Source organism: Rhinolophus sinicus, linkage group LG14 (genome assembly GCF_036562045.2).
Source record: "Rhinolophus sinicus isolate RSC01 linkage group LG14, ASM3656204v1, whole genome shotgun sequence".
Taxonomy (NCBI): domain Eukaryota; kingdom Metazoa; phylum Chordata; class Mammalia; order Chiroptera; family Rhinolophidae; genus Rhinolophus; species Rhinolophus sinicus.
Window position 1 is genome coordinate 50,095,343 of NC_133763.1, and position 115,427 is coordinate 50,210,769.

General features: G+C 42.9%; 5 protein-coding genes across 13 annotated transcripts; 3 read left to right on the plus strand and 2 right to left on the minus strand.

Moving 5' to 3' along the window:
• Positions 1 to 15,078: 15,078 nt before the first annotated feature.
• Positions 15,079 to 31,403, plus strand: CD160 (CD160 molecule). The gene is made up of 5 exons (XM_019739912.2): positions 15,079 to 15,212; positions 23,990 to 24,133; positions 24,768 to 25,094; positions 28,381 to 28,518; positions 30,278 to 31,403. The coding sequence occupies exons 2-5, from the start codon at positions 24,067 to 24,069 to the stop codon at positions 30,283 to 30,285; spliced, it is 540 nt and encodes a 179-aa protein (XP_019595471.2). The 5' UTR covers positions 15,079 to 15,212; positions 23,990 to 24,066; the 3' UTR covers positions 30,286 to 31,403.
• An 833-nt stretch (positions 31,404 to 32,236) lies between these two features.
• Positions 32,237 to 87,437, minus strand: RNF115 (ring finger protein 115). 3 transcript variants are annotated; one of them, XM_074318755.1, is made up of 11 exons: positions 87,075 to 87,212; positions 83,847 to 83,963; positions 68,603 to 68,661; positions 67,687 to 67,738; positions 65,270 to 65,327; positions 53,061 to 53,272; positions 41,566 to 41,637; positions 40,360 to 40,432; positions 39,350 to 39,443; positions 37,345 to 37,460; positions 32,237 to 36,664 (listed from the first exon to the last, which is right to left on the minus strand). In XM_074318755.1, exons 3-11 carry the CDS (start codon positions 68,610 to 68,612, stop codon positions 36,533 to 36,535), a joined length of 819 nt encoding a protein of 272 aa, XP_074174856.1. In that variant the 5' UTR covers positions 68,613 to 68,661; positions 83,847 to 83,963; positions 87,075 to 87,212; the 3' UTR covers positions 32,237 to 36,532. The 3 variants fall into 3 exon arrangements, with proteins under 3 accessions (XP_074174856.1, XP_074174855.1, XP_019595469.1); XM_074318754.1 differs by lacking the exon at positions 83,847 to 83,963 and having other exon boundaries at positions 87,075 to 87,430; XM_019739910.2 differs by lacking the exons at positions 67,687 to 67,738; positions 83,847 to 83,963 and having other exon boundaries at positions 87,075 to 87,437.
• Positions 87,438 to 87,505: 68 nt separating this feature from the next.
• On the plus strand, positions 87,506 to 100,917 carry POLR3C (RNA polymerase III subunit C). Its single transcript, XM_019739906.2, has 15 exons — positions 87,506 to 87,646; positions 88,665 to 88,831; positions 89,364 to 89,619; positions 89,729 to 89,914; positions 90,972 to 91,060; positions 94,261 to 94,365; positions 94,497 to 94,589; positions 95,765 to 95,845; positions 96,085 to 96,136; positions 96,494 to 96,554; positions 96,990 to 97,140; positions 97,903 to 98,004; positions 98,134 to 98,183; positions 98,598 to 98,747; positions 100,678 to 100,917. Exons 2-15 carry the CDS (start codon positions 88,685 to 88,687, stop codon positions 100,754 to 100,756), a joined length of 1,602 nt encoding a protein of 533 aa, XP_019595465.2. The 5' UTR covers positions 87,506 to 87,646; positions 88,665 to 88,684; the 3' UTR covers positions 100,757 to 100,917.
• A 1,570-nt stretch (positions 100,918 to 102,487) lies between these two features.
• On the plus strand, positions 102,488 to 107,718 carry NUDT17 (nudix hydrolase 17). 4 transcript variants are annotated; one of them, XR_002137997.2, is made up of 9 exons: positions 102,488 to 102,776; positions 103,004 to 103,187; positions 103,431 to 103,456; positions 103,582 to 103,674; positions 103,931 to 104,029; positions 104,248 to 104,384; positions 104,772 to 104,924; positions 105,052 to 105,223; positions 107,585 to 107,718. XR_002137997.2 is itself a non-coding variant. In XM_019739908.2 (8 exons), the coding sequence occupies exons 1-8, from the start codon at positions 102,585 to 102,587 to the stop codon at positions 105,164 to 105,166; spliced, it is 999 nt and encodes a 332-aa protein (XP_019595467.2). In that variant the 5' UTR covers positions 102,488 to 102,584; the 3' UTR covers positions 105,167 to 105,628. The 4 variants fall into 4 exon arrangements, 2 of the variants coding, with proteins under 2 accessions (XP_019595467.2, XP_019595468.2); XR_012491683.1 differs by lacking the exon at positions 107,585 to 107,718 and adding an exon at positions 107,371 to 107,449; XM_019739908.2 differs by lacking the exon at positions 107,585 to 107,718 and having other exon boundaries at positions 105,052 to 105,628.
• On the minus strand, positions 105,200 to 114,323 carry PIAS3 (protein inhibitor of activated STAT 3). Of its 4 annotated transcripts, XM_074318753.1 has the most exons (16): positions 113,463 to 113,558; positions 112,304 to 112,364; positions 111,955 to 112,035; positions 111,199 to 111,616; positions 110,961 to 111,045; positions 110,680 to 110,730; positions 110,338 to 110,428; positions 109,743 to 109,877; positions 109,422 to 109,527; positions 108,793 to 108,866; positions 108,511 to 108,671; positions 107,697 to 107,830; positions 107,448 to 107,616; positions 107,151 to 107,284; positions 106,925 to 106,962; positions 105,200 to 106,383 (listed from the first exon to the last, which is right to left on the minus strand). In XM_074318753.1, the coding sequence occupies exons 4-16, from the start codon at positions 111,611 to 111,613 to the stop codon at positions 106,117 to 106,119; spliced, it is 1,860 nt and encodes a 619-aa protein (XP_074174854.1). In that variant the 5' UTR covers positions 111,614 to 111,616; positions 111,955 to 112,035; positions 112,304 to 112,364; positions 113,463 to 113,558; the 3' UTR covers positions 105,200 to 106,116. The 4 variants fall into 4 exon arrangements, with proteins under 4 accessions (XP_074174854.1, XP_019595464.1, XP_019595462.1 ...); XM_019739905.2 differs by lacking the exon at positions 111,955 to 112,035 and having other exon boundaries at positions 113,463 to 113,559; XM_019739903.2 differs by lacking the exons at positions 111,955 to 112,035; positions 112,304 to 112,364; positions 113,463 to 113,558 and adding an exon at positions 114,190 to 114,323.
• Positions 114,324 to 115,427: the final 1,104 nt, after the last annotated feature.

The window sequence follows — 115,427 nt, forward strand, 5'->3', positions numbered from 1 at the left end:
GGAGTAAAGCCTGGGCTCTTCCCAGGTCCCTTCCTCTTGTTAGGCGCTCTCTCTCTCACCTGAGGGTGCTCTGCTTCTCTTCTCAGTTGTCTTCCCCTTCCACACTCACAGCCTCCCCAGCAAGGACACCCGCCGGACAGGTGGAAGGCACTTCCACGAGCTCCTCTGCGCGCGGCCACCTGGGCAGTGCGGGGGTGCCCCGCGTCGGCTCAGCACCCCAGCCAGGCCCAGCCGCTGATGCCTATCAGCGGCACCCACACAGGCAAACCCCGCACCCGGCTCCTCACTGACCTGGATCTCAGCCCACACTGGAAACCAGGGCGAGAGATGGCTTTAGGCTGTGAGGCAAAGCGACCCACTGGCTGAGCAGGGGGTGGCCTCTCCCTCCACCCCCACGCTGGAAGGGCCATTTGTTTCCGCTGGGCTTTGGCTGCTTCCAACAAAGGCATGGCCCAAGCCAGAGGGCCCCTGGGTGAAAATGACAAACACCTGAGCAGCTAACTCAGGTCACCTCCACCTGACGCTGTGGCCCCCTGGGCCCCCAATGTGTCTTCCAACGTAGAAAGGAGGAATGGGGAGAACCTGGATTTAAGATCAAAACACCTGGGTTCAAATTCTGACTGCCATTTCCCAGGTGCGAGACCTAGATTTTTCTCCCTCTGAGTCTCACTTAGCTTCATCCTCTGTAAATAATTCTTATTACGTTGTTTCTAGAAGTTTCCTTTTTTATATCGAATCAAAAAGAGCTCTCACTCCTGCCCACAGGTTCTGATGGCTCCAAGCTGAACTAAGTCTACTCTGTAGCTATATAGCAGCCCTTCAAATACTGGGGGGCTGATGTATCCCCCATAAGCCTCAGTCCTGAAGATGGTCTGCCTATGCCAAGGCTTCAGGACTTCTCTCCCTGGACCCAGTCGATTTGTCAGTGTCCCTCTTAAAATGAAGGACGTAAAGGGGAAAATTTGTTTTTCTTAACCTTTTTAAAAAATTTTTCTGGGTTTTCTTTGTTGTAATGCCAGGTGAGAGAATTGTTCTATATCTTGAGTGTGGGGTAGCTCTGCAATTCATTGTCTACAAGTACAGAATTATGTAAATAATGCCATCATTTTTTAAATTAAGGAGCCCTAGTAGTAAAATCTATTCTTGAGCCTTCTGAAATTTTAAAAAAATTGAATGACAAAAAAAAAAAAGATAACCCTTACAGTGGAGCTTCCACTCCAGCCCCGATCGAGAGAATTCTCAGACTCGCCCTCCATCCCAGCACAGATGGAACAGCCACAAGCCTTCAGACTGGAAATAGAGAGGCCTTGAAATGCAGAAACAGTGTTGATTCAAAATTACATGGAAATGAGCAATTTTTTTTAAATGACAAAACCCTTTCCCAGTGAAACATTGAACTGAATGAGATTTGCCCCCCACTGAAATTTGGATTTAAAAATCTCATGCCCATAAGTGGATTTGATCTGATTAACGCAAAGCAGAGTAAGTCTTTTTATTGATGACTTAGATCTAGACATTAATGAAAAGGGGAAATAAGATTACCTAGCCTGGTAAATCTTTATAGCCATTATTCTGTTATAATGGGGATATCGTCTCAGAAAGACCCCATGAAACGATAGCCCCATTATACAGATAAGACCACTGAAATTCATCTGATTAGTTATCGTGTCCAAGGTCACCTGGCTCAGAAAGATTCAGGAGCCTGTCCCTCTCTTTAGGCAGTGTTGTTTCATCCACCATTCAGGGAGGGACTGTGTTTTTTTTCCTGGAGGTATTCAAGCGAAGGCTGAGGATCTGTGTCACGTTACAGAAGGATGTTCTGCCTTGTTAAGGAGATTAGAGTAAGGGATTTTTGGGGGTCCCTTACAACTCTAAGATTCTTTGATCCTAAATACCTTGGGTCCTAAGGCAAGCCCGTGAGGGTGGGTGGTATAAGTCCTGGCGAGGGTCTAGAAAGCATGTAAAGCTATTGGCATGGATTTCGGCATCAAACAGATACGGTATTGAACCCTAAATCTACCATTAATGTTTTGTGGTGGTTGTTTTTTTTACTGTGAGCTCAAGTTTGTTTGAGCTTTATCTCTGGGAACCCTTGGCAGGCTGGGTGGAGGGTTTTCTTTGGGTTTTGTCAGCCAGCCCTTCTCTATAACCCCAGAATAATGAGAAGACACTAACACCCTGGGGCCGATTTATGTTAATTACTTGCCTTAGTGTTTCTAGATCATGCGAATAATTAATGTCAGTTACAACCCCAGCCCCCTCAAAGGGCAGATCTGTGGCTGGAAATTTGCAGGAATTCCTTTTTTTCCCATAGTCCAGGCCAACAGATGGTTTCCTCATTATCCCTGATCTGTTTTTCCCATAAACATATTCCCTTTTATCATACTGATATGTTTATTATTTTCTGTCTCTCCCCCACCAGAATATAAATTCCCCAGGGGCAGAGATCTGTATTTGTTTTGTCACTGTATCCCAAGTGTCTGGAATATAAGCCTAGCTTATAGTAAGCTTTCAAAAATGTTACTGAATCAATAAGTGAATAAATGAATCTCCTTTTGCCAACAGGATTGGTTTTTAGCTCATCCTTTCACTGAGAATGTAGCCTTTGAGGATTTCAGTTCTACGGAGGGTCTCAATTCCGAGGTCTTATCTCCTGTCCCTAAGTGACCGTGTGAAAACAAACTGCTGGATTACTGGTTTCAGCTTTCACTTCACTTCTGGACTGTACAGATTTCTTTCCTTTCTTCCAAGTTCAACTATCTATTTGAAAAAAAAAAAAATGTTTGATATATTTTACCCAGTTTTTCTATGAACTTTGAAGAGGGAGGCTTTTCAGATGATCTAGTCTGCCATGTTTACGGAAGTGGTTCTACCATTTGCCTCTCAAAACTCTAGCTTTTTCTTCTGTAAAATATAGATAACATTAACAACCTCATAGGATTTCTTGGAGACTTAAGTTAAGAAGACATTTGTACATCACCCAGAGCCAGGTAAATGCTCAGTACATAATCACGTTACTAATGTTTTTGCAAGAATAAGCCTTTTTAATTTATGGGCACACATTGTACAGACAGGCTCATGGAAATAAACAGGCTAGAAGTACAGTGGGCAACTCGGGAGCTCCGGATGTTTGGGGCATTGTGGTGGCGTTCTTGCCCACTCACAACACAGCGTTTTGTGCAAGTGGTCAGACACAGAAAACTGGAAACACTTGCCAATTCTCCCCAATATTTTCCCCACCACGTCACACAAAGAAATTGATAATAGTTGTACAGTTCACTAGGGTAAATAGATGAGGCTTTTCAAGGCTGGAGTGACCAAGGGCCAGCTGCCGCAGGCTCTGCTCAGACCCCCCAAAGATTGAGGGGAACAGCACTTGAGCATACACTTAGAAAACTATACAACATTGTTGAGAGCCACTCAAGAAAACTTAAGTAAATGAAGATGAGTGATACCATATCCGGGGATTGAAACTTCAACACTGTAAAGATGTCAATCCTCTCCACATTGATCTACAGATGAATGTGTCGCCAATCAAATTCCCCACTGGGTTTTTTCTGGGGTTTTTTTGTTATTTGTTATTTGTCTGTTTTTTGGTGGAATTTGACAAGCTAGTTCTGAAAAGTAAGAATAAGGAAGGAGGTGCTCTGCTGGGTAACAGGACAGTAGAGTGACAGGAATTACTACCATATGGCATGGGCATGATAGACAAATGGACCGATGGAATAGACTAGACAGCCCCACAACAGACCCGTTCAAATAAAACGGTTGACTTATGACAAAGAACAGAGGGAAAGGCTGGTCTTTTTTCAATAAATTGTTCTGGTGTATTCCTTTTAGGTGTGCTTTACTTCATTCAATAATTACCTTTGTGAGAGTATCCACGTTGCTGCGTGCAGTTGTTTTCATTCTGGGATTCTGTTTATATAATGTCCAAATACCAGGCAGAACTTGGGTGATGCCCGCTTAGGTGGTAACACGCTGTCCTGACTTCTGGGGTGCTGGCAAGATTCTAGCTCTTGAGGTGAAGGGTGGTTCCACAGGTGTTTATGACTGAGCTATGTAGTTTAGTTTTATGCCCTTTTCTGTACATATATTTATCTGATAATTAATTATGGTAATAAATATTTTTAAAGCTATGATATGTGTATAGCATACCGGGGTCAATAGAAGAAGCTCTCTGATGCTGGAAGTGACATACCTGGGGGTTTCAGCTGTGCTCAGCCCTACCTGGCTTATTCAAAATTGGAAGGGATCAATACCTTGGCATTGGCGTACCTTGGCACCCTGGTCAGGAATCTTTGAGCCAGTATTTGTCTTTTTGTCACTGGCTTATTTCATTTAGCAAATGTCTTCCAGGCTCATCCATGGTATAGCCTGTGTAAGAATTTCCTTCCTTTTTAAGGCAAAATAATATTCCATTGTATGGACACCACATTTGATTTATCCATTCATCTAGCCATGAATCGGTTCCTTCCACCTTCTGGCTACTGTGAATAATGCTACTGTGAACATGGATGTATAATATCTGTTCGAATCCCTGCTTTCAATTATTTGGGATACATACCCAGAAGTGGAATTGCTGGATCATATGGTAATTTTATGTTTGGGGGGGCTGAGGAATTTCCATACTGTTTTCTCCAGAGGCTGCCCCATTGTAGCTTCCCACCAACAACACACAAGAGTTCCAATTTCTCCACAGCCTCGCCAACACTTATTATTTTCGTTTTGTTTTGTTTTGTTTTGATGATGGTCACCCTAATGGGTGTGAGGTGGCATCTCACTGTAGTTTTGATTTGCATTTCCCTAAAGATTAATAATGTTGAGCATCTTTTCATGGGCTCGTTGCCCTTTCGTATGTCTTCTTTAGCGAAATGTCTCTTCGAGTCCTTTGCCCATTTTTTAATTAGGTTGTTTGATTTTTTTTGTTGTTGGGTTGTACCACTTCAATTTTTTGACTAGGAAATTAAGAACTAGAGAGGTGAAGTGACTTGGCCAAGGTCACCCAAGTTCATGGCTAAAACCCTGTGCCTTTACTTCCAAGGTCGGTGCCCTCTCTACTACACCAGTCTTCCAGGCTGGGTACAAGATTCCAGCCTCCACCCTTAATGTTTGACAGCATTTCTGATATCTCCAAATTTTTATTCCAATTTCAGATCTGATTGTCCCAGTATTACCTTGTCTTTTGAGTAGCTCATTAACTTACTTGGAGCCGGGCATTTTAAGCTCCAGTGGTTTTCTGTCCCTGTCCTGTGCCCATGTTTATGACAGTTCTCCCTTTCATTCCCCATGTTGCTCTGGCCTCATCCACCACCTGAAGAAGAAGTCTGCGTGCCTTTGGAGAAATTTATTAAGCCGGGGTCCATATGCAGACCCGAGATACATGTTCTACAGCCATGCAAGGAGATGGGCGTGAGAAAGGGCAAAGCCACTCTTCTCTGTTGCTTTATGAGTGTGGCCCCACATGACTGCAGAGCTAGTTTTGTTTTGTTTTTTTCAACAATGAGGTGTCAGGTCAGGGGGGCCTGAGGGCCCTTGCAGGGCTGTGAATTATTAACACTTGCAAGCTTTAGTCTCCCTCTTCGCAGCTGAGGGAGGAGAATACACAATCCTTTTCCATTAAAAACAAAAAAAAACTGAGGCTTAGAGCAAGAACAGGCCATATCCTGGGTTCTGCGTGTACCAAAGTCTGGGCCCTCTCAGAGAAGGGATTAGGGTCTCCATTTGCCTCTTCCTAAGAGACACAAAAATGAGGATTGTGACCTTGGGAAGATTGGACCCCATCTTAAAGGGCTAGCCTCTCAGGGCCTCCAGAGAGACAAGCTTGGGAACAGAACAGCAAGGAAAGTGTCAGGGATCTCAAGGCCTCAGCCTGAGCCTGACTCCACCCCTCACAGAGGGACTAGGGACCATCCATCCAGGGGTGAAGGGCCAGTGAGAATCAAGACAAGGAGAAGCTAGTGGGTCCAAGTTTGTGGCATGATTTAAAAGGCACCACTGTCTCAAAGTGCTGCCTCTATCAGAATGGTTCCAGTGCCCCCCAGTATTCTAGTTTAGAAAGCAAACTAATCCATGCTCACCCTGTTTTTCCCATCGCTTAGAATTCTAATATGCCAGGGTGAAAAAAATGCAACGCTTGCCTTCGTTTTCCACTGAAGAAGGTATGTTTTCTTCTCAGAGGCCCAAGTGAGGTTGAGGACGCTCCCATGGGATCTGCCTTAGGATGGAATGCAGCCTCTGTGCTTGCCACCCGTCAGCCTGCTATAGGAATGTCTGCAATTCCGCCCTCAGTAGTGTATCCATTGATAAACACTCCCCTTTTTCCCATAGATTGTACTGAAACTATCCTGAAGGGCAAAGTGCTTGATTCCTGATTCAAAGAAGTAAGCATCCATCACTTGCTTTAGTCTCCACAAGAGATTAAGACTGCTCTGTGCCAGCACTTAGAGGCCTGGGCGGGGTGGGGAGGAAAGTATCTACAGACCCGGGGCAGGAGTGTCTGATGTTGCATCATGACTCACATGATCAGAAATCCACTTCTTTGTGGTAACAGTGAAGTCAAGAAGTGAATACTGAACGTGACTCGTGTGTGTAAGTGCATACGGAGGTTTTCATTCCCGCTTTCCTCTTGTCGGCCATCCTTCAGAATGTTCCAATTTTATGGTGTGATTTTGGTGGAATTAAATATGAACACCTAAAAAAAAAAAAAAAAAAAGAAAGAAAAAAAGGCCTGGGATTCCTGATGCTGTGGGAAGGCTGAGGAAGTATAGCTGCCACAAAGTACAGGAGGCTCCTTCCCTCCACTCCTTTGGCCAAAGACAGAGCTAGGCAGGCGTTGTTGGCCAGGAGCCAGCACTGGCGGCTCTCAGGAGGCAATAAGCAGGGGAGAATGGAGATCTGCAGCTACGGGGCCCTGTGCTGTGTGACCCTGGCATCTAGGAGGCAGTGTGGCCCTGAGGTGGGGAGAGGAGACTTCTCCCTATTTGCTCGCACAGCACAGTGGCTTTATGGCGGCGATGAGGGAGCATCCCCATCCAGAGGACAGGCAAAGCTGCGACCACAACCCTTCCTGCCATTAGGCTGGCGCGTCCTAGAGAAACTCAGGTTATCCCCACACAAACCAGTGTGTGGAACAGGTGGCAGTGTTGGGGCTGCTGAGCCAGGGGCCCCACAGGCCTGGTCACCGCCAGCAGAGTCCTCGCTACAAAGGAGCCTGGTACCTTCTATGACCAGGAGGGGCTTGGGCGGACACATTTTCTCTGCCTCCTGTTTAGAAAGACAGAACTTAAGGAGTCATTCGCTACAGACTGGAAATGAGGCTGGAGGCTGACAGAAGCATTCTCCCCGGGGCCTGCCCTGTCATCTTGATACTCAACCCCCTGAGGCAGCCACCCCATCTCCACAATAAAACAGCCCTGACTCCCTCTTCGTATGATATTACCAAGGACTCTGGGCAAAAGGCCAATGGGGACAGACGCTGGGGGAGGGCATTGAAACGCCTGCCAGGTTTGCTCTAAGTGCCCTCTGGCCCTGAGGCTTGGTTTCCTTCCAGAAAACTGCTCGCTCTGCCAGAGGGATCAAGGCCAAAGCAGAGAAGAGTAGTAAATCCTTTTCTTTGTCAGTCTCTGACATGCTTCGTGCAGTCTGCTGGGCCACTGACCATCCCATCAGTCACGAAGCAGTTATAAGCCCCAAATGGAACCAAAGATCAGAGGTGCTCTCTCCAACTAACACCCACAAACTCACACACAGTAAGAGCCATGTGTGGATACAGCCAGGAGAGCTTCGAGGGCAAATGTGAGCAAATAACGAAACTTCTCTATATGCAGACATGATCTCTGGCATCTTCGCTGCCTGAAAGGCCAATATGATTGAGTGAAATGTGGAAATGAGTCACGAAAGCAAATGTGATCTTTGGCTGCAGTGAACAGATGAAGCTCTGACTATGCTGAGGCCAGTCCCGCATTTGACAAGGGAATTGGACAAACTAGACTCTTTTCAGGGAACAGTGACAAGGATGAAAGAAATACTGAAACTGTGCCGTAAGGCAATGACTACATACCTATCAACAATCACTTAAATGTAAATGGGTAGCTGAATGGATAAGAAAACAAGACCCATACATATGCTGTCTGCAAGAGACCCACCTCAGATTGAAAGACAGACTGAAAGTAAAGGGATGGGAAAAGATATTTCATGTGAATGGAAATGAAAAGAAAGGTGGGATAGCAATACTTATATCAGACAAAATAGACTTTAAAACAAAGGTTAGAACAAAAGGCAAAGAAGGACATTTCATAACGATAAAGGGAACAATTCAACGAGAGGATATAATCCTTGTAAACATTTATGCACCCAACATAGGAGCACCTAAATACATAAAGCAAATATTAACCAACGTAAAGGGAAAGATTGACAGTAAAACAGTCATAGTAAGGGACTTTAACACACCACTGACATCAAGGGATAGATCTTTCAGACAGAAAATCAACAAGGAAACAGTAGCCTTAAATGACACATTAAACCAGATGGATTTAATTGACGTTTTTAGAGCATTTCACCCCAAAGGAGCAGAATATACACACTTTTCAAGTGCACATGGAACACTTTTGAAAATAGACCACGTTAGGGCAAAAAACAAATCTCAATAAATTTAAGAAGACTGAAATTATATCAAGCATCTATAATATGTCATGGGCATAAGATAAACAACAAAAAAATTTTTTTCTTGTAATTGATTTCCAGTTTCTTACCAACCACAATGGTATGAAACTAGAAATCAATTGCAAGAAAAGAAAACCTGGAAAACACACAAACACATGGAGGCTAAATAACATGCTACTAAACAATGAATGGGTCAACAATGAGACCAAGGAAGAAATCAAAAGATACCTTAAGACAAAGGAAAATGAAAATACGATGACCCAAAAATCTACAGGACACAGCAAAAGCAGTCCTAAGAGGGAAATTCATAGCAATACAGGCCTACATCAAGAAACAAGAAAAATCTCTAATAAACAATCTACCCTTACACCTATAGGGACTAGGAAAAAAACAACAAACAAAGCCCAAAGAAATAGAAGGAAAGAAATAATAAAGACCAGAGCAAATATAAATGAAATAGAGTCTAAAAAAACAATACAAAAGATCAATGAAACCAAGATCTGGTTTTTTGAAAAGACAAAATTGATAAAACTTTAACCAGACTCATCAAGAGAAAAGAGAGAGGACCCAAATAAATAAAATCAGAAATGAAAGAGGAGAACTGAATAACTGAAACCACAGAAATACAAAGGATTATAAGAAAATACTATGAACAATTATATGCCAACAAATGGGACAATCTGGAAGAAATGGATAAATTCCTAGATACATACAATCTTCCAAGACTGAATAAAAAAGAAACAGAAAATCTGAACAGATTGATTACTACAAAATTGAATAAGTAATCAAAAAACTCCCAACAAATAAAAGTTCTGGACCAGATGGCTTCACAGGTGAATTTTACCAAATATTCAAATAAGACTTAACACTTATCCGTCTCAAACTATTCCAAAATATTCAAGAGGGTGAAAGGCTGCCAAGCTCATTTTACAAGGCCACCATTAAATAATGGATTCCAAAACCAGACAAAGACATTACAAAAAAAAAAAAACAACAACAACAAAAAAAACTATAGGCCAGTATCCCTGATGACAGATACAAAAATCCTCAACAAAATATTAGCAAATTGAATTCAGCAATACATTAAAAAGATCATATGCCATGATCAAGTGGGATTTATTCTTGGGATGAAAGATTGGATCAATATCCACAAATCAATTAATATGATACAACATGTAAACAAGTGTGTTTATATGGAATCACAAAAGACCCCAAGTAGCCACAGCAATCTTGAGAAAAAAGAACAAAGTTGGAGGTATCACACTACCCAATATGAAACTACACTACAAGGCTATAGTAATCAAAACGGCATGATACTGGCATAAAAACAGACACATAAATCAATGGAACAAAATAGAGGGCCCAGAAATAAACCCACACCTATTTGGTCAATTAATCTCTGACAAAGGAGGATGCAAGAAGATACAATGGGGTAAAGACAGTCTCATCAAGAAATGGTGTTGGGAAAACTGGACAAATACATACAAAAAAATAAAATTACACCAGCTTCCTACACCATGCACAAGAATAAACTCAAAATAGATTAAAGACTTAAATGTAAGACCTGAAATCATAAAACTCCTAAAAGAAAACATAGGCAGTAAATTCTCTGACATTGCTCTTAGCATTATTTTTTTCTGATATATCTCCTCAGGCAAGGGAAACAAAAGAAAAAAATAAATAAATAGGACTACATCAAGCTAAAGAGTTTTTGCATCTCAAAGGAAATCATCAACAAAATGAGAAGACAACCTACTGAATGGGAGAAGATATTTACCCAATGATACATCTGATAATGGGTTAATATCCAAAATTTATAAAGAACTCATACAACTCAGTACCAAAAAAACAAATAATCCAATTTAAATATGGGCAGAAGGGGCCAGCCCGGTGGCTCAGGCGGTTAGAGCTCCATGCTCCTAACTCCAAAGGCTGCCAGTTCGATTCCCACATGGGCCAGTGGGCTCTCAACCACAAGGTTGCCAGTTCAATTGCTCGAGTCCCGCAAGGGATGGTGGGCTGCGCCCCCTGCAACTAAGATTGAACACGGCACCTTGAGCTGAGCTGCCGCTGAGCTCCCGGATGGCTCAGTTGGTTGTAATGCGTCCTCTCAACTACAAAGTTGCCTGTTCAACTCCCGCAAGGGATGGTGGGCTGTGCCCCCTGCAACTAGAAAACGGCAACTGGACCTGGAGCTGAGCTGCGCCCTCCACAACTGAGACTGAAAGGACAACAACTTGACTTGGAAAAAAGGCCTGGAAGTACACACTGTTCCCCCATAAAGTCCTGTTCCCCTTCCCCAATAAAATCTTAAAAAAAAAAAAAAAAAAAAAAATGGGCACAGGACTTGAACAGACATTTCTCCAGAGGACCTATAGGTGGCCAGTAGACGTGTAAAAAGATGACTAATGTCACTAATAATCAGAGAAATGAAAATGAAAACCACAATGACATATCACCTCACACCTGTCAGAATGGCTTTTATCAATAAATCAACAAATAACAAGTGTTGGTGAGGATGTGGAGAAAAGAGAACCCTCGTGCACTGTTGGTGGGATTGCAGATTGGTGCAGCCACTATGGAAAACAGTATGGAGGTTCCTCAAAAAATTAAAAATAGAGGGTGGCCAGTTAGCTCAGTTGGTTAGAGCACGGTGCTCTTATAACAAGGTTACTGGTTCGATCCCCACATGAGCCACTGTGAGCTGCGCCCTCCATAACTAGATTGAAACAACTACTTGACTTGGAGCTGATCGGTCCTGGAAAAGCACACTTAAATAAAAGTTTAAAAAAAAAAAAGTAAAGATCTACCTTATGATCCAGCAATTCTACTTCTAGGTATTTATCCAAAAAACCCAAAACTCTAATTTGGAAAGATACATACACCCTTATGTTCATTGCAGCGTTATTTACAGTGGCCAAGATATGGAAGCCACCGAAGCATCTATCAATAGACAATTGGATAAAGAAGTGGTACATACAATGGAATATTACTCGGCCATAAAAAAGAATGAAATCTTACCATTTGTGACAACATGGATGGACCTAGAAGATATTATGCTAAGTGAAATAAGTCAGAGAAAGACAAATACCGTATGATTTCACTTATATGTGGAATCTAAAGAACAGACTAAATGAACAAACAAAACAGAAACAGACTCATAGATACAGAGAACAAATTGATGGTTGCCAGAGGGGAGGGGGCTTGGGGGGCCAGGTGAAAAAGGTGAAGGGGCTTAAGAAGTACAAATTGGTAGTTACGAAACAGTCACAGGGATGCAAAGTACAGCATGGAGAACGTAGTCAGTAATATGGTAATAACTATGCACGCTGTCAGGTGGGGACTAATCAGAGGATCACTACATAAATTATATAAATGTCTGACCACTGTGCTGTACACCTGAAACTAATATCAAATATTGACTGTCCGCTGTAATTGAAACATAAACACATAAAAAATAAATTAAAAATAAAAGAAGTTGTGCTATAAGGGATAGTTGAAGGAATTGGGGCTATTTAGCCCAGGAAATATTTGATAGGAGGATTTAGTTTCTTCAGATATTTGATGGACTCCCAGGTGAAAAGGAAAACTCGGTAATAACAGCCAGCATTTATTGAGTACTTACTATGTGCCAAGCACCATGTTAATTATTTCCCATACAGTTTCTCATTTACTCTAAACATCAGTCCTAGGATGTAAGTGTTATTATTCTTCCCATTCTACAGATGAAGAAAATTCAGAAAAGTTGAGTGATTTGCCCAAGGTCACCTCAGTGGTGGATGAACCAGACATCCTGACCCTTGTGGCTAAGACTTCACCAAGAGCCAGAGACATGTTCTGTGTGGAGCCCTCGGCAGAATTAGGAGCACTGATTGCAAGTTAAAGGGACACAGGTGTGAAGGCGACACGAGGAAGAATGTTTCAAAAGCTGGAAGTGCTCGCCAAAGAATATTGGTGGGGGGTGGGGGGTGCTTTGGGTGGTAATGAGCTGCACACCACCGGAGAGGAAAGCAAAGAACACGAGAGGCATCGCATGGAACAGTTTGCAGCAGCACCTGGGAACTTGTTAGGAATACAACGCCTTGGACCCCGCCACAAACCTACTGGATCAGAAACTCCATGGCCGGGCCCCACCATCTGTCTTTTCACAGTCACCTGGTGGTCCTCATACACGCTCAAGTGTGAGAACCACCGGCTTAGAAGTGCCTGCACCCTGCCCGATGGCTGTTTTAGTCCTTTCCATTTCTGAGACCTCACAGTTCTACAGAAGATAAAAATATGATTTACTATCCCACCAGATTTTCCTGTAATGCTGAGCACTTACTAGGAAGATTTTGAAAACTATGCATTACGCAAGTTGCTAAATTGTGTAATTGGACTCAGGTCCTTTAGACATCCAAAGGCTGACAGGATGGTTATTTGGGAAGCTGTGGGTGAGTGGCAGCCTCTCCAGCCCCCCACCAGGAGGCAGACCACATACTAGCCACCTAAGTCACTTCAGAGGTTCCCACTGAATCCAACAGGCACCAGCCCCCCAAAGTTGGACACTGGTTTCCCTGTACGTCCCTTACACTTTGTTTGTTTTTGTCGTTCCTATATCTGTAAAACACGTATCCCTGCCTTTTGAAATCCTACCTTCTTTAAAAGCTCCCTTCAAATGTCCCTTTGTCCCCTAAAGTACCTAACAGTGTCTGGCACACGGGGAGTCCCCCTTTCTTTCCTCTTGCCTTCCTCCCTCCCTTTCTGGGTTTGCTCTCACTTCTGGGGTGCGTAAGCACTTAGTGCATTCCACCTCATCTCACGGGGATGGGGCCCCCTCAACAACGTGCTCTGCTTGCAAGTTCACTCATGTCAACCCCACGCTGCCCAACGTGCAATGCCGTTCAGTGAGGGGTGATCAGAAGCAGCATTTTCAGAAAACTATATGTACAACAGTTTGCAGGATGGACAGACACCACGTGACTGATACGAAGGAAGTGAGTCCTCTGTGGTTCCATTTCAAGACCTGAGGTCTTTGCAGAACTTTGAGGGTTTGCAATAACCAGTGTAAACACATGTGCGTCTGCGGGTGCTCAAGTGGCCCCATTTTCATGCACCTACAGCCCTTGTTTCAACTCCTCATGTTCGTAACAATCATTGCCGGATAGGCCCTGAATGAAACGCCCGCAGAGCCAACCTTCCACGTATCCCACACAGACAAGCATGGACAAATCTCCATTTTAAGGAACAGAGAAGTCATAAATTTGACCGCTACAGTAGAGACAGCAAAAGATACTGGGTTACCAGATACCGGGCCCAGTTTAGCAGTTGATGTCTGTGGGGTCAGGTCTCCTGGTAGACTGGTCCTGTGACCAGGATGGTGGTGACAGACATGTAGATGGGATGAAGCTCCCCCTTCCCAACATGGGTTTCCATGGGCTCCTGGAATCAACTCCTTCTGTTGTGAAAGCTGAACAGGTGATGGAATAAGGAGATGTCCCTGTTGTGTGTGTCACCTGACAACACTTGCAATGATGGCTTTGGTGTGGCCACCTCCAAGGACATCCAAGCCCAGAGCACCTCACTGTCTTAAGGAACACAGAGTATAACCAAACAGGAGTCTCCTGTCCACACAAGGGTCAGAGCAGTTCTAAATTAGTCACGAGAAATTTCCCCAAACCTCACTTCTTATGTTACCCCTCGAGCTCCCTGGTAGCTCAGCACTGGTTGGCCATCATGACAGGTGCCTGCTCCAGAACCCAGGGGCTTCCCTGTGTGCTGGGTACCCTCTGGCACAGGGCCTGGCCTGGCCTTGCCAAGAATCAAAAGCTCTTTCCACCAACGTGCACAACCCTAGAATTTAGAAAGAATCATCGTGGTCTCCCCAGCCATCATCAACCAAGGAGGAACAGAATAGAAATGGTAAAGAGGTCGTAGGTGGGGGAAATAAGGTAAGTCATCCATCTCTCACCCCTACGTACAGGACCATTTTGGCTGCCCCCATTCCTCCCCTCCCCTGCCCTCCCTGCCATGGTCCACTTCCGCCTGGAGCAGCTCCGTTCTGTCCTACTCCTAAGCAAACCCTTCTCTCAGGGAAAGACTTGGCACCTTTCTTTGCACTTGAAGGCACAGTCTGTCCTTATATCTTCTTGTTATTCTATTACCAGTCTTGTCCTTACTATGAATTATCAAGTGAAAAATCTGTGTCCCACAAGGTGAGGAAAACAGTTTCAAAGGGTGGGTTTCTTTCCCTCAGTCGTCTCAGCGTCTTCGTCTATTTCTAACACAAGAAAAAGGAAAAGGAGAAAGCAGCAGAGGAGGCGGAGGAGAGAAAGGAGAAAAACACAGTGGGTGGGGAGGAGAGCAAGGCAGGAAGGCTCCTGACGGCTAGAAAAACCCATTCTGTGGTTTTCAAAGACCATATATACCCGTAGTGAAGGCAGAACAATGACGGAAGTGGGAGATGGGGTTTTCACAAGACTGAAGAACAAGTCAAGGGCTGAGAACTTCTTCAAGGTGCTGTCACCAGAGCCCCCCGCCTAAGAGCAGAAGAGAACTACTTTCCTAAGGTAAAGAGCCCCCCTGGGGACCTGGGGTCTGGGAGCAGGGATGGAACAGTTGACGAAACTGCTCAGGCAAAGACAGGATTCCAGGGAGGTCCCTGAGAAATCCTGGTTCCTGAAATGCCTTTACCCTCAGGAGCCTGGGAAAGAGAAGTGTCACTTGGCCAATTGGGCCGGCATGCTCGCTCTTCTCTAGCACTCTCAGGGCTATGGGCGCCCTGACACTGTCCTCAAATGGGAAAGAAAGACACAGTGTGTTCATGGGAAGGAAATCCAGGTGAAATCCAGACCCGATCTTGCACACACACACACTCACACACACGCCATGAAAGAACTGTACCTGACAAACCCTAAGTCCCTCATGCTGTTCTAAATCCTCCAGGCTACTTTCTTTTTTTCAGTGCTCACTGGGGGACGAATGCCATAGGGTCATTCTTGGCAGTAAAAAGGAAATAGTTAGTGGAGGATAGTTTCCATGGTTTGGATTGCCTCACCTCTAGAGCCCTCAGAGCCTGGCCTGGGACAAGCCACTGGGCTCCATGGAGCAGGAGCTGGTCCTGGGAGGCACTTCTGACGGCAGTTCACATCCCAGATAGATGCTGGGGGGGCAGGGGAGGGGTGTTGATGCAAACAAGGGACGCTTCAGGCCACTGGCATGTTTTTGACAGAGTAAACCTGGGAACTCCAAGGTGAAAATAATGGTTTGAAGATAGTTTTCTCCCAGGTCCAGAATTACACACTTCAGTGGGAAGACCTTTGACCTAGGAATCAGGAGACCTGCTTGCTTCAGTTTCCCTAGTTGCAAAACGAGGAGCCCGATCTGCAGAGATTCTTAACTGGGGGGCCGTGTATTTATTCATGTGATTTGTGAATCTGGGGAAAACATTCCATCTTTATTTTCACCAGTCTCTAGGTGAAAATTAGCATTTGCTTCAATTATGAATGTAGGCAACAAACCCTGATAGAATCTGCCATCAATAGAAATCACAGGTATTTTCAAATCTCATGACAGCTTATTACAGATTTCTCAAAATGTCATGTATGGTCACCACTACTGTGCAATTACGACAGTTCTGAGGCTCATGCTAGATCTAAAGCAGCATGTATCCTACTTCATCACACATTCTTCTAACGTTTGGACAACTGTTTTGATATAATGTGATTCCTTTGTTAGCCTGTGTATTTTATGTTATTCATTTTAAATGTCACTCTGAGAAGAGGACCCGGAGACTTCAGCAGACAGCCAGAAGGGCCCGAGGCCCATTGAAGTGAAGGTTCAGAGCCGGAAGCCTGAGAAAGCAGACAAGTGCTCCCAGGGCATTCGGGCACTAACCCTGGTTTACTTGCAGTCTGGTTCTACTTTAAAGAATCAGGTTTGTGGCAGTTGGTGAGATCCCATTTCTGGGCCTGGGACATCTTTTTCAGTTTTGTGGAAGATCTGAAAAGAGAGGTGTTTGTGGAGCTGAGTGTTAACCTTGCAACTCCTCTGAGAGGCCAGATCTGGGTTTTAGTGGCAGAGCGAATGGAGCGTCATCTTTACACTCTTGTCCCCACCAGCGACAGTCCACATTCCCCAGAAAACTCCGGGGACAGCTTCAGGTGTCATTTAATCCACACAATATTTGCATGAGAGAACTTTAAACACGAGAGGAATGTGCGGCTGAGCAAGGTTAGATAGGGGCTTGAGATCACACGAAGCTTGGATGTGAATCCTGGCCCCCACGTGCCTCCCACTTCCAAAGGTCGGGGAGAGGGGACATTTACTGCCCGCTGTCACCTCTCCATCCATAGGCCCTGGGCAGCCAACGGGGAAGCCCTGGGGAAGGCTGGAAGGTGACGATGCTAACCTAATCTGCACCCTCCTGCGTGCACGCTCTGGTTCATGAGAAGAGACCTGCTCCTGGCACATGGCCCCACAAGCTCCCCAGACTGCCCTCCCCCACTACCTCTTCCCTCTATTGAGGGCCAGTTGTGGATCCAATACATGCCGTGTCATTAGGACCCACCAGACCCGATCTTGCACACACACACACACACACACCCCTCCACTACTACTTTAAGTTTCTCCAGGCTAGCCTCGCAAGCCCGACTCCGTGCCACGCGTGGTTCAAGGGGCCACGCATGGCTCAAAGGGAAGTGCAGGGAGGACTGGAAGGCAGCGCCCTCTAGCGGTCAAAGTGCAGAACCAGCGGTGCCTGCTCTGCGGGACACCAAGGTCACCTATTCCAAGAGCATCCTTTCCCCATGGCCCCCAGCCCTCCTGAACGGCCCACAACAGACTTACATGCTCTGCTCCAGCTAGGCCCTAGGCACAGAGAAACGTCAGCGCCTACGACACCAGCCTGTCTGCCACTCTCTTCTTGTCTCAGTTCCTACCCCGCCTCCCTCCCATTCCGCTGCATTAGTCCCTAAGGAAACAGGCCTAGAGAAGAGTCTGGACAGTCTCAACATGTCACCACTAGCTAGTTCTGAGTCAGGACTGGAAGCCAAATCTCCCCCGCTCACTCTGCACCTTACCTCACCACTGTATCCACCAGGCACCAGTGCCCCAAAGTCGACAAACATCACTGGGGACTAACTCCATTGCCACCTTGCAGCCTTTCCAAGACCTCGCATTCAGAATTCTCCTTCCCAATTCCTTGGTATACTTATGACCTTATTATTGTCATCACAGTCCTGGCATTGCAGCCGTGTGAGAAGAGGGACAAAGGACTCGAAACTGTGAGAGAAAGACCCGGAGGAGTTGAGAGTTAGAATCCTTGCACCCCCACTTAGAAGCCGTGCTTTCAAACTAGTCACAATGCCTGTAAGCCTCCAGATGCTTAGTACAGATGACCATTTTTAAATAACCATAACAGCTCAGTGTTCTATAAGAACTAAACATAATCAGGTATGCGTCTATGCATGATTTATTTGGGACATTGTAAATTGCCTCAAATCTGAGGGACCGTAAAAATCAGCATGGCTAACATTTACTGAGCCCTTACTCTGCTCCAGGCACCATATGGGAAGTACTCGTATGCTATGTAAGCAGTTTACATTGGTGGCCTCCTCTAACCCACACAACCTTGGGAAGAGAGTATTATCACCATTTCATAGATCAATAAGCTGATTTTCAGAGGTTAAGAAACTTGCCCAACATTAGACAGCTAGTACCTGTCAGTCAGATCACAAACCTGCCCTGACTCTAGAGGCTGCATTTATCCCTCGGATAGTCTGCCTCTGCTGTTTGCCATCTCTCTGTGCCCTCTGGTGCCTGACATGTCATCGTTGCTGGGCGTGTGCCAAAGAGCCATTTATTAAGAGTTTAGCTTACTTCCTGTTCCAGGAGCCTAAGAAACTTGCCCATCACACAACTAGTAAGTTTTGAGACGGGGACTTGGACACAAGCAGTCTATGCTTTTAACCACAACCCTAGGCTGAGTGAGTAAATGCAATCCCTCTTTATCTTCCTCTCGAATCAGATGATGCTTTGTAGCTAGGACAAAAGCATGTCACTCGACTTTCAATGTTTTGTCTCAAGAGTCAGCAGGACATTCTGGAGTCATGGTGGTGCAGCGTGAAGGTGTGACATAGCAGCGTGAAGGTGTGACATACAACACAGGACAGGGAGCAAGAGGTCAAGGCCAGAGCAACAGCACGGGGCCCAGACCACGGGGAGGCTGCTGGGGTTTATTAGGATTGTGACAAATTTATAGCTAAGTACAAATTAACAGGTGTCTCCATTTCGATTTTCTTTTATGTTCCTTAATAGCACTCTATAGTTTTTATCTTGTAGGTCCTAATAGAAATCTTATTACATTTTAAATTCCTGGGCATTTTATGGGAGTATTTTTTTATTGCTATACTGAGTGAGATTTTTTTCTTCTATCATATTTTCCGACTAGCAATGGTATCTAGGAAAATGAATGATTTTATGTATTCATGTTATAAGTGAATGTCTTACGAAGTTTTATTTTTGTTGTATGTTTATACATTATTATTTTATATAAATTATAGTTACATAATTGTCCATACTATGGAAATGCCATAATTTACTCAACCATTCTCTAACCAATGGGTCTCCACTTTTTTCTAATTTTTTGGTATTCTAAACACTGCTGCAGTGAATATCCTCATTCATATATATCCCAGCATACTCGTGCTTTTATTTCAATTAGATAAAGCCAAAGGGACAGGATATATTTTTATTCAGAGTGATTGTACCTATTTGCTCAGACCCTTACCAGAATTGGATTTATCTGTCTTTTTCATGTTTATCTGTTGGGTGGTAATTCTGAACTCTGAATTTAAAAATTTGTACTTCCCTGACTACTAGTAAGACTGAACAACTTTTCACTGCATTTCCTTTTTTGTGAACGGCCTATTCAGACACTCTTCCTTTCATTGTTTCTCAGAGTCTTAATTAATTCTCCTGGAATCTCCAGATGTAAGTTACATCATGTATAAATAACAGTAATTTTGCCTCAAGCGTTCCAATATTTATATCCCTGACTTTATTCTCTAATTGTCTAAATTCAATGAGTAACATTTCCAGGAAAGAAAGTAAAATAATAGAGGTAATAGAAAGTATTTTTGCCTTGCCCCCAATTTTAATAGAAATTATATTTTACCATTAAATATGATGCTAGAATGTTATTTGATATATATTTTTCTCTATTATGTTGAACAATATTCTTTCATTACCATTTTATTTAGGGTTTTAGTGGCAATAAATATTTGATTAGAATATTAACTTTCTTTTTTGATCTAGTAACATATTAATTAATCCTAATATTGAATTATCCAAGAATTTCTGAAATAAATCCCACTCCATTTGTCATGGTATATCATATTTTTAATATCCTGCTGGATTAGTTTGTTCATGTTTTATTTAGGATTTTCACATGCATATTCATGTAAGATTGGTCTGTAGTCCTCTTTATTCTTTCTTTTAAGGTTTTGATATTAGTAAAAAGAAATGAGATTTCCTTCTTTTCCTACTATGCTATCAATTTGAATAGCATCAGAATATCTTGAAGAATTTACTTATAAACTGTCCAAAGTAGCTCTTTCTAGGAAGATACTACCAAATAATTTTCTCAATTTTTTCCGTGGTTATTGGGCATTTTAGGTTTCCTCTCTTTGTCACGTTTGGTCATTTGTATTCTCATAGAAAGTGATTTATTGCAACCAGCTTTTCTAACTCTTTAGAGTAATACAAAAGCTGGTAGGTAGTAGACTTCCTCAGATCTCTGTTCTCAGTTTTGTATACATGTTATAATAGCATCACATATACATGACTTTTTCTTTATCATATGTGTTATCATTACCTTTTAAAATATATCATTTGATATATATAAAAATAGGTAACATACATCTAAAAACATAAAGCAGAACAATGTAATTAACACAGATGAGCCCATTGCACAACCACAGAACTAGGACACAACCAAAAGCCCCTCTACCTGTGTATTCCTCCCCTGCACCATTTCACTGACAACGTGAGAATGACAGGTAAAGAAGATGCAACTCATGGAAAATAGGATTTTAAAAATGTATCTTTTTGGTTTTGACATGTATGCTAATTGCATTATGGCAGAGAACGTGGTCTTTATGATACTGATTCTTTGAGACTTCCTTTATTAGCTAGTAGTACATGATCAATTGAATAATTTTTCCATGTGTGTTTGAAAAGAATATGAATTCTCTAATGATTATGTGGAGAGAGCTCTGTATGTCCACTGTATTAACTTATTATTATTTAAATCTTCTATATCTTGTTTGTTTGTCTGCTTGATTTATCCATAATTGAGGCAGGGGTGTGGAAACGCAGCTATTATTGTGGACCTTCTTGTGGTTTCCTACAGTTCTTTCAAATTTTGCTTTACATAGTTTGCGATTATGTTATTAAGTGCATACATGATTCTAATTATATTGTCCTGGTGGACTGAATTTTTATCACCATATAGTAACTCTTTCTATTTCTAAAAATTTTTGTCTTTTTTGTCTGGTATTAATATATGCCACTTTCTTTTTGCTCTGTTTTATATTTAATTCATATGTTTTCTGTCCTTTTATTTCAATCTTTTTATGGCCTTGTGCTTTAAATGCTCCTTTTGCATACAGCATATGGCTACATTTCATTAAATCCTATCTTATGATCTGTCTTTTAATTGGTTAGTTTAGCCTGGTATATTTATAGAATCATTAACATATTTAAATTGGGAGTATTCTTTTTCTTTACTTTTTAAAACAAAAAATAAAGAATTATCCATGAATGCAGAAGAAATTTAAAGAACCAAAAAGATTCCTTTTCTCAATTCCATGAATATAAATTATGGATACAACAGATAATTTTCTAAAAAAAAAAAAATGCAAGAAAACTGATTCAGTAAAGAGAGAACACTAAATAGAATAATTACCAAACAGGAAATAGAGAAAATTTATCAAGGCCTAACTTCTCCCTGCCAAAGCATTAAGCTCATAGTATCACTAGAGAATTCTTTAAAAAACACATTATTTCAATGCTATTGGAAATTGTTTCTCAGCCTAAAAAAGAAGTTTCCAAATTCTTTTTGTGAAGCAAGCATAACATTTATTCCAAAACCCAACTAAAGAAATACCAAAAATAAAAAAGAAATCAATCTTATCTGAGAATATTGCAGCAAAAATCTTAAATAAAATACTATGAAACAGAGTCCAGCAGCATATTAAAAGGATAACATACCAAAAACAAATGTTGTTTTTGGTTTTGTTTTTTAGGAATGCATGAATGCACCAATTTCAGGAAATCTATTAACATAGACCACCATACTAATATACCTACAAATAAAAATCATATGACCATTTTAGTTGATGTTTAAAAGGCAATTAATAAAGCATTTCACATTCATCCTTGATATTTTTAAAACTCCTAATAAAATAGAAATATATGTATATTCCTTAATATAATAAAACATACTTCATCCCCAAAGCTAGCATATGCTTAATTAAAGCATCACCCATTAAACTCAGAAAAAAGACAGGGATTCATTGTCACCACTGCTACTTAATAATTTCTGGAGATTTTCATCAACACAATTAGACAGGAGAAAGAAATCAGAGATATAACAATAGAAAAGGAAGTAATTATTATTTACAAATAATATGACTGCATGACTGGAAAATCCAACAGAATCAACTGAAAAATTATTACGAACAATTATAGAATTGAGTAAGAGCAGGTAGCTGGGTATGAAATTCACATATAATAATCAGCAGTCTTTCACATAGGAACAACAATGAAGAGTTAAAGAATATAATGAATGATATAAAAGAAAAATGACAAAGAGAAACAAAAAGATAAAATGGGAAAAAGACGACATTTTCAATAGTGGCAAAAATATAAAATATTCAGAAATAATAACAAATGGACAAGACCTTTATGAATAAAACCTAAATATGGCTGAGAGACACACACATCAAAACACAAGACTTAAAAAATGGAGTGGAATATCATGTTCTTAGATCAACAATTTCCCTATTGATGAAAATTTGGTGTTTCCTTGGCGTGGTTTTTGTTCAGTTTGGGTTGGTTTTCTTTTATATATATATATATGTATGTAATTTTTCTTAGCCAGTATTAGAAGATACAAATATAAAAGGTAAAATAATAAAAATATTGGAAAAAAATTATAACCTCAGCCTGAGGGAAACTTTCTTAATACAGGAAACAGATGATTTAAAAGATAGATTGTATTTAATGCATACAAATATAAATTTTCCTTACGGAAAAAAACAAAGTCAAGAGACAAACAACCCATTGGGAGGAAATATTTGTTTTAAAAAAATGGTAGAGGGGCAGCCATCTGGCTCAGATGGTTAGAGTGTGAGCAGGGTTGCTGGTTCGATTCCTACATGGGCCAGTGAGCTGCGCCCTCCACAACTAGATTGAAGACAATGAGCAGCCACTGAACCTCCAGAGGGGTGGCCGGATGGCTCAGTTGGTTAGAGCATGAGCTCTCAACAACAAGGTTGCAAGTTCAATTCCCACATGGGATGGCGGGCTGCGCCCCCTGCAACTAAGATTGAAAACGGCGACTGGACTTGGAGCTGAGCTGCACCCTCCACAACTAGCTTGAAGGACAATGACTTGGCGCTCATGGCCCTGGAAAAAAACACTGTTCCCCAATAAAATAAAAATAAAAAATTTTTTGTAAGTACTCAAAAAAAAAATGGTAGATAGGTTAATATCTCTAATACAGAGAAAGATTCTACAATTGAAAAACAAAACAACATACAAAGAATATGAACAGGCAATTCACAGAATAGAAAATGTTAATGACCAATAAACATTAAGAGCTCTTCACCCTCACTAGTCATGGAAATGCAAAATAAAAGTGACATCTAATTTTTCATCCCTTGGGTTGGCAAAATGAAAGACAGATAAATATCCAGTACTAGCAGGCTCATGGAGAAATGTACATCATCAAGCATTCTTGTTGAAGGTCTTAACCTTGACCACCTTTGTAGAGAGTAATCTGACAATACATAGTAGAAAAAATTTTTTTTAAATATTCATATTCTCTGATCCAGCAATCCAATTTAACTTAGAAAAATATCTGAAAACACAGCCTTCAGTGTCTCTGTCTCTTCTCTCTACCCCTCTCTTCTCTCCAGTACACCTCACCTGATTGTCTCGCTTCCCAGCAAACTATCTTCCACCTCCATCAGACTCTAGCCGACCGAAGCTAGTGCCTGGAACAGGGAGACGGTCTTGGAGCCCTGGAAGACCTTGCTTAGGACTCCCCCTGTGCTTTCAGGACAGTGAGGCCAAGCACATCACAGAGCCAGTATTTGCTTCGAGTTCTTGGAGCTGCTGACGACGTGCAGGACGCTGATGGCACCTGGGAGAGGCTGCTTTGGCCTGGCGATTCTGCTGGCAATTGTGGACATCCAGCTTGGTGGTGAGGACAGCCCATCCCCGGTCCCCAGAGCAGAGACAGCCATCAGGGAGAATCCTGAACTCATGAGGAGTCCAGTCGAGTCCCACGCTTTTTTTCTGGTGGGGAAGAAAAGGACCCACTCTTCTTGACACTAAAGAAAAGGGGGAAAATGTAGTTTCTCTTTTTTGTCAGAATACTATTGCCCACCTCATCAGACATTCTGCCTCTGCTGTGTGTTGCAAAGAGCCTGGTAATTTGTCCCTCAATCTAAGATTCCTGCAAGCATTTATACACTCTAAGTTTATGAAATTCAGGTACCACAATATTTGTCAACTCTGGCAACCCATTTAACCACTCTGTGCCTCAGTTTGTTCATCTATAAAATGGGAACAAGAATACCTGTCTCTAGGGCTATAACAAGGATTTGTAGTTAAAGTGCTTTATAGAAGTTGCAGATGGAGAATAGAAATAAAATACAAACCATTCCTGAATAGTTGCGATTGCAGTTTTCCCTCAGATATGGGTATACCTCCCAGACAATTCTTCTAAAAGGGTTGTATTTAATGTCTATCTCTGCCTCAACATTTACACGTAAGTGAATCATTTACCATATATACCTGACCTCCCGCAGCCAATTCTTCCTTTCCCGTTCCAGGATGCATGACCATCCACAGCTCCTTTTCCCAAGAAGGAAAGCGACTCAGCTTTATCTGTACTCTGTGGCATAAGAAAGAAGAGGCGGAGGGGGTTATCGTGTTTTTTTGCAAGGACAAGTCTGGGGGCTGCTCCCCTGAGAACAGCTTGGAGCAACTGAGACTGAAACGGGATCCTGGGACAGACGGTATCAATGAGACGTCATCTCGGTTGGTGCTCACCATTGACCAGGTCATGCCGTCGGACAGTGGGACCTACCAGTGTTGTGCCATAAGCCAGAAGACAGATATTCGCCTCCAGGGCCATTTCTTCTCCGTTTCAGTCACAGGTGAGCTCCTGATGTCCTTAATACCACTAGGTGCAACATAAGCAGGGTCGACAGCTGAAGATAGTAGTTGTATTTCAGGTGCTGGGTAAGCAGTTCCTTGGGGAAGTGTGCTTCCTACTACTCAACCCTGTTCCATCATTCCCACTGGTCAATGCTTTCCTCAAAGCATGTATAGGAAGCTAACCTCATTTTGTCCTTAATTTTAAAAAAATCTTACTGAGGTGGCCATCCCATTTTTTATTGACACTGAGTTACAAGGAGGTAAAGCAACTTGTCCAAGGTCACTCACTGACCAGTGCCAGTAAAAGCAGATACAAGTCTGGAATTTCGGCCTCCTGATTCCCCGTTCAGAGCTCTCTCTGAAGTTTGGCTATATTTCTAAAGACAGGTACTGAGCCTTCAGGCTGGGATGGAGGGATGGATTTGAGATAAAATGGATGGTTGTCTTAGAGCATTTAGTTGTAACAAAACAGAAACCCATTCAACCTGCCACAGATTATAGGGGAAAAAATAATCAAGCAAGTATGGTGGGGCCCCCAGGAGCTCGTTTCTGGAATCAGAAACCAGAAAGCCACCAGAACCCTAAACAGTTACTGTCTGGGGCAGCAAAGCTTCCCTCCCACCTCCGCGTATCTCCTTCGTTTTGTGCACGCGCCCCTGCGGTTACTACCCTGGCACAGCCTACACATGGCCACTCCAGCCTCCGCTTTACTTACGTGACACCCTCATATGCCCAGCAGTGGCTCTGTGCTCCTATCTGCCCCATGGAGCAAGCCTTCAAAACTGAAAATTTTGTCCCACCCGGAATTCTGTGCCCCACCAAACTACCAATCAAATGTGAGGAGAGAACCAAGACACTGTCAGACATGCAATGACTCAAAAAAACACTTGTCTTCCATGGGATCTTTCTTAACACGTTGCTTACGGATCACGAGAATCTTCACAAGGGATTTAAACCCCGCCGTACGCAACGTGTTAAGAAGTTACCAGAGACAAGGAATCTAATGGAGGAAAGGGGATAAGAAAATTCTAGAATGAAAAAGGGCCCCAAAGAGCAATTCATCTAGAGGAGAGCAGGAGAAAGAGGACTCTGAAAGGAAATCTCTAGGGGGTAAAAATACAATTGATAGATCATCTTTCTGAAGATCTATGACAAATATGACAAAGGACTGAAGACATGGGTATGGAATAGTCTGCTGGTTAAAAAAAAATAAATCAGGTGACCATTATCTCCAGGGAAAACACTAAATTTTACCAAAGAAAACACAATCATAGCACACAATGTATGTAATAAGTACATTTACAGAATCCAAATTATGTAAACAATAATTTAACTAAAATTTGTAATAATGATTTCTGAAAAGGTGCAGAGAAGGGAAGTGCCTAGACGCTTAAGAGAACCACACCTTCGTCTTCTATAAGGGAAAGTCAGTAAACGTCTAAACGTCATCATCAAGAAGTGGTAACATGAGCCTATTATTTAGGACTATGGTGAAACATCTCTGAGAATTGACAGTGATGGTTTCTGGGGAATGAGCCTAGGAGGAAAAAAGGACACTGCTATTATCAATTTTCAAATACTATCATGCTTTTTAAGATATAAATTACACACACACACACACAAACTAAAAATCTGGCCTAGAGCCTTTTATTATCTCCTATGGTTAGTAGTTCATCCAAATTTTCCGCTTCAGTTTGGTTTCGATTTTCCTCTTGCTTGCTGGTGTCTGTCTTCCCATCTGACCCAGCTACAGCTTTCGCACTTCCAGTCTCTCCTTTGTGAAATTCCCCACTCCACTGGCTTCTGTGACTCTGCGCCGCTGGTCTTTCTACCTTTCTGGCTATTCTTTTCCCTCCTTTGCCTCTATTTCCTCCAAGCAGCTCTCAACCATAATTCAGTCCCCAAGACTCACTCCTTGCGCCTTCCATCTTTTCTACTTCTCCCCAGTTCTCATTCACCCTTATGATTTAAACCTGCATCTCCTCATGACTGATCCACAACCCTCCTCCAGCTCTAACCTCTTTCCTAAGTTTCAGTTAAACATTTCCACTGACGACGGGACTCCAAGCTCCTGAATGCCCTACCATCTCCTCAAACCCAAACCTGTCCTTGAGACTATTTCTGTTCATTCATGATTTTGTCAAAACTTTGGTTCCTCCTTTTTTCCCTCCCCTATCCAATCAGTTACCAAGTACTACTAGTTCTTTCCCACATTCGTTCCTCTTTCCAAGGGTGTTGCCCAGGTCATCGTCTCACACTTATCCCAGTAGTCTCCTCACTGGCAATCTCCTCGAGATCCAACTGCATCTTACGCATTTGTCTTCCACACATATCCCAGGGCCTGGCACTGAGCTGTTGCCTAATAAATGGTTCATTAACTCTAAAGACGGTCTCTGCTTCCTATCCATACTCCCACCAGACATCTTTCTGAAATGCTAATTTGTACATGACACACTATCATCCAGTTTTAATGTCTCTTCACTCTCTATGAGACAGTCCAAACTACTTTCTCCCAGCCCTGGAGCACCATATAAAATGTCCTATTTAATACTTTCATTCACCTAACAAATTCATATTATTGTGCAGCCCAGGCAGAGTGCTAAGCCTTGGAGAACAGAATGGGGATACAACAAAGCCCTTGCTCTGTAAAATCTAGTATTCATGTCCTCCTAGTATTTCTACTTGTCATGGTTCTCCCTAAGACACAACGCCTTTTTTGTCCTCTCCGCATATGTAAGAGTCAGCACATAAGCACGCTCACCAAATGCGTGTCTACCACTTACTGCGTGTCAGGCATTGTGCTACGTGGTATGCTATTTCATTATATCTTCATGGCCTTTTGAGAAAGCTACCACTCTTATGTGATAACTTAGGCTCAAAGGTAATTTTAACTTCAGCTAATAAATGGTGGATAAAAATCCAGATCTAGTCCAAAGTCCAGATTTAAACAGGCTGAAACTGCTTGACCCACCGCAGAAGATGGTTTTCAAATGAGATCTGGGAACACCCAAGTCCAAGGCGACTGTTACTGTTTCTCTGGCTTGACTTTAGAGTTCCTTCTAAAGGTAGGCCTCTTTGCACCCCCAGTGTGACACAGTAGATGCTATATTTAGTCATTGCTGCTAAAGTACAGCATACCCCACAAATGTTTAAAAACAATACTTATTTGGGCAATGAACTATACTGACAGGTATATTTGGAGACCAAAAGATATTCTGAGGCGATGCAGAAGGGGATCCTACTTCTGAAACCCTTCTCTGATCCAGTGATTCTCTTTTGAACCAGAGACAGGGAACTACACGGTGATGGGACCAAAACAAACAGGACACCACGAGTTCAGCCATAGTAAAGGTGCTTTCAATTCAGGCTTCCGGCAAGAAAAGCTCTGGCTGACACTGATGACCAGCCTGGTGGCCCTTCGAGGTATGTTCGGATCAACCCTAAGCACCCCAAGCAATGAGGGTGCTATACCTTTGACATCTTGGTTATTCTCTGAGGCTGGAAAGGAGGACGAGTGGGAGAGGGAAATGCTCCTCGAGCCCTGGCTGCCCACAGGAAATAAGTGATCCAAAGGGACTAAAGATTCCATACTAACTAGGCAAAGATGGATGAATCACTTTCCACTGGGAAGGAGGTCAGACCTATGAGGAAAGGCCTGTGGGAGAGGCAGGGAAATACAGCTGCCTGTACTTGCTGGATGAACAGAGAGCTACAAGTTGAGGCCATGATGTGACAATGCACAGGGCAAGACAGACTGGGTCTGATGGGTTTGGAACAATGCAGCTCTTCAGCAAAGGCTGATGGCCAGACTGAGTCTATTCAACACTTCTAGCTGAGTCAGTCCTCTGATTGATGCAGATTCTTGCCTGCCCTTGGCATTCGGAATTCCACTTTATTTAGGCTTTCCTCAAATCAATAACCCCCATTTTGAGCGCTACCAGAAGGGAAGCTCTATAAATGCTGGGACCTTTTGTCTTGCTTACCCCAACACATAGCAGCAGGCACGTGTAGGCTCTTCGTCAATTTGTTTAAAAGAATGTGTATGATGGCTCAGGCTTTGCATATGATGGTTCTACCACCTCACACAACCCTTTCAGGAACAAGTTCCCTGATTACTTACCAGAAAACAGGTCCAAGGAGGTTAAATGTTGCCCCAGTTCACGGGAATTAACGTTAGGTCCTTCTCAGTCTAAATTCTGGCGTCCTCAGCAATCACCTGCTATCACCTATAAGCGTCTCTCAACTCCTTCACCACCCTCCCCATTCTGAGACACCTTCCTCTCATTGTCTCATTCTTCTAGCCCCTTAAAGTATCAAAAGAAAACAGACCGTTATCGGCGATAATTAGCAAGGCCCTAGCAAATGTAGCCTACGCCACTTTTCAAGAGGAAACTGGTGAACGTCAAGCAGTCTGACGTTTGAGACATGCTTCTTCACTGAGTCTCAATTCCCTCCGATGGTTAGACTACTGTTAGTAAAATAAATCTTATTTCTTCATATAGAATAAAAACTCCAAAGAGAAGAGGAAATTAAGCCTGGCCATACAATCTACTACCCCTGACTCCCAATTTCTGCTAGAGCAAAGAAATCTCTAAGCAGCTTCCCCTTCTCCAATCAGGTGAAGAGAATGCAATTTTGAGAATTCATTCCTTTCCTTTATTGTCCTTCCCCAACTCAAGACTTAGCAGAATTATGGAAGAGGTAGTGTTCAGCAGAGTACACACATTTTCCCAGGTATGGGGGGTCATGTTAAATCAAGTCATCACGCTCACAGCAGCGGAAAGGACGGGGGAGTTCCTGGATCTGTGCCTCCCTCAGCTCATGACTAATTTCAGAGGGTATTCTTGTCCTATCACGGTGCCAACCACTCAGTGCTATACATGGAAAACCTACCCTGAATTTTTTATGGCATCTGTTTCTTCTTTGATTGTCCTACCTTGTAGCAAGGAGATCAAAAGTTGCCTCCTTCCCCACTTCCACCAGGATCAGTCAGATTTGCGGAAAGATTACAACTGCAACGTCGGCAGGCAGACACAGCACGTAATACCTCGTTGCTTCCTTTTCCACTCCCTCTCTAGTCCTGAGCACCTATAAACACACCTCCCAGGACCAATGATATGAGGTCTTATTGCTATTCTAAGTCGTGTGGCAGTAATACAAACTTTCCTTTTTCTTTCTACAGCTCTATAAGCCTCCTGCCAGAAGAAACTTTTTAGCAAGTTAACAGCTAGACAAACCCGACTTTCTTTAGCTTGGTATCTTTCATATTACAATATATAGAGCTCCACTCTGCCCCCGCCCCCCCCAAAGGACATGGGAAGAGATGCAAAATTTGCCAAGAATCTGTGGAACATAAAAGTGGGGCAAATGTGTATTCTGTGACCTCCCCTCCTCACTACGAGAGCAAAAGTGCCTTCCTTCCCAGCTCAGTCCCCAGTAAACGACTGGTGTACGGCTCTCGCTAAAACACTGGACAAGTGTGTTTGTGCCCTGAAGAACTTTTCCTGCCTCCCCTCCAACACAGTAAATCAAACAAGCAAGTCAAACAACGTGAGAACACCAATTTTTTTTGGAAGAAATTTTTATTTAACACTGTAAAGGGGAGAGAGAGGAAACAAGCAAAGGTGTGGTGTGACAATGAGGAAACGAAGAGACAACGTGGCGGTCGACGGCATCCACACAGCACAGCGGGAGGAAGGTGCATGTAGACGAGGAACACCACAGACCCAGCTGTCCAGCTTCAACTCAGTACTTGTCAACGTCTCTGGTCAGATAAAGGCCCAAAGCAATACTGGCAGCCTTTTTTCTCCTAAATTCACAAATCCCGTTTCTCTTTGAACAGATGACCTCTTGTCACAGTTCAGCAGAGGAGGGGGCAGGCTATTCCTGATAGGAAGAACTACATGAATGAAGCGGCGGGATCGGAGACTATTTAACTGGAGCTAAATGGCAAGTCAGCGAAAGGGAACAGACACCTTACCTGTGATCCTTGGCCAGGACCTGCCAAATGTGGGAGCTAAGGTTTGTGGGAACACAGAGAGAGAAAGCTGAAAGAGATGGGTAGGACCCTTATTAGTGATGGTCTTGAACCTCAAACTCAAAGGATTTTCGATTGTGTGTCTTACGGAGTTAAAAAGAGTAGGCGTGGAGTGAAAAGACCTGGATTCAAATTCTGGCTCGGCAACATACTGGCTGTGTGTCCTTGGGCAAGTGAAGTTTTGAGATATGTCTTACAAATATGTATGTACAATTCAACTGGATGCAGGTTCCAGTGTGGCTAATAAAGACAAACTGCTTTAAAAGCTTTACTGAAATCATAGCTGCTTTTTCTTACGTTTTTCACCAAGATGCTAAAAATACAACTATCATCTTGTTGGGAGGGAGTCTAATAATTTTGGGATCTTAAAAACGGTACATCTGATCAGAAATGGTAAAAAAACCACAAGACGACATCCCATGATTCACAGATCTAAGCGTCCTAGTTGAAAGAGTAAAGGCAACATTTAGACTCCACTCCCGTGCATACCTTCTAAATGTAATCTGGCAAAACCACGTTTGTACGCATCATGCCTACAATTCCACTTGTCTGGCAGGTATGAGAGATCGAAACCTCCATGTCCTTTGGATCAGACAAGGGCTCTATTTTGATCCTGGCAAGTATCCCCAGTTGTACACTCTGCATTCGGATTTTAGAGCCCCGGAGCAGCCCTGTGGTTTCCAGCCGGAGTGCTGAGAAACTGGCATCACTACAATTTCCTCCCACAGGATAGCCACTTGGGATGTGTACCCCCTTAAAGCTTTCTTTCCCCCAACTGCCTGCAGCTTATGTGACACTCATTTTGGAAACTCACCAAGGGCACTCTCCTGCTAGTGGCCCAACTCCCGAATCTCCACTGGGTTTTCTTGCAAACAGCACTCTGACCCTCCCACCTCTCTACCACAGGCCAAAGAGGGTTTCCCACTAACATCCAACCATCTACTTACCAGCTCTGTTTCTTTTCCTCCCCAAATCTGTCTTCCTTCCCAGATGGCAGTGGCCGGCCTAGATCAGCTCTAACATCCAACTCTAACGTGGCCCTCACCTCCAAAAACCCCAGAGGCTGTTTCGTTGTTTAGAACAGACACAGACTATGAGTCCCTCCTCATTAGACTGATATATTTAATTAGTATTCCTTGAGGAAACAGCACCTGGACACCAGGGAGAAAATGAAGCATGCAAGTCATGAGAGAAGTCAATTTGGTAGCAATAATTTATCAAGAAAATTGAAAAAACAAAACAAAACAATAATTGTATTTGAGTTCAATTTACTGTAATACAGAAGCAAAGGGTTATGAAAGCCATTTATTCTCGACCCTCAGAAATGACGAGGCTTTTTTCTCTACTGAACCCTTCACCACACCATGTACAGGGTAGCCAACTGTGTCCCGTAACCGAGAACGACAGAAACACGGGGGCCTGAGGTATGTGCAGTGAAAACCAGACTGTGAGGCTGCAGCCCTCTGCGGTATACCCGCTCACGTTACCTCAGTGCCCATCACGTCCTTTCTTCCTCTAGAGTGACACGTGCATCTGTGTGCGTCTGTCAATATATACATGTACACACCCACACACACGTACGAAAGTGCAATACAAAGACACAAACATGGAATTTTTCTAACTACTTAAAGTGAGACTTGTTGGGGGTGGGGGTGTTCCCCAAAAATCTTCCTTCTAACTTGAGAGCTAATTATTGGACCAGAGATAGTAGTGCTCAAGGAAAACATCTAACGAGCACCTGCTCAATCGTTATGCAGCAACGATTTTAGTTGTAACTAAATTTCAGTTGTAACTAAAATTTAGAATAAGCTAAGGAAGTTGTTGATTTATAGCCATTTCCACATCCTCCACCTAGAATAATTCCTTTCTCTTAGAAATTAAAATATTACTGTTAAGGGAAGAGTCAAGGATCTATACCAACGGGGACAAAATGTCATTCTGGATTCTCCAAGTTTCTCAACTCCAGAGAACTGCCAATAGGAACTTTGAGGGATAAGTAATTTTTTGTGCCAGAATGAGTCCTGCTCCCTGTTCCCAACGCACTAGCTTGGAAACTTTAAAGATGTTGGCAATCTATCAGCTAAAAGTTCCCTTCTCTGCCCTTCCCGCTCAACTGACCAGTTCTGTCCAGCCAGAACCAACCCAATGAAGATGAGTTAGACTAACCCGCCTGCAAACTACCTGAGAAGCAAGCAAGAAGTTGCCCTGTACAACTTCGCAACTTTCAAGTCTACAGATTTCTAGAAAGCCTCTCCTATTTATGTGCTAAAGATAGTTTTCTTCCCCCTTATTTCAAATTATAACAGACAAGACAAAGAAGACATTCATGAATAAAAAAATCTATTTAGCTCTGCGTGGGACTCAAAGGGTAGGCCATTTAACATGTGAAGGCCTCAAGACTCTACGGGTCCAAGATCTGAAATTGCAACAGTTGTCTCTTCTCTTCAACAATCAGGGAGAGCTAAATCAACTCTCTTGACTCCTATGAAGGCTCCAGATTCCTGAGTCTGTAAGCCTTCCTGCTATCAAGGAATGAAACACCTGAAAAGACCGGGTTACGTACCCCTCTGATGCGGGCACTATATCTAAACTATGTTTTGAATCATTTAAGAGCAAGGCATTCCTAAAAATAAACTCTTAACTCCAGCCACGTTCTGGTGTTAGGCCAATGAATCCGCAATGTTTCTTCCGAGAATGGGAGGCATCTCACACTTCCAGGTGAATTTAGGTCGAAGAGGAAAACAGGTGTGATGCACAAAGCAAACTGGTCCACGTCCCACATATATTCCTCCCACTGTTTAACCCTAGTACTGACATCTCCCAGCAAGCCAGACATTACCATACACACACTCTTCACCTGGCAAAAAAGCGGGAGGCGGAGTATTCTGCTGTGTGCATCATTTCCAGTTTTCTTGTGATGGCTAATTTTATGTGTCAACCTGACTCAGCCATGGGATGCCAAGATAATTGGTCAAACACTATCCCTGGGTGTGTCCATGAGGGTATTTTTTATAAGAGTACTATCTAAATCAGTGGACTGAATAAAACACATTGCCTTCCCTAATGTGGGCGGGGCCTCATCCAATCAGTTGAAGGCCTGCACAGAATAAAAAGCCGACACTCTGACCCCGGCAATTTCTCCCCCTGGCCAGATGGGTTGGGGACGTCAGTCCTTTACTGTCTCTGGACTCACACTGAAACATCAGATCCTCTTGGGTTTTGAACTTGCTCGCTTTGGGGGCTGGAGCTTACACCACCAACTTGCCTACACTCAGGCCTTTGGAGTCAGGCTGGAGCCATCCCACCGACCCCCTCCTGGCTCACTGGCTGCAGACCTGGGGACTTCTTGGCCTCCATAATCACGTGAACCAACTCCTTATAAGTCTCTGCTGCACTAGAGAGCCCCGACTAACACTCCTTAACCTAAATGAACCTGGAAGTCCGAGGGGCGCCAATTCCAGGAAGAAGCACTACAGCCTCCTTACGTGGGAGGGGTCTGGGAAACGGCCAATGAGCCTGACTGTCCTCTATCAGAGCAAAAAGGGAAGATTGCAGGTAACTGAGGCAGATGCTACTTGCTATTCTGTGTACTGAAAAGGTAAAGCCCTACCCAGCACTGTGTTTCATCCTTTAGTGAAGCCACTCCAATCCTTTCTAGTTCTCCAATTATGAGTAAAAACACAACTGCCTATCCTGGCACCTGCACACATTAACAGGCAGGCAAATTTTCCCAGGCTGTCATCATTTTTCTGAGACAGCTGAATAGTGGCCATTAAACAGACATAATATACCTCACCCACATCTCTTCACCCTCCCCCCCACCACCCCGTTCAAAACCAATGTGTATTTTGAGGCTACATTTCAATAGCCTTAGTAAATAGCTCACATTCTCCAAAGAAACAATCTCTACAGAGGTATGACATGAGAGGCATATGAAAAACAACTTTTATTCCCTATTAAGTCAGCAAGCCACTGTCCCACTTTCTCTCTTCCCTCCCCCACTTCTTTATCATCTATCAAAGTACAAAGATCTCTCTGACCCCCTTTTCTTACCCTCCCAAATCAGTGTATAATGTATGATAGTCAACAAAAACTGAAAAAGACTCCTAGCTAAGAAAGAGACTGACCAAAAAGTGGCTTTCCTGTTCTGATCGTTCCAAACTATGAAGGGCTGATGTGACCATATAAACGGCATTTCCTCGGTCCCCTTTTGGGTGCACCAACAGTGGTTACGTGTCTCCATCATTTCCTTTTGAGACTTTGAGGTTCCAAGGACATTTCTGATTTTCAAATGCTCCAAAGAGCACATGCCTGTACACAGGACACTGTTAGGCTAAAAAAACACGCCATAGCTCTCATAGGCCAAGCTGTTTTGGGCATGATTACAAGCATCAGTTTGATTCCAAGTAGAGCCAGAACCAAGCCAACAGAAAAGTTTCAGAGATGATTAAAGGGCTTAAAAAATTAAAATGAGACAACGTAAAATCTCAATCCCTTAAGACCAATGAATTACTAAAAACAGTGAAATGGCTGTAGAAGCAATAATGAAATAATTCTATCTCTGTGAAGCAAATTAGTTTAAGGACAAAAGACAGTAAACGATGAGCTGGGGAGCATTAAAAAACTTCAGAAGCAAAGACTCCAAACATGTGTCTTTCTGTGCCTGTCTGCCGCTCTACTCGTCCCCAAAAGGACCCAGAATCACATTCCTACCCACAGAAGACCCCTAAGACGTGTCATGGTGGTTTCTGAGGAAACGGCATCTTGTGAAGTAGACAGTAAAAATTCAAATGAGAAAACCAAAGGGTGTAATAATATGCCACTTTCCCCTTCCCACTGTAATTTTTCTTTGATTTGTTCTCTGACGGTTTAAGACAAAACAAAATCATTACTTGGATTCATGAATTAACTTGACCCCAAGTCACAGCTAATGTGGCCAAGAATATGCTTTTGTACAATTAAAACAGGAGGACTTCACATCAGCAGCACGTTAGGGCCCTAGTTCCACTGTATTTACCGAAACACACACTAAGGGATGGCAGGTGGAGGCGGGGCAGGAGGTGAAAGCATCGTTACAAGGTAACATGACAGGTAGCAGGACCCTAGCTAGACTTAAGGAACTGATTCTATTCTGGTGGTGGGAAACCCACATAACGAAGTTTCACACTTAGAGAATTACCACTCTGAATTCAGGAACGAGAGGCATTTGGTTGTAGATACAATTCCATCTACAGAGGCTAACTTTAAATTTAGAGAAGAAAAACACTCATTGCATTAATATTATGGGTCAGGGTTTCTCATACAATTCCTAAATCCACCTACTATCTTGTTGTTGTGATACAATGTACAGCTGCAGGAAGAAGAACACCACAGCCCTGGCTCCGACGTGGTCTTTTAGCTTCAGAAAGTCCATCGATCATGTAGCTGGCTGTCACTGCTAAATCTGTTGCTTGCAGAGGCCTCAGAGCTCTGGGTTTGCCAAGTAGAGTCCTCACCATTTAAGCTCTTCCTACATATAGGACATGTATCATGCTGAAACAGAAAGATATCGGTCTCCACGTCAACAACCTGACCTGAGAAGCTGGAGGTACTAAACACATCAGAAACCCTGAGAGTCAGCGGACAGAAAAACAAAATGGGCATGATTCTCACACGGCGCACACTGGGTTCCAACCTGCAACAGCAGGACACCTCCCAAACAGAACTTTAAGCAGAACTGACAGTTCTAGGCCAGCAGCGAAACAACAGCTGACACATTCACCAAACAGAATAGAATCAGTGACCTGAGATGGCCTAGAGCAGGGGTCAGCAAACTTTTTCTGTAAACAGACAGGTAGTAAATATTTTAGGCTCTGCAGGGTCTATACCACCTGTGTCGCAACTACTCAATTCTGCTGATGTAGCACGAAAGTAGCCACGGACAATCTGTAAACAAATGAGCATAGCTGTGTGCCAATAAAACCTCATTTATAAACACAGATGGCAGCCCACAGTGACCCGTGGTCTGTAGTTTGCTAACCCCCTTCAGAAGTTCCAAAGAGGCAGTGATCTAAAACAAAGTAATGGTGCTATAGGAGTTAGCTAGCGACTAAGAGCCGATCTGCACGGCTCTCCATTAACTCTGCCCTTACTCTCAATCACCCCCCCACCCCCCGCCGGAAGACGTGACGGGCACAGATGCCCCATCACAGATGAGAGCTGTCCGTACTCACCAGCTCTAACCAGGGCACGATACAACTGCTGTGAAAGAAATGGTTGCAGGGTAGCTGCCGGACTTCCTCTTCTACTGTGTAATCTTCTTTGCACACTGAACACTCTAAACCCATATCTGTTGGAGGAGGAAATGCCTTTTTGTTACTTCAAGTGGCAGCAGACGGATATGAGAAGGAGGGCTGGTGGATGGGCCTATTCTGATAAGACCCAGATGGGAAGTATAAGGCCTGCTTTCCGACGTCAAGAGTCGGGAGAAACAAACTGGGGCTTAGATTATCTGTTCAATGAAACAGGAGCAGCAGCGTCCCCAATGTGTGATAGCCTTCTGGCAGCTGGCACTCAGAGACACACTGGCAATGTTACCACAATCGAGGGACTCACTCAGCAAGCCCACGATTTCCCCCACTACCGTCCTTCAGCGTGGCTGCCTAAAAGCCCTCGGCACACGGCGGTAAGTACAGGCTGTACCAGGAGGTGGTGCTCCAGCACTGCAGCGCCCAGAGCAGCGCAGGCTCCCAGCCCTCCTTCTCAGAGGAAATGGCTACCAACTCCACTGCGAGCACCCGCAGCCAACTGCAGCCAACTCCGAGTCCCCAGATCTGGCTAATAACACCAGCTGCCCACCTCACCAGGGGCCGGGGCTGCTGCATGCCCCCCACACTCCTACCACTTAAGTGGACTCACTCCTTCCTCTCCCTCCCCACCACCTCTGCCCTCATTCTAGCGTTTCACGTCTTACTTCTTACGCTGAATCGACTTAGCAGCCTCCCAGGTAGTACCCTGACGTCAGGCCTTCAACCCAACAAACACACCCTACACTTCGGTACCAGCTCCATAGCAATTCCCAGCTCACCTTCACTTGGCACCTCAAAACCGCAAACATCACCTCCTTACCCAAACCTGAGCCCGCTCACAATCCCCTCACTTCTGATGATGGCGGGACCCTCTGTAGTTACGAGGCTAAAAAACCTGAGAATTATCTTTGACCCTCTCCCTTTCTTCATCCCATTATGCAACCAGCGATGAAAGCCCTTCTTCAAAATGATGTTTCCTTTCTGTTAGCACTGCCACCATCACCAGAACCCCACCTGGATGCTGCAGCAGCCCCTTCAATTCCTGTTCCTGCTTTCTCCCCCTTCCAATCTACTTTAGACGCCACCTCCAAACAAATTCGCTCCGAAGGCCACTTAAATTCCCTCATTCCTCCGTTTGGGAATCTACAAAACTTACCTACTACCTAAAATACCCATTCCTAACTACTCTGCCAGTTTCAACATCCTCTAACAAAGCCCCACCCCCCAACCCCCCCCTTCCTGTCCAGTCATACCTCCCATTACTCCCTAAACCAGATTCTATTTCAGGTCTAATGAGGTCACTCGCCTCATACCTGATTCAAACACTATGTCCATGCTGACATTTTTACATGGTTCACTTTTCCTTAAATAGCATGACCTCTCTATAAGACGGCCCATCCTGTCTTTAAAATCTTTTCTACTTTAAACTGGAATATGTGGGGAAAGAAAACTCCCAAACCAAAAGAATGCCCTTTATCACTGAATTCCTCCAGTGCTTATAAATAAAATATCTACATCTAATGTAATTAACTGTATCTGGCACAGTAGATGTGAAACAAATTCCCAGCCTCTCATTTTTTCCTCTTCCTCTTTCTCCCAAGTCAGTAGCATCTGCTCAACAATATTTTTTCACTGTTATCTAATCACTGGTGACTCCTGCTTCCCCTAGTAAGTTCTTCAAGAAATCAAGTCTTATGTATTTTTGTACTTTTAAATTTCCTGCATGGCATTTAGAAAAGGGACATAGTAATTGCTCAGGAAATACCTGTCGACCAACCCTACCAAAGAGGGGAGGTACCTTCCACAGCTGGCACTCAGGCAGGAATTTTAAGAGAGCTGTAGCTTCACTTGAAAATCCTTAGCATAGAAAGGTGCTAGAATTTTGAACACAGATCAGAAGATGACAGAATAATTACGAAAATGAACCTACCAACTTGTTCCTGAGTTACTGTCACTGTTGGAAGAGACGTGATCTTTTCCTTGTCAGCTGGGGGAGGCCCTGTGTTTTCCAGTTGTCCTAAAAGCTACAAAAACAGAAAAAGAAATAGTAGACATCTCACTATTCCTGAGGAGTGAGCTGCTCCAGCTGAGAACAAAGAGTGTAGATATTAGAAACGTTTGTTGCTCTTACTTCTGCAAGGCTCTGGGAGGCACAGGTTTCACCTTCCTGACGCCAGAACCCTCAGAATTGCTTTATAATTTCAGAGGGACATGAGTGTAACTCTACAGACAGACCCATCATTGCAAGGTGCACCTTTGGGCATAAAGCAACTTTAGAGGCAGCAAAAGGGTTGTGATGTCATGAATAAAACTACAGCTTAACCAAAAGTGATACTTAACTGGTCCCAAAACTTCATTCTGCTGGAAGGAAGAAAAGGGTGGGAGTATGGAAAATAGCATAAGGTAAGCCAAGAAATAGGTAAATTACTGCCTATAAGACTTGGATATAAACCACATGCTTTCTATTCTCAGCAATCCAAAAGAGAAATGAAAACCACTTAAATTAAAATAAACAAGTGGAAGCCATTACACACGTTTGGCAAGGGAATACCTTCTTCTCTGCTTCCTTCCCCTACTTCGCCCCATCTAGCAGAAATCCCTGCTTCAGCACGTGAGACCCTCCTTTTCTGTGAACTAGTTGTTAAAAGGATCATCACAGGACTGAACGAGAGGCCCAAACTACAAAACACTGTTTGTTACAGGAGAAGTCTTCTTCCTATGGAGGTGAAGCCATCTTCTGGAAAGCCCCTCGGATCTAGAAGCTACATGGATGCCGAGCTAAGCCCATACACCGTTTATCCCTTTAGTAAAGTGCAAACCCACCAGCTCAAAACATTAGGGAAAGCAAAGTGACTTCCATTTCAGAAAGTAGCAGAAGGAGAGCAGGAAGCCTGTGGCACGAGACCCACTGACAGACACCCTCCGAAGGCAGCTCCTCACCTGGGTTACAATGGCATCGAGCCCTGTCTGACCCCAGGCATAGTCTCCCGGGTTGGAGTGCAGCATCCCGCTCCTGTACAAGAGGTGAGACACAGCATTAGATGGAGTGAGCAGCCCTGCCTCGCAGCCCAGAAAACCAACTGGCAGAGGGATCCTGTTCTCTCTCAGCCCCGGAAAAATCACTGGTTCTGTCGAATCAAGTGGCAAAGAATTTCTCAATATTTTCAAGGTCAAACGGATTACTCAAAGGTAGTTCCTCATTCTCTAGGAGTTTTTACTAAACTGAATGGAACCTAAAATGTGAAGCTGCCTAAAATACATGACACACAAGAGCAAAAACACTGACTCACTGGTTAGAAAAGTTTGTCTTCTCTGTGCCCACTTACACTGCTGGATGGAACTGCTTTCTAAGGCGAGTTTTCCCTTTGTGACTGACTGCCCAAATCGAGCAGACTTCCCTCATGCGAAGAAGCTGACATGGTCCTGGAAAAAGAGGAGCTTTCAAGTAGAGAAACAGCCATAGCAGTCTCTCGGAAGCACAACTTAGAGCAATTACAAGAGACTTGGCAGCACCTCTTTTTGAGCGGCTGGTACACTGCCCTGGTTGACAGATGTCCAGACTCTTTGGGGGGGAACGTGTAGAGAAACTAGAGGCTGAGAAACAGGGTAACTATGTGGATGAACTGAGGTCCTTCTGAGCAAGAAGCCTTCTGGGGTAAAGTCAGAAGTGGCGAAATAATTGTCCAGAGGAAAGGCAATTCCATCTTTAACGCCCACTGTACAGAAGTGTCACTGAATTATATACGCCTTTCTTCCTTCTGACAAACCTTCTCACTTTGAAAAAAGGAAGTCAAGGAATGTTTTCCATTTCAGAAATTCTTAAGGAATAAAATCTTCCCATAGAATGAGGAGAAATCCGTAAATTAGAAAGCAAGCCTGACAGGGACCATCTCATTTCACACCTCAACACAACCCAGAATCAGACACATCCGGTGCCCAGACATCCTGGGCCCTCATGAGCCTGGACAAAAAAATAAGCTCTGATTAAGCCTGGGCTCAGCAAACAGTGGCAGTGTAATCGCCTGCCAATCACATCCATGTGCTCACCTCCGCAGCTCTCTCTCTTTCTCACTATAGCACGGATACTATAGTACCTAAACTAATACTGCTTCAGCAGAGGAAGACAGAAGGCAAGTAGTTACTTACCAGGAAAAAGGGTGTGGGGACCCAGGAACTGCAGAATTTGCAAAAAATCCTGCAAAGAATTGTTGTATTATTCTGTCGGAGGAGAAAAAAATTAGGTAAGACAATAAACTAATGAAAGTGTAAATATCCATAGCTGACAAATCACCAACTCCTTCCCAAGCCCCAGTGGCTTTTCACTGACTATTACACAATAAGATAGCACCAGAAATCAGTCTGCTACCTGGTACAGTGTTACTTTGCTAGTATGGCTATCTTCCTGACCTGTGCTGCCCTATATATCAATAGATTTTTGTGAATTAGGCTGGAAAGGGATCTGACTGTATGGTATAGTTTTCAAACTATGTTCTCTGGATCCCTGGCAGCAATATGAGGAGACTGAAAAGGATGCTAAGTCAGTGGGATTCTGGGCCCATCTCCTCGTCACAAGGGTAGTTCCATTTTATGTTTCACACATTGGGCTTCTCCTTAAGATACCATTTAATGGGCCCTTAAAGAATTTTTTTTGAGAATTCCATCTTACAAACACCTATCAACATGTATATCAGGCATTTCAGATACTTATATCACAAATACACACTTGAAACTTGTTGTTCTGAATGCTATAAGACAGCACACCTACCCAGTACTGCATCCTAATGAGTTTGCCTTTGTTACTCAGAGATTACGGGGTAATGTCTCAGCAAAAGAAAATCACTGAAGGAAATTTTCCCCTAGTCTCCTGTTTTCTGAATGATATGCACTCCCCCCTACACACACACACACACACACCTTTACTGAGTTATAACTGACACGATAGGTACTTTTAACCCCCAGGTTCCCACTTTTTAGGCCGATGAATGTAACAATGGCAATAGTCAATTAGACCCTCCCTATTCCTAAGGCTCACCAATAGCTAACTACACTATTTGTCTGTTTTCAAACATGTCCAAAAATTATTTTACACTCCTCCCTTAAGTGTAGGCTGGACTTGGTGACTTTTTCTTTTATTGAGGCGTAACTGACATACGAGTGTCAGGTATACAACATAATGACTTCATTTTTGTATATTGCAAATGATCAACACAATAAGACTAGTTACCATTTATCACCAGGTATAGTTACAAAACTTTCCTGTGATGGGAATGTTTAAGATCTACTCTTTTAGCAACTTTCACATATACGATACAGTATTATTAACTACAATACTATGATTAACTATAATAAACTATAACCTCATTGTGGTTCTGATTTGCACTTCCCTGATGATGGAGTCGCCATGCTGTACGTTACATCCCATTATTTATTTGATAACTGGAAGTTTGTACCTTTTGACCCTCTTCACCCATTTTCCCCACCCGCTCTGGCAAACACTAACTTGTTCTACTAACTTGGTTTTTTGTTTAAGAATCCACATGGAGATCATCTAGTATCTGTCTCGCTGTGTCTTATTTCACTTACCATAATACCCTCAAGGTCAATCCATGTTGTCACAAATTACAAGATTTCATTTTTTATTTTTATGACTGAATATTCCCTTGTGTGTATATACCATTTCCTTTATCCATTCATCCATGGCTAAGACTTGGGTTCTGTCCGTATCTTGGCTACTGTAAATAATGCTGCAATGAACACGGGGCGGGGGTGAGGAGGGGAAGCACGCATTTTTTTGAACCACTGTTTTTGTTTTCTTCAGATAAATACCCAGAAGTGGAATTGCTGGATCATATGGTAGTTCTAGTTTTAATTTTTAAAAGAACCTGCATACTACTTTCCATAGTGGTTGTACCAATTTACAGTTCCACCAACAATACACAAAGGTTCATTCCCTTTTCTCTACATCTTCACCAACACTTATTTCCTATATTTTTCATAACAGTCGTTCTGACAGGTGTGAGATGGTAGCTCCTTGTGGTTTTGATTTGCATTTCCCGGATGATTAGTGATGTGGAGCATCTTTTCTATGTCACTGCTGGCCAATGCATGTCTTCTTTGGAAAATGTCTATTCAGATCTTTGCTATTGAGTTATACGAGTTCTTTCTATATTTTGGATATTAACCTTTTAACAGATACGACTTGTAAATTATTTTCTATTCAGTAGGTTGTCTTTTCATTTTGTTGATGGTTTTCTTTGCTATGCAGGAGCTTTTTAGTTTGATGTAGTCCCACTTGTTTATTTTTGATTGTATTGCCTTTGCTTTTGGAGTCTAAAAAAGTCATCACCGACACCAATGCCAAGGAGCTTACCAGCCTGTTTTCTTCTGAGCTTTATGGTTTCAGGTCTTACATTCAAGTCTTTAATCCTTTTGGGATGAATTTTTGTGTCTCGTTTAAGATAGGGATCCAGTCTTATTCTTTTGCACATGGCTGTCCAGTTTTCCAACACCATTTATTGAAGAGACTGTCCTTTTCCCATTGTATAGTCTCAGCTTCTTTGTCATAAATCAATTGACCATATACGAGTATGCTCATTTCTGGGCTGTCTGTTCCGTGCCAATGACAAATGTGTCTGTCTGTATGCCAATATCACACTGATTTGATTACACTATAGCTTTGTAATATCGTTTGAAATCAGGGAGCATGATGCCTCCAGCTTTGTTCTTTCTCAAGATCGCTTTGACTGTTAGGGGTCTTTTATGTTTCCATAAAAATTTTAGGACTGTTCATTTCTTTGAAAAATGCCACTGAAATTTTGATAGGGATTGCATTGAATAAAAATCACTTATAAGCAGACACGATTGTCTTAGTTTATTTTATTAGGTAAGAATTTAATAAACATTACTTCTATTCCAGTAACGGTGGAGCTGGAGAGTATTATACCTTCTCCAAGGCGCAGGCCGAGAAACACCAACAGTGTGGTGAGACTTGCCAAGGCCATGGCTCTTGCGGCCTGCAGATGTCAGCCCTGCCATCTCCCTGTGCATGTGGACTGCTTTGGTGATCCACTGAGTGTCAGAACTTCTTCTGAGAGCTCTGTGAAATGGATCCATGAGGGTAACCTCAAAGAATTTTTATGTGAAATCTTCACCAACCCAGTAAGAAGTCAGGACTCTTCAGAGCCCGACAGTGGCATCCAGCTCACTCCTCAGCAACAGACTGAAGGCTTCAAGCACTTTCGCTGGTTAACACCGCGATGGACAGGTTTGTCACAGGTTGCATCCTTAAGGAACTGGGCATTTGCGGCCACCATGGTGCACACAAATCTGATATATGACATAACCTTGTGTCCCTGTGGAGCGCAGAGCACAGGCGGTACTGCCAGCAGCACACCGAGAAGAAAGCGCATTACATCGGACTGCTGCTTCCTCCTCGGCTCCTGGATGTACTTGGAAGTGCCCATCTTGGCTTACTGATGGCTGCGGCCAGACAGGCACTATCACATTCGTGATGATTCTATACACAGAAGCCAGCCTCTGATATTTCATTTTGTCTCCCAAAATAGTCACAGCCACACATGTATAAATTAAAACATCTATTTTCATATATTACTATCTTTTTATTTCTCCTTTATATAATATATATATAGTTTTTAAAATTGTTTTATGGATTATATTATCAATGAATTTCGAATCAGGATAGTAAGAGAGGACATTGTATTTGTTATAATGGGGAGATATTGGGTCTGATATGGCCAAGAACCATCTGAGTTATATGAAACAATACATTCTAATTTTTTTAAGTTATATTATACTGGACTTCTACTGCTTATAACCAAAAGAGTTCTGTCTAGTACCACCAAAAAGTACCAGATAAAGAAGTACTAGAGAAAATATAGGAATAAATGGAATAAATATAGGAATAAATATTGGAAAAAAGAGACTTTTTAAACATGGTGTGAAATCTAAAAGATTGAAAGATCTGCTATCCTAAAAATTAAAAACATCTATACAAGTTACCAAGGACAAGACAAAAGAAAGACTAGAAATTTGTATTTACAGTATACACAAAAGATTAAATCTTTACTACACAGAGATAACTCTACAATTTTTTTTAACTCCATAATAGGAAAACTGGGCAAAAGATATTAAAAACAACTCATAGAAGAACAAATATAAATATCCAATAGTTATATAAAAATAAGCTTAGGTCAAGGGAAAAAAAATCAGAGACATAGATTAAGACAAAATATCATGTTTTTGTCTATCAGATTAGAAAAGATAAAGACTGCTAACATCTCATTTGATAAGGATGTACAGTGCACTTTTAAATACCACCGGTGAGAATAGTTACAGCCTTTCAGAAGGGCAATTTGACAACATCAATTTTTAAATGGTAGACCCTTTCACCTAGAATCTTCTCTCTTAGAATTTCATCCTACAAAAACATTTCCACAGATGTTCACCCTCAGGTGAGATCAAGCAGTTGACAGCAGACAAGTACTAATACCTAAAACAATTTAGAAAATCCATTTGAAGGCAGAGTAGAGCTGCTCAGGCAATGACAAGTAGAGGGGTTTGGACTCTACAGAGAGGGAATAACCTTGGAAGAAGGAACCAACTGTAACTGCATTTGCTGATGCTGGGCAAGAGCAGAAGGCTGAGAAGCCTGTGCAAAGCTTCAGGGAGGGACATAGCGAATTCACATCTTTTGGCAAAGGCTCGGAGGCCTCAAGCACAAAGCAATTTCCCTTCAGAACATTTACCAAATCCGAGACAATACAGGGCAGCAAATAAAAAACTTAAGTGGAAACCTTTGAAAACTAGAGCTGAGCTTTGCAGCACTCTCATGAGACCAAATGAGAGTTCAGGACCCACCGGAGGAAGGGTCCTACAGAATACATCAGGCTCTGAACTGAAACCTCCGGAGGCCAGGGAAGAGTCCTAGGTAGGCCACCCTCCTCAGGGCTGCAACCCAGTCCTGACTTAGCACAGTCCCTGAAAGAACCAAAGTCATCATCCACCATTCTGTATGTGCAGGAAGAAAAGAGCAAACCCTCTCCAGAGAAAAGTAACATTGTCTAGAGCCTCTAGTATTTTCTTATACAATCTGGAGTCAACCAAAAATTACTAGACACACCAGATGACAAGACCAATGACCAAAAACCAAGAAGAAAAGATAGATAACAGAAACAGAATGAGGGGGTCCAGATACTGGTTACAAAAAAAAAAAAAAGGGCTTTAGCTATATGTTCACTAAAAATGGAGAATTTCACCCAAGAATCTGAATCTATATGGCAAACAAATTGAAATTTTACAATGAAAACTATTACATCTGAAACAAGGAATTCATTCAATAGGTTTAACAAAAGATAAAAGATTAATTATACTGAAAGTGGGTCAACAGAATATACCCAAACTGAAGTATAGTGAGAAAAGAACAGAAAATATGGAAACACACTTTCACAGACATACAAAAATATATAAACAAGAAGGACTGTCAATTCAGTATGGCTTAACTTATAATGATGAAAAGAAAATATACAAGGTCCCCAATGTCCATCATTGGGGAATTGTCTAAATTAATTATTCTACTATTCATAAAATGGAATTCTAGTTTTATGTTTAAATGTGACAGATCTGGCAGCTCTAGAAGTAATGACATGGAAAGATGGACAAGATACACTGTTGCATGAAGAAAATTAGATACTATCCCTACCCTCACAAAACTATGAGAAAAATCACAAGTATAAACAGGTACATAAATTGGATTTTTTATTTTCCATATAAATATAGCAAAAAAATTTTTAATAATTTTTACGCATCTCTAATGGTTGGTTATTTTCTCCCTAAATGTGTACCTAGAATTAAAATGTTAGGGCAATGTTTTTGAAGGCAGCTGTACTACCATGAGGTGATTTTACATAATAGGGACATTTAAAAAACAAATTCAACGGTTATACATTTAATTCAAAAGCCGCCACATTTCTTATGTCAAAGTCAGAGACCGAGAACATGGTTATCACTGAGGATTTGCAGAGCTGGAGAACCCAAAGGACCTCAAAATCTTTACCATAATATTCAGTGGCCTGAAGAAATTAACAGTAACTCATCCTCATTCCCCACCCCTCCACTCTTACTTGGGCAATCACTGGAATCCAATTTAATACTACCTGGCGGACAAACTGTAAAATTCAGAGCAGCAAAAGTTACATTCAAGAAAAAAATGCATGAATTCACTAACATATCTTTAAACTGTGGAGAATGTTTTCTTTCTCTCAGTTGGTCAGTGAATATTTCAGGATGTACTATATGACAGGTATTATGTTAGGCTCTGGAGGAATAATGGTCCCTGCCTTCTTGGCACTTACAGTTTAGTGGGGAAGAGACAGAGACATTAAATAATCACACACAAAATAAAACTGCTTCTGGGACTAGGGCTAAAAAGCAATACACCGAGTTCTGTGAGGATATACTCAGGGACCAAGTAGGAGTATCAGGAAAAGCTTCCCAGAGGAGGTAATACCCAAGGAACTGATATCCACGGGATGGGTCTGAGTTAACTTAAGGAACGGGGTTGGGTCAGGTGGGGGGCAGAACATTCCAGCAACCCCGAGAAAACCAAAATGTGCAAAAGCCTGTGGATGAAGGGAACAGAGATTCCGTGGGACACTTAAAAGGCCAATATGGTTAGAATGGAGCGAGCAGGGGAGAAGGGGTACGGAATAAAGTGGGGAGAAGTAGGCAGGAACCTACTTTAGGAACGAAATGCAGTTTGATCTTAAATTTTTTCAGTTTCTTTTTAAAATTCAGTAATTTTGCTTTCAGTTTAAATGTATTTTTACAGTTACTTTCTACTAATGGCAAATGTTTTTCCGTTGACATAAACTGTAAGAATTAAAAGATGTATTCAGCTGCAAATAACAGGCATCTGACTAAAAATGACTTAAACTGCAAGGACATTTATTTACCTTAATTAACAAATAGTCTGGAGGCAAACAGTCCCAAGTTTGGTATAGCAACTCAATGAAAGATGACTCTTTCCATCTTTCCATTCTGCCATCCTCAGCATATCAGCCATGTCTCCCATACATGGTTGCAAGATGGCTGCAGCAGCTCCAAGAATCACATCCTTACACAGGAAGTAAAGAGCTAGGACTGTCCTCAGGAGAAGAAAAGAGAAGAAAATTTTTCTCAGAAGTCCTTCCAGCAGACTCTTTAGGTCCCATAGGTGAGAAATGGGTTACATGCCTATGGCCCACCTGTCAGAGCCTTGGAAAGTAATTCTGGCATTTTCTGATCCTAAGCAGAAGGTGGTCTCCACTTGGCAAGAAAGATGAGTGAAGAAAACCCAGCTAATGAATATATAGTAATGTTTACAAATAAGCTAAAAAACAGGTAGGTCTATTTAAAGAAAACATCAAATAATATTGATAGAGAGGGAAAAATTCATCAAAATAGTACTTAATGTCTAAAACGTGGAAAACACTAATTTAGAGTCAAAATCACTGAGTTACGAACACCTACCCAAAAAAAGGTGGGGGTGGGTGCCCATGGTTTTGTAAGTGATAAAGATCGAAATCCTCAGAAAATTGCTAAAACATGGTTTAATGTAAAATAAATGTTAACCCTATGTTACAATTAATCTAAAATAACATGTCACTTATTTTCCCTGTCTTCCTGCATGAGGCCTTAAGGCAGGAAGTCAGAGGGAAAGACCAAGAGAATCACCGAGATCCAACCCTAACCTGGTTGCCACACTGAACTAACCTGCTGCCACCTACCTAGAGACTTGTTAAGTGTAAGAAAAACATTCTTGTTGAAGCCACCATTAAATCAGGTTATATGTCACTTGCATGTTACTAAGGTAACATAAATACGATTATCTGTAAAGGACATGTGAGAACAGGAAGCTTAATCTTTCTCCCACTCTGTTAGTCAACGGGACCATGTAGTGATAGAGCAGACCCGTTTACTAAAGAATAAAAAGGCAAAGCAACCAAGGAGTACTGACTGATTCAAGCTACTATGATCGCATTGATATTTTTAGTCTGAAAGGAATTTTTGAGCAGAAGATTTTAAAATTTGACCCCTGTTTACTTTAACTGCATGTGACCCAGCTCAAGGATTCTGTGAAAAGTGTATATAGCCCAGTGCCCCCAAAATTCTAGGCATTTGATAGATGTTAAGTTACCTTCTCCTCTTAGATTGCAGACAGGATATATGGTAAGCCTGCCCAAGGGCATTCACATTGCGTTTTTAAGCATTCGTACAGGAGAAGGAACAAATTAGGGTAATTCTCCCATTTAGCAACTTTAAAAAATCTTGACAGGAAACAAGGCTGCAGAGGCTGGGAGGATTCAAAATCATGGAGGGATGTGTCTATGAAGTTATGGACCCTGTGACAATGGACTTTAAGCAGGAAAGTGAGGATACAGATTTGAAACATTAGGTAGACAATCCTGCAAGGGTAACGTGGGAGTAAATTTGGAAGAAAAGAGTTTAGTTTCCATCTTGGTGAGCTGGGAGTATCTGTGGAACGTCCAGATGGAAATGTCTAACAAGAGGTTATCTATTCAAGTCTTAAATTAGGGGAAAAGGTTAAAATAGACACTTAGATCTGGGAGTCTTTAGTACATAGGCAATTATTAGAACTGTGAGAGAACCTGAGAATGGCCAGACCTTATAGAGCAGGGGTTCTCAACCAGGGACAACATGTGCTCCTCAAGGGACACCTGGCAATATCTGGAGACATTTTTGGTTGTCTTACCTTGGCGGGGAGGTCAGTCTGGTGAGGAAGTGGTTACTGCATATAGCAGACAGAGAGCCCAGGGCACCGCTAAACATCCTACGATGTACAGGCAGCCCCAACAACAAAAAATTACCCCAAATGTCAACAGTCCTAAAGTTAAGAACTCTGTCATAGAGTAAGGGGAAAAGCAAAATGAAGGAAACACCTTGGGAAAACCAATCCTTAGGAAGTATCCACAAGAAGGAAGTCAGAAGAGGTAAATCAAGAAAATGTTAATGTCATGAAAGTCAGAAGTACAGAATTTCAAGAGGGAACAAAAAGACCAAAAATGTTGAATTCAGTGAATTGGACCCATACAATAAAGATTTCAAAGTATCTACTGGGTCACCATTGATTTTAGTGAAAGGAGGGCCAGGAATAATGAGAGATGAGGGAGTACAGAAAGTAAACGTAGACTCCTCTTAAGAAGTTTTATTGAAAAGGGAAGGAAATGAGATTGGGTAATAACTAAAGCAGTGTTTCTCAATCTGGTTACAATCAGAATAACCTCAGCGGCTTTTAAAAATTACCAATGCCTGAATCTCACACAGAATAATTAAATTAGAATGGGGCAGGGGTAATCAAGATTTTAAAAAATATCCTCAGCGATACTAACGTACACCAGAATTGACACCCACAGAACTAAAGTGTGAGAGTGGGAGTAGAGGTGGAGTAGGGAAGGGGAGACAAGGCAGGAGACAGTAAAGGGAGAAAAAAAGAACAGGGAGAAGAAAATGGATGAAATGAAATCCCAGAAGAAATAGGTCAAAGAAATGGGTCAGAAACATGGGCTGATGGAGTTGCTTTAAAAAAAGAGAAAAAAAAGAAAGAAAGAAAGGACACCTCATCTGAGGAGACCGGAAGAATACTGATGTAGAGAAGCTGGGCACAGGGATTTGGGGAGTTCATTACTAAGGCCCCAATTTTCATAATGAAGAATAGAAGCCAGCTTGCTGAGAATCAGTTACTGGACAGGTAATTTGGAGAGTAAAATATGGTGAAAGTTCAAAATATTTCTGAGAGGAATGCAAATTTAAAAACGAATCAAGGGCCAGCCCGGTGGCTCAGGTGGTTGGAGTGCCATGCTCCTTACGCCAGGGTCGCCAGTTCGATTCCCACATGAGCCAGTGAGCTGCGCCCTCTACAGCTAAGATTGTGAACAACAGCTCTTCCTGGAGCTGGGCTGTGTGAGCAGCCAGAGGTAAGCATGAGCTGCCGTCGCTGCTGTGCTGCCAGGAGCAGCCGGTGGCCAGCATGAGTGGCCAGCAGCCATCGTGAGAGGGCGGGCGGCCGACCGACTGCCTCAGCCGGAGGGGAGTACAAGGCTCCCAACAGCAGCATGGGCCAGGGAGCTGTGTCCTACAGAACTAAACTGAAAAACAACGGCTTGAAGGGGGGGGGGGGGGAGAGTAAATAAATAAATACAAATCAAAAGCATTGACAGTTTGATGGAGAATAAATGCACTTTACCAATTGCAGGGGCACCAAAGGGCTCATTTAAATGATTTTCCTCAGGCAGTACTGAGCCATCAACCCCAGTTACAGGAGCAAGGAGAAGCAGACCACAGCACTAATCCAAAACTGGTAGTATTGTGGGTGGGAGGGAAAAAAAGTACACAGGAGGTAATAGAAGAACTGTAGCAGAGGCATTCAACAATGGGAGAAAGGAAAGTAATCTACATGCAATTTAACTGGCACAGGACACAGTGGATTTACCTCTGAGCACTGAAGTTATTAAAACGCTCTAAGATTACATTGGCTTTTGTCCTAGACAATCCCATTAAACTGGATTGCCATATCCTATAATTGTCCTAAGGAATGTCTGAAACGAACTGAAATTCACAAAAACGTAAGATAAACTAATGGACAAACAGATGGATAGACATGTGACAAAATAATTAGGGTAAAATATTAATAGCAAAGTCTAGAAGGTGTGTGTGGGAAGAAGTATAGGCATTAGAACAAAACTACCCAATAGGACTCTGAGATGAGAGAACTGTTCTATAATCTAGCTATCTGTCGCTACTGAGCCCTGGAAATGTGGCTAGTGTGACTGGAACTTTGAGTTTTATTAACTTTTATTTTATACGGATATAACTTCATGTGGCCGGTGGCTGCTGTACCGGATAATGCGGTTCTAGATTCCTATCCCTGTGCTCAAGTCCTGGGTCCCCCACCCATCCGGCTAACTTTAATTCCCTGAGTTTCAGTTTACTCTTATACAAAATGGCAATAGCAATAGCACCCACCAATTCATATGGATGAAATGAGACAAGCAGATAAAGCATGCAGCACAATCCTACGCATAGGGCAGACACTTAGAAAAAATTTTCCATTATCCCTACTAAGTGGGATCCCTGAGATCAAGGGTCACCATTGTCTCCCCAGTGTTAGTACAAACGCCCTGGCATCAAAGACACTCAGTAAACAGTTGTTGCATGAACGTTTTTGCAGCCACAACACTCTACCTTTATCCCTAACAAATTTCATGTTAATTCCATTGCTCCGATCTACTGGGGTCTTTTTGAATCCTAATGTCACCCAACATATCTGACCATTCCCTTTCAGTAGCTTCTGAATCTTGATAGATAAACAAACATCACCTATATACTAATCTGAGACATTAATTACAAAACCGGAAGACCTACATCATTAGTTTCATCATCTTCTAGATCATCATTGGTTAACGGGCATTAGTTAAGCAGACATTCAATTTAGCTTCATTTTCATTCAGTCTATGTATCTCCATCTTGTCCACAAAGTGATAAATATAAGAACCTTATAAAGACTAGATGATGCCACTGTCCTTTATTGAAATACCTTGAAAGAGACCATAAATCACTGTGCTCACCCTTCGATGGCCGGGGATCTATCGGGACGAGCACTTCCTTGCGATCTGTACCTCCGAGTCATTGGCAGCCTTGGAGGCCGACTTGGTCCCCAGAAGTCACTGTGAGTTTGGTGACCTCTCTCATTGGCTCTATTATCTTGGTCCAGTGGATTGCTACTTAGAAATGGTCTGAAATCTTGTATAATCATCGTGTGGTCCAAATTGCGCCAGAACTAGTAGAAACCAGAAACAAACCACATGTTACATTTTCAAGAACAGGGGAAAGAAGAAATATTGAAAAAGAGAGGAATACAACTTAACATTTTGAAAATCAACAACTCTAAAGTATAGGTTTCCCCAATTTTATGGCGGAGAAAAAGAGAAGTCTTTCAAGTGGATGCACAAGGGAAAGAAAACCTACTAGACGGAGACACTTAGTTTCCTTCATATAGAAACAACAGGCCAATGGCTGAACCCCTTCCTTACCACTAAGCTCATATCCACCAGTTTCCCCTTTTGAAATAAAAACAGGAGCCAAAGGTGATCATGGACTTCTGTCCTAAGCATAATCAATCGCTCAGCACATGACCTTATGTCTTAAAACACACAGCCCCTCCCGTCCAGACACCTCCTTTCTTCCAGAGCCCCACATTAGGAAACAACCTCCTCTCGAGACACTCTGAGAAAAGGTAACCAGCCAGCTGCAGGTTAAGCTGAGCTGATTCCAGATCCCACTCTATTCTCAATCTACCATCCAGTAACTTGTAAAAACAATTCTCGAAATTCAGGAGTTTGTTTACAGTTGTCAATAATGTTATTTTTTCCCCAGTTTACAATTTGCTTCTTAATTTAAGATGTTTTGTCCCTTTTTAATTAAAAATACACAATAGAATATAAAATATAAAGTGCAATAGTCTCTATTCACTCAGATGTGACCAACCCCAACCCTTACTTAATTCCACCCCCCTACTGAGAGGTTAACTTGGTGTAATGCCAGATCTTTAAGTATCTGTGTGTATATACACACACTAGATTTTGTTAACACACACACACACTTTCTGTCTCATTCATTCAACAAATACTTACTGAGCATGTATTATGCTATGTCTCAAGCACTTTCTGGGAACTGCTAGGATACAGCAGTGAACAAAATGTTAGAAAACAAAAAAACCTCTGCCCTAACGGATTTCATCTGCAAGTGGGAAGAGACAGACACGCGCCTCCCTCCAAAAAAAAAAGGAAAAGGAAAGTGTGTATGTTAGAAAGAGATAAATGCTATGGAGGAAAAAAGGCTTGCATTGACTTGGAGCACACATAGTCATATCGTTTCTTCCAACAGTAGCACAGCATGGGTGTTTTGTATTTTATATAGTCATTAACATTTTTATTGTAAGTGTAGTATTTGATACATACAAATAACAATAAATGCGGTCTAATAAAACAAATGCCCACGTAACCATCTTAGCTCACATCACCAAAGCCACTGAAACCCTGTGTGTCCCTCCCTCCCCTACCCCCCCAGGTAACCGGTACCCTCAATTGCTCATTATTCCCTTGCCTTTCTGTACAGTGTTACTACAAATGTATACACCCCTAAATAAAGTGTGCCTGACATGTTGTGGAAGTGCCTTATGAGAGCAGTTGCTTTTTGGGCTCCACATGTAGACACATTTATTTTCACACACACTTTATGCCACACCTTAAAAAAATCTTTTCTCCTCCCAATATACACATGGATTGTTTTTGGTTTTTTGCTATTACAAACAGCCCGTGTGAACAGTCTTATATGTCTCCCACTGCAGGCATAGAAGAGTTTCTCTATTAGTGGGCTGTACAACCTTAATGTGGTCTATACATCTTCACCTTGACCAGGTAATGCCCAAACTGTTTTCCACAGTGGTTGTACCAATTTACACATCCATCAAGAGGTGTGTACCAAATCTTGGCAAGCAAGCAACAGGATTTGTTGTTTGTTTGTTCAGTTTTTACCAACCTGCTGGATAGAAAATGGTATCTCATTATAAGGTTTGGTTTTGGTTTTGGTGGATAAGAATCCATTGGAGGGTTTGTTTAAAGTGCGTATTATTTGGCCCTATTCCAGAAAGTAAATTCAGTACATCTGCAGTGAGCCTAAAAGACTCCCTTCAACATTTCATTTAGGCAGTCTATTAGTAACAAACTCCCTCAGCTCTTGTTTATCTGGGAGTGTTATAATTTCTCCTTTGTTCTCGAAGGATACTTTTGCGGACTGAGAATTCTTGGTTGGCAGTTTTTTTCCTTTCAGCACTTTAAATATGTCATCCCACTGCCTTCTATCCTTTGGTATTTCCCCAACCTTGAATTCTTAGAACAAATTACAATTTGGCTTATGACACATTGGTGGATTCTATTTCTAGTGTTTTCGATGAAATCCTGCATTTATATTCATGAGTGAATTGGCCTGTAATTCTCTGCACTGTCCTTGTCTGGTTTAGGAGTCAGGTTATAGTAGCCCCATAAAATGTTATCGGGAAGCATTCCTTCTCTTTCATAAGAACACCCTATAGGATAGAAATAGAATTACTGGATATAGCGTTTTAAATTTCACTAGACAGTACCAAACTACCCGCCAAAGGGCTATACCAATTTATACTCTTACCAGCATACAAGAGCTTAATTAAGTTTCCCATACTTGTGACAACACTGTTCATTTTTCTTAAATTCTAATATCCCATCTGAAGAGCAAAAATAATATGCACACTAAAAACAATAAAAATTCTCAAAATACCAGTGAGGTAAAGCACTTTTTCATTTTAACTGCCATTTTTGCTTATCAGACTCATTTCCCTTTGCTTGCTAGCGACCGCCTCCATTTGTTAGAAATTTCTTTCTTCTAGCCTGAAAAGTGGTCTACAACACAGTTTTTCTGGACCTGAAATTCCAAAGTAAATACAACATTTAAAAATCCCAAACTCTACTTTCCTTCAATGAGTGAGAAAGTGTGAGCAGCCCCGTCTGTTCTCTATCACCTATTTCACTTATAAACATAGGAAGAAAGCCGATTCCCTTATGATGTCAAGTTCCACATTTGCTTCCGGAAAAGAACTCTCAAAGCAATCATTATTTTCATTATGTTAAAACTGAATACTTGACAATTTTGACTAGAAGAAAAGCCAAGCACCAAGCTCATCATATCAATAATCTGTACTGATAATGACATAACTCATTATCACATCTAATGTGAAGTAAAAATTCTGAAGGAACGCAGGCTGACAAGTAGCTTCAACATCAGTATGAGGCATTTTGTTACTTGTTTAAAAACTGCAATTTAGTACAAATGAGTATTAACAGTTCATGAATTTGTCCCAAAATAACTGCACCCAGACCATAGAACACAGGATAAAAAAACACATCTCACAAATTTATACCAAATCAACATTCAGGATAAGAATAGCCTCAGGTCATTTGCCTCTGAGCAGACTTAGACAAGCATGAGAGAAAAAAATAGCTCACACAACAAAACTGGGTATTCAGGACATGACTTACATAAGTACAAACAATTAGAGAACACTATTAGCAAGTTTTGGTGGAACATTCAAAAGAATCGCAGAGGCAGTTTATCTGATAAGTTTTGTCTTGAAGAACTGAAAATGTTACTCTGAATGGAGGAATGAGATTATGCTTCTGAAAATATGTGGGCTAAAATATTTACATATTTCAATATGTAACTTGATGGACAGTATCTTCCAGTTAGCAGAATATGCTATAAGCGGACCATGATCACATCAGCACCTCTTAAAATGTTATGGTTCCACAAAAAGTTAAAGTTACCATGTGACCCAGCAATTTCACTCTTACTTATACACCCAAGAGAACTGAAAACATATGTTCACACAAACATTTGTACACAAATATTCATACGAGCATTATTCATAACAGCTAAAAAGCGTAAACAACCCAAATGTCCATCAACTGGTGAGAGGATAAAAATATAGCATAACCATATAACAGAATGTTGTGCAGCCCTACAAAAGAATGAAGTAGTGACATATGCTACAACATGGATGAAACTTAAAAACATTACGGTAAGTAAAAGAAGTCAGTCACAAAGGTCATGTATTTTATGATTCCATTGTTATTAAATATCCTAAACAGGCAAATCCAGAGAGACAGAAAATAAATAGGGGAAACTGGAGAGGAAAAAAGGAGTCACCAATGGGTACAGGGTTTCTTTCTGGGGTGACGAATTAACAATGGTGATGCTTGTACAACTTTGTGAATATACTATAACTGCTGAATTGTACACTTTAAAGAGTCAATCACATGGTATGTGAATTATATCTCACAAAAATATAATTGAGGAGAAATTGTTGAGTCAATTGAGGAGGAATTGTTGAAAACATATCAAGAAACATACCCATCACCTCCCTCATACCCTCTCCCTGCCCCCAAGCAACCACTGACCTTTCTATGGTTTGCATTTTTTAGAAATTTATATTTTCTAGAATTTTATGTAAAAGGAATCATATTTGTACTCTGGCTTCTTTTACTCAGCTTAATTATTTTGAGATTTATCCATATTTTTACATGTATCAATGGTGTATGCTGAGGAGTATTCCACATACTTTATACTGCTTAGTATTCCATAGTACTAATATACCATAATTTGTTTATCATCCACCTATTGGTGGGCATTTGGGTTGTTTCTAGTTTTGAGCTATTATAAATAAATAATATTTGGGCTATAAACATTTGTGTATATATGCATATGTGTGAATATATGCGTTCTTTTCTCTTAAGTGGAATAGCTGGATCATATGGTAGATGTATTTTTATCTTTTTTAAAAAATAGCTGGCCTGTTTTCTAAATTGGTTGTACCATTTTTACATTTAATTTCAGTTGCTCCACGGCCTCATGAATAGTGAGTATGGTCATTCTTTTACATTTTAGCTATTCTAAGAGCTGTGTAGTAGTATTTCATTGAGGTTTTAATTTGCCTTTCTCTAATGACTAATGAAGTTGAGAATTTTTTTGCATGCTTATTTGCCATCTGTCCTATCTTCTTTGGTGAAGTAGATAATTCAAATATTTTGCCATTTTCTAAAAATGGGTTGTTTTCTTACTCCATGTTAACAGTTCTTTATACAGTCTAGATAAAAGTCCTGTATCAGATGGTTTGAAAAAAATTTTTGTTAGTCTGTGGCTTGTCTTTTAATTCTTATAAAGAGCAGAAGTTTTAATTTTGATGAAGTCCAATTTACCAATTTTTGTTTCTATGCATCATAATTTGGTGTCTAAGATATCTTTGCATAATTCAAGGTCACAAAGGTTTTCTCCTGTTTCCTTCCAATTTTATATAAAGTTCCACATTTAGGTCTATTATCCATCTTGAGTTAATTCCTGTATATGGTTTAAAGGATGCATCCAAGCTCATATTTTTGTCCTGCGTATATCCAACTGTTTCCACATCTATTGATTTAAAATGCTATCCTTTTTTCTCCTAGATTCTTTGTACTTTTGTCAAAATCAGTTGTCCATAGTGTGTGTGGGATCTTTTTCTAGACTCCCTTCTGTTCTCTTGATCTATCTTGATGGCAATACCAGTTTTCGTTAGTGTAGCTTTATAATAAATGTTGAAATCAGGTAGTATTAGTCCTCTTTTTTCTTTTTCAACGTTATTTTAACTATTCTACGTATGAATTTTAGAATCTACTTGTAAATTTCTGCAAAAAACCTGAGTGGGATTTTGACTGAAATTATATTGAATCTATAAATGACATCCTAACAATATATTAAGTCTTCTGTTCCACAAGCAGGATATATTCCTCATTTGGGTGATCTTTAATTTCTCTAAGCAATATTTTGTAGTTCTCAAATATCTTTTCTGAAATTTAAAGTATTTATTTTTATGCTACTGTAAATGTTATTTAAATTTTTTTAATTTGTTGCTAATATGTAGAAATACAATTGATTTTTTGTATGTTTTTCTTATATTCTGCAACCTTGCTTATATATTCATTAGTTCTATTAGCTTTTTTATAGAATCCCCAGATTTTCTACATAAAAGATAATGTCAACTGTGAACAGACAGTTTTAGTTCTCCCTTTCTAATCTGGGTGCCACTTGTATCTGTTTGTCTCTATCTTTCTGTCTTACCTTATTACACTGGCTACAACCTCCAGCACAATGTTGAACAGAAGTGATGAAGGAGGACATCTGGTCTTGGTCCTGATTTGAGCTGGAAAAACTCTCAGTCTTTCACCATTAATTATGATGTCGGTTTTTACTAGATATTCTTTGTCTGATTAAGGCAGTTCCCAGCTACTTCTAGTTTGCTGGGTTTTTATTTAAAATATTGATGTTAAATTTTGTCAAGTACTTTATTTGCATCTATTGAGATGATCATATAGTTTTTATTTTTCATGTTACTATGGTGAATCACATTGGTTGATTTTCAAATATTGAACTAACATTCCAATGTTGAACTAACCTTGCATTCCTAGAATAAATCCCACTTATTATGACATATAACCCATCTTATATATTGTTGAGTTCTATTTGCTAAAATTGTGTTTAGAATTTTCACATCTGTTTCTGAGGGGATACTGGTCCATAGTTTTCCTTTCTTGTAATATCTGTCAGGTTTTGAGGATCTAAATTACTTTGATTTTTTGGAATTTTATTTTGAAAAGTCTTTAAACAAAATTTCTTTACAAGTCCACCAACATAATTACACCAATTTTTTTGGTCAATAAATAAATTTCTAAAACATTATATAATTTTTATTATTTTTATTGTTTCTCTCATAATCTAAGTATCCCATTTTGGAAGATGAATTATATGGCTATTATGTGGTTACCATGGCTCTAGAAGCATTATACCTTCAAACTGCCATCAGTGGCAGTTAAATGGCTAGATTAGCTGCTCCAAACACCTTTTTATCTTATTTTGATCTGCATGTGGACGTAAGAGAAGAGGTAAAGGAAGGTTAAATAAAACTATTACAAACCTAAAAGCTAAGAGGACAATTTAAAAGACCTGTACTTTAAAATGTCTGTCTCGAGGAAATAGATTTGTTCAATAAATTAATGAAAAATTAGAACAGTTTTTTTAAAAAAAAAGGAGTAATAAGCATTAGAATGAGTGTCCAGAACAGTGGAAAATGAAAGAAAAAGGTGCTCACCCTTAAATCAGTTCAAGGGTACCTGGAATATAAGGCTCAAAAGCAAATGGAAATTAACAAGTTTATAAAATGCTGGTTGGGCAAGAGAGGGCCCTCAGAAAAAAATCTCAAAACTATAGTTACCACCATGGAAAATTCCTGAATTTTACAAAAACATAAAGCATTCAAATGCCATTCACAAAGAAATAATATGATGTGCATGCATGCGTGCGCACACCCCCCCAATACTGTAAGCGCTATGCCCTAAGCAATCTCTTGAAAGGCACCTCTTCCCAATTGAGTTTAAATTTACAGGCCATGGACTCTGGGCAACTGGCACTCACTGAACAGAAAACTGGCAAAGCTGACTGAGCACAAGAATATTTTCCATTTTACCCTTCCTTCTTCCTTCAGTTACCAGTGAGTTTACGTTATGGTCTTAGCTTCACAACAGTATTATGGGATGTGAACTTAGTGTGTACTGAATTGTGGAAACATAATTATTCTTTGAATTGCTGAAGACTGCAGGAGTTTTATGATATTTCCAAATTGATTGGCTATGAAGCAGGTACTGTGAAATGAGTTCTTTTAACTCCTCATACGAAAAAGTGAGACACATGAAAGATTTGGTTGAATTAATTCAACCTTTAGATTCAATCCAATTGAATCTACTCAAACAATCCAAACTCTACCTGGCCTCTGAGTACAAGCCCTCTGGCTGAGACTGAGAAGAACAGCAAACAGGTAAAGGATGGTTCATACCTAAGGAAGGATAGTTTGAAATCTTTCACTTCTTTTTTCTAGGTTGAATCATTCAAAATTGTCATTTTCATGTGTCAAAATCGGTAGAATTTTATTTAGTTCAATTTAACTTTATATTGTTCTCGATTATTTCAGCGCTTTCTCCACAGGTCTCAGGAGTACACGCAAAGGAGCATGATTTGGTATCGGAGAGGGTCTTCATGAAGGTAGAAGCAAAACTGTCCTCACTGATTACAATCTCCCCCAACCACCGCAGACACTACTCCCAGGCCCCTGCTAGCTAACTACAGGCTTAAATGACTACACCCACAGGTGAAGAGGAGGGAAGAATCAGATCTCGCATTTCCACCTCCGACCTCCTCATTGATCCCCATTACTCTTCCGTACCAGAGAAGTGATGTTTCTGATTGGTAAGTGGCAAGAGCCTACCTTCTGCTGAATTCACATTTCTCCAATGGATGGAGTTCATGTATTAGGAAGCCGCACAAATGCCAGAGAAGTGGTTCTGAGTTGGAGCGCCGCTCTACAGCCGCTAATTCTCAGGTGGGTCATCCTGTAAAGACTTAGACCATCCATTTGGCCACAGATCAACTGTATTGTCAAATGTGGCCGAATAAAAACTAAGCTTTAATTTCCATCTGTCTGGCTTCTATATTTCTCCATATGTTCTAGACTCAGGGGTATTAGGAAGAAGTACAACCAATGGCCAACCAGTACATAAAACCAGACATGTTTAACATAGGACAATAGTTTAATAACTATAGTACAGACGTGAAAGAATTTGAAGTCATAAAATACATAATTCTTGTAAACTATGGAGATGAGAAAGAAGACCTGATATAGTTCTAAGTAAATTTAAAAAAACAGAAATACAATATGGTACACACAATGCTTGCATCTGAAAACAGTTACAAAGCATGCATGTGAGAAATGAAAAGTATTATGCAAAAAAATAAAGCTAAAATATGGTAATGAGGATGGGAAATTTTTCATTTAAGAAAAAAATTTTCTTTATGTTGTTATAATATCTTTCAGTATCTACCGCATGCCTCAGGACAAAACCCGAAAGAAAATTTATGGAGAAAGGAAGAATGGTGAGACTCCAGATATTCTTTAATACCATGATAATGCTACGTATGTACCAAAACTAATTTTATTTAAATAAATATCAATCAGACTGTTCAGAGCACCCTGCCCTTTAGTGCATACGTGGAGCTCTATTTCTAGGAAGCCATCTATCTATTTTCTGCTAATCGGAGACAGCAGACACAGCCACTCTTGTACTGAAGTGATCCTTTCGGGTAAGCTGAGACTCTCAGATCAGATGTCTCCTTGGCACCACGCCACGGTCAGAAGCTCTCCAGTAATCAATGAAACCCTCAGGTAGCCATGGACTCAATTCCCTAGGTTATCATCAGGGACCTCTGTAGAGCAATGTCTTCTCTCTCCACAAACTGCTGGCAACATTTTTAGATTCACTCTCCTGTGGCCCTCACACATTAACTGGCAACCGACCTCCTCCCACCCTTCCATCTTCACACTCTTATCTCCAAAAAAAAAAAAAAAAAAAAAAAAATCAATACTAAATCTGTTAGGAAATGTTGCTTGGACTAAGCCTCTTCTAATATATCTAGTATTTTAAGAATTCAGCTATTACTAAATGCTAATTACAGAAAAGAACCTCTTCACTGTACCAGCAGCTCTGGCCTGAAGAAAAATCGAGCAAAATTGAGCATAAGCCCTTCGCTGAAATCACCAACTAAAAGAAAAATAACTTTGGTTTCTATATGTAATTTTCTTTCTAAGCTTTTTTTCTCCAGGGACAGGAGTATAAAACCTTATAGCTTATGAGTACAATCTTGAAATAAGCTTTTCTTACCTCGTTGCTTATCTAAACTCCACCTACTCTTCAAGGCTCTAGTACTTGAAGCCCTGTTTCACCTTTTCCATGAAGCGTTACCCTCTCCGTGAAGTCTTCATAATGGCTAAAATGTATTAAGCATTCCTATGTCAGACACACTGGCCTTCACACCTGGCATGTATTAACTCACCGAACCCGCACAACAACTCTATGAGGTAGGGATTATTTCCCCCAATTTACAGAGGAGGAAATAGAGACACAGAGTCATTTTGTCCAGGGTATACAGTCATTAAGTGGCAGACCCAAGATTTGAACTCAGGTTGTCTGGTTCCAGGTACATCACTTGGTCATCTGATGTCTCCCCTTGAAGACTTTTAGTCTTTCCAAAGACTGCAGCCCACCTAATCTAATCTCTCCCCACAGTGGTTGTTACACAGACCCCGCACTTGGTTTATTATATTCTCTGTCCTCTTTGTTGTTTTCCTATTTGTTTCATATGTGTTTTCATTTGTTCCCTAAATAAATTATAAGTCCCTTGCAGGCAAGGCAACCACGATGTTTGTTTCCTGCCCCTAGTTCTAGCAGATGCTGTGTATACTAAAGCACTCAACATAGACCACTTAGCTGACTTTTTTTTTAAACCCTGGCAACTTCTGTGTTATAAAAACAGGCAATTTTTTTCTATTTTTTTAAAATAGGAAGTTTGAAAAAGAAAAAACTGAAATATTCATGCATGATGACAAGGAAATTCTATAGAGGGAAAGCTGGGCATTATCATGCCCTTGTGACAAACCCTAAAGAACATGAAGTCACAGCTATGACTCAGCAAAATTACTTTAACACCTCAAGTATGATAGCTCACGCCATCAGTGTCAGATTTAGCATTGCTAAAGTTAGGAAACTGACTGCACATGTTTATTTTTCTTCTTAGTGCATCTCCTCCTGGTGAGTCATATCTATAAAACTGACAGACCAACGTATTTCCATTTCCTAAAGGAGAACTAACACTTAAGGAAAATCAGATGAAGCTGCTTCTGCGTATGCATAATCAGTAAGTGACCACTTGTGTTATCAGGAATAGCACACACAAGGGGAAACAAACATACTAAAATCAGAAAGACTTCTAGGCCTCGCAAGCAGAATCAATTTTAAATGTTTTCAATCCATCAAAATGAGGAAATGAAAATGGGAGTTCAAAGACATGATCTGTCTGGAGTCACTTTTATCCACCCATGTACCAAGGCAGTTCAGAGTTAACCCAAAAACTTAATACTGGCTATTAAGTACGTAAAAGAAAAGGCTCTTAATAAAATAGGACTAGTTCCCAAAGATTTCAATTTTCTTGACCATAAATCTAAGAACATACAAATCTGAGGGGCTATAGGGCTTAAGATAATTTTCAGAAGGAAGAGAGGCTTAGGGTGTTAAGGGCTCCTTAATTGAATACCACTTTTCAAATATAATGCTAAAACACTTTTAATTTACCCACAAATAAATATCAAAATTTTGCTAGCTTAAGGCATTTGAGCTACCTCCGGAAGAGGCTAATAATATAATGAAACAAAAAGAAATTGATTATGCGATTTAACTTTTTTCTCCTTTAGCATCTCTTAGCTTTCTAGAACCAAGTAAATTCTGTGACAATAGCAGCAAAGCAAACCAGTGTTTTTTGTAGGCTGAGCTGGAAGACTAGTCTCTAAATGATTAAAAGCAAAGAGTACATAATGCCACTAAATTGTACAGTTAAAAATGGTCAAAAAAAAAAGCAAACTTTAAGTCAATAAATAAAGTGAAAAAAGAAAATTACTCTGAATTTAGTCTAAAATGGTATTCAAAGATGCACACTAACACTTTATTTTAAAATCACAGTTAAGACACCCCCACCCCAAATATAGATGATGCATTATATAAAGAATTGGAAATTAATTATAGGTCCCATCTTGAGATCTAGAAGACAAGTGAATATCTTATCCTTAATCTGGCCCCCTAATCCCAATTATACTAAACTGCCATGCTCATTAGAGGTGATCTCTAGAAACCAGTACCTCTGGGTAAAGTTGAAGACTGTGCCTTACTGTGACTTCTAGAACAACTTCTCCTGGCCTGTCTTTTCCTTGGCTATCATACCACTAAAGCAGAATCTGCAAGACTGCTATTTAAAAAACAACACAAGCTTTTTATTTTCACAACATATACACAATAAAGAATCAGAAAACAGAATTGAAAACACCACCACATTTAAAACAGCACAGCCAGAAGCTATTACTCTCTCCTAATCGAGGGTTTACCAAAAGTGTTATGCCAACGCCCCAGCTCCTAAAAACACAAATCTTTCTAAGGGCTACTCTTTCCCACATTTTCCTTATCCATTCTGTTGTTTTGTTGCACTGGGAAGGGAAAAATATGTCATGATTTTCACATCCACCCACTCACTAAAGCATTCCTACAGCCAAAGGAAAACTTACCTCTGCAAAATGTGTTGATGTGCTATTGTCCATCCGGCCTCCGCCACCACCTAAAAAACTAAAGAGAAAAAGGAATGAGTAGTGATTCTATTCCCAGGAGCAAGCCTCCCTCCCAGAAGCCTAAATATAGAATGGTACAATGAGCACAAAACCCAAGAAGGGAAAAGAACTCATCCCAACATGACACCTACAAAGGAAATTATGAAGAACTGGCATGTGGACTAATCTATGAAAAATATTATAACAAACTACAACACAAAGGAAAAATCAAGTGAAATATTGGGGAGAGAGGGCACCCCAGAAGGAAGGACCCATAACCAGCAATACAATTCAAATTTGACTTAGCAAAAGAAGAAAAACAAAACATTTATTCTCAAAGAGGCCAAGTAACAAAACAAGATTCTCCAAATAATGTTTCACTAAAAAAACCATTCAACTACCAGATAAACATATTTAAGACTACAATAGTTAATATTTCTTGGGAATAGTTAAACGTGGTATTGTGAGGGGACTGGTACTATATTCAGCACTTTATAAAAGGGCTCATTGCTTTTTCTTGATAGTTTATCCCATTCTTTGTTCTATACATCCCTCCGAGCCCTTCTCAAATCCTACTCCCTTCATGAAGTCTTTGCTGAGCTCACCAACCAAATGAGACCCCTCCACACCCTTTGATTCTGAACTTTACCTTGTATTATAAATACCTAGAATTTTTCTCATCCATTTCTACCCCTTTCCCTCCTTTCATAAATATAAATTCAGAGGGTAAAGACTATTAATACCACAAATATATGTAGAGTGTTTATTATGTGTCAGACACTATATAGATCACTCATCACTTTTGAAAACTCTATTCTATATTCTGTATTGGCCATGTTCTATATTGGCACCTTGAAAATAAAAGTTGTTAAATTAATACCACATGTGTAAACAATAAAATAACTACCTATTCCCAAAGAAATGTTAGATCCCATTGTCTCCATGAAATTTGCAAAGATCTGGGGAATTCTTTGGGGAAAGGGGAATGGAAAGAATCACAAAAACTGCAAGATATCACTTTTACTTCAAGAGACACACGTAAGTGCACAAACTTTGTGTGTGACACAAAGTCCACACACTACGACAAACAGCTTTCACTTTCAGAATTACAACCCCAGTCCAGGCACTGTGCTGAGCTCATTAAGAAACATACTCTGGTTAGTTTAGAACCACAAGGGAAAAAGCAAAGCTAATGCCATTCTCCGTGTAATCATTCTCAGGCCTTATTCTGATTAGAAACCATTTAACATCCATATTCGCTTCGGAAGTTAAAAATGCTTTTGTAAAAAATACTTCAAATGTAGAACAAGCCCAAAAGTACAATCCATGCCAAATAAATACTAAGCTACCACACACCTTTAAAAAAACTAAAGTTGAGTGTCTGTGTATCCATTTTATTGCTCAAGCCTAGAAAGACTCGCAGGGCCGTTAACTGCTTTTCCTACATAATTTCAGGGATTCAAATATCCTTATAATTAAAGCTATCAACTATCTTTTGGGGTTCTGCACCCCATGAAAATCCCTCAGCATTTCCTTTCCTTAAAATTCCTTTGTATCTTATGAGTGATAGGGCTGATCATAGAGAAGGGATAACAAAAACAACCACATTGTTCTGAGAAATGTTACAAAGCTTAAGAAAAGTTATAAGGTGCCTCTCTGTATGTATGTCTAGTAGCACACCGGGCCCGTTATGAAATATTTACATGCAAGGACTTCCTCTTATTAATTTTTACCATCCACTATTCACCACTGTAATTGTTAAGCATTCAAATCAGCAAATGTTTATTAACTTGGCAGAAGGAAATACCATGCTGCCTCTGAGACACTAAGAAAAAGATTTCTTCAACTATTTAAAATACTAGTCTTTCAAAAGACATAAAGACATAATCTTTGCATGTGAGTATTTGCTACCAATCATACCTGTACAGTACAACCTCTGACCTACAAAGACACAAATAAGAGAACTGCTAATTCAAGTAGAAGCAGAGTCCACAGAATTCATAGTTCTCTGCTAGAAAAGACTCATCCTGCAGCTATCCACAATCTCATTTATAACCACAGTTCATATATAGGCCTAAAGAAACCAATATTACCATTATAAAATTTAGAAGGAAAAACAAAGTCCATTAATTACCCCCAACAACCAATATGCTCTTTATTTAACACATGCAGAGCCAAATTAGCATGCCATCCACACAAAATTGCAAATTTTGCTATCATGCTAATCTTACAGGTTTAGAGTTGGTACCGTGTTATTTAAAACCAAGATTATTAGTGCGTATACCAAGCTAGTTCCCATGCCATATGCTGCCTCAGAAGCTCCAACTCATTTATATATAATCACCAATCATTAATAAAATTAAACTAATAGTACATACTGTAAAATGTGTAGTTTTTCCTGGTTGTGGAAGGGACCTTCAACTTTAAATTCTGCCAACAGCAACAGTAAAGGAATTATTTACTGCCATTAAACTCCCCCAAATCAAGATTAAAAGAAGTTTCAGATTACAGATTCTTTTCATCCAGTCAGTACTTCTGCAACTGTCCAACTAATGTATAACCACACAGGCACAAAAGAACAAACGTGTCACTGTGTTCAGCCAAAATAAGCCAGCTTATCAATGCAATTCTACTTTTTATTAAATGTTTAGTTTTCTTCATATTAACCAATAATGTATAATACGGTCACTTTCAGAAGTATTTCCCCTTTTTATAAGTTTTAAGACCAGTGAGAGCCAATTTGAAGCATTACAAACCCAAATATTAATATCACAGTAGCAAGATGGCATATGTTTGACCATGATAACCCTAATAAGAACAAGGACCCAAGGCTTCCTCAAAGCAGAATAATTACTCAGTTTCCCTGGCTAGAAAACAGCCAGTTTATTGTGTCAGATATTTTCGTCAGAAGTGGCTCCCCAACCCACCAAGGAGGTGTAACAGCAGTTTACCTCCAAGCAACAGTGGTCATTAAAAACCAACCAGTAATCTAGAAGAACCAATCCTGAAGTCTCAGAAAACAAATGAACACTTACCAGACTTACGAATCCTCTGATGTGTGGTTTCCAAGGAATGTCACACACAACCAAAAACTACATCCCATCATACCCATTTTCACATCACTTGCCAAATTTTCCCATTTTTCTTCCCCTTCCCTCCGCCACTCCCCACCGCACCAGTCTTGCTCTCAGCAGACAGGATAAGTCATAAAACAAATTCCTTTCTATTCAGTCAACGCTGAGAGAGAATAATTTTGGTAACAATGCCTGATTTAACCATGAGCTTGTACAATACCTGGAATCATCTGTCACTTCTTCAATAAAGCCTGATTCACATCTGGGACAAATATATTCCTACAAAAGAAAGAAGAAATAAAAGTCTTTCATTAGAAAGCTGAGTATGTAGTTTCAGAATAACATGCAGTACACAAGCTGATGCTGTGAAATGTTGTATGTGCTTGCTCACTCCTGGAACAGTTTTTTTCTTTTATATTCTGGCAAATAAATTCCATAAGCTGTTTGCAGAATAAGGTTCCCAATTCTTAAGTGGTACCACTGAGAGTTGAAAGGGATAATGTCAAAGATTTTTTTCCCCTTTAATTTGGGTTTTTTTTCAAACTGGAATGAATTCACTAATTTTCTCTTCATATCTAATGAAAAAGCTCCACTAGAGATATCAGAGCAGTAAAATATTATATGATACTGATGGGTACAGAAACTGCTATTTTTTTTACTATGTACATATAGGAGACATAAACTGAATCACAGCATAAATCAATTTGGAGACTAGGATTTTACAATGAAGTTTTATTATAATGTTTCTAATCTATTTTTTGATTACCGATGATTCCAAATAAAGGGAGTATAAGACCCCAGTTAGCCAAAGAAATCTTCAAAAAGAACAAAGTAGAGGTATCACGCTCCCTGATATCAAACTATACTACAAAGCTACAATAACCAGAATGGTATGGTATGCCATAAAAGCATACACACACACACACACACACACACACACACACACACACACACACCCAATGGAATAGAATAGAGAGCTCAGAAATAAATCCTCACTGATATGGTCAATTAATATATGACAAATGAGGCAAAGATACATAAAGGGGTAAAGACAGTCTCTTTAATAAGTAGTGTTGACAAAACTACATATACATGCAAAAAAAAAAGGAAATTGGATCATTTTCTTAAACCACATACAAAAATAAACTCAAAATGGATTAGACTTAAATGTTAGACCTGAAACTATAAAACTCCTAGAAGAAAACATAGGCAGGAAACTCTTTGACACTGCCCTTAGCAGTATCTTTTTGGATACATATCTCCTCCAGCAAGGGAAATAAAAAAGGAAATAAAGAAAAGGGACTACAAACTAAAAAGGTTTTTCACAGTAAGAAAACCAATAAAATGAAAAAGACAACCTACTGAATGGGAGAAGATATTAAAAAATGATATATCCAATAAGAGGTTAATATCCAAAATATATAAAGAGCTCATACAATTTAACACCAAAAAAACACACAATTAAAAAAAAGGCAGAGGACCTGAATAAACATTTCTCCCAAGAGGACACAGAAATGGCCAACAGGTATATGAAAAGATGCTCAATATCACTAGTCACCAGGGAAATGCAAATTAAAACCACAGTGAGATGTCACTTCACACCTGTCAGAGTGGCTATCATAAAAAAAAAAAAAATCGACAAATAAATGCTGGCAAGGATGCAGGAAAAAAGGAACCCTTGTACAGTTGGCAGGATTGTAAATCAGTGCAGCCACTAATAGAAAACAGCATGGAGATTCCTCAGAAAATGAAAGCTGCCATTCAATCCAGCCAACTTCACTTCCGGGTATTTATTGGAAGAAAACAAAATAATTTGAAAAGATACACGCACCCCTATGTTCACTGCACTATTACTAGTAATAGCCAAGATATGGAAGCAACCTAGAAGTCCATCAACAGATGAATGACAAAGTGGTGTGTGTACACACACAATGGAATATTACTCGGCCATAAAACAGAAGGAAATCTTACCATTTGCAACAACATGGGTGGACCTGGAGGGTACTATGCTAAGCGAAGTCAAGTCAGGAAAAGACAAATACCATATGATCTTACATGTGGAATCTTAAAAAAACCAAAAAACAAAACAGAAACAGATTCATATAGAGAACAAGCTGACGGTTACCAAAGGTTATGGATGAGGGGATGGGAATAAAAAAATCTGAAAAAATTGTAAATCAAAATTAATTTTAGACTGTAATAAAGAATAAAAAACATTTGAGCAAAAAGGAGCCACAGCCAGGAAGGCACAGATTCAGGGAGCAACTCAAGTTTTGTTCCAAGGAGTTAAAGGGGAGGTGCAAACGGTCCTGCCCAGGATCTCCAGTAGGTCCCTTATGTAAATGAGGCACCCTAATCAGACAGTTCTGACTGAGGAGAGCAGGTCTCAATCTGTTGGTAGGAAGACAAAGCCAGGTTTCTCAGTTGACTCAGACGCCTAAACAAGCAGGCGGGTGCGAGAAGCTGAGTTCAGTCTGAGGTTCTTCCTGGTACAGAGTACGTGAGTAGCCCTGACAATAAATGGCCACTGGACTCTTATTTATAAAACTTGGGCCCTCGATTGACCATGGGAGTCCATCTTAGCAGATAAATTCCTTCTCAGGGTTCACAACAAATGAATTTTTCTTAGAGGGGTCCGCAAAATAAATAAAATGTCGTATCAAGTATTTTTATGCAAAATTATCTTATTCATCTACTTGCATATCACCTAACTCGCCCCATTAAAAAATAATCTCTGTAAGGAAAAAACTTAACATTCACTGTTATTCTATAGAAATATTAATTCAAATAACCAAACAATTCTATTAAATCTGCTTCAGTGCTGTCGGGGAGGAAAAATTATCCTGTACTCTTCAAGGTTCTTCTGGCTGGACAAATAAATGAACCCAAGACAGACGAGCAGGGGAGACACAAAGCTGAATCACACGCATACCTCCTGTAAACATGAGGGACACCCGGGAACACTGGGTAACTCCCCCAAATGACGGAGGCCAACACCTTAAATACTGCCCTCACAGCTAAAGCCCAAAGACAGCGTTGGCGGTAGAGTCAGCCAAGGGAAGTTACTGGGAAAAACAGCAAACAAGGGTTACACTGTTATGCAGATTTAAGTCCAAGCCTTCTCCACTGTGAAGGAAACACCTTTACAAATGGAGATTTCCCTTACAAATGTAAATGTCCTTTTACAAAAGGTACTTCTACTAGGTTTTCAGCTTCTCCCGGGTCTGCTGTTTCTTACAATTAACCAACCTAAAATAATCAACATCCCAAAGTGGCAAATTTTGAGGTGGCAAAGTCTGCTCCCTTTCAGTACCATAAGTCTTTTAAGTAAATACTATCAAGCTTTTGGCTGATAAGAAAAAACACATTTTAGAAACCTCCTTATCATAGTTTAAAAAAGCATATTTTAACCACCGATTAAAATAAATCTGGGAAATACAGTCTTTTCATTGATTGAAAATAACTATGCTTTTAGAGAAAGGAACAGGAACTATAATTTGCTGTAGACTGAATGAAAAAGTTTATGGCAAAGCCAAATGAGTTGAGGCCTTGGGAAATTCAGCAGCCACTCAGCCCCCTTACAACCGTGGGTCTGAAACCTTTCATCTTACAAGCTCAGAAATCTAATTTAGCAGACCAAGAAAAGACCTGTCTCTTAGAGGAAGATTCACAGATTCATATAAAAGCAAGTTCAGAGGCCATACACAGAAAAAGCCCAGAAGGCCAATTTACTTAATTACAATGAAAAAGAGCTACTAAGCGGCCCGTTTACTTTTACTATTCATATTCAGCAGTGTTTCTCAATCAGCTAATCTACCTGAAAACAGAGGAAAGAGTTTTGGGGTTACAGACCTAAATTCCAATCTCAGGACTTCACTTATTCGACTTGAAGTCTTGGGAAGAAGTCACATCACTTTTCGAGACTCAGTTTCCTCATCTGTAAAATGGAGACGCCTGCTTCACTGCAGTATTGTAAAGGTTAAGGTGCTTGTAAAACACCTAACTCGGTGACTGGCACGTTACACAGAAGACATTTAATAAAGACGGCTGCTACAGTTACTCCAGATGATAACCCCTTGCTAAACAAGCAGAGAATCAGAGCAATACGAGACGTGGGTATGCGGCTCGTGTCGGCACGCTCGGCGAGCCCAATAGATCCTTCCTCAGTATGAGCGCCAACCAGACCTGGGACTCCTCTCCCCCGGGGCGGGCACCAGGAACAGCAGTTTATGTTTGCCTCTGACTTTCTTTTGTATTCTTACACTTCTGACCAACGACTGGCACACCTTCTAACAGACACATTCTTTCTCCCGATAGAATAGACTACTATTACTAGGCTGTTTTTTCGGAATTACAATCACAATTGAGTCCTGCCCTACACTGAGATTCCAACCAGATTGGATTTTAAGTGTTTTGGAACTTGGGTCACTTCTGAAGATGGCTAACTCTGTATTTTAATTTTTCCTAATTTTTTAAACTCCAATTTGGGGGGATGTCCATGAATGAAGGAGAATTTGTAACAGGGTGAAAACAGGCAGCGAACAGCCTCTCTCTGCTTCTACTCTCCTTCCACACCCAGGCCGGGGCCTTAGTACAATCCCAATACAGAGTTTTGAATTTTAACCATAAGAGGTTTGTGTTGGGGGGAGAGAGAAGGGCAAACCAAAGATAATAATGAATTAAACACCCATCGTATATCTGGCACTATGAAAATCTCTCCTCTGCTGAAATATTAATACATCAAGTCTTCACACCACCCCCCAAAAAATATTGCCAATGTATACAGCCCCCACAGCAGCAAGGTCTTATCAAAAACATTTCATCAAGTCACTTCTAGCGTCCCATGTATAAAAAAGGCGTATAACAAACCTAAGTTACTTATCCAGCCAGAATCAATCGTTTCCAACAAACTAAGCTGCTTTCCCCCAGGGCCCGGTATAAAGCGACTCTAGCAGGTATACTTGAAAGAACTGCTTCAGATGTTCCAGGGCCTGTTTCATCTAAAAATACCCACAAGGAGCAGTAGTTTTCACCATTAATAGTCTGAATCAGGAACAACTCCCTAAGGAAAGTTTAGCCCTGCCGCTTACCCACTGAGCACAGCAGCCCAAGAGGACGCAAAACACTTGGAATATGGGGAAGAATGGAAACCGGTGGTTAAGGGGACCGGAAGATTTGCCTTTTGGGGATACTGAGCAGGTTATTAAGAAACAAAAGACTATAATAGAACGTTGACACATACACCACTTCCCCACCCAATAGATTCAGACAGAAAAACTCGCTTCAGGAAAGACATACTCACCTCAGCCTAATTTGAATTAAGTAGGTGGATGGGAAGCGGCCACGCAGAGGCCTGTTTGCTAGATTGCCCCATGTCTCACTGTCTCTGGGTTGCCTAGCAAAAATGTACCTGCCAGGTATGTCCAGCTCTTTCTCAATTAGCTGTAAATCACCCATTCTCTCTTTTGAAATCTAAGATCCTGTTCCTTCCTTTTCTCCTTTGTCCAAAATGACACATATACCCAATTTTGCCTGTCTTTGGAATTTTCATGCTTATGTGAATTCGCCATGGATATGTATTAAAAATTAGATTTTCTCCTGTTAATCTGTGTTAATTCGATTATTTCCCCACCTAGATGAATTTAGAAGGTGGGAGGAAAACTATTTTTTTTTTAGCCCCCACATGGTTTTAATGCAGTCATCTCTGTCTTATACTCCAAGAGATCAATTATCACAAAATGTGAGATTCTGGCGGGACCATGAGCTATAAACCAGGACCTATTTATATTAAGTCCCACTGTGAAATTTATATACCATTGAACTTTATGCAAAGTTGTACCCAATATTTATTCAGTATATAAAATACGAGACTACTTCCTAATTCCACAGCATTGTTTTTCTACCTGTTCACTATCAGTGTCTTAAGTGATTTTTATTTTATCAAAAACAAGTCTTTTTTTCTATGTCTTCTGACAGTCAGAAATCTAAGATCACAATATTGTTAGTCATATTCTCTTACTCGTATCCTCTGCGTATCACATGGCAAAAACCTGTTCAGGAACTCTTCGTCAGATGGCTGAGGAACACAGACTGAAACGCATCACAGCTCCTAGGCCAGAAGCCGCCACACCCTGAACATCATGCCAACTCACATCTCTAGGCCAGAGACCCTGCTTTTTTCTAGAGCCTTTTCCCATAAAACCATATAATTATCCCTTTTCAAGCCAGGTTCCACTTCCTCCCTTTTCAAAAGCATCAAGTGAACCCCAAAACAAAGACAACAGAACTATGAGTTCTGTTCCCAGTTCCACCACTACTATCATGATCTTTGGGAAGAATTGTTTCTTCATCAGTAAAACTAGAACACAAACGCTGTCCTTATTTATTTGTCTCCCCCACTCTCCTCCAGGAAAACAAAATCACGCTCATTCATGCGGCCCACCCCCATAGAAGGAAAAATGTCCATTTTAAGCATTTTGAATTAGTTCTCTGAACTCAAGAAATCTTACGCTATGAGTTGTTCCCCTGCCTGTTAATCAGGAATAAAGCCAGTTTACAAATAAAGAAAACATCAGGCCACAAAGATACCTATTGCTGTTTGAAGAGCTGTGATTCAGTTCCAGGCCGATAAAACTGCCTTGATATTTATGGTCTCCCTCCCTTAGAATAGTAACATTCACAATCTTCATCATTTTGTTCCTTCATTCCAGGCCATGACTGGACATCGACATTATCAGGGAGTCCAAACAGGAGCATAGAATCAACCAACCTTCTTTAGCTCATTGTGTAGCAAGTCAGAAAATCAGGTCACAGGACAAAGCGTTACTTGATATAAGCTTGATCAGATGGACAGGCAGCCAAATTTTCTAAGAAAAAAAACAGACTAAACTACAAGAATTATCAGAGAAAAAGTTGACCTCACACAACACCACGTAGTCAGGAAAGATTTCGTCACAGTGTTCTTTGCTGGCTCCCACTAAAGGCAGCAAGAAGGGGAACAACCCAGTGACACAGGTTGACACAAAATAGTAAATGAGTCAAAATGCTTGCCATCAGCGCTTGACGTGAAAAAACTTCTGAGATGTTCTAAATTAAATGACAGAGGCCGGAGCGTGAGAGAGAGGCAGAAGAGTTAGTCTGTTAACAGCTATGGACCAGCTGACAAAAGACAGCTCACACTGTGTCTGTCGAACTCTAGATTAACTTCCACGAGGCTATTTCCACCATTATCCAGAAGACACAAGACAACAGGCAGGCGCCACAGGCCCCCAGGGGCCTCCGCTTCTAGTTTACAGGAATGACAGGCTTGTGGTTTCCACCGAGCCATGCTTCTAGTGGTTTACACTTCGCACCTTAAGACTGGTCTTTTATAGCTAGCATTTTTGGCTCAATGACACCTTTAAGAAAAACTTTCAGCCGTCCAAATTCTGTAACACTCTCAGATATACCACCCAAGCTTGGAGGAAAATTTCATCTTACATTCAGTTTCGGCTGATAGAATCTTCTTACACAAACTGACAACATTCATGTACTCAGCAAATATATTCTAAGCTCTACATTCCAAGCACTGTTGAAAGAAAAGCATTCTTGATGGGGAAAATAACCTGGGATCAAAAGGCACTGAAATCATGTCCAATGCGCATGTTTTAATAAAATCACACTTAGGGAAATAAAGGAGCCTAAAACAAACCTCTGAATATCCTAATCTTCAGTATTAGCCTCAAAATAGGGACTGAGCAATGCTTCCCAACAGCCCGAGTGGTTAATAGCAATAAACCTGAAGACAAACAAAACGGGACTGGAAACAATGAGCAACAAACCAGCTGCGTGAGGTCCATCCTGCAAGTCATTTCATCAATGAAATAGTGCCTGGAACATAGGAAGTTTGCAACAAAGTGTAGATTCTAATAAATTCCTCTGAACAGAATGTGGAGCCCTTCTCAAAACCATGCTCCATAAGAAGGTATTAATCAGTGGTCTGTTAAGAAAGCAAAACAAAATAAATCTGGGAAAGGTTGGATTAAACAATAGTACTGAGCACGTTGCTTTACTGAATGATTTTCAGAACCATTAATATGCTCTTCTGTGCAGGGGAAGTAGAGGGATGGAGGCAGGAAGATTCCGTGTGCAGCATTTTACCAAGATTCTGAACTCCAGGCACACGGTTTGAGAAACACTGATTTAGACTACTGATTTCCAGACTTTTGAGTTTCCACAAAGCAGTTTTATTTTAAAATTTAAAAATTAGGAACCCACACAGGACTGTCAACTTCTTTATTTTGACAAGCAAAAACATTTTTTTTTAATCACCACCCAGTATCACTGTCATTTCACTTTAAAAGTATCAGTTTACACCAAAAAGATAGGAATAAAGAACAGACCTTTAGATGAGATTAAATTAAATAACTAATTTTTAAACAAAATAATTTAGTGCTGTCCTTTCTCCCATGTGCCCACAGAGCAATCCCAGAACCTCTGATACAGACCTTTTCATCAAAATACAAATAATACTTGGAATTCTAGCATAGACTTTCTATCAGTGAGATAAGAAAACGTTACAAGTATGATCTCATTTACTTCAGGAACATTCAGGTCAGGAAAGATCTCGCGTACAAACTGGGCCAATGAAAGTAGCCACTGACCATTACAAAGTAAGAAAAGAATGAGTTAACTGAATAGAACTTTAAGAATAAAAGGAACAGAGAGATATTTATAGAATAGTTCTGAAAAGGAAATTATCCCAGGCCAAAGTTCTCTGTCACTGAATCCCAAGTCTTCAAAAAAAAAATGAGATTTGAATTTATTCAATCAACATTACCAGCATTAAGAATGTATTGCTTTGCTTCCTTTAACAAATGAAAATCTTGGTATTGCTTTGCTTTATGATGTGCCCAATCCTAACATTTTCAAGACTGTTCATTATAAAATAATAGAGTCTGTACTCATGAAGGAGAGTCACTTCAGAAGGAAAATTTAAATCCCAATAAGGATAATTCAGGGGATAGCACATGATTTTCTGTGAAAAAACTATAGAACAAAATTCTCTTACGCAAAATCCAAAAATACCCCAAAGCTCAAATCACTAAACCATAGATAGTAATAAACATGAATGTTTCATTTTACAGAAAAGGAAAGTTTCATTGTACAGAAAAGGAAAACTAAGGCCCTTGAAAGAGTCAATAATTTGTTTAGATTAAAATAAAACATTTTCCCCCCACAGTGCTATAGTACCATTTATATATAATTAATAAAATCAATAAAACCACTATAGAAAAGGCTGGTAACAGCTGTGAAATGAGGGCTATTAGATCTACAGCTTGCAGCCAGTTTATTCTGAAAGCCCTTTCCTACCATTTTTAAACATAGCTCAGACCCCAAATGGGCAAAAAGACATTCACTCTCATCTTGAGATAGCTACATCATCGTAATGTTTAAACAGAAAGTGAAAAGGAGAAAATATTTAAATCCTAATTTCACTACTCATTTTATGAATTTCTTTACTTCTTCCTGCACATAGCCGGAGTACTAGAACGGTTCCTTGAAAAGAGTAGGCACCAGCAAAATTATTGAATGAATGCAAATAGACTATTGCTATTACTGCATGATCTAGTGCCTATTACGTTAATGTTATTATCAAACAGATTTCCAACTGCTATACTTCACAGAGTGTATGTGTGTCCCCAAAGAAATATCCAGACTCAGACTCGATTACATTCAGGAATAGAAACAGACATACATACCCTTTATAGAATTAGTGTTGGAGGGTGACACAGACCTATGTTACACTGCTAACCTGATTAAACACCTTGGGAACTCTGAATCTCCTCATCTAATGTTGACTGTATGTTACAACAGAACGCTAATGTAACATTAAAACTAGTCTCCCTCATCGAAACAGCAAACTACACTTGGCACAGAATAATGAACCAATAATTTTAGTGATGAGTAAAATAAGATTGAAAAATTTAGGGAATTAAACACTTACATGATTTTCACTTAATATTATTTTCAACCATTTTTTAATGTAAAACATGCAAATTAAGACTAGCAGTGAAAGCTAACTTGCTTAATTTTCCTTTTACATGTTATTAAACAAAAAGTAAATGTGCCGTATAGTTTTCACACTACATCAGCAATCAAAATAGAGTTTTTCAAACCAACAAGCTCAAGGTACAAAATTTCCCTTCCTCAACCTAACTTGTCTTTAAGTAGGTACATTAATGCCTCTAAACATTCGCAGTGACTATATTACAAGATCAGAACCTAGTAACTGGCACTGTAAATTACAATCAAGGAACCAACAGCTTACTAAATCTGAGAATAAAGTACTTCAGACTACCACTTAAAGTACAAGCAGCAGTTAAATTCCATTCAACAAATTCAGTTACAAATGATGACTGAAATAACTTTGCTTAAAAAGCCCATCAGCTGTTCATCTGGAAGGCAGGTGACTATGGGAAGCTCCGCCATTTATAGCTGTCAGATAGAGAAACAAAGTCATCTTCAAAAGCAAGAGGCTCCAACTCTGCGTGCCACTAATGGTAAGCGGTCCAGCAGACCATTTCTGGGAGCCAACCTTTCTTTTTTACTCATTAACCTACAGGTCTGTGCTTTGTTTTATGAACACTAGTCTGCCCATGATTTTCAACATGTATAAAAGCAGAAAGTGGCAAGAAGAAAAAGCCTACAATTACAATTCCTTCATTCAACAAATACGTATTGAATGTACCTGGCACTGTTCTAAAGACTGACTGGAAAAGAAGTAGCAATAAGAGTGATGAGGAAATGGGAAATTTAAAGGCATAGGAGAACTTTAAAGGAAAAGAAAAGCAAATCTAAAGGACAAAGAGTGCATCTCAAAATACGTGAAAAGTACTGCACGAACGTAGTGAATAACAAGCAAGAGGAAAGAAGGGTGAATAATAAAACGGGAAAACGTTTTCCTGTCTGACTAGCAGGCGTTCTCAATGAGGACAATACAATCATCTAGGGGACATTTTGGACATCTATTGAAGTGTTTTCGTTTTCAGAGTGCAGAAGCCAGGAAAGCATAGGAAACTCCAGCACAAAGAAATGTCTCTATTCTCAAACTTCACACGGACAGTTAAGTAGATAAAAAAAATCTTCAAAATTGTCAAAGCCTAGGACCTAGCTCCATTCTACATATAAATACCAAGTCTTTCTGTATAATTTTAAGAGGCACTAAATGCTCAGAAAAACAACTACTGAATAAAGTGAGAGAAAACTGCACTTTATTTGTAATTTTACCAAGAACTGTTCACCATTCTGGTGGTTTGCCTCTCATGGTATTTAAGCTGCAAATACCCTTAGAGCAATCTACTCGGGGAGCTGTTTAAGTTTATGCCTGGTGCCAACATCTACAACAATACAGACATCGTTCTGTTACGGACAACTTGAGTATTGACTCTGAAAAAGGCAGAAAAGGGCATGTAACCATAGGATTTTTTCTTTCTTTTGAGAATGTAAATTCTAAGCATGGTAAAAGTAAACATAATGAAACTTTTACTGGAAGGTGGTTCTCTAGGTTTATTCAAATCTGCACATCAGAGGCAAGGAGATGAAGATAACCTCGTCTAGGAAGAACTTCCTCGTGACATTTGTTGAAATCATCAAGGAGAGAGATTACCCATCTTAACAAATTTTCAAGGGAAACAAAACATACTGCCTATTTTGGGAAAAGGGGCTGGACAATCTATTTAACAGACAAGAAAAGTGTGCCCAGTTTAAAATCACGAGAGCCAACTAACTAACTTTTATTTGATACACACTCATCTGGACACCTCTAAGGAACTTTGAACTGCTAACAAGAGTTTAAAAGCTTTCAGAATCTAACCTAAACTTCTGTATGTGAAACTATAAGAACGATCTAAAATGTTTCTACTAGGTCCTAAGGCCCTATTTCTCTACAAAGATTGCTCATTCCTACACTACGTTTCAATCAAAGACGACAGAGTTCCATTTCTCTGAGTGCTCATTCAAGCTTCCAATAAGGGCTCCTGAGTGTCATTTTACAGTGAGATATACAAAGGCAAACTGAGACGGTCCGATGACGTGGCACCAGTCACATGAAGAATTAGTATTAGAACAAGGATTGATAACTTCAATTCACCCTCTCCACCATCAGTTTGAAGAAACTAAGTTTAAGCACAGAATTTCCTGAGCTCATGAAACTGAAGAGCTGTAAGAGAAACACAGAAAGTGAAACTTGATTGATGAGCTATAGAAAAACTACAAGTTGGGCTTGCCTGCTTTCTGTTTTATTTTGAAACTAAAATTTCCAGTTGTCTTAGTAAGTTACACACAATGTTACTACCTAAATTACTTCCCAACTGACAAAAAATTTGGATACCTCTCTTTTAGAAGTTACCCTACAGTGTGTAACTTGAGAGGAGTGAGTGATCCAATTCCCCTGGTCTCAGTAACTACAAAGAGAGAAAGTGACCCCAGCAGTTACTGCTATAATGGAACAGCAGTCATTAACCACTATTCTAAACAATCCTTCCCATCAGGGCTTTGGCTAAAACTATAAGGTCTATTTTACTGAAAACTCTCAGGATCCCCAAATCGGAAATCAAAACTATATCAGGACAAAACCTTAAGCATCCCTGACTTAAGAAGGCAATGCCTGGCGGCCGGATGGCTCAGTTGGTCTGAACGCAAGCTCGGGTTGCCAGTTCGATTCCCACATAGGCCAGCGAGCTGTGCCCTCCACAACTAGATTGAGGGACAACTTGGAGCTGATGGGCCCTGGAAAAACACACTGTTCCCCAATATTCCCCAATAAAATTTATTTAAAAAAAAAAAAAGCAATGACTATGCCTTTGTCCTTCTACACCAGGGTTCCTCAATCTCAGCTCTCGATATTTTGGGCCCCATTATTCTTGGTTGGGGGGGCGGCGGGAAGGGCTGTCCTGCGCATTGTAGCATGTTTAGCAGCACTACTCCACCCACTAGATGCCTGAATCAACCCTCCAGCTCCCCCCAGTTGTGACAACCAAAACTGTCTACAGACTCTGCCAAATGTCTCGTAGGGAGAAAAGTGCCCTTGGTTGAGAACCACTATTCTAAGCTGTCTCCTTTACTGCTCATCGTTAAGCTGTGGAGAGATGAACAAGGCAGCATCACAGGCTCATTCTTAGGCCCCTTCTAGTGTGAAGATAGAGACTAAGAAGCAATCCACACCTTTCCTCTTTTAATAAAACGGCTGTCTAAAAGACCTTAGCATCCTCTCCCTGAACATACGTAAAGGTCATAAAAAGCCAACTAAACATAAAGAAACATGAAGTGTTAGCATCCAATCAGTACTTCCCCCCAAAACACAAGGCATTTCACCCGCAGTGAGTTTAAATTTTTATTCTTCCCCATACTGAAAAAGTCCCAGATTTCCCCAGTACGTACATGTCTATTTATCAGCAGAATTTCAAGACTAGAACTAGCTTTCTACCCATAAGAATAGATATTTCTTATTTCCAGATTCTTGCAGGTAAGCTATTGCTATATTACGTTATTATACTAAGCTATTGCTATTGCTATATTACGTTATTATATTAAGCTATTGCTCTATTGCTATATTACATTAGGTAAACTATCGCTATGGCTATTTACTGACAGTGCCTGTTCAAACTTCATGTGATAGACAGAACCTGCATTTTGTACCACTAAAGCCTTTTAAAGATCTCACAATACTAAAGCCACTACTTTTTAAATAGAATTATTGGGTATATTCAACTCATCGTATTACTTATTCATTCAAGAAATATTTAATGAGCAACTGCCATGTAGAATCAGACAGATGCTAGATAACCAAGTAGACTTTTTAAGCTGCTAAGTCACCAATAGCAGAATTTAAGTTAACCTAACAATTAAAACCTCTCAAACGCAGCTCAAATCACTAAATTCCTTCCCCCAGTTCAATAACACTACCAATTTACTCAGGCGCAGCTCTGGGATCTAAGAATCATGCAACTTAAAAAGCAAGGCCAGTGAGCTTAGAGTTTTAAGAATCACAAAGTCTTTAAGAAATCTACTTTTTAGCTCCTCTTATCAGAGAGCGGTTAGAAAGTTCTCCTGTATTAGATGCATTACAAGTACCTACGGCACAATGATGACCTGTGGAGCACCAGGTCAAAGCCAAACTAAGTAACATGACTTATTAATAAGAATGACATTTTATTAGGTCAAAGAAGGTGATATAATAAAGAGATGGGAGAGGGAGAGAGCCTGCTCATTCCCTCAGGCGGCGCCTCAGAGGTGAGCAATACTCTGGCAGGCCTTAGACTGGTCTCTTGTCTCGATTTGGATACTCTGATGTCCATACAACACTTAAGAACCTCATCAATACCACAAGTAGTTTACCCTGCATATGATTTCTCTCGCCTGTTTAATGACTACCAGATTCAACCTCATAAGGTAATATTCCCTGGCCCTGATTTAAAGGGGGTGGGGAGTTAGTACAGGGATGCACTGACACCTTTACATTCTGTGACACAGCCCTCGATGCAGCATAGTCACTCCATCACTTTGACGTTACACTGTCTCGCAGTAGGACAGGCAGGTGAGGTAGAAGGTTCTGTTGTTTTGAAAATAATTTTAAGTTACTTAAATATTTCCTCTATCAGCTGACGATAAAAAAATACACAATACCATTCTACTCCATCACATATAAAGTTGAAACCCTGGAGTTTCAGACCACATAATCAAAATCTCTTATTTTAAAATCCAAGTTTAGTACTCACTAAATTTTATTGACGTGAATTGATTTCTAATCATTAGGGTGCTTCCAGTATATCAGTATTCTAAAGAGAACTATAGTTTTCACTGTAAACAGAAAAACACTCTTAAATAGACAAAGAGATTTCCAAATCAATATTCACTTCTAGAACGTAGACTCTTTTGAAGCCGAACAGATAACAGTAGCACTGATCATTTTCATTGTAAAATTCCCTTCATGGTTTCCCCACATTTCCTATCTTCCTTCTAAATGAAACTTTTGTTCTCTTATCTGGGAGGATCCAAACCAGACACACGAAGCTAAAATGCATAGATTAGGATCAGCAGTAAGGAGTTACTGCACCAAATTCATTCAACCGAATGTGGCTTAACCTGGATAGCTTTAGGCATATTCCAATTTCTCCCTGAAGTTATAGCCAAAACTATTTCTTCTAATATAGACACTAATCTAGAGTAGAACTGACAAGAAAAAATGATAAAAACCTAAGGTAGTTTCAGGGCAAACGTTAGGTAAGCTATTGCTATTGCCTATACACACTGCCAAATGTATCAAGAAGAGCTGTATCCTAGAGACTGCAGAAGGGAAAAGTTGTAAAAACCTCGCAGCATAGTCCCACTAACACAATTATGACGCTGCTATGCAGTGAATAAACGGGCAAGACGTGAGATGGCTGTGAAGCAGTCTTTCCCACTGATTGGGAGAAGAAACTTACCTACGAAGCTACAGCTCATTAAAAGCTGATGTAAAACTCAGTACTCAGCCTCAGGTGTTCAGAGGACAGCACTCATGGGTGATGGTTCCCGTGTTCCAACTTGCACAAAAGTACCCCCTTGAAATGCAAAATAAGTCAAGACAAAGAAAAACTTTATTTGTGTGAAGCTGGGTCTTCAAAAAGACATGCAGATTTCCCAAAACTGTCATCCAGCTGAAGAAACAATGCATTCCTAATGTATGCTGAGTCCTTACAGTGAGGGAATCTCAAGTTTATATAAAAAATTATTTTAAAAATCTTTTCAGTGTGTCCTATACATATGAAAAATCATACTACTGACTTTTTAACAGTGTTTGAGTTCGTGTTTAGATAGCAACAGAGACAGATTCGTACTGAACCAGCCACTTACTGACCTGTCATTCTTCCAACCAACATTTTCCAGATGACAGTCTGGGTTCAGGATATAGAAACGGTCATGAAACAAGATGAAGCTCACTGGCTGATCTACGCATCAAAACTCTACCCCTGACATCACTGCACCTTTTCTTAAAAATGCATAAGTGACTTCCTAAATGTTTCTCTTCTCCCTCAAGGCACTCTTCCTCTCCTGCCTCAGTCTACGCTGTTCTCCTCAATCTGGATTCCACCCAGCCCACAGAACTCAATTTAAAACCCATCTCTCACTCTTTCCTTGGCCTCCCCAATGCTAGCATACGGTATCTCCCTCCCTCTGAATTCTAAAGCACTTCTTATCTATCCCCATTCACGTTTTATTGTTAACTATTCCAGTTTGTCTGGTCTTTTTGAGGTCCCTAAGGGCAGGAAGCACACATAGTCCTAGGTACTGCCTTCAGGACATCCAGCAGAGAACCTAGAAACTTGTGGTATGTAGAAGCAGTCCCAGTCCCGTTAAATTCAATTGTGTTAGGCCTCAATTTACAAACCTGGCATCAGAGATAATAAATCAGACTAAAAAGATCAATAACTTCACCGCTGGGCATCAAACTCAGGTTTAGAAAAACACCTAATGTCTTTCAAATTATCCCTTTCCAAGAGCACTTTACAGTGAGGACTTCAGGTGATTTAAAAAATAAAAAAAAAGTTGTGGAAAATTAGGCTGTTTTCTAGCTCTTAAAGGCAAATAAGTAAACCACGATTAAAAAGACCAGAAGAACTAAGGTCACGATGTTCAACAAAGCATCACATTCAACAACATGTCACTGGTCACACACATACTGGACAAATCCCAGGCTCCATCTTTGTTGTCAGCGAGATTTCTGGGAGCTCTGATGTCCACTGGAAAAAAACAAGGTACCTGCTCTTCCCAGCACTGAAACATGGCACAAAGCACAGGTGCATGCACATACAAATCGGCAAGCAAACTAAGTAAAAGTAACAAGCATACTGACAAGAAGAAAATTCTGAGATGTTTTCAATTAAAATTACAGAGGCCAGAGTGACAGACAGAACAGTTAGCCTGTTAATAGCTGTGGACCAGCTCTGACAAAAGATTGCTCACATGCCTTCCATTGCCTGGAGGAATTTGGGATTAATTTCCAGGTGGCTATTTCCGCAGATTATTCCAGCCAAGCACCCCTGACCTCCAGGAGCCTCAGCTTTTTGTTTACACGTGGGCTTTCCGGACTGCTGCCCACAGCCAATCCACAGGAGGGGACATTGCTTCTTGTGGACTCTGAGCCTATTTCAGAGCCGGCCCCACTTCCCACCCCATGCGTATAGCTAATGGAATGTAAATTCTCTCAGACAGTTTACACCTTTCTTCCCCCTTCCTGCTACCTGATGTATAAAAAAAAAACCTTGCAAAACTCCGAAGGTGATGGACATGTCTTCTTTCCTACCAAGCTGGTGGTTTAGACTCAATGCCCCAAGACGGTCTTCTCTTTTGTCTGGCAATGGCCTAATAAACCCTTTCCGTGACAAAGACTTGAGGCCTAGGCCAGTGAAGTTCAAATTTTGTGTTTCACAAGATGAAACCATGAAGTTGGGGCAAACAGAAAGGAAAGAAAATGCCACAAAAGCCTTTAAAAAAAAAAAAAAGGTACAACTTTTAGGTGAAAAGGTTAAAATACCCTTTAGGCGTTTATTCACAGGACTCCACTCGTGTGTCTAATAAGACACAGACATACTTTAATTCACTAGGCTTTCTCATAGGTTGTATCTGAGACACTATACAGTTCAGTTGTTAGGGAGACACCCTGTCTTAAGACGGAACCTGGATACTTCCAAGGAAAAGAACCCTAACTCATTCCAAAGATGGTTGGCCAAAAGATTCCTCTTCACCCAGGTGTGTCTCCCTGAAATAACTATAACCCAACCCCAACAGCTTCTGGGGTTGGCCGGCATGCTGCAGAAGCGCTTTCTTCACTCCCTCTCTAGGGACGGACTGACCGTCTGGCAGAAACTGGTGAGAACCAATTAATGTCCGAGGATGCCGTCCCCAGCATCCTGCCCTGGATCTTTGCATTAAGCGACAGAACGGGGCAGGGGCGGGGCAGGTAAACGGTGTTCAAGATCCTGGCAGCCCAACAACCAAAATAAGCAAGTTGAAACAACATGTCCTGCCTTCTTCCTAAAGCCATTTCCTCCGATAGTGAAGAGGGAGCGCAGTCTGCGAGTCCTTAGTACTGTTTTCACTTTCACAACAACGCTGGGAACCACTGAAGAGCAAAATCCCCCTCCGCCCCAGTTACCTTCCAACCCTCTGCTTGCCGTGCTTCATTCCCTAGAGACAGCCGAATAGAGGCCATCCTCATCAATCCGCTATCTGGCTTCATTAAGGACAGGGTGTGGGGGGAGGGTCTGGGGAAAAGTGGAAAAGGAAATGGGGAAGGTGAGAAGCTGCAGCAGAAAGAGTCTCGATTAGGGGCGAGGTCACTGTGGGAAGGACACAAGGTGAGGACGAGTGCAAGGAAATCAAGGCGAGTTGTCAGGGGAGAGGACTTGCTAAGGAAGAAAACAGGCCGAGGGGGCAGGTCAAGAAAGGAGAGGGAGTGAGGGGCAGGTGGAGCGTCCGAGGGGGAATAAAAGGCTGGGCGGGAGTTAAGGAGCAGCCAGGGCCGGGACGCCCGGGGTCTGGGGTCGGCGACCAGAGACAGCAGCATCTGGGAGACCGATTTCAAGGGTGTGAGGGGAGCTTAAGACCCACTCCGGGACTTCGGGGCGAGGAATCCACGCCAATGCCAAACGCAGGGGACACTGGGCGCTTACCGGTAGTTTGGGGCTGACCTCGCCCTTGCAAAAGTGGCAGAAAAACCGATGCGCGGCGACGGTGGCGCCTGAGCCCGCCCCGGCCGCCGAGGCCTCCGCCATTTTTCTCTTCCGCCGCGGCGGTCCGAGAGGGCAGCCGGCCCGTCCCTCGCCAGGCCGCTACCTCCCGGCTGCAGTCGCCTCCGCTGCCGCCTCGGTCGCCGCTTCCTCACTCTGCCCGGCAGCTCCAGAGCCCAGGTCAGTCACGTGAGGCGGCCGGGCGTCGGCGCGGACTGCGACCCCAAGGCCCGCCTCCAGCACTGAAGAGGCACAGGAAGGAGAGTCCGCCCGCCGGCTCCTCCGACAGCCTTTCGCCTGTCCTCCAACCTACCAGCGAGAAGAGAGAAAGAGCGTCTCCAGAAACCACCGAGACTCCGGGGTAGAGCGGCCCACGTTTTACCCCTTTCCGGGTCCTCCTCGGTGCCGGTCCTCCTGCGAGAAAGGGCCGAGGGCTCCCCCTGCCATCGCGGTAGCAGGAGCCGCACGAAGTCGCCGTGGGGATCTCGGCGGCGTTAGATCGCATTGACCCCGAGGTTAGTGGAAAATGCTGCCTGAACGAGGCGGCCGCCTCTCTGGACCGAGGCACCAAGTCCCCAACGGGAACCTGCGTGAAGGGAGTAAAGAGCCAGGAACCAAGCTCCTTGCAAATCCTTTTCGAGGATGGCAAAGGGCGTGGGGATGCTTCCGCAGAGACGTGTGGATGGGGATACTGAGGCCGAGAGGCAAAGACCTGCTTCCGAGGAATTGGGAGAAATAAATGAACACACTAATGTTTGGTAGCACTTGTGATAATAAGAAAGTAATTACATAGTCAACTACGTCTATTTCTGTATCTACTTTGTCAAGAAGTAGAAATTTCAGGATATGGCCCTGAAGACAACATACCCCATTTCCTATTTGAAACATCGTGTTGGGAAGCCCTCCTTTACCTCTTAATTTCTTCTAAGTTGCCATTTCCTTTATAGACTGGGAATGACACTGCCTGTTCACTCCCAATGGGCTGTGAAGTGGCCTTAATTCTTCCAAACAACGAAGTATAGGATCTAAATAAAGCCTGCGACATTGCAAAGCCATCTAATCCTATCTTTAAAGAAAATTAGAATTACACACAATCCCATAAAGATCACTGTGATGTATAGTCTTCCAGTCTTGATATGCATACGTGATTTTTTATTATTGAATATTCCTCTATATTTTGGTTTGTAGTCTGCTTCTTTCACTTAATGAACAATTTTCGATGCTAGTATATATTATACATCATTTTAAATGTTGAAGTAGTATTCCATTGTGTGGGTATACCATAATTTATTGAATTGATTTCTTATTGTTAATCATTAGGTTGTTTCCAGTATAGCAGTATTCTAAAGAGAACTACAGTGATATCCTTTTATGATTTCCTTAGAGCAGAGTATCCAAAACGAAGTTATTAGGTCGAAGGCTTTTGATATGTAATGTCAGATTGCCCTCCAGAAAGTCCAGGAATTTATACTCAGCAGCTCTACTCCCAACATAAAAACTTCCCATCATACAGTCTTTTTTATTTTTTCCCAGCTCCGAGACCCCTCAGTACAATGACTCAAGCAGAAATTAAACTGTGCTCTTTGTTGTTGCAAGAGCATTTTGGAGAGATTGTGGAAAAAATTGGAGTCCACCTAATTAGAACTGGCAGCCAGCCACTAAGAGTAATTGCCCATGACACAGGAACATCCCTCGATCAGGTATGTTTGGATGATATTAATTTGCTTTCATTTCATTAATTTCTGTTACCTACCTTTGAATATTGTTACTCCCTACCTCACAAAATGGAAAGGGGGGAACCCTGCTCTAGGATCAGACCAGTGTTATTTGGGGGAAGAGGATGAGACCTAGGCCCGAAGATTGGTTCTGTTTCTCAGAGTGTTCCTGGCTCATCGTGGCTCTTAGGCAAATCTTTGCTCTTCCTTTGCCATATCTCATTTCCTCACGTTGAACCTATTAATCTCAGTAATACTTTTAAGGAATGAGACTAATAGAGGGGAAATTAATTGTCCTTTGAACGATACAGATCAGAGGAAGTATGAGCATCGTAACAAGGAATCTTCCTGGTTTCTTCCATTGACATGTGATTTTTATTAGCTATTCCAACGGAGGGAAGAAAGCGCAGAAATTATCCGGTCATCTCCTGATGCTTAGTACATGGTTGAACAAAAATTGCGAGCAATAACGAGCTGTCTCCGGATCTTTCCCCTCTTTCTTTTGGGTCTTATCTAGGTAAAAAAAGCCCTTTGTGTCCTCATCCAGCATAACCTGGTGACATACCAAGTACACAAACGCGGTATAGTGGAGTATGAAGCCCAGTGCAGCCGGGTGTTGAGAATCCTCAGGTACCCCCGCTATATCTATACTGCCAAAACACTGTATAATGACACTGGAGAGCTGATTGTTGAGGAGCTGCTGCTGAACGGCAAAATGACAATGTCAGCTGTCGTGAAGAAAGTGGCAGACCGGCTCACAGAGACTATGGAGGGTCAGTACTGTATCCACAGCTGTTAGCAAAAGCACACATTAGCTGGCTGCGGGAGCGGGCCCTCAGCTATCCTCGGCCATCTCACCTGCTGCTTCCTCCTGTTGTACAGACGGCAAGACCATGGACTACACTGAGGTAGCAAACACATTTGTGCGACTAGCAGACACACATTTTGTACAGCGCTGCCCTTTGGTGCCTGCCACTGAGAATTCAGACCCTGGGCCACCACCACCTGCCCCCACTCTTGTCATCAATGAAAAGGACATGTACCTGGTCCCTAAACTGAGCTTGATAGGTAAGGAATTTGAACCCCTGGACTTGTGACTTGCCTTAATTGTAGATTCTTTCTCAATGATTGTTAAGTGAATGAATGAAGGAATCGAGCAAATACTTTCTTAGTGATTGTTGAACGAGTGAATGACTGAATGAATCGAGCAATTACTCTGTGCCAGATACTTTGGTCTAAAATGATGAAAAACCATCATGGTCCCTACCCTTTCAGGGCTTAAGTCTACTATAGGCAACTTACATTAATCAAATAACCATGTAGATGTATAACTAACAAACTGTGATAAATACTGTGAAGGAAAAGCATGAGGTGTTATGCAAATATATAACAGGGGACCGGACTTACCTCGGGGCTTGGGGCACATGCTCCTTTGAGAAAGTGGCATTTGAGCTCAGATTTGAAGCAGGAAGTAGAAGCCAACCAGTGAGCTAAGGTATGAAGGGGTACAGAAGATAAACATTTTTGGCAAAAGGAACAGTAGACTGAGAAAAGAATAGGGTATTTGAGGAAGCAAAAGCAGGTAAGTTAATTAAAGCATGGCGAACAAAGGAAAGTGAACCATGAGATAAGGTTAGAGATATAGGCAGGGGTTAGACATGCAAGACCTCATAGACTATCTGTTCTTTATCCTAAGAGCAGAGGAAAACCATGAAAGGATTTTAAGCGGGGAAGTGACAATCTAATTTGCATTCTGTGTGCCGAAAGGATAGGGCAAAGGTAAATCTAGACAAACCAGTGAAAAATTAGATCTAGAAGGGGTGAGGGAGACAGAGGTATCAAGAACGACGTCTGTGTGTCTGACTTGGACATGTGGGAGGAGGATGGTGCCATTCACTGTGAAAGGAAACACGAGCAGGAACAGTTTCAGGGAGAAAGAGGATGAATTTCTTTTAGAGCATGTAGAGTTTCAGATGACGTCATCATTTACTTGAATTTCTTTTAGCTACTCCATCGCCTCAGCAACTCTCACCTAGAGCCAGCTACAGACACCGGCTCTCATGTTGGGTCATTTCCTGTCATCCTGGGAGATGTAGCCTAACTGCTCAACTATTTTATTTGGCAGGGAAAGGTAAGAGGAGGAGATCATCTGAGGATGACGCTACTGGGGAGCCCAAGGCCAAGAGACCAAAACACACCCCAGATAACAAAGAGGTAATGGGGCTTCTTGATTAGAGTCCTCACCCCGACGCAAACCAGAAAGAGGACTGAGATAAGCCCCAAGAGACTTTAAAGGTTCCTGGGCTGAGAAGTGGTAGGATTAAGAATTTCATCAACTATTGCCAGGAATACCCTAACAAACATGAACTCTATTGCTGAATCCCTTCTGAGGCTTAACTTACTTCAATCATTGGACAGAGGTAGCAGCTTATGCAAAAAAAAAAAGAAAAACCGGTGCGGGGCTAGAAAAAGTTTATAGTGTTTGGTATGGCTGGAACATAGAGACCCATGAGAGCCAGTGGTGAGAGATGAGTCTAGGAAGATATATATATAGGCCTGAGCTCTTATAGTCAAATACCTTCTCAGCATCTCTATAAAGATGTCCAATAAGCATCTCAAAATTCATTTTGTTAAAACAGAGTAACTGTTTTCCCCCACCCAAATATCTACTCCTTCCTCAGCTGTCCTCATCTTTGTAAAAGACACACCACTCGGCCAACCACCTAGAACACCACCATTTGCTTAGGCCCAAATCCTGGGAACCATCCAATCGCACAGTAAATCCTGTCAGCCCAATTTCCAAAATTATCTCAACTCCAACCAGTTCTCACCATTTCCACTGCTATTACCCTCGTGCAAACCACTAGCATCTCTAGTCAAGACTTTGCTAACACTTTCCGAAATGGTCTACCTGCCTTCTTACCTACAGAGGATGCCAAAAAAAAAATGTACACACATTTCAAGAAAGGAAAACTGTATTAAAACTGTAATACTCGATATATACCAATAACAAAAGATGAATACAAGTCACGTTTGACTTCTGCAATGACAAGAGGTGCTCAAAGTGGTTCCCATCAGCGTCCAGACACTTCTGATGATGGCGAACTACTGCTTGAGCAACGTTGACCAAAGTATCCACTTGTAGACATTTTTTTGGTGCCCCCAGTATTTAAGAGCCAAAATGACTTTCTAAGTTTGCTTTTGTTTTTTTTAATCCTAATACAGATTCCTTTAATAGCTTGTCATTGAAAAAATACAAATCTTAACTATGGATAATGAAGCCTCACGTGAGCTGGATCTTTGCATGACATGCTGGGGATACGGCTCCCAACCTCAGCCATTCCACTCTTCCTCTTGTTGTGTTCCAGCTTCTTTCTTTCCATTCCTCAAACATGTCAAACTCTTTCCAGTCTTTAGGCTTTTTCCCCTAGTATTCCTTCTGCTTCAAATGCTTTTTCCACAGATTGTCATGTAGTTGCCTCTTTTTCATCGTTCAGATCTCCGCTCAAATGCTATTTTTTTAGAGCTCAAACACCACTGCCCACCCTCTACTCCAGTCACTACCACATTTTTCCATTTCATCTTCACAGCATTTATAAATAGGTGAAATTATTTATTACTCCCAGTAGACTATAAACTCCTTAAGGGCAGTATCTTGACCCTGCTGCCTAGAATACTAGTAAGACATCAATAAATATTTCTTGGTTGACTAACAGAGTTTTGGACCTTATATGGAAGGCCAGGGGGAGCCATTGATGATTTTAAGCAGGGGAATGAAATGGTTAGATTTGTACTTTAGGAAGATTACTATAGTACAATGGCTCATAACTCATACGACTTCATGGATGGATTTCAGAGTCCACCTGTATTTGTACATGTGTGCATTTTTCTGTAGAACACTCCATACCTTATTCTTCAAGGGAATTGTGACCCCAAAAAGGTAAAAAAAAAAAAAAAACTATGAGAAATAGGGAGGACGATGCAAAGGACAAGATTAAAAGCAAAAGACCCAGTTGTCCTTTTTATAGCATCCACTATGTTAAAAAGAAAAATAAAAAAAAACAGGAAGCTATTGTAGGAATCCAGGTGAGCCACAATGAGAGCCTGAAATAAGGTAATGATAGTCAGGATGAAGATAAATAGACATCTGATAATATAAAGAGCAGATGGAACTTTTTAATTGGGTGGTAGATGTGGGAGAGCCAAGGGGTGAGGGATGGTACTCAAGTTTCTAGCTGAAGAAATTGGGTTGGTTGTAGTCTAGTTAGCTGAAAACTTTGAAAAAGAACAGTTTTGGGGACCAGGTGCAAGTGTCAAATTGACAGTTGAGTCTAAGCATGTGGAGCTTCATAGAGAGTTCTAGAGTTAAGTAATAGATTTGGAAGTGCATCAATAGTTGAAGCCTTGAGAGCAGATAAAATCACCTCAGTAGAATGTGTGGAGTGAAAAGAAAAGAGGGCTATGGACAGAATCCTGGGGAACACCAGTGTTTATAGGTGGGTTCTGGAAAAGGAGTCTGTGGAGACTAAGGAAGAGTAGCCAAGAAAGAATGGAGCACCAAGAATGGTGTTATAAAATCCAAGGGGTCCCTAGAGTTAAGAAGGAAAAAATGTCCATCTGTGTTGAATGCTTCAGGAAGATCAAATCGGATCAGAAGTGGACAGTATTCTTGGAACTCAGCAGCAGGGAGGTCCTCGGGGACCTGGGCATTTCAGTGAAATAGTGAAATAGGTTGAGTACATCTGTGGATGGGGATACAGCTGGGATGGCCAACTCTGTGAGAAGCTTGGCTATGACAAAAATGAAAAGGAGGGAAGGCATAGTGTTGAAGAAGAATTCTTTTAGTGTAGAAGAGATTTGGACAAGGTAAAGGCTGATGGGAAGAAGACAGTAAAGAAAGGCTGAAGATTTAAAGGAGAGGAGGGAAGACTGATTGAGCTGGGTCCCTGAGAACGGAGGGGGAGGGGGCGGTTTAGCATACTAGCATGGGCATTACCCTTAGGTAAAAGAAGGGACAATTTTCCACTGTGATGAAAGTGGGTAAAATACAAATTTAAAAAAAAAATGGTGGGAACATGTGCGCAAAGTTGAATGGCTTCTATTTTCTCTCTAAAATAAGAGACAAGGTCATCTGCCAAGAGTGAGAAGGGTGAGGTAAATGGGAGATTTGCAGATACTGGAGAAGAGTTAAAATATGAAATAGAGAAAGATTGGAGGTGGGCTTAGAGTATCTGTGTGAAGTGGAGATTGCGAATTCGTTGAGGTACGAATCCACATGACTGGATGATTTCTCTGCAGCCAGTTTGTCGCTGCTGCATGGGAAAAGAAATGGTGACCAGTTCAACCCCAGTTCCTCACCAGAAACCTCTTCGCTGCATCCGGATGTTTCTCTCTAATCCTTTTCTCCTCCTTAGCCCATTCCAGATGATGGGATTTACTGGCAGGCCAACCTTGACAGATTCCACCAGCACTTCCGAGACCAAGCCATTGTCAGCGCAGTTGCCAACAGGATGGACCAGGTGATCTCTTAAGTGGGTGGGATGGTGCCCATCAGGGACATTCCCTTATTTGCCAGATGTGGCCACTGGCATTTAGCCAGAGCCAGTGCAGCAGAGTGAATTCTGAATCCCAGTTCACTTTTCAAACCCAGACCAGCAGCGAGATTGTAAGGACCATGCTGAGGGTGAGTGAGATCACCACCCCCTCGAGTGCCCCCTTCACCCAGCCCCTGTCTTCCAACGAGGTGAGTTTCCTGTTCTGAGACTGCTTTTCTGACAGACGTAATTATGATCCATACAGCCTGGGATTAGGTTGAGGCCTGAGCCTCAAAAGAATCTTTGTTGTTTGAGGCGAGGCGGGGAGAATCTTCAGGTTGACAGGCGCTGAAATATTTGGTCTCTTGGGATCCAGCCTTTAAAAACCTAAACTGTTCTTTTAGTCAAAGTACAAGCTATTCCTCTTCTGAGCATGCACCATTTGGAATCTGAGAGCCTTGGTGCTGAGGACATGATTTGGTCCCTTCTATTTGGGTTTTTCAATATATTAATTTTGCATATTTTAAATTTGTTTTTAATACAGCTGTTTCTTAAAATAGTAACATTTAATTTATCGAATGTTTATTTATAGTCTATGAATTTCATAATTATATTTACCCATATAAAATATATTACTATACTTTTATATTATTTATTTAGAATTTCAAAAATTTAAATATTTTTTTCTGATGACAAAAGTAATTGATTATATGGCCTATATTCAAACAGCATAGAAATGTATAATTTTTTTAAAATTGTAGTTTCTCAAACTTTCGGGAATGCTGGACATGTTATATATCTTGTTGTGAGTGGTAGTTACATGGGTATGTACAATTGTCAACACTCATCAAATTGAACCCTGAAGATCTGTGCTTCTTAGCATATGGAACATGCCTCAATTTAAACATACATGTATATATATAGTTTTGCTTAATCCCAGCCCCAGAGATCCTTGTTAATAGTTTGGTGAGTATCGTTATTCAGAACTTTTTTTAATGTATCGTTTCACATGTATGTAGGTATATGTATATTTTTTAACCAAAAAAAAAGGATTACACTCTATATACTCTTCTCAACTTGCATCTTTCATATGACAGTGTAATGTAAACCTTCTTTTCATGCCAGTATTTATAGATCTATTTTATTCTGTATAATATCTATATTATATTCCACTTAATGGCTATGTTGTACTTTATTTTAAACAGTTCTCTACTGTCAGACATTTGAATTGTTTCTAGATTTTTACTCTTACAAACAATGCTGCTGTATTTTTGCACATTTTTATACTTGTGATATCTAAAATTAAAATAACGTTGTTGTAGTAATTAATGTCAGCAATTCTAAGATCCCAAACCCATTTCCACTGTCTCTTTTTGCTCCATAGATTGTCAGATCCTTACCTGTTGGCTACAATATCTCTAAGCAAGTTCTTGATCAGTATCTCACTCTTCTGGCAGATGATCCCGTGAGTCTGTTTTTGTTTTTGTGGGTTTGTTTGTTTCTATTTTCTGCTCTTTATAATGTATTTCTGCCCCTGAAACCTGGTATCATTCTCTACCTAGCCAACTCCGACAATTTCTCTACCATCATTTGATAGGACGGTTACCTGCTGCAGACTTTTGGCCAGATTTCACTCCTTTGGAAACAGAATCACGGGACTTTCCATGCAGTTAACTAACTTGCTCTCTCTCTCTTTTTTAATAGCTAGAGTTTGTTGGAAAGTCTGGCGACAGTGGAGGAGGAATGTATGTCATCAGTATCCTTTACTAGTTATTTCCTCACAGTCAGGCAGCTGGACTATGAAACAGAATGGTGACTCAATGAAAGAAAAGATTCGACATATTTAGCATACTAAATAAGTTAGAACATTGAACTAATACATTGATGATAAAAGAAGTAAATAGGACTTTTAGTTAACCAAATTTTAGTTAAGGAAGATCCTGACTTAAACACCTTATTTCATTAAGGTTTTGAAATATTTATATACCATAAATGAGACCAATGTGAAAAACAAAATAACATTTAAATTTTAAATTAGAGACTTAGGAACAAAACTAAGATCACAGTGACTGGGCCAGCACATTACTGAGTCACCTTAACCCTCTACATAAAGACCTCCATAAGGTTCTAGGATCCCTCGCCACAGCCACTCTGGAGTCGGTCGTACAGGAGAGGTAAGGAGGTCACCGTGCCTGGGGATGGGGCAGACACTTCCTTTCCATGCCCCATTTGAATGAATAATTTGATCATTATGTAAGCAACCAACATTGGCACATCTTGCCCCATTTTCCCCCTGCACTGCTTTGGATCCCATCTATTGCTACTCTTCACCCTAAATATCCTGCTTAATTCTCAGTGATATCAGTTAACCAGCTTTCCTAAAGCTTGTACTTACCAATGCAGGAACTGAGGCACTCGCGTGTCAGCAGTTGGTGATGGCTTCATGATTGGCAGTACCATCATAAGGCTGGAGCTGTGAGAGAATTCTCCGGTCGCTGATTCTCTCTGGTTCTGGCTCCACACATGGAAGCAGAGCAGCCACCATCTGTGACTGGGAACTAAAGCTAATTTGTGTCGGCGTGCCATTTGCTTTCTTCATTCCTTTCCAGATTTGGGTCTCGCTGTGCCAGAATATTCCGTCTAGTTTTGCAAAAGAAACACCTGGAGCAGAAGCAGGTAGAAGACTTTGCAATGATTCCAGCAAAGGAGGCAAAGGATATGCTTTATAAGATGCTCTCAGAAAATTTCATATCGCTCCAGGTAACCCATAGTATAATAATCACCAAAGAGCAGAGCTGGCATAACGTGAGAGAAACTCCTCAGGCAAACATCCTGAATCCCAGGCAAACTCTTTGTCCAGCTTTGAAACAGAGTAAAAAAGGTTAACAAAGACATAGCAAGCACTTGAAAGATAATTGTGGCGCTCTAACTAACCTAGTAAAAAAGAGGCACAGCGAAGAAATCACCGCAGAACCACCCTACCCTTTTTCTTTAGCTCCTAGTCCCTGTGAGTTGTCCTTTCCTCGAGCCTTAAGTTTATTATAGATTAAATCCATCAACAGCATCTACAAGGAAATAGGTAGAATGGATTTTGGAGTCAAAATCACAGCTCTACCTCTTACCCAGTTACACTGAGCAAATTACCCACCGTCATTTTTCCCATCTAAAGTGGTGATGGATGGTGGTGATAAAAATAACCTGTAAAGCGGTGATGGATGGTGGTAATAAGAATAATCTGGTTTGTTGTAAACATTAAATACAGTCTGCCTGGCAAACACGAGTTGCTCAGTAAATGTTAGTTGCCTTCTCTTTCTTCCCCACTCAAGATGTTGACTGTCAAATGGGAAAAACAGGGCAACCCAACTCGCTGTGTGGCTGATTAGGTCATAAACACATGCTGAATGGCTGGGGAAGAGGAAAGTATATGTGAAAGGAGGGCTGAGTAGCTCTGGATGCGACAGGTTTTTTACTATACTGAAGAACAGTATAATTTCTCTTATTTTTCTTTCCATGGACAAATAGGAAATTCCCAAAACACCAGACCATGCCCCATCCAGGACCTTCTATTTATATACTGTGAACATCCTGTCAGCTGCCCGAATGCTACTGCACAGGTGCTACAAGGTAACTCCTGGCCCTTCTCCCCACTCCCTCCACACAGACAAGTCTCACGCTTGTGCCCCCTTCAGCCATTTTACCTGAGTTACCTAAACAGAACTATGCGCATTTCTTGTCTTTCTTCTCTCCCCTCAGAGCATAGCCAACTTGATAGAAAGGAGGCAATTTGAAACCAAAGAGAACAAGTGAGTAGCATTTTTGGTTGAGTAATTATTTTTCAAGGTCAAAGGCTTGGTCGGAAAATTTCGTCTGGAAATGGAAACCCGTAGAGACAATAACCAGTCTAGTTGCATTGAATGATTTGGTGTAAGTCACGGATTATTCTACACTTTTCTAATATATCCCCATTGAAATAATTCTGTAGATTAAATTGATGAGAAATGTATAAACTGGCACCAAACTTAAGGTGCAAATGAGAGACAGTAAGAGCTTCAGGAGCGAAGTCACATTTCTAACAAAGTTTGTAGAAAACGTCCTTGGAGGGTGGCATTATTACTTTGACCAGGAACGTGGTAAAAGGGGAGTTATGCCCTAGGTCTACAGGGTAAGAGAATCTCCAAGGCTAGGGGCGCAGCCTCAGAGTTGTGTTTGTCTGGCAGGCGTCTTCTAGAAAAGTCTCAGAGGGTAGAAGCCATCATTGCATCTATGCAGGCTACAGGGGCAGAGGAGGCACAGCTGCAAGAAATAGAGGAGATGATCACAGCCCCCGAACGCCAGCAGCTAGAAACCCTGAAGCGTAATGTCAACAAGTAAGCATCACACACTTAAACCTGTTTCAAAATACCTTCCAGACAAATCCACCTCAGTATCCTGCAACCCCTCCAACTTAACCCGAGCAAACCGAAACTCACTCTCTTCTTTTCCAGCTCAGTTAACAGAATTTAATCCACCTATCTGCCTAAGCTGAAAACTCGGAAGACATCCTCAGCTACTCCCTCACCGCACACCCTATCTTGTCCACCAAGGTTGTTGATTGAACTTGAGTGATGTGTCTCAAAGCTGGCCTTTCATCTTGGTCCCCGTGCAGGCCTTAACCACCTCTGTCATTCAGGGTCTCAGATCCCACTCCCCGCACAAGAACGCAGGATATGGTGAGGCCAAAAGGAACACCCACGGAGCCATAGATAGGGGAGTCATACCACTATATTCTCGATGGTGGCTGGTTGAGACACAAAAGCAAACACCCGCCAGTACCCCAATAGGGAGTCTTCCTGCACCGCAGTCTCGCTGGCTGCCGGGCGAGATACAGGAAGTAGGATTTACATGAGCCACGCTTGCTAACCCCACTTGCTAGCTGCAATCCCCCGTCCACTTCTCTGCCAACCAACCAACCAACCCCCTAGCCTAGCCACGGCACTTATATTAGTGGGTAATGGTTAACCGGTAACAGCTGATAGCCACCCAGCCATAGCGGATGGCCATCTCATAACTGAGCCAGCACCCCTCGATGTGAGGCCAAGAGCCTGGACACTGCTCTCTGGGACGCTGTCCCCACAACCTCTTTCCTAGATCTTGACAGTCACGTCCCTCTTCCAACTATCTCTTAGAATGCTCTCTAATTTATTATCGTTAATAGGATTGATAATATCACTGTCCTACTTTCAATGCTTTGTTAACTCTTGTATTTACAATATAAAGACCAGACTCCTTGGCGTGACACATTGGGCCTTTTACAGTTTCAGAGCAGCCTATCTCTCCATCTTCAGTTCCCTTTACGCCTCACCATTCACCTGAAGCGGGACTGCTTTGAATCTGTAGCTCACTTTGGGCAGTATTGCCATCTTAACCGTGTTAAATCCTCCAACCCTTGAACTTGGGAGGCCTTTCCATTTATTTAGGTCTTCTTTAATGTCTTCAATGTTTTTTCATTTTCAATATTCAAGTCTTGCACTTCTTTTGATAAATTTATTCCTAAATATTTTATTTTTTGATGCAATTATAGTATTTTCTTAATTTCATTTTTGAATTGTTCATTGCTAGTGTATAGAAATAGAACTAATTTTTGTTTAGATTTTATATCCTGCAACTTTCAGAAATTTGTTTATTGGCTCTAGTCGGGTTTTTTTGCGGATCCTTTGAGATTTTTCAATATGTAGGATTAAGTGAATAGAACTAGCTTTGCATCGTCCCTTTCGACCTGGATGCCTTTTATTTAAGTACCTAGTTGCCCTGGCTAGAACCTCCAGGAAAAGGTTGAATGGAAGTGAAAAGCAGACATGCTTGTCTTGTTCCTGATCTTAGGGAGAAAGCTTTCAACCTTTCACCATTAAGTATGACATTAGCTGTGGGGTTGTCCTAGATGACTTAACTCGTGTTGACGAAGTTCCCCTCATTCCTCATCACCACTCACTTTAGCCTCAGCCACTCGCAGCTTCTATTCTAAAATACACTAGGTCCTTTTACACCTGTGCCCTTACAGCTGCTATTCTCTCTCCTGGTTGCAGGTTAGACTGGAACTTCTCTCAGGACAGAGGCTGTATCTTTTGCATCCTCAGCAATTTGCACAGCATATAAGAGATGATAGTAAAAGGAAGAGTGATTTATTGATTGTCCTGCTTTCTACCCATTACTCTCAGGGGTAGCCAAGCAATGCCCCATGGCCATACCCAGCCCCGCCTCTAATCATAAATATGCTAATGGTGATTCAGTCTGGGCAAACGCTTTCATTTTGTCACTCAGGTTGGATGCCAGTGAGATCCAGGTGGATGAAACCATCTTCCTGCTGGAGTCATACATCGAGAGCACCATGAAGAGATAGTGACCCAGAAGAAGAGTCTTCCTCAAAAGATCTGGGAGGACAGGAAGGAAAAATAAAGGAGATGCCTGGATCCATTCTTTGCAATGGGATAAGTTAGATTCTTGTACTGAGACCCTCTATCCCTACCACCTAGAATACACCAGAAAGAGTTTGGCCTTTTTCTTTCAAGTTTCTAATCCTGTCTTCAACCCATCACTATACTCGTATTCTCCCTTCCTCAAATCTTGGCAGGAGACTGAAACTTAAAATCAACTAGATTAACCATCTATCAGATGCATTAGTTCCCACCCAGCAGTCAGCCTGTGTTTGAACTTCCCCAGCAGTGGAAGAAACTTCTTCTAAGCAGGTTATTCCATTTTCAAAAGATTACACTTATTTGGCTGTGCTATAATCTTAAACACACATACGCTATGTAGGGAACATGAAAGACTACCACCAAGACGGGGTGGAAAACTACTTTCAGGACTCAGATGGATTGGCTCAAGCAGTCACCCAGGAATCTGGATGGAAGCCACGTTTGCCAGCTCCATGCTTCTAGCACATCTGAAATTGTGTGTGTAAAACAGCACAATGCCCGGCATCTGCTAAGTACTCAGTAAACCATTGCCTCCCTCTTCTCCATGGTCCCTTAAAAGTGGCAATTCTAAATTTTCTCTCAGTACCGTGATTAATATAGTGGATGTAATGTGTCACAGCCCCTTCAGTTCATTTAAAGCAGTTAAGTGTTGCTTTATAAACTCTTCAGTTTCCTCTTACCAATGTTAGTTCTAATTCATTCAACATTTGAGTGCCAATTAATTGCTAGCCACTATGCTAGATATAATACACAAAGATACATAGGAGAACCATCTCTGCCTTCAAGCCACTCACCATCATTTACTGAGCACCTATTATGTGGCCAGTTCTGGGCCAGGCCTTAGGGATCCAAAGATGACTGAGCCTTGAGCATACAGCCTAGTAAGGTGAGACAAATAAGGACAAAAGTACTGGGGGCTATAGTGGAAAGTATGTACAGAGGCCACAGGGCCAGGGGCAGGCAGGCAGGGAGTAGAGAAAGTGACCATCTGTAGTTTGACAAATGATTTGCCAGATGGAAGGGGGAAAGGATCCCAGTGGGAAGCAGAGCCTGGTTCTTGTGGGAACTGCAAACAGGATATGGCTAGAAAGTCGGGCATGAGTCCTGCCAGAATTGAGGCTGGAAGACAGGTAGGGGCAAGGACTGGTGAGTCCTTCCTGCACTGCTAAGTAGCGCATATCCTGACAGCGATGGGAAAGAAAATGGTAAGACGGGTGTTTTAGAAAAATCACTGACAGCACTGCAGAGAACCAATTGGTGGCGGCAGGGCTATTTGGAGACTTGCAATAATACCTCAGGCAGAATATGAGGAAGGCTTGAAGTAGGGCAGTGGAGGCTGGAGGGACACCTGGCTTTGAGAAAGTTTAAGGAGGCGAAATCTGCTGCACTTGCATTTGGTTGAGAAGGGGAGATATCAACATGTTCTCTGGGTGTCTGGTTAGGCGACAATGTAATTAATTCGAGGCGATACCTGCAGTAACGTGCTGTGGAGGGGTGCTATGTGAGTCCAGAAGTCGTTCAGTCTGGGGTCATTGTCCTAAACAGAAGGCGGTTAGAAAAGGGACCTGAGGATTTAGAGGTGGTCTCCTTTGTCGCGCATTAACATTACAGTCAGGGATCATCCCCAAGGGTCACGCCCAAATTTCCCCGACGTTGAGGAAGCCCGGCTTCCTTTCACCCCGCAGACCCAGGAAAGGCGCCCCTAGGCCAGCAGAGGGCGCCGAGCGGGCCGCCGCGACCCTGAGCCACGTAATGGCCGCGGCGCGGGTGCTGCTGCTCCTGTCTGGGCGCCCGGAGTCGGTGAGCTTCGCACAGAGTGTGTGTGGCCTCCTGGGCGCCGGGCCCGAGCTCGGGCCGTGGCTCACGCACTGCGGCCTGCAGCGAGGGCAGCTCCTCCTCTCGGCCAGGCCGTTCCCAGGCGCCTCGGCCAGGCTCCCGCTCCAGGTCAGGAGGAGCGCCGCCGCGGGGCGGGGGAAGGGCCGCAGGTACGGCCTGGGAGCCGGCGGGGCCCATCGCCCCGACCCGACTCCTTCCCGGTCACAGGGTGTCTCCCAATTTTGAAAGCCCCGCCCTCCCTGAAGCCCCTCCTTCCCGTCGCGCTGTGTCCCCCCCGTTTTTCCAAGCCCCGCCCCGCCTCTGAAGCTTTAACCCACCCGGCTCCCTCCCGCCAGCGACCCCCTTTCTGCCCTTTTGCGGCCCTGAACCAGCAGCCCAGCCCAGCGGGGACTGAGCTGCCCACGAATCGAGGCGTGGATCTGGGTGTGGCCATCATTCTGCAGTCCAGCGACCAGACTGTCTTGTTGACCCGAAGGACACGCACCCTCAGAGTGTCCCCCAACCTCTGGGTACCCCCAGGTGAGCGCCCTGAAGACAAAGCCCCAAGTCCAGGGAAGAAACGTGTCCTTCACCCAGCAATGCTATCCTTGTCTCAGGAGACCAGAATACATTGCGAAGTAGGCCCAGAAATGTGGTCTGTGCCATAATCACAAAAGGCTGCAAGTGCATCTGTGCCCACTGGAGGGGGGCAGTGTCAACAGTGATTGCAGGCCCCTGGCCAGGAACACCACCATTCACGTATTGGGCCCACTGTTGTTGCAGGTGGGCACGTGGAACTTGATGAAGAGGTAACCAACCAGCTGACCCCACCGGAACCGGAAGACCTGTCTGGGACCACCTTGGGTGCGGGCTGAGGAGGGGCAGAGGCCTTGGAGGTCAGGCATTGGTCTGACCTGCCCTCTCTCACTGCCAGCTGTTGGATGGAGGGCTTCGAGAGCTTTGGGAGGAGAGTGGACTACAGCTACCCCAGGGCCAGTTCTCTTGGGTCCCTCTGGGGTTATGGGAGGTAAGACAGGGACCTGAGAGAGGTCCCTCCTTATCTAATAAAGAACCTCAACAACTTCTAAGCCACCAACACCCATAGAACAGTCCTACCTGCCTTGACCGCAGGGTTAACGATGGAATGGGTGGTCTGGAGTCCTTGAACCCACAATCCTCACCTATGTCCCTCCTGTGCCATCTCTACCCTCCACTTCCTCAGTTGGATTTACAGTCTCAAAAAGAGCCAGGAAGTTCACACTTGCACTGTTTTCTTCTCTTAGTCTGCCTACCCGCCTAGGCTGAGCTGGGGTCTCCCCAGATACCATCACATCGTCCTCTATCTACTTGTGGTCTCGCAGGAGTCACAGCAGCAGCTGCAGGTAAGGCTGGCAGTGAAGGAAGGAAATGGGGGCGCAGGAGGCCCAAGCACACTGGTTCTGACTATTCCTAAGGTGGGGAAGGGGGGAAGTCAGCGATAACCAAGAAATCCAATAGCCTCTGCCCCAAGTTTCTCCCCACTCCACCTGTGGGCAGGCTGTGATCACAACAGGCCTCCCAAGAGAGGCCACGATAAAGGGAGCAACGTGTCTGGCCCCAGGCCCGGATCCAACCAAACCCAAGTGAGGTGAGCGCCTTTATGTGGCTGGGACCAGAAGTGGCAGCTGCAATAGCTGCCACAGAGGATGGGACAGAGACACCCAGACATCTCTCCCAGGACCTACCACCCTCTGTACTGTAAGTAAGAGCTTATCCCTGGCCTCCCAACACACACCACATTGAGAAGTTAAGCTTCTAGCTCCTCTTTGGCAGGGGGGAAGGGGAATTCTGTGCAGTGAGAGGCATTTAGGGGGTGAGTTGGTCAACTGATAAATGAAGAGAGCACATGAAACCAGACACTGCCCATCAAACTCCAGGGGTACCTGCTCCTACTAGCTTGTGCTAAAGACCTGGGTTTGTGCGCCTCTCCCATAGGGGCCAGTCATTTAACCCTCCTCGAATCTGTTTCCTTTCTGTAAAACGTTAACACGCACCCACCCCTCCTGCCGTGGCTGGGGCATGACCTGATGGATATGGACGTGGGCTAAGCCACAGGCACAGGCCAGACGGGCTGTCATTATGCAGTGCGGTGGAACTGGAGCACGATGGAGGAACTCGCCCTCTGGCCTTGCCCGTGTCCACACTGCTCCGGACGACCCCAACCACCACAGAAGGCGAAGAGAGGGTCAGCACTGGAACCAAGTTTGCCCTCAGGCTCTGGCTGCAACATCTAAGCAGGTGAGGAAGGGCCGGCGAGGGTGAGGAAGGGCTGGACGGCTCCATGGCATTGGGCTGAATGCGCTAGTGTTTTTGTGGGCATGGGGGAGAGGAAGAAGAAAAAAACAACGGCTTTTGGAATCCTCAGTGTGACACCCCGACCGTGTGCAAGTGGCGCTCACATGGACCCAGGGCCCGCAAAGGAAGAACAGAACGTGGACCCCCTCCCCCCAAACCAGGGATCCGGAAAGCCAAGTGCATAATCCCCTCCCCAGCCCACCTCCGTGACACTCACAGAACATTCACAACCTTTATTATGGGTAAGAACTTTGCTACACCTTTGGGAATCAAAAGTAAAATTACAACAGAGGTCCCAGGCCCTGGGGGAGCCGAAAAAGGAAACTGGGGAGAGCACAAGTGTCCTCCTACCTCCCAGGAAAGGTGCAGAATGAGCCAGACCTACCCACAGGGCCATGAGCCTTTAGAAGCTCAGACCCTAGGCTGGTCGGCCTAAGAAACATCGTGAACTTAAATATATAAATAGAGAGAGCCCCAGGCAACAGGCCAGGCCCTGCTCCCAAACCCCTGGGGACCAGGGCTAAGGCCTTATCTCCTCAGTCATACTGGGAAGTAGGAGGCAGGGGAAGTCATCTTTGGATGTATTTTGGTTTTTCTTCTTTATGTACAAAAAAATCTGCAACCCAAAATAGAGTTCTCTGTCCATGTGTCTGCCTATCTGTTTCTCCACCTTTCTGTTTGGCCAAAGAAAATGGAATGGACACGAAGAAACAATGGCTGTGGGGAAGGAACCGAGCCGTGCGTTTGGGGAATGGGAAGAGAGGGCATCTGGGGGAAAAGGGAGGGGTCCCTTCCCCACGAGGTTCTAGACAATCAAAGCTGAGGATTCAGCCCTTCCCCCAACTCACATCCCATCTGCCTCTCACTGCCTGGGTTAACATCCCCAAAGGAATGTGCCAGCCATCTAAAGACCATTTCCAAAAATAGACCCCAAATGTCCTTAAAAAGAGGTTAAATATTAGTCCTTTGGGTGCTGGCCTTGTCAGGCAGAGATGAGGCCAAAAACAAGTGTCCATGAAGGTCTTTCTGGCTTTGGCCAAAGCCCCCCCAAGAAGACAGAGTGGCCAGGGGTCCGGACGCTGCAGCAGACTTGCTCAGCACTGGGAGACAGCGAAGGTTCCACAATCCAGGGGACTCAGTCCAGGGAAATGATGTCTGACCGGCAGCCAGTCAAAGAGGGACCTGAGGGCAGGGGTCCTCCGTGCCCCTCCCTCAAGGCCCCCCCAGGAGCCACAATACTACTGACACGGCCAGGAGGGGGTGCTGGAGTGGTGCTGCGGTGTGAGCTCCCCAGTGTGGGGGCCAGTGGGCCCAGGAAGTGGGAAGGGGTCCCTCGGTACTGGAAGAAATGGCCAAGGGCATCCTGTTCATCTAGCGAGGTGATGACGGAGGGACCATAGTGCTGGGAGGAATCAAGGGCACAGGTTAGGATTGTATCCTGACGACGCTCCTCCCCGTCACTCCCCTCAGGAATAGCACCTGGGCAAACAAGCCCTCCGGATCCCAAAGTGTTCTCTGAGAAGCAGGACAGCCTCTCTCTGACCCTTTCCCTACTCCCCTCCACCGCACCCCGATTCCCGGCCTGGAGACAGCCCCTCCACCCTGCTAGGTTCTTGGCCTCGTGGGTGTCTGAAATGTGAGGAATGTCCGGTTGGGGCAGGCCCGGTACTCAAGTGCACATGGCGTGGGGGTGAGCAGGCAGTGGCAGGACTATACCAAAATCTCTACACAGAACGGTAACCGGGGACCCAGGAAGGTGTGAGAAGCTGAGGAGGTACCAGTGGGGCCTCGAAAAGAAATAAACAGCCTGCACCCTCCCCCTTCCCTCACAGAGCAGCAGGTTTAGGACTCTAGGGAAAAGCAGAGAGGGAGGGTGCCCATCAGGGCCCAGAAAGGAAGCCTCAGAGATCTGACATCTCCATGGGAGGATCAGGGCCGCTTACCTGACTCTCAGTCTGAAGGAAAGAAAATAAATCTAAACCTGGTAAGAAAAAAAATGAAAATCAACCTCCTGTCTGACCCCTTCACCGCCAAAGAACCACCAAAGAAGTCCATGGATTGTGGCCCTTTGCAAAGACAGCCAGAAGGCTTATGGAGGAGCAGGGGTTCCGATCTGGTTCTGGGGAGGATGTGACAGTGTGGGGCCCCGCCCTGGGGTCAGTGCCCTACCTTGGATGTCGGCCCCCAAGGGGAAGGCAGGTGGGTACTCGTGTAGGGGCAGACTGGACAGGAAATCCCCGCCCAGCGTGCCCATAGCAGGGCTCCGTAGCACCGAAGAGGGCTGGTGACCAGATGTCAGGACTCTGAGGAGAGAGGACGAGCTGGGGTAGCCAGTGACCCGCAGATGCCCTGACCCAGCTCAGCCTCCCACATGCCCTCTCCGCCCCAGGGTTGGCCCAGTGGCCGGAAAGCTTCGGACTTCTTCCTTGGTCTCTTCTGCTATAGACTCAGCCTGTTTCCTCATACCCTTTGCTTCCAGGTAGGGCCGGGATGGCAGCTGAGGTGACAGGGCAGTGCTTCTTGGTCGGGGGCAGGTCCTCCTCGTCTGATGAGCTTTCTATTGTCAAGTCGATAACTTCCACCTTCTTCTTATTCTCTGACAGACTGCCCTCTTGGACTGGGCTGTACTGGAGGCCTGTGGGTGGTAAGAAGACTGTGTCTCAGAGAAGAGGCCACCCCAGACTTAGCTGTGCTGGGGGACAGGGGGTCACTCACCATCCAGCCCATACCCTGGCGGGGGGCAAACCTCAGATGCCTCCTTCTTGGGTTTCATTGGGCACCAGGAGCCATCTTCCATGAACTGGATCTCATCACAATCCGAACAGGAATTAAGAATCTCCATGAATAAACTGGGGGGTGGAGGGGAGAAAAGGGAATTCATGGGCTGGGAGATGGCTGGGGCAGTCCCCAGGGAATTCTGGGACTCCCTTTCCTGAATCTCAGCTTCCTCATCTATAAAACATGGGTATTACCTACGCTACTGACCTCTCTGAGTTGTTATTCGAATCAAAGTATGTAAAAGAGCTTTGCAAACTTTAAATGCTAAGCTTTAAAATAAACGCATTTTCAGCACCTATTTTGTGTAGTACTAGGGATAAAACAAAGGGAACAAGGATGCAGAACTCCATAAACCATCTTAAAAAGGGCACTGGGCACAAGAACCGTAGTGTGGGCTCAGGAAGGGGGTCAGAACTAGCTAGACCAACACACGCCTCAGAAGCACTTCACTGCTACCCTCCGGGAGAGCTCACGCAGGCGAACATTGTAACAGTTCGATCCACTGGCTGCCACTTAACGATAGAACTGAGCAAAGACTCAATCTCTCTAGGCCTGTTTCTTCACCTGTCCCGACAGTACCTGTCATGGAGTTATTAGGAGGATTCAGGGAGAGAAGGCCTGCAAAGTGCCCAGCACCACGTTTAGCGTACAGTAAGTCCTCACTGCTGGAAATACCCAGTAATAGGCATAGATGTGGGGGAGCGGCCCGTGGCCGTCCTCGGTGAGAACGCAGGATGCAGAATGGCCCTACCCATCAATGATGAGAGATTCATAAGGAGCCTTCTTGTCGCACACAGGACATGTCCACGTTGGCTTCTTCTCATTCATCTGTAGATAAAGGGCAGCATCGAAGCTCTGCAGGTGGGCGCAGGTGAGGGCACGACAAGGGACCGTCAGGCGCATCTTCCCCAGCTGAGGAGAAAAAGTTCTCTGGTCAGAGTCCCCACACCTCCTCTAGGAGCCCAGGAGCCCTCCTCTGAGTCCAGAGGCTTAATCCAACCCTCCTCCCGCTTCTCTTCTCTCTTGTACCCACCGGACACATGAGTGACACCCGGAGACTTGTAGTGGCCACCTCACTGTCTGGGTCAGCGGTCAGTTTCTCCTTGACTGAAACAAGAGTGAGGCCAGAGCCATGGGGTCAGCAAGGCTAGAGAGGGAGCCAGGAAGGAGGCAAGGCCAGAAGCAGATGGCTCTGGCTGACAGACAGCTGGGTAGAAGCTTTGGGGGCCAGTGGGATGTCACATGGGCTTATGAAGACTGGATGGGGGACAGAGATTTCCTCATCCCCCAGATGCTTAAATACAGCTGGGTGACACTTTGGCAGACATGACCTACGGAGAATTGAAGCACTACGAGACAGTTAGATTAGATGATCTTTAAGATTCTTTCCAGTCTGGAAAAGCCATATTCCAGTGGGGCCAGAGTTAGGGTGTGGGAGGTAAAAGCAGATGGACAGTTGGGAATACAAGGGTGTCATTCAGCACGTGGGAGTGGCCTGACTTCACAACCATGAAATTGGTAAGGGAGGTAAGGGGAGGCCTGGGCTTACGGTGAGAGGTAAGATAAATTGTCCTAGAGGGGTATGGTTTGATTGTCAAGGATGGAGGGCCAGGAAGGCTTGGATCCAGATGAGAGAGGGGAAGGGGGCAGGACGCTACTCACTCAGTGCCCGGGAGTGGTCTGGGTTCCGGATGCCCTTTGCCCTGAGTTTCTGTAGAAGGGTCCCTGCAGTCAACTGCCTCACCAGGTACACGGACAAGGAGTAATTCTACTTGGAGGTGGGAGAGACAATTAGCTTCTGTTTTGGGGGAGAGACAGTTAGCTTCTACCACCCCCCCTACCCTTTGTCCCATGAGGACCAGAGACAGCGGGTTAAGGCAAAGAGACCCGTAAAGAGGAAGATGCTTCCCAAACCCAGGACACCGGGTGATTCCCCGTCACTCCCTGCAGGCTTCTCAGCCTCTCTGCCTCAGCCATGCTCACCCGTCCAAACTCAGATGACCAGTTGACCACGATGGTGTTGGGAACAGTGGCCGAAAGTCGAGCCAGGGGTGTGATGTTGATGGGGCGGCTGGGCCTCTTGGGCTCAGCCCCATTCTTGGTAGGGGGAAGATAACCCTGGGGAAGGGAGGGACTGGTCAAGAGGGAAGACTAACTCAGTCAATTTTGTGACTCACAAAAGTGGGGCACTATCAAAGGGTTGTGTGTAGGGTTCATTCCTGGGGGAAAAGGAGAGTTTATTCATTGACCAAGGAAACAGGAACCCACTCACTGAGTTCCGGAGGAAAAACAGGGCCACCCCATTTCGTCCAACTCTCAGCTCTGGGTGTCATCGCTTCTGTGAAGTCTTCCCTGAACCTTTGGGTTGAACTAACATCCCTCCTCTGGGTTCTGACAAAACCCTTGTTCAGAGCTATCTTAGTACTTTCTAGATCATAGTGATTCAGTCAGTAAACTGAGCACCTACTATGTGCCAGGCACTGTGCTAGGCATGTCTCTTTTACAACAGCTTTGTAGTTAATACTTAGGAACTGAAACAGGGAAGGGATTACTGCCAGAAGAAGGAAAGAGCATTTACCGGCAGGGGGCACAGTTTCCCATTGACCTTGACAAACAGGTTGGGGGGAAAATAATCCTCCTGGGGGCAGCTGGTCTCACAGAGACAGAACCTGGGAAGAGATGAGAGAAGATGAAAGGGCAAGAGGCAGTTTCTTGAGCAGAATCTCACAGAGAGGAAGGGAACTTCAGAAAATCAGTGGTGGGTTAGCTGTAGGCCTCAGCACCCAAAAGAGACCCAGGGCCAGTGGACACAGCAGGGTGGGGACATCTCCTAGGAGTACCTGTCACACCCTTATTTCATTCCCACCCCCAACAGGAGCCTGGCAGGGAGGGAGGGAGGGAGGAGGGAGGGTCAACTCACCTGAGCTGCACCTGTATGGTATAATCGCATTTGGCTCCTGGCAGAACCTCTCTGTAATAGAGGGAGAGGTGTCAGTACGCGGCCCTTGGAGGGCAGAGGTGAACAGAGACACAGAACTTAGATATGCAGAGGACAGTGAAGAGATGAGACATGCAAGAGAACGAGAGGCAAAGCGGGTTACAGAAGGCCGGACAGGGAGGACAGCGGGGCAGAGAGAAGAGAGAGCAGGGGCCGGGGGTAACCGCCCTAGGATGTGGCAGAAGGACGGAAGGATGACGCACCTGGACGTGAGAATCTGCTGCACTTGCTGGGGTGTGAGGGCAAAGGTAAAGTGCGCTTCCTCAAACCGCTGGCTAGAGTTGGATGCTGAGGACACAAAGGGCAGTTACTCCCCAGCCTGTGCACAGGCAGCCGCAGTAGGTGCCCCCATCCCAGGCGGCTGGTCCCACAAGAATAAAGCCTACGAGAGGCTTGGAGACATGGAGTCCGGGAAGACTGAGGGACCACAAAGAGCCATACCGAGGGTGGTGGGCCGGATGAGCTCCCCATAGACTTCATAGAAAGGCAATGGCTTCATGGTGACGTCAGGGTGCACAGGCTGGGGCAGAGGGGGGTGCATGTCCACTTCACGCTTGGGGCCCAGCAGCGTGCCAGGGGCCAAGAGGGCTGGGGGGATGGGAGCTAGAGGACCAGGGGAGCCTACAGGAGGGGTGCCAGGGGGCAGAGAGAGCAGGGAGAGATCTGAGGGCCCCAGGGTCTTCCGGGGGAAGCGGCGGCGGTAAAGCTCTTTGATCTTCATTTGGACGCTGGGGGCGCAGCTGGACTTGAGGAGGTGCAGGGCCTTAGCCAGGAGCTCGTGCTTCCGTCCACTCTTGTTCCGGCCAGCAAAGCCGAGGAGCACCTGGAGCTCAGACACCCGGAAACTCATCACCATGTGCTGTGGGCAACAGAGAAGCTTGAGAATCCTACCTTCCACGGGCCTGTCCTGCCAAGGAGCCTGGGGCGGAGCTACCAGGGAGGTCAATGCCTCTTTCCCTCCAGCACTGACCATAAAGATGCTTTGCAGCCAGTGAATTACTGTCAGACAGCCAACCTGGCCAAAGGGACAGCTCAGTCCCACTGTAGCAACCCTCAGTCAACCTCACCACCTCTCCCACCCCAGCCCCCCAGAGCCTGAGCAACCCTGTCTCCCTGGGCCTGGAAGCTGACCTGGTGGGGGCAGGGGAGACAGCAAGCCATCCTCAGGCACACCTGAGTCCACTACAGGCTCCTAACCTGCCTCAAACCTGGATGCTCCTTTAAGCTGCTGATCTCTTCTCCTGCTCTTTCTCAGACCTTCAGACCCATCCCAGCCTCCTGGGAAGAGGACAGGACACGAGGAGAAGGAGGGGGAGAAGAGGTTTCAGGCCAGACACCCCACAGAGAAGAAGGGGGCCAGGTGGCTGGGGGACTGTGTCCCCCGCCCATCTCTCCACACACTTCAGTCCACCTCAGCTATATTCCCCAAGCCAGGGTTTTCAGGTCAGGGTTCAATGCTCACAACTCCCCCAAACCCTTTCTCAGGGTATTTACTTAACCACCCCTCCCTCAGTCCTATTTTTCTGGGAGGGAAACAAGACCAAACCTTGGGGCGACGTGGCTAACGGTGAATCACTGAGTCCAGGTATCCTGCCTGTTTACTCCATCTGTCAGGAGCAAATATCCTGCTTGTCTCCTTCATAGAGAAAAATGAGGGATTCCCCCCACCTCCCCGCCTCCATAGGGGTGGAAGAGGAAAGGGCATAACTCTAAATAGAGGCCCTGGGAGAATGAGGAGAAGGCAGGTGGCCCAGGTGAGGAATCACAAAGTCAGCTGGGCCCAGAGACTAGACCTCAGGCCTGCCCAGGGCTATGACTCCATTTCAAAGGGCAGAACAAAGCCGGGAGGCAAGGGGATGAACCCAAAGGTTTTTTTTAAGGTTCTGTGATATGGTTACTCTCAAGACTGGATGGCAGTGGGAGAACACAAGCTCTCTCCTCAAAGGACTCCCTTCTGTGAATCTTGAGGAGTGTGATGAAAAAAACTTGCTCCTACACCTTTCTGCCCATCCTTATTTCCTGTGCCCTGTGTGTATTTCCCCATTAGCTTTGACAAGAACTCCCCCCTTTCTATCCCCCAGTTTCCGCCTCCTCTGTCTCTGCCCAAAGATACCAAACTCAGCGAGGGAGGACCTGCCTCTCGGGCTCCAGGATGCTTCTGCCCCACCCCTCCATCTAGCGCCTGCACAGCCCCGCCCCCTAGATCAGCCGCCCACTGGTACTTCCCAAGGCTGGGATCCCAAAAGCAGCCCCAAAGCCTCTACCTCTCAGCTGCCTTTCCCAGAGGAGCCTCGAGTACGCCTGACCCCCAGTCCCACCCCTACATCTGCCCCTACTGTCGCATCTCTTGGCCTTGATCAACTCGCCCCCTATGCCTCTGCAGCAGCTTCTCCCCCTGACCCTACCCCTACATCTGCCCCTACCACCAAACCCGACTCCTACCCCGCGTCCCCGCCCCCTGCGCACCGGCCCCCAACAGCTGCAATTCCCCTCGGCCCCACCCCTCCATCTGCCCCTCGGCCCCGCCCCCGGAGCTCCGCCGCAGCCCCTTCCTCGCCACAGCCACTTCTCTCCCATCCCCAGCAGCCAGTCCCCGCCACGTCTCCAGCCGCCACCCGAGCCGTCAGCACCCAGTCTCGGTCGCTCCCCTGACTCGGCGGACCGCCGGGCTCAGTCCAGATGGGGATGGGGGAGGGGGCCGGTACCTTTAATTCGCCCAGCTCCGCCATCTTGAGACATCGCAGGCGCCCGAGCCCGAGCCCGAGCTCAGGCCCAGGGACCGGCGCACAACTCTCCACCCCGGCGCCGGCCGCAAATGCCGCCTGCTCCGCCCCGTCCGGCCCCTACACCTCCCCTTCCCGGCCCCGCCCGCCTGGCTCCGGACAAGCCCCAGCCTCAGCCCCTCCCACCACTCCGGACCCAGCCCCCGCACGTCTTTGGCCGGGATGCGAAACGGGTGGACACCGAGGGAGTGTACGGCCCGAGAGATCGCGGGGTTCCGGGGGGTAAAGGGGAGGAGGCGGGACAGAGGTGCCTGGGGGAGGAGGTTTTGCCACGCCGGAGTTAGGAGGGAATGAGCTTTTAGGAAACCAGAGTCTTGAAATACCGAGGGAAAGTATCGAGACCTGCTAAAACTTACAGAAATGGGGGTTGGGGGAGCGAAGTTCCAAAATACCCTCCTCTCCCTCTTTACAAGTTTGAGCAGCTAAAATCAAGAGTTCTGCCAACTCGGGAAATGGGGGAGATCCGACCCGTTTTAGGGAAGCAATGGAGTCGTGAATAGCTCATTTCACGACGGCTATTCTCAGTCCTTCAAACCTCCCCCACACACACCGCCCGCCAACCACCACCACCAACTACAATGTAGCTGGTGGTCCGGCCGCAGGACTCAGACTTGGCAGCAGAAAAGTTTGGTGCGAGAGCGTGACTTACCAGCTCGGTAGCGGGGAGCGGGGAGGGCGCTCAGAGGGTGGGCTGGGGAGGTGGGGGAGGGGGCCCGGCGCGGCTCCCGCAGGCTGCACGGCTGGAGGTCGGTCAGGCAGCTGGACGCTGCAGCCGCAGCTCCGCCCGAGCGGGAGCTCCGCCCGGCCCAGCGCTCCGGCTGGGGCCGCCCCCTCCCGGGTGAGCCGGCCTGGACTGCCCGCTAGAGGGGAGGGGGCGGAGTCTAAGGCGGGAGAAGGAGGGACTCGGAGTCACGCTCTGGAGACATTAACTCCTCGAGTCAGCGGGTCAGGAGAGTGGACGTTCTCGGAGCTCAGCATTTTCACCACCGCTCTGACCCTTTGCTCTGGTGTACAGGCTTGAGGTGGAGGCCTGCTGGAAATGAGACAGTCTGGACCAGGGATCTGACCGCATAAAGAGGTTCCTACTTGGAACAAGCCTCCCCCGGGGGAATAGCCTGGGCTGCTAGAATCCAAAGTGTATCTAAACCCTAACTCTACCTGTGGTCTCCCACCCCCTCCCCAAATACACGGGCAGACACGAGACCCCACACCTTTGGTGTAGCTGAAGGTGAACAGAGGGGAGGTTTTCTTGCCCAAATATGGCATTTTTCTGCCCCTTTCTCAACTAACTACTTCCCCTCTTCCAAAGCCTTGGACCTTCCAGAGGCCCCATCCTCAGCCAAGCTAATCACTCACGTGCAGGTCTCCTGAAAGCACCAATTTCAGGGCAGTTTACCCAAACAAATTACCCACAACAAACATAGCATTTTATAGTTAGTTGGCTGGGACCTAAGTGGTAATGTGTTTGTTCAATAAATATTTTAATGCTGTTCAGACATTGTTAGGTGCTTGGGATATAAAAGCCTTGCAGGAGTTCTCAGTCTAGCCGCAGTGACAAGACACTTAAACCTATAATCAGCATACAAAAAGAGTGCTTTAGTAAATAATAATAATTCTCTCATCTAGTTTAAACCTTCAGTGTAATCCTCCCCCATAAGACCCCACCCAAGCCTTAGGCCTGAAGGTTCCAGCCTACCAATATGCCATGTACCTTCTAAACTGCACTATGCCCAACTACTTAGTGGATTTTGTCCTTCGGGAAGATGTCCACTTTCAGCTGACACTCGGGTTCTTTCCTTGCTGCTTTGCTGCGAGCAATGGTGGGACCTCAAGCTAAACTGAAGCGCAAGTATTTGGTCCCTAATCCCAAGCATCCATCGTCTCCAA

Coding starts and splice junctions, on each gene's coding strand:
- CD160 (XM_019739912.2), top strand. CDS start 24,067: ATGGCACCTGGGAGAGGCTGCTTTGGCCTGGCGATTCTGCTGGCAATT. Junction 24,134..24,767: donor TGTGGACATCCAGCTTGGTG/GTGAGGACAGCC, acceptor TTCCCGTTCCAG/GATGCATGACCATCCACAGC. Junction 25,095..28,380: donor CTTCTCCGTTTCAGTCACAG/GTGAGCTCCTGA, acceptor CTTTTGAACCAG/AGACAGGGAACTACACGGTG.
- RNF115 (XM_019739910.2), bottom strand. CDS start 87,176: ATGGCGGAGGCCTCGGCGGCCGGGGCGGGCTCAGGCGCCACCGTCGCC. Junction 41,638..53,060: donor AGATCCCCGGCCATCGAAGG/GTGAGCACAGTG, acceptor CTCCTCCGACAG/AATAATACAACAATTCTTTG. Junction 39,444..40,359: donor TCGATGCCATTGTAACCCAG/GTGAGGAGCTGC, acceptor CTGTTTTTGTAG/CTTTTAGGACAACTGGAAAA.
- POLR3C (XM_019739906.2), top strand. CDS start 88,685: ATGACTCAAGCAGAAATTAAACTGTGCTCTTTGTTGTTGCAAGAGCAT. Junction 89,620..89,728: donor GCTCACAGAGACTATGGAGG/GTCAGTACTGTA, acceptor CCTGTTGTACAG/ACGGCAAGACCATGGACTAC. Junction 98,184..98,597: donor TTTGAAACCAAAGAGAACAA/GTGAGTAGCATT, acceptor TTTGTCTGGCAG/GCGTCTTCTAGAAAAGTCTC.
- NUDT17 (XM_019739908.2), top strand. CDS start 102,585: ATGGCCGCGGCGCGGGTGCTGCTGCTCCTGTCTGGGCGCCCGGAGTCG. Junction 102,777..103,003: donor CGGCCAGGCTCCCGCTCCAG/GTCAGGAGGAGC, acceptor CCCTCCCGCCAG/CGACCCCCTTTCTGCCCTTT. Junction 103,675..103,930: donor TCCCTCTGGGGTTATGGGAG/GTAAGACAGGGA, acceptor TTCTTCTCTTAG/TCTGCCTACCCGCCTAGGCT.
- PIAS3 (XM_019739902.2), bottom strand. CDS start 113,486: ATGGCGGAGCTGGGCGAATTAAAG. Junction 107,285..107,447: donor GCCCTACCTGGAAGCAAAGG/GTATGAGGAAAC, acceptor CTCTCTCCTCAG/AGTCCTGACATCTGGTCACC. Junction 106,384..106,924: donor TCCTTCAGACTGAGAGTCAG/GTAAGCGGCCCT, acceptor GATTCCTCCCAG/CACTATGGTCCCTCCGTCAT.